Below are 144179 nucleotides of genomic sequence, written 5' to 3'. Positions count from 1 at the left end.
GAATGTACCAGGCTCTGCTGACTCCCCATGGGAGACTTGCCTCGGAGGAGGTGGGAATGGGGGGTGAGTTGGGGGGCAAGTTGGGGGGCCAGGCTGGGGGGCGGGAGGAGCGATGAGAAGGGAATCTGTGGCTGGTATGTAAAATGAATAGAAAAATCTCTTAATTAAAAAAAAAAAACCTCTGTATACTCATGCCTATATACTTTCTGTACCCTGCCATCTACTTTCTCTCTCCACCCAGTTTCATCACTACCTGTTTCTGCCCAGCTCTATCATTTCCTGTCTGTCTGTACAGACCTCCAGATTTCTAGGGTTAACTAAGGCTGAGAATTAAAGGTGTGCGCCACCACACCTGGCTCTGTTACCAGTGTGGCCTTTAACTCTCAGAGATCTGGAGGAATCTCTGCCTCCTGAATGCTAGGATTAAAGGCATGTGCTACCACTGCCTGGCCTCTAGGTCTAATGTAGTGGCTATCTTTTTCCTCTGATCTTCATGCAAGCTTTATTTACTAGAGCACAAATAAAATATTACCACACAGGACAGCTAGGGCTACACAAAGAAATCATGTCTCAAAAACCCTCAAACAAACAAACAAACAACTCAAACTCAGTCAATATCAAGAAATAAAAATCAAAGCAGAAATGAATGAAATAGAAACAAGAAAAAATATTAAGAACCAACAATTCTAAGAGCTGCTTCTTTGAGAAGATAAACAAGATATAGAACATTGACTCAACCAATTAAAAGAAAGAGAGGAACCAAATAAACCAAATCATAAATGAACAGGGAAACATAAAGACAACAAACTAATTCAGAATATTATGAGGGGATATTTTAAAAACCTGTACTCTAGTAATATGGAAAATATGAAAGAAATGGATGAATTTCCAGATTCAGCCACACCACCAAAATTAAACCATGAAGTCAACAATATCACAGACTCATAACAAATGTGGGGATTGAAATAGTAATAAAAAGCCTTTCAGGTTAAAAAAAAAAGGATGAGGGACAGATGGATTCACAGCAGAGACCTATCAAACTTTCAAAGGAGATCTACATCAAGTTCTTCATAAACTATTTTAAAAGTGAAAGAAGCAGAATGAACACCCCCAAACTCTTTCTATGTAATTGTTAAAGAGCTTATTAACATTAAACATAAAATTTATGCTGTGTAGATGAGAAATTAAAAAAAAAAACTCCCACAGACCCCTCGCTGCTCTTCTTCAAATTTATGACCTCTTTTTTAACAATTGCATTGCCTATATACACGTGTAGGCATCCCATCTCCTTCACTAAAGAGCCTCCCATTTCCCATTTCCCCTTTCAGATCATTTGTATTTAACTATATATACACATATATGTGTGTATTTAGAATAACACACACAATATTTATATATTTATGTGATATATTCTAAATATAACCTGTTTGGTATGTATAATGTTACATGTATGAATGTTTTCAGGGCTGACAAATTGGTACTGGAAAACCAATTGGTATGCTCTTCATTGCTTGTGAAGGCCACCTCTCCCACTCCCAGGTTTTTCTCAATTGTCTATAGTTCTTTGTGTAGCATTGAGGCTTCAGAGCTTTTTCCCCATCCATTTTGGCTTGTACATTGGTGTCTTCCTTGTTCAGCTCACAACTGAGCAGTCATGTTGGAGAGACACTGTGGAAGTAGCTTCTGACATTGCTAGGAGACACAGTCTCACAGCAAGCTTTCTGATCCTCTGGCTCTTGCAATATTTCTGTCGCCTCTTGCACAGGGTTCCCCTGAGCCTTAGGATTGGGAGTATTTTGTAGGCTCCTGACCTCTATGTTTTTATTGGTTTTGGTTTTCTTTAGTGATCTCTTGCAAAGAAGTTTTCTTAATAAAAGGTGAAGGCTACACTTATGTCTGTGGATATAATGACAAATATTTATAGATTGTTGCTAGGCATTATGCTGGTTTATTAAATTAGTAATTGTAGATTCTCCTGTAATAACCATGACTTTACTAGCACTAGGTAAATAGTAGGTTTCCAGTCTGGAATGGTTCCCCACTTGTTGAGAGTGTCTTAAGTACAGAGATCTGTTGATTACCACCAATGTGTTCATGCAATACTTTACCCTTAGAGTTATTGTGCAATGTTGCTTGTGGTCCATAAGTGTCATATCAGGGTAGGACTGTTAGTTGCCTCTTTCCTTTGGAAGCTTGCATAGTGTCTTTTGGTACCACTAGAATTCAGAGAGGGGAAACTCAGGTCAGTTCAAGCTCAGGGTTCTCTGGCCCCTTTTTCTGAATTGTATGATGTCTTCAGCAATGTGGACTTGCCTTTCACTTCTGGGAAGTAACCAAGGGCAACAGCAATAGGCTGTATGATTTGGGAGTCTTGGACAGCCCTCCCCAGCAACTCACAAAAGGGCTTCTCATTTCTGATACTGGAGTTTTTGTTAGTTTTTCTTTGGCTCTTAGAGGGAGTACCATAAGCCCAGATGAGAAAAGTTCATTAAAACTCTATACTCATATTTATACACAGAATTGTATGTATTATAGATAGTTAATAGAATGATGCCTTGTGGCCTTTTCAGTCATCCATATAATTATTTTACCCTACCCCTCCCTCTTCTATATGTAACTCTCATCTCCTTCACTAAAGAGCCCCCCATTTCCCATTTCCCCTTCAGATCACTTGTACTTAACTATTATCCTTTACCTTTCCCACCTTTTTGTATTTACCTCCCCACTCCCTAAAAGTGTCTACCATTTTCCGTTTCCCTGATAAAACAACTTGTACTCTGCTATTCCCCTCTCTATTTCTACCCAATATCCCTGTCCTGGCAATGATCCCATTTTACTTTCCTGGTTTCTGTAGTTATTGTAGGCTATGTATTCACAATGGAAGATTTGGAGCTAGGAGCCTTCAAAGAAAGAAATCATGCAGTATTTATCTTTCTGGCTATGTGTTACCTGTTTCAATATGATCTCTAGCTCCATCCACTTACCTTCAAAGCTCATGATTTCATTTTTTATTACAACTAAATAGTATGTATGTGCCACATTTTCATTATCCATTTGTCAGTTGTAAAACATTGGGCTGTTTCAAATTTCTGGCTGTTGTAAATATGACTGAGAAAAGTAGTCATGGAGTAGGATGTCAAGTTGTGGGCATATGCCAAGGAGTGGTTCAGCTGCATTATAGGGTAGGTTTAGTTTTGGCCTTTCAGAACTATCCATACTTATTCTATAGTGGCTATACCAGTTTCAAACCCACAAATGGGGAAGGAGGACTCCCTTTTCCCCTCATTCCCTCCAGCATTTGTTGTCAGTTGTTACATTAATCACTGCCACTCTGACTGAAATAAGATGAAATCCCAAGTTATTTTGATTTATAGTTACTAGGGACAAAAAATAAATTTTGAGGTATCCCTTAGCCATTTTTCTTCTTTTGAAAACTCTCTGTTCAGGTCCCAAGAACATTTCCCAATGGACCTTTTTTTTAAATTCTTCTCTCATAAAATATATCCTCCACTGCACCATTCCCTCCCACCCCCTCCTCTCTCCCTCAGTTCCATTGCTCCTCTGTTTCCCTTCAGCAGGCCTCCCAAGGATATCAACCAAACACAGCATAACATGATGCAATAAGAGAAAGCATTTGTTTTCAAGGTTTTTGTTTGTTTGTTTCTACCCCACGTCTGACATAGGATTGATTTCCACAGTATATAAAGAACTCAAGAAACTAGACATCAAAACACTGAACAATCCAATTAAAAAATGGGCTAAAGAGCTAAACAGAGAATTCACAAAACAAGAATCACAAATGGCTGAAAGACATTAAAAGAAATGCTCAACATCTTTAATCATCAGAGAAATGCAAATCAAAATGACACTGAGATACCACCTTACACCTGTCAGAATGGTTATGATCAAAAACACTAATGACAGTCAATGTTGGAGAGGATGTGGAGCAAAGGAAACACTCCTCCACTGTTGGTAGGAATGCAAACTTGTACAACTACTGTGGAATTCAGTATGGCGGTTTCTCAGATTATGAAGCCTCTGTCCTTATTAGTGGATTGATGTCTTTAATGTGGGAGTGGATTAGTTATTATAAGTTTGAGTTCATCTTGCTGGCTTGTTGTTTAAAGTTCTCCCCCTTTTTACACCACTTTTAGAATTCCATACAACACATTTAGAGCATATTCATCCCTTTCCACCAGTTCTTGCCAGATCAACCACCCCTCCCCTACCTACTCAACTTTGTGTCTTATATTTGTAATATTTCAAGACCAATTTGTTCTGCTCAAAAACCCATGGATATGTGGTCCTCTCCTGAAGAGTGATCAACTTCCTGGGATCTATAGCATAGACTCTACACTCTCAGACAAAACTGCCTCTTCCTTTCCCAGCAGCTAGCCATCACCTCTGTAAAGCTCTTCTGCCATCTGTCTTAGTATAGCCCAACAAGACTGCCTGATGCTAACATGTTGACAATGTGTTTCCAGCCTCTAGAACGTGAAAATTTAAATTTACTTTTTATAAATTATGTAAGTGTATATGATGGTTAACTTTTACTTTCAATTTGACACAGTCTAAAATCATGAGTGAAGAGAGTACCAAAGAGGGATTGGTCTGTGGGCATGTTTTCTGGGATAGTCTTAATTATAATATAATAATATAATTATAAACAACACCATTTTTGTGTAGGGGGTTTTAAACTATATAAGAGTGGAGAAATTGAGCTGAACAAGCAAGAAAGAATGTATGCATTCATTTCTCTCTGCTCTTGACTGTGTGTGTAATATGACTAGCTCTTTGACATTCCTGCTTTGACTTTCCCACCATGGTGAACCATAACCTGAAATTATAAATTGAAATTAACCCTATTTCCTTTAAGTTGTTTTTTGTCAAAATATTCTTTCAATAATAGAAATACAACTATGTAAATTTGACATTCTCTTATACAAAAAAAACCAGATTAACATTTTTGAATATGGTGTTATATATTTCCATCAGGAGGCAAACAATGCCTATTCTTTTCTTTGGGGAGATAGCTACTGAGGATATTTCTTAAATCTATTAATTCATTGGGGTTTCATGACTTTGCATGACTATAGCAATACAAAGAGAACTATCTCTATAAGATTATAGTATTGTACAACTTGAAGTTTTCTTTGTGTTTCTAAGTTAGGTAGTAAAATAATCAGCTGAAGTGATTGCAGAGAAGATGCAGTGGAGATTTGAGGAAGAAAAGACATGAAATTGCTACCAAAGAGAATGGGAACATGACCGGACTAGAGAAATTTAGAATGATTTTGGGATAAGAATAAAAGGACACAGATAAGATTCATGATCAACAATTTACAATAAGGCCAATAAATGCAGTTATATAGTTTCCATGAACCACTTTAACTTGCATTGATTTGGATAAATGAAGGTAAAGAATTAACTTAAATTGCATTTTGATTGGTGAAATCGAGGAATAAAGATGTAAGCATATTGAGAGCATATGTGAGAGAGTGATGATAATGATGTACCATGGTATTCACATTAAGAAAAACTAAATCAAAGACTTGAGAATTATGAGGAACTGTTACAATTTGATGGCATATAAAGAGTAAGTGTCCTGTACAGTTTTAAAAAGACTAAAGGCCCAGGTGCTAAAAGGAGTAGATAGTAATGTGTTTGAAATTGAGGATATGAAGAGAGTAATAAGCAGGCCTACAGAATAACTGTGAGAATAAGTACTGAAGAGAAATAGTGTGTAGAATCTCTTGTACTTGACAAAGACCTAACTACCCTGGGGACCAACATTTTTACTATCTTTTCTCATGCCCCTCTCTTTTCCATTTACTTCAAAATTTGACACTTACTTTTGATCATAGAGTTAAGCCTTCAAATATTTTGGAAACTATGCTGAGTAACCCCAAGCAGAAGGCATGTAGATAACATTGGGCAAGTGTCTTAACTTTTCTAGGTTTCAGTTTTCTTATCACTGAACTAATGATAATATAAAACTTCTACCATAGTGCCTGGACAGTTTGTTCTTAATAGCTGTGTTGGCTAGTTTTTATGTCAACTTGACACAGGCTAGAGTTATTTTGGAAGAGGGAACCTCAGTTGAGGAAACACCCCCCACCATATTGGGCTTTAGACAAATCTGTAGTACATTTTCTTTATTATTTATCGATGTGGGAAGGTCCAGCCCATTGGGGGTGGTGCCACCCTTGGAATAGTGGTCCTTGGTGCTAAAAAAAAATACAGACTCAGAAAGCCAGTAGGCAGTAGTCCTCTATGGTCTTCTGTTTATGCCTTCATGTTCCTTCCCTCATTGAATTCCTGCCCTGATGCAGATCTGTAAACTGAAATAAACCCTTTACTCTCCAAGTTGCTTTTGGTCATGGTGTTTTATCACAGGATAGAAAGCTAACTAAGACAATAGATTTCATATTCCTTGTTATTAAGGAAGGAAAAACTGCAAAAAACAAAACACTTGTATGAGTATACAGTGGTATACAATCTCTTTCTCTCTCCCTCACCCTGTTCCTCTTTTTTCCTTTTCTCCCCCCACCTCCCCCATCTCTTTATCTCTCCTATTGTCATTAATTTATTAAAGAATACTTTCTTTTTATATTTTTTGGTTGTGAGCCTTGACTTTAATGACTGAGCTATTCCTGAGCCAGAAGTTGGAACAACCTAGGTGTCCCTCAACAGAAGAACGAATTAAGAGAATGTGGTTTATTTACATAATTTACTCAGCCATTTAAAAATGACATCATGAAACTTGCAGGCAAATGGATGGAACTAGAAAAATCATCCTGAGTGAGATATGCCAGAAAGATATATGTGTATGTTAGCTGTTAAAACAATAATAATCAAACTACAATCCATAGAACCACAGAGGTTACGGGCAGAACAAGGGACTAGAGGGAACATGTAAATCTCATTTTGCTAGGAAAGGGAAATAGAATAGATAATTATGGATGGATGAAGGGGCCTGGAACAGGAGGATCAAGTAGGATGGGGAGGGGAGAGGGAGTTGAGCAATAGAATATGCAGAGACACAACTAAAATTAAGGGGCATTTAAAGGGTAGTATGAAAATCTAAAGTAGACGCTTCCTAAAATATATACATACATTGAAGGCGATCTAAATGAAATTGTAAAATAATGTGGGAGACAGAGTCCAAACTGAACATATCTTGTTACCAAATGAAGCTTCCAGTACCAGAATTGGGTTACATCTAATTGACTTGATGGCCAAAGGTGTCACATGGGAAAGCCCAAACAACTCAGGCTGTTACCAAGACTATAGATTGCTCTCCACAAAGTGGGAGCAAGGCCCTCTTGCTTCAGACAACACTTATACAACTCATTGAACTTAAGCTGGTGCCCACATAGAGCTTTTACCCTTATGTTCTAGCATCTTTATTATAGCAATGAAGGTACTCTGATTGCTACCAAAAGAGAAATGTAAACACCAAGCCAGCCACAAACCCTTTGATCTACAATGTTGTCCTGCCTACAAGACTTGCTAGGGAACTGTGGCACAAAGCTTAGGGGAGTAACCAACCAATATATGATTTGACTTAAGGACCACTCCATGAGATGAAACCCATACCTGATACTGCTTAGGTGACCAAGAACCAGAGACTGTGTAGCCCAGGGACCTACAGTAAAACCAAATACTACTGATCAAAAATGAAACAAACAAAAATGTGATGAAATAACACCTAACATTTTTCTACTATATTCATAGATCAATGCCTTGCTCAGTCCTCATCAGTGAAGCTTCCTCTTGTAGCAGATGAGAACAAATACAGAGACTCACAGCCAGGCATTCATAGAATTACAGACCTCGGAACACTGAGCTCTAAATGGGATGCATCAACAAATCCTTCAGGGCTCAGGGAACTCAGCTAAAGAGCAAGCCACTGAGGGAGGACATCAAGAAAACAAAGACTTCTAAATCAACTTGATCAAACTCATGTGAACTCACAGGGACTGAAGCAGCATGCACAGAGCCGATACAGATCTGCACCAGGTCCTCTGTGGATACATTATGGCTTCTAGTTTAGTGTTTTTATGGGATTCCTGAGTGTGCAAATGACTGGGTCTCGATTCTTCTACCATCTCTTGGAACCTTTTCTTTCTATTAATTTGTTTTGTCCAACTCTGACACAGTACTTTCTGTTTTATCTTATTATATTTTATTTTGTTATATTTTATTAATATCACTTAGAAGCCTGTTCTTTTCTAATGAAAGACAGAAAGCAAGTGGATCCAAATGGGAGGGGAGATGGGGAGGAATTTGGTGGAGTAGAAGAAGGGGAAACCATAATCAAGATATATAATGTGGGAAAAGAATCAATTTTCAATAAAAGGAGAAATAAAAAGTAGACTTCATTTTTTATTTTATACGTGAAAGCACTAGGCAATATACACCCAACTATGACTTGTGCTGACTTGTATTGAACCTTTACTTCCATAGTTTTAGTAAGTATACAATAGCTTCTTCATTTCTATATTTAAGAACATACTCTTTCCCTCTGAGTACATGATTTCTTCAATATTTATGGGAAAAGTATAATGTTAATGCAGTGACAAATCTAATTATAACTGTTAATATAACACTTTGGGCATTGAAACAGTAGCTTGCTATAGTTATCAAGGGAATTCCTCAATATCAATAATGAGTTCACTAGTGAGTAGTGTTTCTACAGGGAGCCCTGGGTCACAATAGTAATTTAATACATAGTAAAATACATTGTAACAATGCAGTTTTACAATGGTAATATGTATGAGTTACAGCTTATTATACACACAAGCACACACACACAGAGGGAGGGAGGGAGGGAGGAAGAGAGAGAGAGAGAGAGAGAGAGAGAGAGAGAGAGAGAGAGAGAGAGAGAGAGACTATTAAAGTATGGAATTCCAATGAGAAACCTTAATGCATTTACCAGTTCTGTGTTTGAAAATTTATATGTTATTGTCAACTGTGACCTTTCTGAAATAGAAAACAATTTTATAGAATGCACTCTTCTGGAATAGAGGTTCTGTCTTTCATTTTGGAAACAAATGAACCTTTTTCTGTTTAGCCTAGTAAAATTATCAGGACTAAAGATTTTCAAGAACTTTTTGAAAGGATAAAACAGTCTGATTTCATTACAAATGCTAAAAGCTCTACATTTTCTCATCTGCTTTCTGATTGTATATGAAGGTTTGCTCCATTGGAGGGAATACATGCCTGGTACTGTAAACCTGCACAAAAGCCAGTGGATGGGGAGATCACAGTCCCAGATGGGGGCAAGCATCTACTACTGTTTTTTAGTTGAATGGACATGTGATCAAACTGGCTTCTAAATATGTATGCTTATACATACAAATTTATAATGATCTCAGCATTGGTCAGAAAAACTTATTTGTAGAGAACCATAATTAATGCAGAGACCTATAAGTGATGAACTTACTGGCAATAATATATATATATATATATATATATATATATATATATATATATATATATGTATGTATATATATCTTAGAAGAGTAAAAGGAGCTGGGTGGTGGTGGCACGCATCCTAATCCCAGCACTTGGGAGACAGAGCCAGGCAGATTTCTATGAGTTTGAGACCATCCTGGTCTACAGAGTGAGATCCAGGACAGGCACCAAAACTACGTGGAGAAACACTGTCTCAAAAAACCAAGAGAGAGAGGGAGAGAGAGAGAGAAGAAGAAGAAGAAGAAGAAGAAGAAGAAGAAGAAGAAGAAGAAGAAGAAGAAGAAGAAGAAGAAGAAGAAGAAGAGTGAAAGTTCTGCAGAGAAGGAGCAGAAAGAATATAAGTCTGAGCTTATGTTGGAGAGGATGTGGAACAAGGGGAACACTCCTACACTGTTGGTAGGAATGCAAACTTGTACAGCCACTTTGGAAATCAGTATGGCGAATTCTCAGAAAATTGGGAATCAATCTCCCTCAAAACCCAGCTATACCACTCTTGGGCATATACCCAAGGAATGCTGATTCATACCATAAAGATACATGCTCAGCTATGTTCATAGCAGCACTATTTGTAATAGCCAGAACCTGGAAACAACCTAGATGCTCTTCACCTGAAGAATGGATAAAGAAAATGTGGTACATATACACAATGGAGTACTACTCATCAGAGAAAAACAATGACATCATGAGGTTTGCAGGCAAATGGATGGAACTGGAAAATATCATCCTGAGTGAGGTAACCCAGACTTAGAAAGACAAACATGGAATGTACTCACTCATAAGTGGATACTAGATGTAAAGCAAAGGATAACCAGACTGCAACTCACAGCTCCAGGGAGGCTAGCAAATAAAGAGAACTCTAGGAAAGACTCAGGGATCACCCAGTGATGGAGTAATGGATGAGATCTACATGAGCAAATTGGGGGTGATGGTGGTAATGGAGGGCAAGGGTCAGGGGAAAGAGAGCTTAGGGGAGTGGGAGATCCTAGCTGGATCAGGAACAGAGTGGGAGAACAAGGAAAGAGATACCATGATAAATGAAGATATCATGGGAATAGGAAGAAGCAGAGTGCTGAAGAGGCCCCCAGGAATCCACAAAGATGTCTCCACTATAGACTACTGACAATAGTCGAGAGGGTGCCTGAGCTGACCTACTCTGGTGATTGGACGGCCGAACACCCTAACTGTCATGATATAACCCTCATCCAGTGACTGATGGAAGAAGATGCAGAGATCCACAGCCAAGTTCCAGGTAGAGTTCCAGGAGTCCAATCGACAAGAGAGAGGAGGGATTGTATGAGCAAGAGATATGGAGACCATGATTGGAAAAAGTACAGAAACAACTAGCCAAACTAGTGGAAATGCATGAACTGTGAACCAATAGCTGAAGAGCTCCCATGGGACTAGACTAGGCCCTCTAGATAAGCGAGACAGTTGTTTAGCTTGAACTGTTTAGGGGACACCCCACAGGCAGTGAGACTGGGACCTGTCCTTAGTGCATGAGCGGGCTTTTTAGAACCTAGTGCCTATGCTGAGACACTTTGCACAGCCTTGGTACAGGGAGGAGGGGCTTGGACCTGCCTCAACTGAATGTGCCAGGCTCTGCTGACTCCCCATGGGAGACCTTGCCTTGGAGGAGGTGGGAATGGGGGGTGGGTTGGGGGGGCACGTTTGGGGATGAGAGGAGGGCGGACAGGGGAATCTGTGGTTGATATGTAAAATGAATAGAAAATCTCTTAATAAAAAAAGAAATATAACATAAAAAAGAACATGAGTCTGAAAATGAAGTGTGCTATAAAATGCTGTCCTTTGGATGTGATATGACCATTGTAGTCATGAACACAAAGTAGCTGTGGTGCCTAAGCAAGTCTTACACAAAATTGGCTCCTCAGCATCCCTTCATGGACAGATGAGGGGTTCATAAGGCTTCAACTTACCTAAATATTTTGTAGTTAATGGCTACTGGGGAGGGGGGAGAGAGAAAAGGAGTCAGCAGCAGTGGGGAAGGGATTAAAAGAGAGCAATTGGGATCAAATATGATTACAAAAATAATGTATACATGTATAAACTTGTCAAAAATTAAAACTAAAATTGAGGGGGAAATCTAGACAACTGGAATATAGGCAATTTAGGGTGCAATGTAGAAACCTGGTGCATTGGGAACTCCCAGGAATGTATGAAGGTGACCCTAGCAAGGACTCCTAGTAATGGGGAATACAAGACTTGAACTGGCCATCTTCTGTTACCAGGAAAGGTTCCCAGTGGTGGAACTAGGACACCAACCTAACCACAAAACCTTCAACCCACACCTGTCCTACCTACAAGATGTGCTGTGGTAATGTTGCAAAACCTGTAGAAGTGACCAACCAATGACTGGTCTAACTTGAGGCCAAAGTCACAAGAGTCAGCCTAGGGTGAACAATACCTGGATAGCCAGGAACTGAAAATTAGATGGCCCAGAGACCTAGAGTAGAAGCAAACATGATCAGAATTTTTAAAAAATCAATGAAATGATTTTTAACATTATTCTACTATACTCATAGATCAGTGCCTAGCCCAATTGTCCTCAGAGAGGCTTCCTCTGGCAACTGATGGGAGCAGGTGCAGAGACTCACAGCCAAACATTAGGTGGAACTCAGGGAATCCCTCAAAAGAGGGGGAGAGAGGATTGTAGGAGTCAGATGGGTCCAGGACACCAGAGCATAGTCCACAGAATCAAATAAGTAGGGCTCACAGGAGCTCACAAAAACTGAAGCAGCAATCATTGAGACGGCATGGGTCTGCATTAGGTTCTCTGTACAAATGTTGTGGGAGTTTTGTGGGACTCCTAACAGTTGGAGTGGGGTTGTCTCTGACTCTTTTGCCTGCTCTTGGGATCCTTTCCATTCTCCTGAGCTGTCTTTTTCAGTGTTGATATGAGGGTTTGTGTCTAGTCCTATTGCATTCTTGTTATGTGCATTCAGTTGACATCACTGTAGAAATGCTCTTTTGTGAGGGGATATGGAGGAGCAGTGGATAGGGAAGAGTGTGGGTGGGGGACTGGGAGGAGATAAGGGAGGGAATGCTGTGGTTTGGATGTATTGTATGGGAGAAGAATAAATGAAAAGATAAAAGAAGAAAAGTCAAGGAAAAATTCTACTTTTCTTTATTAGTTCTCTGAGAATTCCATACAGTGCATTTTGAATATATTCACCCTTGCCTCAATTCTCCCAAGGTACACTCCCATTTCCTTCTCACTCAACTTTGTTTCCTTTTTTTTTCACTTGTCAAGTCCAAATTGTGCAGCCTATATATGCTTGGATATGTGATCTTTAACTGGAGCATGGTAGACTTACTAGGGAAAATAGTCTTACCTTTCCCAACAGTTATTAAGTGCCAATAGCTCCTTTGCAATGGGCAGGGTTTCATGCCCACCTCCCATCTCCTTGCTGGAATTTGTTCTGGCTTGAGTTTGCACAGACCTTGTGCATGCTGTCTCTGGCACTTTATATGTGTAGCTGCCCTGTTGTGTTTCCATCCTCTGGCTCTCATTGCCTTTCCACCTCTCTTCCAAAATGATCTCTGAGCCCTGAGAGGGAAAAGGTAAAAGATATGTTCCCTTTAGGGATTAAATTCCGATCTCTTATTCTGTGAACCTACCTTGACAAGTTGTGGATCTCTATATTAATCACCATCTACTGTAGCTAGAGAATTTCTCTCCAGCTCCCGCCATGTCCCGACAGTCCAGGAGCCCACTTATAAAATAAACACACAGACTCTTATATTATTTAAACTGCTCGACCATTAGCTCAGGCCTACCATTGTCTAGCTCTTACTCTTATACTCAGCCCATTTCTGTTAATCTATATGTTGCCACATGTTCTGTGGCTTTACCTGTTGCCTCTACATGATGCTCCCTGAACGGCAGCTGGTGTCTCCTCCCCTCTGTCTTCCTCTCCTTTTGTTCTCTCCTCTCTGCTAGTCCCACCTATACTTCCTGTCTGGCTACTGGCCAATCAGTGTTTTATTGATACAGAGCGATATCCACAACAATCTACTGCTAAAGGAAACTTCTCTGATGAGTACTGGGAGATGCATTAATATGAAGGTATAACGATATGTCATTAGGAGTCATTTTATTGCTATGTTCAGGTAGCAGAATAACAGTAACTGGTATTTCCTAGGGTCCATGACTTAACTAGTCTTAGGTTCTTGGTTTCATTAATAGTTTCAAATACGCATTCCAACTCATTAAGCAAACCTTAAGCCCAATTAATAAATGGTTATTTACTTCCATTATCATTTGTGCCATTATTGCACCAGCAGATACATCCTGCAGGCAGGTTACTATATATTATTATAGTTAGCAGAGTTCGTAGCTGGGTGAGATTGATGATTACTTTTCTGTTCTTGTAATGTGTATAGTATAGCATAGTATAGTATAGTATAGTATAGTATAGCATAGTATAGTATAGAAGAAGATCCAGCTATACAATTCTTTGGCATATACCCAAAGGACTCTACTTACTACTACAGAGACACTTGCTCATCCATGTTCATTGCTGACTATACATAATTGCCAGAAATAGCTAGACATTCACCATTTAATGAATGGATAATGAAACTTCAGTACATTTACACAATGTAACACTATTCAGCTATTAAGAAAAATTGAAATTATAAAAATGATTGTAAATGAATGGAACAAGAATCTTGGCTAAAGTAACCCAGACAAAAAGATCAACACCTTATATTTTTCCTCATATATAGATGTTAGCATTAAGCTTTAGATATGTGAATTTCATTTAGAATGTCCACAGAGGTTAGGTAATTAGTGAAATACTGTGGAGAGGAGCAGATCTTTTGAGGAAGGGGAAATAGAATGTAGTGTTATAAAGAGATAAAGAAGAAATAAGAATAGAAGGATCATGTGGTGATGGGAATGGGAGGGCAGGGTAGAAGAGGGAATATGGGTAGAGATAACTAACACAAAAGTTCTTTTGAAAGGCTTCTTTAGTAGATTTGTTTGTGTGTGTGTGTGTGTGTGTGTGAGTGTGTGTGTGTGAAAATAATTTAATTGGAATTTCCATATAATGGAGGAGACATTGCCCTAGACACCATATGCTATGAAATAAAACTCTCAGTACCAGGAATAGGTTACATCTTTTTGAGTTGTAGACCAAAACATTACAGGCTACTACTAATGCTACTGTTTACCCTCCACAACCTGGTAACACCCTATTTTCAAAGACACCAATTATTTATGTCAGTGAACATACAGAAATCAAGCTGTCATTCAACTAGAAGCTGCATTTCTTCTGACTGCTTCCACATTAGTAAATTTCCGTATGATTTTTTTCAAAAGGCCTTTGGTATTTCTTATCTCTCCCCATATTCCCTCATCTATATCTCTCTCCTATCCCCCATCCCAATTTAGTACTTCCTGTTTTTTTTTTTTTTTTTTTTTTTTTTTTGGTTTTTCGAGACAGGGTTTCTCTGTGTAGCTTTGTGCCTTTCCTGGGACTCACTTGGTAGCCCAGGCTGGCCTCGAACTCACAGAGATTCGCCTGCCTCTGCCTCCCGAGTGCTGGGATTAAAGGCGTGCGCCACCACCGCCCGGCAAGTACTTCCTGTTTTTAAATTATCTTTAAGTCTTCATACTACTGTTTTCTCACTCCCCTTCTTTGAAGGCTGTCCCTGCTATGGTCCTGAGTAAACTGGGGGTGAGGAGGGGCGATTGAGGGGAGGAGACTGGGAATGAGAACATAAGGGAACAGAATAGTCGGGCTGGAACAGGGACAGAGTGCAAGAGCAATGAAAGAGGTATTGCTGCAGGCTGCAGGAATATCGCAAGAACTCAGCTGGTTATGGCAAAGTCACTACCTGGAGGAATCAGGGAATTCCTCCAGAGGAAGCCAAATCCCAAGGAGTTTTTGGTGTTACTTGGCTTGTTATATATCAGCCGTATTCTGTTATGAAAATCATGTGTGCCTTCATAGTTTTTCCAATTGACTTTCCCCTAAGAAGGACTAACAGTGTAGACTGATCACTCTCTGGACATACACATTCCAGGTATTTGGAGAACAGCCTCAGGAAAGGCTTTCTCTGGAATCAGATTATCTCCCTTAGCCACTTTCAAGGACTACAGGAAACACCACCCAGGTGGGCGCCCATTGTTAGTCCCAGGTGGACTAACAATGATAACAGCCCACTTGCAAGTCTCCTGACTTACAGTAAATTCCACAAGGAGACACCGCCTAGGAGAGGTGGATGTTAAGTAATAGCTTTACACAATTTAGCTCGGACCCTCCCCTTTATATACTGGGACTTCCAGGGCACAAGACAGAGAAGAGAAAAGAGAATGGAAGAACTAGATGGGTAAGAACATGAGAGGAACAAACTGAGATCGGGAAGAACTAGACTGAAGGGCTAAAAGAGAGGACTAGAGGAATGAGATGGAAGATGAGGAAAAGCCAGATGGGGAAGAACAAGATGAGGAAGAACCAGATGAGAGAGAAGGAGATGGGAGAGGAGCTGATAGGGGAAAGAACTAGATAGATGAGAACCTAGAAGGGACAGAACTAGATGAAGGAATTAAGATAGAACCTAGAGGGGACAGTAGATAAATATAGAGAAATCAGGCAAGAAAGGAGCTAGACATGAGAACAGAACTGAATCTGTGTATAAAGGATGTTATGCCAGAGGAATTAAAACAAGTGGATGATAGAGCTCGGTGTGCTGAGATTCTATTTCCTGAAAATAGTCCTTGCCATTAGTAGTTCTCTCTCCTGAGCCCCTGGAATGTATAATATTGAGGCTGGTTCCCCAAATATTATACAAGAAGGTATCATGATAGATGGAGACATCATGGGGATAGCGAGAAATCTGGTTCTAGGGAAGTTTCCAGGAATCCACAAGGGTGACCCCAGCTTAGACTACTAGCAATAGTGGAGAGGATGCCTGAACTGGCTCATTCCAGTAATCAGATCGGTGAATACCCTAACTGTCATCATAGAGCCTTCATCCAGTAACTGATGGAAGCAGATGCAGAGATCCATAGTGTAAGAATTCTGTATATGCTTGTGAGACCAAAATGAGCCATCTTAGAAATAAGACCAAAATGCTTTCACCCTAAAATTAAGGCCTAAGATTTCTCCTTTTGGGAATAGGCCATTAGTTACTGAAACCAGTCAGTTCAGATTCCAAAACCAGGAAGTGTAGAAGTTCAGAGTCACAAGATAGTCACGAGGTAATAACTGCCAGACTATGGAATGTCCTCTCCCTGGTTTCCAGGGTAACTGGCCACAGAAATGCCCCCACCTGAGGGCAGCCAATGAGAATGGTGGCGGGCAAGCACTCCCTTAGAAGTAATTTCTAGAAGTCCCTAGAAGCGAGCCAATCAGAATTGTATCCATACTAGCACCCCTAAATGATGTAACCTTGTGACTTTTCCCTTTAAAAACTGAGCTTGCAGACAGGTGGGCACTTCCTCCAGCCTCCACTGCGTTGGATGTATTGGACAAAGTCCCTGCCTAGGCTTGTATTGCTTTTGGATATCCAGAATTAAACCTTGCTTTTGCATTCCGGCATGCTCATCTTTGGTGGTCTCTCTGGGGGTCACGATCTGGGCACAACATGCTCAGCTCAGGGGGATCTCATCTGGTGCCTTATTACATCAGCAGCAGGCGACTGCGTCCCAGCCTAAAAGCCGGACTTGCACCCCGAGCTCTCTCTCTGTGCCTCTCTCGGTCTCTGTCTCTGTCTCTCTCTGTCTCTCTGTTTGTCTCTCTCTGTCCCTGTCTCTGTCTCTGTCTCTCCCTCTCTCTCTCTCTCTCTCTCTCTCTCTCTCTCTCTCCTCTCTCTCTCTCTCTCTCTCTGCACCCCTCTGCACCCCTCTCTTTCTGTTTCCTCTCTGCCAGGCCTGGCCTCTCCTGTCCTATCCCCTCTTCTCTCTGATAAAGCCCATTCTAACTCTGGTAACCATGGCTTGTGATTCCTCTGCTCATGACTCTTATGCTGCTAACCAAATAGCGGCCACTGCAGTAACCAGTGCTAGCCAAACCATCATCATATACCCTTTCACACAGCCAAGCACCAGGCTGAGTTCCAGGAGTCCAGTAGAAGAAAAGGAAGAGGGATTTTATGAGCAAGGGGCATAAAGATCATAATTGGGAAACCTACAGAGACAACCAAACCAAGCTAGTGGGATCTGTGGTAGGTATGTAAAATGAATAAAAAAGATCTTAATAAAGAAAAAACAAAAAAAAATTTCCTAACCTCTATGGGCATTCAAAATGAAACACACTTCTCTGAACATACAAAGCTAAAATCCACAAATGAGAGAAAACTTGCCACCTTTGTCTTTCTGGGTCTGTGTCACCTCACTCAGAATAGTCATTTCCAGCTTTATCTATTTACCTGCAGATTTGAGATTTCATTTTTTTCTCAACAGCTGGATAATATTTGATAGTATAAATATACCACATTTTTCATTATCCATTCATCAGCTGATGGTTATGTGTGTTGTTTTAATTTCCTAGCTATTATGATTAGAGCAGCAATGCAATGACATTGATGAGCAGGTATCTCTATAGGAGGACATAGAGTCCATTGGGTACATGTCCAAGAGTGGCATAGGTGGACCATGTGGTAAATATGCTTTTAGATTTTTGAGAAAACATCTCATGGCTTTTCACAGTACCTGTATCAGTCTGCATTCCCACTAGCAATGAATAAGTGTTCTCCTTCTCTCACACCATGCCAGCATTTGTCACCATTCTGTTTTAATGTTAACATTTCTGTATAGGGTGAGATCAAAATCTCAAAATAGTTTTAGTTTGCATTTCCTGTATGGCTAATAATCAATCATGAACAAATTTTCAACATTTTTTAGACATTTATATTATATCTTTTGATAACTCTCTGTTAGTTCCATACCCCATTTTTTATTGGGTTGCTTGTTTCCTTGATGTTTAGTTTTTTTTATTTCTTTGTATATACTAGCCCTCTGTCAGATGTATAGTTGATAAAAACATTTTTCCCATTTTCTAGACTGCTTGTTCACTTGAATGATTGTGTCCTTTGCTGTACAGAAGCTTTTTCAGTTTCATGTGGTCTCATTTATTAATTGTTGGTCTTAATGCCTGAATGATTAGGGTCTTGTTCAGAAACTTCTGTGACAATGAGTTTAAGTGTTTTTCCAACTTGATTCTCTATCAGACTGAGAGAGTAAGTCTTATGTTGAGGTCCTTCATCCATTTGGAGTTGAGTTTTTTGCAGAGTAAAAGATAAGGATTGACAAATAGGTAGGAATAAGTAAAAACATCCTTATTTGCATATGATATAGTTCTATATATAAAAGACCCTAAAGATGCCACAGGAAATATAAATGACAAACACATTCAACAAGGTAGCAGGATGCTGTGGAATGTTCTGTATGCTGAAAATGTGTTGCTCTGACTGGATGATAAATAAAATGCTGATTGGCCAGTAGCCAGGCAGGAAGTATAGGCAGAATAACCATACAAGGAGAATTCTGGGAAGGAAAAACAGGCTGAGTCAGGAGATGCCAGCCTGCCGTTCAGGGAACAGGCACACAGGTAAAGCCATGGAAAATGTGGAGACATATAGATTAACAGAAATGGGTTGAGTTTAAGTGTAAGAGCTAGTCAGTAGTAAGCCTGAGCTAATGCTCAAAGAGTTTTAATTAATATAAGCTTCTGTGTGTTTACTTGGGGGATGCAAGTAGGAGAGATTTGTCCTGACCGCCGGCCAGCCAGGACACAGGAAATGTTCCAGCTACAGCAGGATATAAAATTAACCAAAAGATCAGTAGTTTTTCTATATACAGATGACAAATATGTAGAGAAGGAAATCAGGGAAACAATACCATTCATGACAGCCTCAAAAGTATCAAGATCTTTATCTAACTAAGAAAATGAAAGATTTATGAAACTGTAAAGAGAAATTGAAGAAGATATCAGAAGATGTAAAGATCTCCTATGCTTATGAATTGGTAGGATTAATATTGTGAAATTGGCCAGCCTACCAAAAGCATATACAAATTCAATGCAATTGCCATGAAAATCCCAGTATGAATCTTCACTGACATTGAAAATAACAATCTTAAATTTCTTATAGAAGCACTAGTGACCCTGACTAACCAAAATAATCTTGAACAATAAAAACACTGTTGGAGGTATCACCATCCTAGATTTCAAGTTATGTTACAGAGCTATATAATTTTTAAAAATAGGGCATAAAAACTCTAGACCCATTCATCCATGGAATGGGATTGAAGACCTGAACATAAACCCAACACTCCTACAGCCACCTAATTTTTGATAGAAAGGCTAACAACATACATTAGAGAAAAGACAGCATCTTCAACAAATGGTACTGGACAAACTAGATACCAACATATTAAAAAATGAAGCTCACTCCTCCTCTTTCATCCAACACACACACACACACACACACAGAGAGAGAGAGAGAGAGAGAGAGAGAGAGAGAGAGAGAGAGAGAGAGAGAACTCTACATTAAAAAAACTCTTTTTTACAAATGACATACAGTTTTGTTAAAAGGACATGAAAATGTGGCATCTTGTAATATCTCAATAGCAGATCAATATTGCTAGATGTGGTAGTGTAAGCATGTAATCCTCAAATGTTAAGACCGAGGAAGGAGAAACCTCATGATTTGAAGACAGCCTTAGCTAATTAGCAAGATTTTGTCTCAATAAAGCCAAAAAATTTAATGAAAAGTAAATTTTCTCTCCAACTGTACTGGCTAGTTTTATGTAAACTTGACACAAGCTAATGCCATCTGAGAGGAGAGAACCTGAATTGGAAGTTGCCTTTATAAGATTGGGCTGTAGACAAGCCTCTAGGGCATTTTCTTAATTAGTGATTGTTTGGGGAAAGCCCAGCCCATGCTGGGAGCTGCCATTCTTGGGCCCCTGGTGGTCCCGGGTTCTGTAAGAAAGCAAGTTGAGCAAAGCCATGAAGAGCAAGCCAGTAAGCACCACCCCTCTGTGGCTTCTGCATCATACCCTGTCTCAAGGTTCCTGCCTTCCTTGAGTTTCTGTCCAGGGTTCCCCCTGTGGTTGATTAACTAGAAGTGTAATCAAGTTTTTCCCTCTCCAAGTTGCTTTTGGTAATACTGTTTTATCACACCTCCCTTTCACTGAGAGATTCCTCTAGCCACACTGCTTCTTCATGTAGGCCATCATGGACTAGAAAAGGCAAACCCATACCCAGCTTCCAGTAATTTCTCCCTTTCCCTGGAGGCCTCCTACAGCCAAACTTCATCATTATATGAAACCAGGCCTGGTGAGTACCCAGAAAGGTGGTCCATCTCAGACCTCCTGGGATCTCTCCCTTGCTCCACTGACTTTCCCAGACAAATTGCCAAATGTAGGCCTGGCATGGATCTGTAAGGCAGCCCCATCCTCAAATTGGAGCTCTGTCTAACTCACCTACCACAAGCAGCCTGTTAAAGCAGCCCTTTGACCCTGACCCACCCTCCAATCTTCCTAAGCCTCCTAGTGTACTGCTTACCCCCAGATACTAGCTGAGTGGAATGAAAAAGCAAAACAAAAACAACAGCAAACATCCAGGTGCCATTAGAAACACACAAACAGTAAGAAAAACCAAGACAACATGTCTGAAAACAAAAACAAAAACCAAACAACCCCATAGCAATGATCTCCAAGGAGAATAACTTAGGTGCATTCAAGACATGGAATTCAAAAACAATTATGAACCATTTGCAAAAGTTTCAAAGAATTTAAAGGAGGAATTGTTGTGTAGCAGTTTTCTCTGAGATTAAAATCTTCCATCTTGGAGCTAAGTTCTTTGACACCCAAGATATGTATAGAGAGATGAAATACTCAGATGTTCTGAGGGAAGGTAAAACAGACCATAATGCAGGGAAGCTCCTTAAGACAGGAAGTTGAGAGGACTGGGTGGCCAAACCAGGGCCATAACAGGCTCCTCTGGCAGCTGTGACATGGACCAGGCCTTTGTTTCGGTTCACTAGAACAGGCTGGAGCTGAGCAAGCAGTTCTCAGGAAAATCACAACTTAGGGACAAGCAATCAACAGGTGCCCCCCTAGCCTCCTGCCAGCTCAGCAGGGCACCTCAAGCCCCTTCTGCTGGCTCAGCAGATACCCCCTTCCCCTGACTTCTGCTAGCTAAAGATAGCTTTCCCTACCCTCTTGTCAACCAGTCCCCAGTCACTAGACCACACCACCACCTATGGGCCCCTGACCACTACAGCCTCCCACAAACCAGCTCCTAGACTAATCTTTCCTCCACCAATCAGCACCCAATTAATCCCTCCTCTCTGGAAATCCCCTAACTCTGTCTAAAAGGAGCTTGCAACCCTCCTTGGGGGTCGCTATTTGCCACCCCATCATGCTGGAAATAAACGCTCTTGCTAAATTGCATACGTGACTGTTGGTCTTTCTTGGTGGCTTCTCTCAGACCCTAACAGAAATAAAAGACTCAAAGTAGCTTCAGGAAATCCCTGCAACTTACCAGATTTACTAGCTACTGTCCTGTCACCCAGAGAGTATACATAAGCAGTAAAGACTGCTGAGAGTCACTCTCAGGCAAGTTGAGCTTCATAGGCAATGCAGAGATAGTCAAACAGTCTGGAAGATGCAGAAGCCAGCTGTAGAGCCTGAAACAAGTAGAGACCAGCTGCACAGTCTGGAACAAGCAAAGAGCTTCTGAACTGCCTAGAAGAAACAAAACCAAGCCAAGGTGCCTAGAAGAGGCTCATATCAACTGAGCTACCTAGAAATGATACTCTCCAACCTGCTGAGTTGTCTTCCATTTTTTCAGTGTGCTCCAGGTTTCCAGTTTTCATGAGCTGTCATCCTTTCTAGGATGGGCTTTGGTGATACAGCTGTCTTGGTGTCATTTCTGCTCCTGTAAGTAACTACTCATAGTCTTATATGCAACTCTAATAAAATTCACTGGTTCACTAAGTTGGGCTTTGGTGGTATCCATACCCTAATTTTTCATCAGTTCCCTACCCAGAATGAATAGATGTGTGCTCACATCTCTCCAGGAATAATTCCACACAATAGGCATTAATAAATATCTGGAAGAGCTGAGAAAAGTCAATAAGCCCAAGTTATTTGAAGCCCAAGAAAATACAAGAATAAACAAGATAATCTAGGATATGGAAATTGAATTCAATAACAAGAAATACTGAAAGAAACTCAAACTTCAAAGAAGCTAGAAATGAATCAAACAAGATGATCATTGAAAAGCCTTTCCAACAGAATTTATCAAGTGTGAGACAAAACATAAGGGACTCAAGACATTGTGGAGGAATTGTATTATTCATTCAAGAAAAATTATACTAAAAAATCACATGAACAGAGCATGCAAGATCTTTGGGACACCCTGAAAAGAACCAACCCTGTAAATTATGAGCATAGAATTCGAATAATTCCAAATTAAAAGAATAGACAATATTATATCAAACTGTGAGCACTGCAAACTTCAGCAATGACTGGTCTGATATGACATGCCCAGTGGTGTAATAATGACATGAACATAATTTATTAGATATAAATCCTACTTCACAAAGTGAAACCCGTGTTTGGCACCATTATCTGGCAACTAGCCAATTGCATCACAGGCCCTAGAGAAGAACCTAATACCATTATTTTACTAAATGGACATAGTATTAGACCAACCCATAATAACTTATAGATAGTCCATCTCTCAATAATCATCTGTAAAGCTTCTATTTACAGTAGATGATGATTAACACAGAGATCTATTACTGGCCAAAGTGCAGAGATTTAGAGAATGAAGAATGCTTGTACCTTTAGGAAGCATATATACCATAACCACAACCTCCAGGCTCAGAGAACACTATGGAAGAGGGGACAGAAAACATTTAAGAGTGAGAGGTGGTAGATGACTACCAACAAATATCTTTTTGATACAGCAAGGCAACTTCACATATGAATTCACAGTAGTTGTGACAGCATGCACAAGACCTGTTTAAGCCCAAGTCAGACAAAATTTCAGCTTGGAGAGAAGAGTTGGAGTTCTAGCAATGATTACTATTGCTGGGAGGAAATACCATGACCAAAGCAACTTGAGGAGGAAAAGGTTTAATCAGCTTACACTTCCATATCACAGTTTATCATCAAAGGAAGTAAGAACAGGAATTCAAGCAGGGAAGGAACCTGGAGGTAGGAACTGATGCAGAGGCAATGGAGGAGTGCTACTGCCCAGCTTGCTCCTCATAACTTGCTCCTCCTTCTTTCTTATAGAATGCAGGACTATCACCCCAGGGGTGGTCTCATCCACAATGGGCTGGGTCCTCCCCCATTAATGACTAATTCAGAAAATGCCGTAGAGGCTTGTCCATAGCTTGATCTTATAGAGATATTTTCTCAACGGAGGCATCCTTCTTTCTAATGACTCTAGCTTATGTCAAGTTGATACAAAACTAGCCAGCACAGGGGTCATTATGTCATAGAGGGATTGACAACTGTTAGAGGAGAAGGAAACAGTTTGTTTCTAAGAATGTGACCCCTGGTAAATTGGCCATATTCCAGTGGAAGATCGCACATCCAAGAATATTTGGTCATCACAAACTAGTTTTGAAGGTTTAAAAGAAAGAAGACACAAAGTTGTGTGAGCAAGGAAGAGAGGGTGGATCTTGGAAGAGTTGGGCGGTGGGGTGAATATGATCAAAACACATAAGAAACTTATTAATCAAAGACTTAAAGTATTTTTTAAATAGAAAAGATTATCAATAAAAACATTAAGGAAAATTTCCCAAACTTTGGGAAAGAGTTGCTCATAGAGGAACAAGAGACCTACAGAACACAAAATGGAAAGGACCAGAAAATAAACTCCACATATTATATTTAAATATATTATATTTAACATAGTATACTTAAAACACTAAAACCACAGAATAAAGAAAGAATATTGAAAACCACAAGAGAAAGGGGTGAATTCACATATAAGCACAGCTATACTGAAATAACAGCTGATTACTTGGTAGAAAATTAACTTAGTTTTTATTTTATGAGTATGGAAATTCGTTTGTATGTATGTTGATGTACCATGTGTGGTGCATGTCTGGTTCCCCACCCTCCTCACCCAGGCTATAAGAGGTGATTAGATATCCTGGGACTGGAGTTACAGACAATTGTGAGACACCATGTGGGTGCTGAGAATTGAACTTTGATCCTCCAGATGAATAGCCTGGTAGAAAATTTTAAATCCACAAGATCTGGAAAAATGTATTCCAAGTTCTGAAAGACTATAACTTCTAACTGAGGATACTATACACAGCAAAACAATCTTTTAGAAATAAATGAAAAATTGAAAAAAACCTATTTTATGATTAAAAAAAACCCAAAGGAATTTATGATAACTAAACCAGCACTACAGAGAATACTGGAAGGTGTACTTCAGACAAAACAGGAGGATAACCAGACCCAAGAGGTCACAGGGAAAAGTACAAAATTCCAGGGCAATTAGTAAAATTATGTGTGAAGAAATAAAAACAGAAAATCACCAAAGTGACAGAAATTAATACAATATTTTTCAAAAATAAATCTGAGTATTAATAGCCTCAACTTCCCTATAAAAAGACATAAAGTGGAAGACTGGATTAGAAAATAGGACTCATCATTTTGTTACCTGCAAGAAATACACCTCAACATCAAGGATAGATAACACCTTAGGGAAAAGAATGAGGAATGATATTCTATGCAAATACAACTAAGAAACAAGCAAGTGTAGCTATTTGAAAAATATACTACAGACCAAAATGAGCCAGAAGAGGTGTATTTCTACTTAATACTCATCAAAGGAAAAAAATCTACCAGTAGGAAAAGAGATTTGTAATGAATCATGTAGGAGTCCTACATGAAAGGGAAAAGAAATGTAGCATATGGGGAGTGAGTAACTAGAAAGCATTATGTACCTGTATGAAATGTGAAAGAACAAAACTTATTAGTAAAAAGAAAGAAAATTATTTTCCTTTTGGAAATAAGACTAGGTCATTTTGCAGTCCTTGTATCATCCAGAGCATAATTTTTAGGTAATAGGTTTTCTTTTTTTTCCAAACTGATCTTCATTTCTTGACAAAAATAAATGGCCTGTTGATCTTTATCTAGAACTATATTGGTCCCTTAATCCATTTTCTTGTTGTTGTTGTTTATACAGAGTCTCTTTATATACCCCTGGCTTTCCTGGAACTCCTTATGTAGACCAGGCTGACATCTAACTCACAAGGCTCTGACTACCTCTGCCTTCCAATTGTTGAGATTAAAGATGGGTGCAACTGTGCCTAGTCACTTATTCTATTATTTGTAAGTCATTCATTTTTTATTATAGAGTCAAGCCTGCCAAGAAATGGAAAACTGTTCTGTTTCTATTTTAAACTCCAGGTACTATACATGTAGGATATTTCTTCCCCAAATAATATTGGCCCAGGATCTAGTTAATTTCTTGTTGCTGATGACCTGTGCTTGTAACTTTGGTCAGATAATTTGATAAAAACATTTTGTGACCTTGTTTTTCAATTAGGGATTTTATTCCCCAGTTCAGAAGCGTGGGTTCTTCTAGATATAAGCTACTTTCTAGACCATTGTCTAAAATATTTCATACACATTAACCTCATTTTTTCAATAGTCTATTTCACATATGTTTCACTGGCTACTTTTTATGGGTTGTTTTAAGTAATTTGCATGTCTTATCTCGTTTAATCATCTTGACTACCATATGAAATACATAGACTCCTTATCTTGGGTCATCTTTCAGGGTTTGGATGATGCAAGCACCATATTATTTGTGATGAAACTAGAAGTTTAACACATTCATTTTATGGAGAAGGAAATTAAGGACTCCATGTCTCCTTCTTCACTGGCTCTATGATATTTTTCTGAATCTCTTGATCTTATCTGAGATTTCTTATATTTAATTTACTGCCTTACTTGTAATACGCTTCTTCTAGTCTAAAACTATTCCCATCTAGATACTTAACAAGTCCTCCAAATTTTTTAGATTATAAGTAACACAAATTTTGTGGATATATGGATAAGGTGTCTCAAACAAATGATATAAAAACAAATACCTTAAACATTCAAAATACCTACTTAAAAGCATAACAGTAGAAAATGGAAGAACTCCTACAAAATTATTAAAAAACTCCACATGGATGAGTAACTCCTTAGAGATGGACACGAACAATTTTGTATATAAAGTCGATACTGTTTTAATGATACTGCCAAAAGAACTATTGTATGCGAACTTTAAATAATCTTAACTATAGAATTATGATTATAAAAGTAATGTTAAGTGGTGCAAACTGACCTACTCTGGTGATAGGATGGCCAAACACCCTAATTGTTGTGCTAGAAACCCCATCCCAATGACTGAGGGAACTGGATGCAGAGATCCATGGCTAGGCCCCAGGTGGAGCTCCGGGGAGTCCAATTATCGAGAAAGAGGAGGGTTTATATGAATGAGAATTGTTGAGACCAAGGTTGGATAAAGCACAGGGTTAAATAGCCAAAGGAATGGCAACACATGAACCATGAACCAATGGCTGAGGGGCCCTCAACTGGATCAGGCCCTCTGAACAGGTGAGACAGTTGATTGGCTTTGTTCTGTTTGGGAGGCATCCAGGCAGTGGGACCGGGTCCTGTGTTCATTGCATGAGTTGGCTGTTTGAAACCTGGGGCTTCTGCAGGGACGCTTGGCTCAGCCTGGGAGGAGGGGACTGGGCCTGCCTGGACTGAGTCTACCAGGTTGATCTCAATCCTCGAGGGAGTCTTTGCCCTGGAGGAGGTGGCTGGGGTGAAGAGGAGGGGGCCAGGAGAGGGGAGAACAAGGGAATCCGTGGCCGATATGTAGAACTAAATTATATTGTAAAATAAAATAAAATTAAAATTAAAAAGTAATGATAAAGTGGAGTATTCTATTCTCTTTTTAAATATATATATATATATTATACATATTTTATTTTATAATTAATTTAATTTTACATATCAGCCACGGATTCCCCTGTCCTCCCTCCTCCCACCCCCCAGCCTTCCCCCCAAACCACCCCCCAGTCCCACCTCCTCCAAGGCAAGGTCTCCCCTGCGGATTCAGCCTAGCCTGGTAGATTCCATTCTTTAAGAATTCAGTAACAGCTGAGACTGTGGCTCATTGGTAAAGTGCTTACCTGGCATGTGTGGAATCTTAGGTTCCATCTGTTGCATGGAAAAAAAATTCAGTGCAACTTCTCTCCTGGTTTATTTTTTTAGAGTACTTACTCTATTAACATATAGTTTTCTTTGACATATTTTGTCTCTCTCCTATAGTCAGTAGGAACAAATGTCATAAAGACTTGTAATCATGCTTGATAGTATCAGAAAAGCAAACTAAACTTACTTCTGTATCCAACAAGAAGCAGTTGAAAATTAAACCTTCTCACTATAGCATAGATCTAAGAATCAACAAGCAGGCCTGATGTCATAATTACACAATCAAATTAGGCAGTCCAAGGGACATACGTCAAAAGAATACTTATATTTGGAAAGGAGAGAGAGAGAGAGAGAGAGAGAGAGAGAGAGAGAGAGAGAGAGAGAGAGAGAGAGAGAGAAGTGGGTAGAAGGTTTGGAAAGGTCAAGTGAGGTAAATATATATAAAAAAAATGGAATTTGTTTTCATTAGCCCAAGTGCCATAATTGGCAGAGAAGAGAATAACTATGATTAATTGACATTTTAGTATCTCCTGAATACTCTCGTGTTTTTGTATGTTTTATGTCATTTCATACAAAATCCCTGTGAAATACAAAATTACTGTGATTGTTGTAATGGCATGAAATGGTAACATAATAGTTGTTAGTTGCCCAATATTCCGCAGTGGAGTAAGTGTAGAAGGCAGGATTTTAAATAGAACAACCACAGACTTGTGCAGTCTATTAATCATTATGCAAAGTAACTTCTATATCTAGACTATGGCTTTGGTTATCCTGGGTCTATTCCCACATTGATGTGGGTAATCACAGGTGAAGTCTCAGACAGTTCAGACAGTTTGTACAGATAGGGAGCAACTACCCAGATTCTATTCTTAGGCCAGCCTTAGCAGTGACACCAATACACTAAACATTCAAAGTATATTACTGCTTAGGCCTAAAGGAGCCAGAAAGTGGTTGATTTTCTATTAAATACCTACAGATGTCATATTACCCAGGTCTGGTCCCACATATCTCTCAGAATGAATCACAGAAATTGTTAACAACCTGAAGTCTGTTCTTATTCTGGACCTCATGACTTTCACAGGAAACATTTGACCACCCAGTATTCCTTTCAGGGCAGACCCAGTTTAGATACTATCCTAAGATTGCCACATCTTCCAGAGAAGAAATATCTGAATGTAAAATATTTTTATCAACCTATCTAAAAAGTTATAATATGTATGAAGATCCTCCACCTCAAAAAGAACAAGAGTGGTTTGTAAAGAAAAAAGAAAATACATGTTGCAACAGTTGTAGATTTTGGAGTCAGAGTAATTATCAAAATAATTCTGGTTTTTATTCTTTGTATAGTCTTGGGTAACTTATTAAATAATTCAAAATGTCAATTTCTCATTGGTACCTGGGGAAAATACTAGCACTCATATCACAGAGGAGCTATAAGAATGTCATAAGTAAATTAATACAAAGCAATTTGCATTTTCTTGTGGAAAATATTCTATAAATGTTATTCTCTAATATGTATAAATACACATGGTAGATGTCAGTGTAAACAGAGATGAAAAGAAACAGAAAAATACAAAGACTCATGCTTTGGAGTCTTAGAAGGTCTAAAATTTAAAGGAAATTTAAGGTTTTACTCTAGAGTAAGTTGGAGATATTAAAGGATTTAAGGATAGATGTAATGAATTTAGATTGGTATGCTAAAACACTCTAAATGTAACATGGCAATATGAATATGTGGAGGCAAGTGTGGCTATGGGGAACCCAATGGCATTCTGTTAAAATTGTCTAAGCAATAGATGGTAGTTTGTAGTGTCTTAAACAAATGTAGTGACAGAATGGAGAGTGATGAAGATGTTAAAAGGGACATATTTGAGACATATTTGGGACACAGAAAGGGCCAATTACATCACAATTGAACTGGAAGCTGATTTTCCTATCTCTTTCCAAGGGGATGAAGAAAGATTGGAGAATAACATCATGTTAGTTTAAGTATTAGTGTATGATACTTTGTAGTGCATCTTAGATCCTAGAGAAAGGTCCTGTTCTTTTCCTAGAATCTGGCTAATATGCCAGTATACCAGTTTGGTTGAAGAAATTTATTTTATTTTATATCCTCTAAGAAAAAACTAGATTTACAATATGCTATTAGAAAACCTCTAATTTTTCACTCTCTCTTATACCCATTGTATCTGAGCAGATGCTACCTTCAAACAGTGAAGGTCATGAAATTTGAAAAACTGAACAGAGTCAATATTTTGTCTCTACTATATAGGTGCTCTTCTTGAGATAGAATGATCCAGGAAGTTAGCTAGGAGTAGGGAGAGTAAAAAGAGAAAGAGGTTTGAGAGACTAGACAGATATAAAGAATTTGGCGATGAAGCAATAGAAGAACATAAGGAGAGAAACTGATTAGGGACTAAGAGAGGTCCGTTAGGTCCACCTTTCACAAATTTAAGGAATAGGTGCTATATGTTCCCCTCACCTCCAAAATGGAGGCAAAAATAAATGTTATGCGAGACAGTAAAGTAGCTCCTAGAAATATTATGCTGAGTTCATTCTCCCTCAACTTTGAAAGTAATATATGTGTTATTTTCATAGAGAATTATTAAGGCCAGGTATGGCAGCACATACCTGTAATCATAGTATTGGGAAGGATGAGACAAGATGACCTTGAGTTTAAGACCAGTCTGGACTACATAATGAGACCTATTTCAATAAATAGAGGAAGGGAGAAAGACAACCCACTGTTGTAGGCTTTGAAGATGGAAGGAAGGACCAAAAGTCAAGGAATATAGGCAGCCACTAATATCTGGAGAAACTTGGGAAGAGATTCCTTCACATGAAATATAGCCACGCCTATATCTAGTTTTTAGTTCAGTGAGACACATTATCAGATTTCTGATCTGTAGAATTGTAAGAGAATGAATCTGGAATGCAAACCAAATAAATTTATGATAATTTGTTATAATACCATAGGACACTGACACAAATAACTAGTTAATTAGAAGAACTCATTTTTGGAAATATTGAACTTTAATACTTTTGAGGTATCCCACATAGGTAAAGAAGATATGTAAAATGCAGATTTAAAACTGAGTTAGTAGTGATGACAAAAATGGAGATTTGGGGCTGGAGAGATGGCTCAGCTGTTAAGAGCAGGTATTGCTCTTACGAAAGACTGCAATTCGGATCTCAGCATTCATGTCAGGTGTTTCAAAGCTGCCTATAATTGCTGTCCTGGGGATAGCCAACACCTATGACCTCCTCCGATGCCTGCATTCAGGTATTCATACCTCCTAGCACACACCCACATAATTAAAAGTAACAAAAATAAACCTGAAATGAAAATAAGTGTGATCTCTAGGCAAACACAGAGATGGATTTCTGAGCTCAAAGGATGGGACCACTAGTTAGAGGCTGTGAGTCACATTCTCATAGTTCTCATGAGAAAAGTTTTCTCATTTGACTTTGTTTTAAAAGTTTAGTGTATATTCTAGATTATGAGACAGAGTGAATAAATAGGACAGATCTGAGATACCATAGAAAGAAGGATGATTTGTGGAGCAAGATCTAGGCACATGTACTAGAGAATTAAATTTACAAAAACACTACATTTTTGATGGAATGTGAGACACATTGAAACAAGATGATAGACTGTTTTTAGTTTTGGTAGTTTCTTTTTGGAGGGTTCCACTTATTTACATTACAAGAAGGAAGTGGCCACAAAAAGCTGATTACCAGGTAGGGGATTTTCACTTCCTGTCATTCATTAGTACTTATCTAATCTCACCTCAACCCAGTAGACATTAGCTAACAGGTGTCTCTCCTCTCATATTTCCTCCATTTCTTGGGACTCCACAGAACCTAGATTTGGACTCAGTTAGCCTACTTCCCATGGACCTTCACAGCCCTCTCTTCCAGCTGATTCCCATTCCATTGTGTCAGTCCATGAATACCCAGAAACCCTTCCTACCTGGGACCTACAGAGGTAAAACCAGGCTGGGACATAAGTAAGCAATTGTGGGATGACTCATCCCTAACCCGGCTTGAGGGCCAGAAGGCCCAAACAAGTAAAAAAGATACTTTCTAAGAGCCAGCTTGGGTCTGCCTGATGGTCTTAGCAACAGCAGCTGAAACATGATCTGGAGATGACCTGGACCAATGAGAGACAGCCATGTCACACCAACAGATACATATCCATCAGACCTCCCCCAAGGGTGGGGTGGCGGGTATATAAGGCTTGCCTCTTCCTGAATAAACTGAGCTTGTTGTTTCAACATTCTCCCAGAGTCTATGTGGTTTGACTCTGCGCCTACTTGGCCCCCACCCCCAAAGGGAAACACAGCAAGGACTCTGCTACATCTGGTGCCGAAACCCGGGACATTTGGTATTTGAACAGGGTCTGTTTGTCTCCCTTTACTCATGTGTGGCACTGGTTGAGAAGCCCCCTTGAGCGGTATATTTTGGTGAATAGGCCCCTCTATGTTGTGTAAATTCGGCCCTTTCAGCAGGTAAATGCTGGAACCCCCACTTTCTTCTTTCTGTTTGTCTTGTTTGTGAGTCTGTCTGTATGGTAGGGTGGCACATGCTTTTGTTCAGGCTTGCCTAGCGTTTCCACATAAGGGCTGGACCCTCATGAAACAATGGTGACAGTCTGACAATTTTTTTAGTTGTATATGTGTATGTATACGTGAATGCATGCATGTGCTTGTGGGTTGTGATGCCTGGAGAGATGGATCAGTAGTTAATAATGCTTGCTCCAGAGATCTTTTCAGAGAACATGTGGAAACCTGATCTGTGGATAAGAATTCTGTTCCTGGCCAGAAAAAGGGAAGTGCCCTCAGGAGTAACTCTCCAATTATTTGTTATGTCCATTTTGAAGGCCTAAAGTCATCCTTTACTGAGGAGGTCATTAAAGCCCACAACAAGCACTGTCAGAAACAATATAACTCCATATGGAGTGTCTTCAATGCCCATCCTCCTCTCTGAAGTAAATTGGTGCTGCCAGGAGCAGACATGTCTCACTGTCCAGAAAGTCTAAATTTTTAAAAACATTTTAAATGCCATATTCTGTAGGTCTTTGAAGTGTTTGAAGATTACCTGTCTATCTGAAATATATCTATGTATACCTAGAAAACTTGACTAACATGTTACAAGTTTGACTATCATAGAAGACTAATTATTAACCTGTATTTCTTAATTATCCATTAAAATCTAAATGAGTTACATAAACATAATATCTCAAACAAGTATAGAAATATATATATATATACAGTATAATTATAATTAAGTTTAAACTTGTATCAATAAACTAAAATCTATACCAATGTAAAACATTTCAAATAAGTTGTTGCTTTTTAAAAGTAGGTTCATTAATCTATCCTTTTATTCTATCATATCTAAACTATCCCATTTTCTTTAGAAAGATATTGTATTTATAATCAACCTGATTTAATAAAAATACTAGTTTTTCTCTGTCCCACACCAGAGGGCTCTTCTGATACAGGACACAAGAATCTCTTAACCTTTTGTTTTAGCAATATGCCTGGGTTTAGAGAAGGAGTGAGCCTATTCCATCTCCAAAGCCAGCTTGTTACATTTGGGAATTTGGGTGTAGTTTTTCTTACTACTGTCTGCTGGAGGGGGCCGCTGTATCTTATGGGGACACACAAAAAAATTTTAGGCTTATGGGGTAGTCCGTGAGGCTGTATTATCTGAGCTGGTTGTCTTGAAACCATTCTGGATGTTGGATCACCTGGGCCATGGTGTCATCGGAGACCTTTCAGGGGGTCTTGGCTGGTTAAACCTGATGTATCTTAATCTGGAACAAATCCACAGCCTCTGGCTTTCTGTGGAAACAAAAGCAGAGCCTCCTTTCCAAAGCAACATATCCTTACATCCAAATTTTGAAGTCAAAGTACCTTTAAAATATACATTTTTGTTTAACTCAACAGCTTTTAACATCAAATGTTTTTCTGCAGTTAAAATTTCCAAAGATAACACAATCCAGATTCTCTGTGTAATAACCATCTTTACATGGCTTATTTTTTATATTAATTTTACTGTCTTTTAAAAGACTTTATTTTTTTAAAACTATGTATTTGTTTATATAACTGTATATAACACGTTTTGTGTCTCTTTCAAGCCTACATATTTTTTACACACATTGTAAACTACTACATCTGAATCTGTCTTATTGTGAACCTATTGCTTTAAACTACAGCATTTGTAAGACTGAAACTGCTGCTGTGGCTGCTGGCTCCACCCACCTCTGCTTCCCAATATGGCGGTGGTACAGTTTACTGCCAGCTGTGCATCTGGAGCCATGTGTTCCATCAACTATCAGAAGCAGAAGCAGTGGGTCTAAGCTTTTATCAAGACAGCATGTAGCCCAGAAACTTCTTCTTTTTTTTTTAACTAGTAAAACTATATCCAACACACAGCATACTGCACAGCTTTGAGATACCTCTGTGTAACATTGCCTAGGTCAAGCCCGCATGCACACCAAGAACCTGCCATAGCTAAAACCCACATGTTGCAGTGTCTAGCTGCCCATATGAGACATGAAGCAGGAACTTGGTTTTGGCTTCGTTTAGAATTGGTTATTAAATATTCTCAGGTATAAGGTGGAAACTCGAGCTGTTGGGCGCCATTTGTAGCTGGAGTTTTCTCTCTGGGTCCCAGCAAGCCCTGGCAGTCCGACAGCCCACTTATAAAATAAACACACAGACACTTATATTGCTTACAAATTGTATGGCCATAGCAGACTTCTTGCTAACTGTTCTTATATCTTAAATTAACCCATTTCTATTAATCTATAAGTTGCCATGTGGCTTGTGGCTTATCGGTGTCTTAACATGTTGCTTCTCCTCACAGCAGCTGGCAATGTCTCTCTGCCTCAGCCTCCACTTCCCAGAATTCTCTTCTTTGCTTGTCCCGCCTATATTTCCTGCCTGGTTACTGGCCAATCAGCATTTTATTTATACAGCGTGATATCCACAGCAGAACAAGAATTATCCTATCAGGATCTGGTCTAAGGGCCACTTATGTAATAGTCTGTCAAATAATCCTGCTATATTATATCCATGTTCTAAGGTCTCAAGTGAGATTGAATTTAAACTTTATGGACAAATCGGGCTAGTGGAGAAAATTTTGAGACAAGATACCTTTCAGAGAATGGCATGGCTAGTGTTTACTGCTGTCACTCAGGTTAAGTGTGCAAGTGAGCAAACCATAAGGCTGAAAGATAGTAAAAATATAAATTTTGGTGAGGAAAAGAATGTGAACAAATTCAACCATACAGACAAGGTAGATTTGAAGGTTTCTGTAACTGATAAGGAGATTAAAGGGAAAACCATTAAAGAGAAATTCGACATTTTGTACTAAGAGGAAAAAGTGTCCTGAAGGCAATGCACCACCTATTAAAGGCTACACTCTGCAAAAATGTATGTTCATTTGAAAGGAAAATGCTTAAGCTGAAAATACAAAATTCTACTGTGGGCAAATCCTTCTGGAAAGGAATTTCCTTACTAATCAAATGTTTCCCCATGGTCAGCTCACAGAAGTGGACCCAACTATGGACTAAAGGGAACAAGATCCATCATGAGATGCCAGTAGAACTTGGCAGCATCATCCATGTGGTGCTATAGGAATAAAAAAAGAAAAATTGATGGTCTAATGAAGTCACAAAACAGTTACAGAAAGACACTAATGTCAGGCAACATGTAGCAAGATTTGATCCTCTAAGAGGGAGTCATTGGGAGGCAAATGCATGAACCTGTAAAGGTGATCTGAGTTGTACTGGAGACCTCAGGATGTTGGAGATGCCACAACCATGGGAGGTCCACAGAGAAATGCTAATGACATAGAATAAATCCAGTTCAAGAGAGTCTATGTGTGCTTCAGGAAGTAAAGCTGGAGGGATTGAGCTACCTAAGCCCTTTGGAGCTCAGAAGATTCCATGAGGAGCCTGAGATGACATGGATATAGAGTTATAGGATTTAGCATTTTCTCTCGTTTTCAATCTTGCTTTGCTCTGGCTTCATTCTTTTTTTTAATTAATTTATTTATTTATTATGTATACAGTGTTCTGCCTGCATGTATGCCTGCAAGCCAGAAGAGGGCACGAGATCTCATTGTAGATGGCTATGAGCCACCATGTGGTTGCTGGGAATTGAACTCGGGACCTCTGGACGAGCAGCCAGTGCTCTTAACCTCTGAGCCATCTCTCCAGCCCCCTGGCTTCATTCTTTTCTTTTGGAATAGCAATGGTTAGTTTGTACAATTGTGTGTTAGAAGTACATAACTTCCTTTTTGTGGTGTTATAGGGCTGTCAGTTAGAAATCATTAAGTGTCAGATAAGAAATGGATTTTTAAAAACAATTTTTTAATTTTTTGAAATTATAATTACATCATTTCTCCCTTTCCTTTCCATCATCCAAATATTCCCATATATACTCCTTGCTCTCTTTCAAATCTGTGGCCTCTTTCTCATTATTTATTATATATGTATTATATATGTGTGTGTATGTGATCTATTATATTTTAATCAATATATAAATATATTTAGGAATATATAATATATGTATCATATAAGTATATTAGTATACATAATGTTTTGTAGATGAACAGTCTTATTAAATAAGACACACAGAGCCCAATACAGTTAAAAGCCAAGAGGTCAGAGCAATAGCTAAGAGGTGAGACTAAAAACCTTACTCTTCACTGCTGCTGCTGTCCTACCTCTCTGAAAGAGACCTACTTCTTGTGAATCTGTCCTTTTATATACTTTCTGTTCTGTCTTTTCATTGGTTGTAAACCCAACCCCATGACCTCCTCATCACTGCCCATCTATATAGACCTCCAGGTCTTCTATGGTTGGTATTGAGATTAAAGGTGTGTGTCCCCATGCTGGTAGTATCCTTGAACACATAGATATCTGCCTGTCATGTGATCAGGATTAAGGGCATGTGCTATCACTGCCAGACTTCTGCTATGGCTTGCTATTAGCTCTGACTCCCAGGCAACTTTATTTATTAACATACAAATAAAACCACATTTCAGTACAAATAAAATATCACCATATTTCCCCTTTTCTATTTAAATAAAAGAAAAAAGGAAAAAGGTTATAACTAATATAAGAAAAACTATATACAAAAGTACAATAACTATATACCACATATACAAACAATAACCACCTAAACAATGTCTAGTCCATTTGTATTTGACAAATTCAGAGAAAATAATTCCATTATCTATCCTATTTTGGTAAGTCCAAAATGTACCTAATTCACTTTCTATCCTAACTAATCTTCAACTATAACTAAATAGTCTTCAACTATAACTAATCTTCAACCCCCTCAGAGACCCAAGAAGGAAATAATATTACCTAACAAAATAAAAACAGAAAGTGCATGCAAGCAACTTCAAAAAAAAAAAATTCGAGTTTACAGAAACAGAAGTCTGGAATCTGCTGAATTAATGAAATTGGACATAAGAAATTAAAGTTTTGCATTATGGTCATCAGGAGGGGTCAGCAAAGAGAAAATTAAAGGCATAAAGAGAAAAATTAGCAGAATTATAGGGAAAGTATTTAAAGAATATAAATCATATTTGTAGTGTTTTCTTGGATATAACAAGAATGCTATCAAAATGATCATGAAATCATACAACACACAGATTTGCATAAACATTTATTTTTCCATTTGGAAATCAATAGTTGGATTTCATGTGAGCCCGGCCTATTTTGTAAGGTATTTCTAGTTCTTCATAAGCTGAGTATTTCTTTTCTTTTGAAGAATAGGCTGGTCTCGGGGGCCCAGATGTGGAAAAATCCTGCAAGGAAGTTAAAAATATCAAAGTAATTGCATGACATTTCATAAAATATCTAAGCTTGCTTAGATATGCTAATATATCAGAAAATTTAGCATATATTATGTGTCATTTTAGAAAACTGTTTAGCTGCTATTACAAGTTCATAATTATTTTTAAAATAAAATATTTATTTTAGTTAATTAATGAAAGCTTCTTTTAAATAGCCACTAAATATATGTACTGCAACTCTTCTGAACCGGCTTAGCTACTATGCAATCCAGAATCTCTTCACTACAATAAGAAACAAACATTGCTGGATGGTATTGCATGTAAGAAAAACAAGTAGTTTTTGTGATATTATAGTTCCAAAGTTCATTTTGTTGCTGTAAAGATGGATGTTAGTACATCCTTAAATAAGTCTCCTAGCATTTAATCAGTTCTCATTGGTTTCAAATCTCCTTTCTAATGATTGCAAATTTAAATATATATATATATATAAATGATAATATACAAATTAATAAAAAACACACTACATTTATTTATATATACATGAATACATATTATATTTTATGTATTCTATTATCTTTGACTCTCATTTCCTAATCCCATTATACAAACTTAAGAAGAAGGTATAGTGATTCATATAAAGTCAATTTTCCAAACCTATATCTGAACTAATTTTGTTTTATCATTTTAGCATAATGAATGTCAATGTTCACTATGTCATCTGCACTGGAACTATGATGATTGTGACCATAAATAGATATTGAAATGTTTTCTACATACGAAGATTGGCTTCATGTGTGCAGTTGACAAGTTGTTCCCATAGTTTATTGCAGGCTTAGTTGGTCCTGGAGAGTCATCCCAATTACGAGGTGGATAGTTGTAAAAAGTACCTTCTTTGAGTTTTTGAGCCATATAGCTATTTTAAGAATAAAAAATTAAAATATTTTAAAATATAACATATATTGTTAAAGAATTATAATGCAAAGATTACTATGAATGTATTCTATATGAAATGAATGAAGTCATGCAGAAGTCATTAGACTGAAATAAGAGGCATAATGAAATAATGGTGTATTCATAAGATAGAAAGTACTAAACAATTTTTGTTTAAATTATATTGCAAAAACTAGAGGCTTGATATGCAATAGTCCCGATGTTCTTTCTCAGAATGTCTACAAAATTGTGATACTTAGATAAATGGGAAACACGGCATTTAAAGCTCTACAGTTTAATTTTCCTTGGGAAATATGCTAAAGAGCTATCTTTTACTCTGACAAAAATATCATTATATAAATATTCACAGTTAGAAACAGTGTTATCTATATGCCTGTTTATCTCTGCAACTTTGCCTCCTACAAATACACACACACACACACACACACACACACACACACACACACACGCATGCGCGCACATGCGTGCATTTAAAATGCTCAAAGCAATTATTTCCAAATGAGATACTCTTTTCTTTCTTTTTCAGTATTTGTTCTTTCCACTTCCCTTTTATAGTATAAATAACTTACTTGGAATTTATTCTGGAAAATTTTGATGATGGAAGAAAAGAATTTCCAGAAAAGGCTTCTTGGTGGGATAGACTCCAGGGACTCTACACAGAGATTTTTATAAGAGGAAAAACAATGGTTAGTCATGGTTTGAAGGAAATGTAAAATACAGTGTATAATTGCTCACACTGCATCTCCATGCTAATATGTAAGTACCATGATAGTTCTAAGCCACTTCCTACAATATGACAAGTGAACAAAAGTAAGTAAAGGCACTAAGAACTTTGCAAGCATCTATTAATCTAGCTATCTGCTATCATCTGCCTGTCACCCATCTAGTGATAGAGAATGGTATTCTGAAGATGTGTAAATGGGAGTTACACTTCAGACACAATCTGAGCATTAAGTAATGCTTTTAACCAAAGATTAAGCTTAAGCCCATCTTTCAACTGTCATAATGTGAACAATTTCATAGATAAAACACAACTGACGATAACTCAAGGAGACTAAATTTAGGTTGAATACAGAACTACAGCATGAGCCAGCTACAGTATACTAGAATGAATTTTTAAGAAAAAAACAATCCATGGAAATCATTGTGGCTATTTAGATAGCCATTTCAAAATCAGGGATAATTTACATAACCACTTTCATACAATTAATTTGACAATAGGAAGCTTCAGATAGTCTATAAAACTACATATGTACTTTGACATTGAAATGGTTAAATGATATGAATTATACATGATAATCCATCCTCAGTTTTCAGATCCTATGCACAATCACCTTAGAGTGGTAAAGAATCTTAGAGTAATAATAATATGAAAGATAAGAAAGAGATTAAATATCACCTGAAAAGGCCTACTAACCCTGTATTTTTCTTTTACTGTTTAAAATTGTCTCTTCTGTCTCTGGGCTTTTTCTTCTTCTTCTTCGACTTAAAAAACCTCCGCAGGAGGAAATACAAAGCAATGATAAAGCATAAAAGGAAGGCCATAAATCCTGGGAAAACTCTGGTGAACCTTGTTCAGACAAGTGAGCTTGTGCCTGTAACCTTCTTACTAAGCCTCTGATATCACAATGGGCAGAGTCATAATGTCAGAGTATTCCTGGTCTCAGGTCTTAAAGGGGCCACGTTTCTTTTCATGGTGGATGTAATTTCTTTGGTTCATGCCTTTTCCTCTCTCAGGCAAGAGGGAAGAGTGCATTTCTTGTAGTTAAAGTTTGGACTCATGGTCATAAAAGAATTTTTAGATTGAGTAACATGGATGCTTTGAGGGGAAGGATCCTCAAACAAACTGCAAAGATACCTAAAGATATAGGATTATTGTACTCTTATACACTTTGACTTATCCATTTGGGGCCTATTTTTTATTTTTTTAATATTTATGTGTATTAATGATTTTGCCTCTATGTATGTCTGTGCACAACATGTGTGTAGAGTCTGTGCAGGACAGAAAGGGTGTCAGATGCCCTGGAACTGGAGGTACAAATGGTTGTGAACTGTCACATGGGTACTGGGAATCAAACTCAGGTCCTTTGGAAGTGCAACCAGTGCTCTTAACCGCTGAGTCATCACTCCAGCCATCAGCTTAATTTAAACTCATTAGTCTACACTTAGCCTTATTCCAAGTAAGCAGATACAGCAAAGTACTTTAGACAAAACTTGAAAGTAAAGATATATAGAATAATTAAGGCCAGAGAGAAACTGAAATGGTGAGATTGCATTTTTTAAACTCAGGCCTTTGGAGTGTTAGTAATGCTATCTCTGGAGAAATTGTGGCAATCCACTATTATATGCACTTGGGAATCAAGAGAGATCACCAGCAAGTTAGTAAAGACATGTTTATTTGTTTGTTTTTTTCAGAATTATCTATTATTAACTATCAGTCAGTACCATCTATTTCAAACCAAAAAACTTGTAGAAATGATAAAACTATTAATGATTCCAGGAAAATAACAAGCAGACATAAGTAATGTAGTCACTCTGCTTTGAAGTCTAACAGTAGTTGAACCCAAAGCTGAACCTCTTTACATACTCCAGAAGCATGAAAAATGTGGGTTTTACTTTCTCCATGAAAAACGTTTCTTTTATATCATATTTCAGAAAAATTTGAAAGACCATAATCAGCATTAGGGATTTATTGTTTTTCCTCCATGTTGATGCAGAGAGAGTAGGGGGTGGATTTGCCCAATACACCATGAAACAAGTCATGGCCTGCCTTAATTTTAAATAAGGAAAGGCCATGAGGAGGAATCCATTAGGGTACAAGAGTACATGAACCACCAGATTAAACATTTAAATAAATAATCAAAGAGTGTAAACACCATCTGTGTGTCACAAAAATGAAAGAAATTAAGAAAAAGTGAAACTCATAGTAGTATTATGAAGAACTAAATCATCACGTGCTTGAAGATATGGAGGTACATCTAATCTAACCAGAACAGTCTGACTAGGAGCCTATCTAGTGAAAATCACGGACAAAGAAGCTGGCCTGTTTTTTCTCCTCTTCAATGTCAATGATGTTTTGCAAAATTTTAAATAATATGGGCCATCTCTATGATAATAATACCTGGAACCAGGAGAACACTGTATCATGGAGAGGAGAAGACCCAAGTTTCTCAAAAGAAGTTCATCTTTTAAAATTCGTGATTTAAAAAAAAAAAATCTTCAGAGGTCCCGAAGCAATATTCAGCCTATCCTACAATTGCCTTATTTTTTATACTCTCCTCAAGTTTCCAAATCCTTCTCCATGGTATTTATTATCACCTGATAACCTTACCTCTTAAAGAGCATATTGAATGAGGTAACCCAGACTCAAGAAGATAAACAATACATGTTCTCTTGTTTACTGTTCCTAGTCCCAAATCTTCAGATGTTGACTATTTAACATGGATCAACCACAGAAACCACAAATGTAAAAGAACCATGTAGAAAAAAGCAGGATGCAGGTGATAGAGAGTAGAAAATGGTGCTCGCTTCGGCAGCACATATACTAAAATTGGAATGATACATAGAAAGTAGAAAATGAAAAATGGGGAGGTAGGCTCCAAATGGGATGGGGAAGGGAGGTCAATACAAAAGAAGGATGGGAAGGGATAAATACCAAGGTTGTTTGAAAAAACTTCAAGGAATCATTATTTTACAGTTACCAAAAATTATACATATAAGTGTATGCATATATAGATGTATATATCTTAAAAGATTTTTAAGAGCTAGAGCTGTCAATGTCCCCCTAAAGAACTATAGACTGACAGAAACCTCAGTACCAGGCACAAAAAAAACCTCCTTTAAAATAATATTGACTATGGTTATTGCCCTTGGTTGCCTCTCAGATGTTGAAGGAAAGCTCTTATTGCTGAAGATACTTCACATTTAGGACACAGGACACAGATTATATGATCTGATTCTAATCTGAAAGCTTCCATTCTGTGGTCTAGCTTCCATAGTACCAGAAAATACTGTACAAGCTGCCAAGAAGGGAAGCAATTAATAGTCTTTCCTATTTATCTGTGACACCTATGAACCATAACAATGACCAGGATGGCAAGATACCCATAAAGGTGCAGTAAGAAATAGTTGTTTATTTGAACTTAAGGCCCACTCAACAGGAGGGAAACCATGTCTGGTACTAGAAACCTAACCTGGGCTAATGAAGTCCTGTATCTAAAAGAGATCTGCCACTTTTCTAGACCAACATTAATACCTGTCTACAATCTGAATCTTGTCCTTTTACCCACAAATGGTGTGTAGATCACCTCTGATAAGAAGAAGCTTTTCTTTGCAGCAAATGGAGACCATCACAGAAAACCACAGCTGGAGCCAGGCGGTGGTGGTGCATGCCTTTAATTCCAGCACTTGGGAGGCAGAGGCAGGAGGATCTTTGTGAGTTCGAGGCCAGCCTGGTCTCTAAAGTGAGTTCCAGGAAAGGTGCAAAGCTACACAGAGAAACCCTGTCTCAAAAAACCAAAAAAAAAAGAAAAAGAAAGAAAGAAAGAAAGAAAGAAAGAAAGAAAGAAAGAAAGAAAGAAAGAAAGAAAGAAAGAAAGAAAAAGAAAAAAGAAAAGAAAAGAAAACCACAGATGAAAACAAAACAGAGATCAACCAGGTCACAACAGCCCAACCCCAGTGGATACATCTATATCACAGCTCCTGCATCTATGGCTCAGGGAACTTCTCAGAAAAGGGATAAAAAGATTTTAAGAACTAAACTACCAGGAAGTCTTCCATGAAACAGTCTATCATAGAAATGGCTGCATAAATAAGATCTGACAATGACAACATCAATAGACATGCTAATGTGGAAGAAGAAAACTCTCATGGGGTCACACACCTCGACAAAAAACTGTAGCCAACTTATGACTTCTCTGAGGAGAGTTAGTCTATTCTAGGTATGTGCCCTTAATTGTCTAATAGAAACTGGTGAGTCCTGCAACCACATACAAACAACAAAAATGAACTCATCGGGTTGTATTTATATATTTATGCATATATGTGCATATGTGTGTGAACATTCATGTGCATGTGTGTGTATTCATGTAACAATAGTAATTGGAAGAGGATATCTATTTGGAAGTGAGAGGGACATGGAAGGAATTGGAGGGACTGGATTTGGGAGGGACTACCGGGAGGAAATAGAGAGGAGAAAATGATATATTTTAATGTCTAAAACATAAAGAAAAAAATGTTCTACTTATTGAATTGTAAAAGAGAGAACTGTTTATTAGCTACAAAATTTGTCAAAATATCTGCATCAATGTTCATAACACTTTGCTATGAATAAAACGTGTATGCTGATATCAAGAACAAGTCCTTCCAAGTCATCTCAAGATCATACCTCTTCTTGCCTCCCTAAGAATTTACCCAGTCATGCACATTCTTACAACAACAATTTCCTATCTATTGCATCATACTTGTTAATATAAAGACATATATTAGACAGAAACTCTTAACTCGTCTACATTACTGCCTCATGTCTCTGCTTCCTATTACTGTAAAATAACTTTAAAAGTTTTCTATCATCTTTGTCACAGCTACTTCATCTTTCTTTCACTTTTACACCCATGTCCAGCTTGCTTCTACCTCTGCCACTGTGCTTGTCAATGTTAGCAACCACTTCCATATTGCCAAATCCAACTTAGTAGTAAATTTTCTGCCATCATTTCACCTGCTTACTCAACACAGTTTAATACTGTGATTTATCTCAATTTCCTTTGATAATACAGCTTCTTCTTTACTAACAGCCTCTAAATGTTGGAGAACCTAAGGGATTAACAAGTCAATAAGAACTTGCTTCCTCTGTGATTGTCCTCCAAGTAGTGGTGTGGCATTAAATAGCACCCATATCATCATAACTAACAAATGAATATTTTCAGCCTATATGTATCCCTTGAGAATCAAATTTACATATCCAACTACTGATTCAACACTTCCACTTGTAAGTCTAATAGGCATCTCCAATGAATTATGTCAAAACCAAAAATTTTGATCTCTCCACACACCAGTCCCAAATCTAGTCATCCTCCAGTGATCCTTGTCTCCTTAGTTGCTGGAAATTATTCCTTAGCATCAGATTTTCTTTCTTTCTTTCCTTCAAACCCCATTTTAAATCTATTGGTGTCAGGGACAAGGATAGAATCTCTAGTTAGTGGAAAAATACAGACCCCCATAAAACAGGGAACTAGATCATCTTACAGTCAGGTTGCCTAGCAACAGGACATTGAGTCAGAGCCCTTGACCCTCTCACCCTGTAAACATCCTAGACAAACATCCTGTTAGCTTGCCCCACCCTATGCAAATAACAGCTTCTTGCTCCCCCCACCCTGCAGGAACTATATAAACCCTCCTGGAGAAAAATAAAGTTGCACCTTGATCAGAATCTTGTCTTGGTGTATTTTTTTTGTGTGTGTGTGTCTCCTGTCCCTATCATTCCATCCTTAGGGTGGTCAAGAACCCGTTGAAGCCCTGCTGGCCAGGGCATATTGGTAAGTTTTGTTGATCAATTTGTCCACTTCTTTTGATTCCTACTGACACCAATCTACTTCAAGACATTATTATCTCTCTCTTGAACTTTGTCATATTCTTCTCTCTTCTTCTTGATTCCAATTTGTTTCCCTACAAACCAGTATCTGTGTAATATTCACACCCATGAAGAACATCTTCCAGTGTAACTTTTCAACTGAACTGAAAATGCAGCTGAATTACTGACTAGGTCCTACAAATCCAGCTTAGTTCCTCTACTTCATCAACCTTTCAGCCATGGTAAATGTCTTTCTTTGAACATGACAAATCCATTTTTTCTTCCTGTTTTTAAAAACAGCTACTGTTCTCTCCATTCAAAAAGTTCTTTCTCTTGATATTTCTGATGTATAAAGGTTTTTTCCCCTAAAGTTATTAGTTCAACTACCAGTCTTTATTGAATTTTCACTAACTTTGGAAACAATTAATACTACCCATTTCCAGATCGTCATTCAGCATCCTGTTTTAGTGACACATTTTTATCACAATCTGAAATTGCCTTATTTACTTATTTGTTTCATGTCTACTCATCTTCCTTCTAGATTGACTATTCCAGTCCTCCCAAGTCTTTGGATCTTACAATTTTTCTGTTCTGTCTTCCATGATAATACATGAGCCTTGGAGGAAGGGAGTATGATATAGATGTCTTATTTACACAAATATTTCTTCTCTGTGTTTGGAAGTTATAAGTTTCAGCTTCTCTGATGAGATCTGAGAGCTGCATTAATCTACAAATTTAGAGGGTAATTTAATGCTATGCCCATTTAACAAAATAAGAGTAGGTTCACCTCTGGAGCCCATGGGCTCCCCAGCCATGAGTTTTTGGCCAGCTTTTTAGTACCAGGCATATATTTCCTCCTGTGTAGTTGGCCTTAAATTCAATCAGAAAGTGGTTGGCTAATTCCATAACATTCATGCCACTATTGCAGCCAGAGGCATTCTAGGCATACCAGTTATTATTGTAGCTCTCTCAGAATTCACAACTGGGTATGACTATTGATGATTTCTTTGCTCTACTAGCCTGTATAGCCCCCTCTTGTAATATGAAACCTAGCTGGCAGGAAAGAAGCTTCATAGTCAATACCAACTTGATTTCTCTATATCCTGTGACCAAAGTATTTGGTGTCTTCAGCAATAGACTCATTCCACCAGATTCTTGTGGGCAACCAAAAGCAATATCTGTAACCAGATTTGGTTTTTTTTGGATTGAGGGGGAGGATGTGTGATACTCCTAACCAACAATTAAAGGGAAGATAGTCCACACTTGACACTGAAATGCCTTAAAAATATTTTTATTTATGTGTTTGTGTGTGTGTGTGTGTGTGTGTGTGCATGCAAGTGCTTGCATAGGCCAGAAGAATGTGTCAGTCTTCTGCAGCTGGGAGATTTGTTGTAATACACTCAATATGGGTGCTAGAACTGAACCTAGGTCCTCTACAAGAGGCCCAAGTGCTCATAGCTGCTGAATCATCTCTCCAACCCTGGCATATGAATTTTTGTTTGACAGTTTATAGGTTCTGGGAGTAGTTTTATCCCCAGTGTATGGCAACCCCAATCAGACTCTTTTGTAAATATATATATATATATATATATATATATATATATATATATACATATATATATATTATACATATAATTAATATAGTAGCTCTCCATATGTTTTCAAACGTTCTTGGTGTGAATTATTTCTCTTCCTATTCTTCCTCTCTGCTACTCTCCAATTCCTGAACTCATTTAAAATTTATTCCCCAATGTTCCCCTTTTCTCTTTCATGTCAACTATGCTCTGCTATCCTCACTCTCTTAAGATCTTTCTTCTACTTTGCCCACAATGGCCCTTTTCTAGTTTCCTGACATCTACAGGTACACCAAGCTAAATACACAAATCTAAAGAAGGTTAGGCTCAATGTATGAATGAGAACATGTGAGATTTGTCTTATGGGGTCTGTTTAACCTCACTCAGTTTAATATTTTCAAGTTCCATCTATTTACCTGCAAAGTTCATAATTTCATTTTTATTTATAGCTTAATAAAATCCCATTGTGTGTAGGTATCACATTTCCATAAAGAGAATATCAATTAAAAACAAGTGTTTTACTCAAATGTCTCTGCTTCTATTAACAATTTTAGTAAAAAGAAGAAATCAATAAAAAGAAGGCATACTGAACAAAATTTGATTAGTTTTTGTTTGAAGATTTAGCATATCCACATTTCTTTTACTCTAACTTCTTCAGGACTGAAAATAATTAAGCATTGAGTGCTTAAAATCTAGTGACTATTGTTTAGCTACCCAAAGAATAAATGAGTCAAGGAAATAGATGAAAAGGAGAGGGTGGTCTTAAAGCATCTAAGATAGGATTAATCTAAAAGCTAAGAAGAAATTGTTTCTTGCTTCTACTTCATAGCATTAGCCACCAAAATTAATAACCCTGAGTTTCCTTAGATGCATTTTGAAACAATTGTGAAATAGGTTTTAACCTTTCTAATATTTTTAAGTATATGCCAATTGGCTTGTGGAATTTAGAGAAAAATTTCACAATCATGACTGAAAAAACTCATAAAGTGGCTAAAATAAACTTGTGGGAGGAAAACCTAAAATACATCAGGTATGCATTGACATACAATAAAATATTAGAGATAGGCCTTGTAAAATCAGCAAAATAGTGGCAGGATCTTCTAAAAACATTCTTGCTAATTTATACTCTCCTTTTCTATGTTATGATTCTCTCTAGCCACAAGGCCAGAAATATAATAGAATTAAGTATTTTAGGTATTGGCCAAAACTTTTTACTATTCCTTTGATCTAAATTATATTCAGATGCGTGCATTCATGCTTGCACCTGCTCACATAAATACATATTTTGTGAATGTATTGTAAGGTCCATTAAGATGTAATCATCTGTTTTCTTTCTGTGCTACCATTAACAACAACCTGAGGGGATTGTAGGAAAAAAAAAACAGTGAATGAATGTATCAAAGGTACACCCTTTATAACTCTTGCATTAATTAATTCTCTCATCTTACTCATGCTACAATTTCCTCCACTGGGGTAACACCTAATAAAGAGACTATGTATCTTGGGTTTTTAAAAAAGAACATTAATTTCATGTAACTCTTTTCAATAACAGAAATTTGTTAAATATATTACCTAAAGTAATCTCATTCATATGCAAGGATTTTAATGTACATATAAAGTTGTTTAAAAGTTTTAATATATATTTTTCTATCAAAAATATAATTTTTTTTACAAATATCATCTTTTAAAATAATTGTCTCATGGGTCCATGATGAAGAAAAGAACACAAAATTTGCTAGAATAAGTCTATTTATCATCACATTAATATTTTAATCTTTGGGTGATCACATATGTTCCCAAGATTTGAGTTCAAGTTCTGTACTATTTAATCTTTCAAGTCTCAGGTATTTTATTTCAAAATATTAATAATAGTATCAGCTACTGAAGTTTCTTTTATAAGAATTAAATGAGATAGAAAATATGTGAAATCCTGAGCCTAATACCTAGTGACGTATACCATTTTGCTGAAATTGTCTCAAAGAATGTTTTTAATGTAGGGCTCTAACTTCCTCAATTATTCATACCATACTTTCCTCTAAGTATATTCTATATTTTATTGATATGAACACAGAGTCAGGCAAGACACAGAATTGTAGTCCAGATGAAAAGGATCTCAGGCAAAAAAAAATACTCTAGTCTCTCTTTCCAAAGGATAGTGAGCAGATAAATTGAAAGCTTTAAACACCAGATAGAGTGCTGGAGAGATGGCTCAGCAGTTAAGAGCATTGGCTACTCTTCCAGAGGACCTGGGTTCTGATCACATGGCAGCTCATAACAAACTGTAACTCCAATTCCAGGGGTCCCATGTGCATGCACATGTTGCAAGACATGCATTCAGGCAAAGCATACATACACATAAAAGTAAATAAATCTTTAAAAATGGAGTGGGACGATTGGAGCCCCAGGGACCTGCCAGCTGTCCCTTCCCCCACCTACTCACCAAGAAAACAGCCCCCCTGAGACATAAGCCAATGCTGCACCCATTGGGAACATGTAAGGCCCCATCTCCAGACTGGGCAGAACAGGTCCCTAGCCCCTAGGCCCTGGTGGCACATCCTGTGTCCCTCCCCCAAGCCATTGGAGCACCAGGGACTGCCATTTGCCCCTTCCCCTGCCTCCTCACCAAGAAAACAACCCCCTGTGACACCAGTGAAAACCAGAGAATAAGCAGACCCTGCACTGGTTGGGAACAGCACAGATTGGACCAAGAGCCCGAATTAGATCAAGAGATCCCATTAGACCAAGAGCGTCAACTGGACCACAAGAGGCTCCCTCAGACACAGACAACACTTGCATGGAGTGAAGGAAGAGATTGGTAGATGCCAGTGTAAAAACACAGTCAACAACATAAAGACCAATATGGCACCATCAGAACCTAGTGTTGCTACATCAGCAAGACCTGAACATCCCAAAGTAGAAGAAGCAGAAGAAATAGACCTTAAAAATGACTTTAAGAAGATGATAGAAGCTCTTAAAGATGAAGTGAAAACTACACTTAAAGAATTCAAAGAAAAGACAAACAAAAAATGGAAGAAATCAATAAATCTCTTATAGAAAGTCAAGAAAAAAAGCAATTAAGCAGGTTAATGAAAAAGTCCAAGATTTGAAAACTGAAATAGAGGCAATAAAGAAGACACAAACTGAGGGAAGGCTGGAAATGGAAAATCTGAGTAAACAGACAGGAACTGCAAATGCAAGCATAACCAACAGAATGCAAGAGATGGAAGAGAGAATCTCTGGTGTTGAAAATACAATAGAGGAAATAGATTCATCAGTCAAAGAAAACACTAAAGCCAAAAATGTCATAACACAAAACCTCCAGGAAATTTGGGACACCATGAAAAGACCAAACCTAAGAATAATAGGGACAGAAGAAAGAGAATACCAACCCAAAGGCACAGGAAATATATTCAACAAAATCATAGAAGAAAATTTAAAGAAGGAAATGCCTATAAAGATACAAGAAGGTTACAGAACACCAAATAGAATGGATCCAAAAAAAGACCCCTCACCACATAATAATCAAACCATTAAACATATAGAATAAAGAAAAATATTAAGAGCTGCAAAGGAAAATGGCCAAGTAACATATAAAGGCAGTTCAGTTACTCTGAACCTGATAGAAGAGAATGTAGGAAGTAGTCTTGAATGCATTGGCACTGGAGATCACTTCCTAAATATAACACCAGTAGCACAGACACTGAGAGCAACAATTAATCAATGGGACCTCTTGAAACTGAGCAGCTTTTGTAGGGCAAAGGACAAGGTCAATAAGACAAAACAACAGCCTACAGAATGGGAAAAGATCTTCACCAATCCCACATCTGACAGTGGGCCGATCTCCAGAATATATAAAGAACTTAAGAAACTAGACATCAAAATACCTAACAGTCCAATTAAAAAATGGCCTACAGAGATAAACAGGTAATTCTCAACAGAAGAATTGCAAATCGCTGAAAGACATTTAATGAATTGCTCAGCATCCTTAGTCATCAAGGAAATGAAAATCAAAAGGACTCTGAGATACCATCTTACACCTGTCAGATTGGCTAAGATCAAAAACACTGAAGACAGCTTATGTTGGAGAGGATGTGGAGCAAGAGGAACACTCCACTGTTGGTGGGAATGCAAACTTGTAGAGACACTTTGGAAATCAGTATGCCAGTTTCTCAGAAAATTGGGAATCAATCTTCCTCAAGACCCAGTTCTACCATTCTTGGGCATATACCCAGGGAATGCTCCATCATACCATAAGGACACATGCTCAGCTATGTTCATAGCAGCATTAACTGTAATAGCCACAACTTGAAAACAACCTAGATGCCCCTCAACTGAAGAATGGATTAAAAAAAAAATGTGGTACATATACACAATGGAGTACTACTGAGCAGAGAAAAACAATGACATCATGACGTTTACAAATGCATGGAACTAGAAAATATCATCCTGAGTGAGGTAACCCAGACTCAGAAAGACAAACATGGTATGTACTCACTCATAAGTGGAAACTAGATGTAAAGCAAAGGATAAGCAGACTGCAACCCACAGCTTCAGGGAAGCTAGCTAGTAGAAGGACCCTAGGAAGGACACATGGATCGCCCAGTGATGAAGAAATGGATGAGATCTACGTGAGCAAACTGGGGGTAAGGAGCAGGTAATGGAGGGCAAAGGACGGGGGATGAGAGCTTAGAGGAGCAGGAGGTTCAAGCTGGAAGGGGAACAAAGTGGAAGAGCAAGGAAAGAGATACCATGATAAATGATGACACCATGGGAATAGAGAGAAGCAGATTGCTAGGGAGGTTCCCAGGAATCCACAAAGATGACTCCACCATAGACTACTGGCAATGGTCGAGAAAATGCCTGAGCTGGCCTTCTCTGGTAATTGGATGACTGAATACCCTAACTTTCATCATAGAACCCTCATCCACTGACTGATGGAAGCAGGTACAGAGATCCACGGCCGGGTCCCAGGCAGAGCTCCAGCAGTCCAATCAATGAGAGGAGCAATTCCATGAGCAAGGGATATTGAGACCACGTCTGTTAAAAGTACAAAGACAACTAGCCAAACTAGCTGAAAGGCATGAACTGTGGACCAATAGCTGAGGCACCCCCATGGTACTAGACTAGGCCCTCTGGATAAGCGAGACAGTTGTTGAGCTTGAACTGTATAGGGGGACCCCAGGCAGTGGGATTGGGACCTGTCCTTAGTGCATGAGCCAGCTTTTGAGAGCCTAGTGCCTATGCTGAGACACTTTGCACAGCCTAGTTCAGGGAGGAGGGTCTTGGACCTGCCTCAGCTGAATATACCAGGCTCTGCTGACTTCCCATGGGAGACCTTGCTTTGGAGGAGGTGGGAATGGGGGAATGGATTGAGGGGGAAGGCTGGGGGGTGGGAGGAGGGAGGACAGGGGAATTTGTGGTTGGTATGTAAAATAAATAGAAAAATCTCTTAATAAAAAAGAAAAAATGGGATGGGATTTGCAATATAAAAGTGAAAGGTTCTTGGTCATTTAAAATAATTTTTCTAAAAATAGTTTTATTAAAATATTATTTATATAGTATAGAATACATCCAGTTAAAGTAAATAATTCATTGTTTTCAGTATAGCCACAGATTTGTCAGTATAATTTTCATCATCTCCAAAACAAAACAAAGCTCTGTACTCATAAGCCATCATCCCTCATTCTTATCAAATCTTACCCCATTCCCTTGCCCTAGAAAGCTAGCAATCTACTTTCTGACTATGTGAAACTTCTGGAAATTTTATATAAATGGAATCATGAAATATATAATTCTGTAAGACTTATTGGCATTTTCACATACTGAAATTATTTCAAGGTTCATCTCTGTTGTAACAAATATCAGGATTTCTATGATATTTCATTACACAAATATGCTGTATTTTGTATCTATTGATTGATAGAGGTTTTAGTTCCTTGTTTTGTCTATCTTGAGTTTGCTATAAACATTCCTAAATAACATATTATTTGATTTTTCCCTATTCTCCTGGTTATATACCTAGAAATATAATTGCAGGTCCTATGGTAACAATGTGTTTAACTTTTTAAACAAGTGCCAAACTGTTTTTCTAATGTAGCTGTGTTATTGTACATTCCCAATAGCAGTGGAAGAAAATTCCAATTTAAGAATGTCCTCACTGAGCCTGTCAGTGGTGGTTCACACCTTTAGTCCTAGAACTGGGGAGGCAGAGACAGGCAAATCTCTGTGAGTTCAAGGCCAGTCTGAGCTACAGAGAGAGTTTCAGGACAGGCTCCAAAGCTACACAGAGAAACTTTGTCTCAAAAAACAAAGCAAACAAAAAGAATGTCCTCATCAAACCTGTTCTTTTCTCTTTCATTTTATGTATCCTAGAGTGTATGACATAGTTTCTTATTATGGTTCTAGTTCTCAGACCTCAGATAACTATTGATGTTGAGCATCTTTTCATGCATTTATTGTTCATTTGCATATATTGCTTAGTGAGAATTTTATTCAGAGACTTTGCCAAGTTTTAAATGTATTTTTTTTAGTTTGAGTTGTGATTCTATGTACAAGTTCATCATCAAACAAATGATGTTTCTAAGTTTTCTGTTACTGGGCTACTTTCTTCCTGGTGTCCTTTCAAGCACAATGATTTACATTTTGTTTATTTCTTGTTTATCCATTTTTTGTCAGATTCATACTTGATTTCACAGCTAAGAAATCAGTTTAAACACAAGCCATGAAAATGTATAACTGTAATCTACTAAAAATTGTATTTTAACTCTTATATTTAGATTTTTCACCAATTCTGAGTTAATTTGTATATGATATATGATATTGATTATAAATATGAAGGCTTGTTTTAGAACTACCAATTTAATTGTATTGACATCTGTGCCAATTCTTCATCATCCAAATCACAGTAGCTATATTCAGATTATTAATCCTCCAACTTTTAAAATTATCATTTCATTGTACACATTTATGAGATACAGTGTGCAATGGACAATGCCAATACGTAAGATATACTTAAGTCGGGATCAATAAGGCTACCTTCTCTTTATTATTAATTTTTGTCTGGAATCTTTGAGTTCTTATTTTCTAGATGTTCAAAAGATATGCAATAGGTTATCATGAAGTATATTTATCACACTGTGCTTGGAAACCTACAACTTAATTCTTCCATCTGGGTTTTTATACCTGTTATTCAATTCCCTTCTATAATGCCTAAAACTCCAAATTTCCAACCTCTTATAATTCACTAGTCTACTTGAGGTAGATTTTTCAGACAATCCACATATGAGACATGGAACTCCAACTTTCTACAACTGATATATAGCTACTCATCCATTGATGAACATCTAAGTCAATTTGTATCTTAACCATTGTTGATAGATACACAATAACTATGACTTCACTGATATCTCCTAAATATACTGATATCATTTTTATAAATACCCAGAAAAATACATATATATAGAGAGAGACATAGATAGATGCTCAAATAGTTTCATCATATAATAGATCTAATGTTTACAATTTTTAGAAGCCTCCTGAAAGTACTCCATAGAGGCTGTATGAATATATAAAACTGGAGAGTTCAAAATCATCATATGAAAATAAGAAGCATTCTCATATATCAGCAACATTTGTTTGAAATAAATTTTAAAATAATCCTAGTTATAGAAGGTACAGAAAAATTATCTTGAGAAAAATTTAACCAAATAAGTGTAATATCTTTATATTGAATAACAAAAAATACCCCAATGAAAGGACTCAATGAGGACACAGAAAGGAAAGGCCTTCTATGTTCAACCCACAGATTCAAGGTACTCCTCATGTTTTTAAGAAATCCTGTAATTGTGTATTTCTGACAGGAACACACACACACACACACACACACACACACACACACACACACACACACGAATAAAACTGGAAGCACAACACTATATAATTTTAAAATGTAAGACCAAGTAGCTGGCGAGATGGTGAGACAGATAAGAGCTCTTGCTGCGGAGCCTGATGACCAGAGTTTGATCCCCAGAACCCACATGGTGGAAGGAGATAATTGACTCCCTCAGGTTGCCCTCTGACCACCACATACTTGCTGTGGAATGTGTGCATTCAAGCATACACATGCTCATATACAATAAATTAATTAAGTTTAAAAATTGAAAATATGCTACAAAGTGGTAGTAATAGTATCATTGCCACTTGCACCAAAGCAGACACACTGAAGCACGAGTCAGAACTGAGTCCCCAGTAAGCTCTGTATATAATATACTTTGAACATATTCACTCCCAGTCACCCTTTTATATACCCTACCCCCTCTTTGCTCATCCTCTATCTCTTCTCAAATAGACCCCTCTCTATTTTCATGCCATATGTATGTGTATATTTTCTATTTTTGTGCCATATATATGTTTATATATATATGTATATATATATATGTTTTTATGTATCTGTATCAACTAGGTTCTACATATGATAAAATACATACAACATTTATATTCCTAGGTGTGACTTATTTAGCTTAGTATGATGATTTACATTTCCTCCCATTCTTATGCAAATGACATAATTTTGTTGTCTTTTATGGCTAAATAAATACCACCATGCATATATATACCACATTTTCTTTATCCATTCATTTATCCTTATACCTACAGTTAAGAGTAATATTTACCCCTAATAAAGAAAACTTCCCTTTGCTACAGATAGAGACCACTACAGAAAACTACACCAATCAGAATGCATATTTGTGGATCCTGGTTCCAACTGATACATCTACAAGACCATGCCTGCACCTAAGGTTCAAGGAACAATGTGGAAGTAGGGGTGGAAAGATTTTTAAGAGCCAAGGGATGATGGAGTTCAAAACGAGATTGTGTCTCCCAGGTATGTCAGAAATTAGACCCATAAAGTCTCACCAAACATGACTGCCTAAACATGAGCTGAACAAGGACAACAACAGTAGATATGCCAAAGTGGACAGAGGAAAGACCAGGAGGCCCCAAGCCTACACAAAGAACTGTAGGCAACTGAGGAATGCACAGAATGGGACAAATAGTCTTTTCCAAAAGAAGAGCAGACCTATTGGTTGTTCAGTATCAAATGGTCAGTCCTGAAAACATACATACAGATAAAATTATACAAACTGAGCATTTATTTTAGGAATACATGTACACACACACACACACACACACACACACACACACACACACACACATATATATATATAAGTATGTATGTATGTATGCATCTAATAACAATTAATGCAAAAAGAGGCCATGAATTTGAAAGAGAGTAAGGAAGAATATATAGGAGGGTTTGAAGGAAGGAAAAGGAAGGGAGAAATGATGTAATTACATTACACTCTAAAAAGAAAGAAAAACAATTAGTTACAAAATATATAACCTAATTTAAGAATGATAAAATTATATGAATATGTACTTTTCAAAAGAAGAAATTTAAATTCCCAACAAACTTAAATAAATGTGATCAAAATCACTAGTGAGTCAAACCTGCTAGGAGGTACAGCATCTCAACCCACTAGAATTTCTTTTATATACAAAAAAGAAATAAATGTTGGCTGGGACATGGAGAAAAAGGACTTGTACACACTGTTAATGTGTTCTCCAACTTCCTCTTCTATGAAATTGCTTTGGCTATCCTGGATCCCTTGAAATATACATTTTAGGGCAAAATATATCTTTGAGTAAAAGCACTTAATCTGTATATGCAGTTGAAAGCTGTTACCACTTTAACATCATTAAGGTTTCTAACCCATGAATACGTGATATATTTCATTATTAAGGTCTTGTTAACTTTCTTTCAATCTTTTTGTTTTTGTGAAATTTATTCCTGAGCATTTTTATTCATCCTGGTTAAGTTCTAACTAGAATTATTTTGTTAATTTGAGGACAGATCCAAATAGATAAAAATTGTTTATTAAAATAGAACTTTTCTATTGAAACAAAGAATTCATGAGACACTTTTATTTTTATGTATCTAATTTATAGACTAATCTATTTTAGTCCTTATCATAACAAAAGTATATGCAATAGGTTCATTAAAGTTTTGTTTTACCCATATTTTAGAATAAGTTGTTTTAAAATAATTTTATTAGTATAAAAATGTAGTAAGTATAAAATCTGAAACTGGACATTATAATTACTTATTTTAACTTCATAAAAAGGTATGCCTTGATATAAATAAATTAAAGGCTAAATTTCATTTGAAAAGTAATAATTTTTTATGAGTACAGGTGTTTTGCCTGCCTAAACGTGTGTATGTGCACCACCCATGTGCCTAGTATCCATGAAGCCAGAATATCATGTTTCAAATCCCCTGGAACTGGAGTTACAGATGATTGTGAGCTGCCACGTGGGTTCTGGAAGTTGAATCTGAGTCCTCTGGAATAACAAAGAGCTCTTAACCACTGAGCCCATCTCTCCATCCCCATTGCTTAATCAGGGGACCCATACATAAATTCACATACCTATGGACACCAGATTTTTTTATAAAGAAGCCAGAAATACACAATGGAAAAAAGAAAGCATCTTCAACAAATGGTGCTGGTTCAACTAGTTGTCAGCATGTAGAAAATGCAAATAGATCTATATCTATCACCCTGCACAAAACTCAAATCCAAATGGATCAAAGACCTCAACATAAATCCAGATACACTGAACCTGATAGAAGAAAAATTGGGAAATAACTTTTAATGCATTAGCAGAAGAGGCAACTTCCTGAATAGAGCTCAAAAAGGGCAGATACTAAGATCAACAAATAATAAATGGGATCTCATGAAACTGAAAAGGTTATGTAAGACAAAAGATGCCATCAAAAGAACAAAACAGTAGCCTAAAAATGGGGAAAGATCTCCACCAATCCCATATGTGACAGAGGGTTAATTTCCAAAATATATAAGAACTCCTGTCCCTGGTATATGGGCAGGCTTCTGGAACCCAGTGCCTGTGGTGTGACACCTTGCACAGCCTTGCAGTCAGAAGGGGCTTGGACCTGCCTAGGCTCAGTGTGCTGGGCTCTGCTTACTTCCCATGGGACACCTCAATTTGGGGGATGTGGGGATGTGGGGTGGCTTGGGAAAGAGGGCTGGGAGGAGGGAGGAGGAAGGAGGAAGGATCTGTGGACAGTATGTAGAGTGAGTAGAAAATTTCTTAATAAAGAAAAATGAAAGAAAAAAAGAACTCATGAAACTAGACATCAACAAGCCAAATAATCCAATTTATGAATGGGGTACAGATCTAAACAGAGAATTCTGAACAGAGGAATCTCAAATGGCTGAGAAGCACTTACAGAAATGTTCAACATCCTTAGCCATCAGGGAAATGCAAAAAACCACTCTGAGGTTCCATCTTATAACTATCAAAATGGCTAAGATAAAAAACACAAATGACAGTTTATGCTGGAAAGGATATGGAGCAAGAGGAACACTCCTGCATTGCTGGTGGGAGTGCAAAAATACACAGCCATTTTGGAAATCAATATGGTGGTTTTTCAGAAAATTGAAAATCAATCTACTTCAAGACCCAGCTATACCACTCTTGGGCATATATGCAAAGGATGCTCAATCATACCACAAGGAAACTTGCTCAGCTATGTACATAGTAGCTTTATTTGTAGTATACAGAAACTGAAAACAACCTAGATGTACCTCAACTGAAGAATGGATAAAGAAAATTTGTTACATTTATACAATGGAGTATTACTCAGCTGTTAAAAGCAATGAAATTTGATGGAAAATGAATGGAACTAGAAATGATCATCCATCCTGAGTGAGGTAACCCAGACCCAGAAAGACAAACATGGTATGTACTCACTTATAAGTGGATATAAGCTGTAAAGGATTACCATGCTACAATCCACAGACCCAAAGAAGGTAAGTAACAAGGATGGCTCAAGGGGGAATGCATGAATCTCACTGAGAAGGGGAAATAGAATGGACATCACAGGTGAATGGGAGTTTGGGAGGAGAGGGATCTGGATGGGATCAGGAGGGATCAGGTGGAGGAGGGAAGGAGTACTGGGAAAATCAACTGGAATCAGGGACATCTCTGGGGTGAACTAGAAACCTAGTGCAATGGAAACTCCCAGGAATCTGTGTGGGTGACCCCTAGCTATGACTCCTAGCAATGGGAGATATGAAGTCTGAACTGGCCATCTCCTGTAATCAGGCAAAACTTCCAGTGGAGGGATTGAGACCACAACCCAGCCACATAATCTGACCTACAATTTGCCCTGCCTACAGGATATGCTGGGTAAAGGTGGGAAAGAAATTATGGGAGTGGACAACCAATGACTGGTCCAGCTTGAGATCCATACCATGAGAAGGAGTCCACCCTTGACACTGCCTTGGGGGACAGGACCCAGAGGCTGGACAGCCCAGAGACCTAGGATAGAACTAAACATGACTGGCAAAAAAAAGTCAATGTAATGATGCCCTAACAAACATTCTGCTATACATAGATTGATGGCTACCCCAATTGTCATCAGAGAACATTCATCCAGTTCTCTGATGGAAACTGATGCAGAGACCCATAGCCAAACATTAGGTGGACCTCCTGCAATCCTGTGGAAGAAGGGTAGGAAGGATTATAGTAGGCAGAGGGGCCAAGTCATCACAAGAAAACCTACAGAATCAATTAACCTGTGCTGTGGGGTGGTCTGTATGTCAAATCTGTTGCTCTGATTGGTCAATAAATAAAACACTGATTGGCCAGTGGCCAGGCAGGAAGTATAGGCAGGACTAACAGAGAGGAGAATTGTGGGAAGTGGAAGGCTGAGTGAGAGAGACATTGTCAGTCGCTGCCATGATAAGCAGCATGTGAAGATGCCGGTAAGCCACGAGCCACGTGGCAAGGTATAGATTTATAGAAATGGATTAATTTAAGATATAAGAACAGTTAGCAAGAAGCCTGCCATGGCCATACAGTTTGTAAGCAATATAAGTCTCTGTGTTTACTTGGTTGGGTCTGAGCGGCTGTGGGACTGGTGGGTGACAGAGATTTGTCACCTGGCTATGGGCCAGGCAGGAAAACTCTAGCTACAAACCTAGCCTCATAGTAGTTCACAGAGACTGAACCAACAACTAGGGAGCCTACATGGGTCTGACCTAGGCCCTCTGCACATGTGTTACCATTGTGTAGCTTGTTCTCCTTGTGGGACCCCTAACCATAGTAGCAAGGGCTGTCTCTGACTCTGTTACCTGATTTTGGGACCCTTTCTTCCTATTGGGTCATCTTGTCCAACCTTAATAGGACAGGAGGTACCTAGTCTTAATGCAACCTGATATGCTATGAATGGCTGATACCCATGGGAGGCATGCCATTTTCTGAAGAGAAAGGAGGAGTGTTTTAAGGGATGAAGAGGAGAATTTGGGAGAGGGACTGGGAGAAGAGGAGGGAGGGAAGGGAAACTGAATGGGCTTGGGAAAATTGATTAATTAATTAATTAAAAATTAAAATTGTAATTCTAATAGAAAAGTAATGAAAGTATAATTATCCAAATATTTTGCAATGACATTTGCAGTTTTTCATGTACAAACAGGTTTAAGAATTCTTTCTCTGCATAGGTCATAGTTAATATATAAACAAAGACTTTCATCTAGGCATTTCCTCTCATACTTCACCATAACATCATAAAATACAATTATACACACCTCTTCCTAACTGCCTTAGGTCATTATATTTCCCCATGCTTCACTTCACATTTATAAAGATCATTAAGGCTATGGTATGTGGAAAATGTATCAGTTAATTATTCTTATGGAAAATACAAAAAACAAGAAAGCTATTTAACAATACCTTTGACATTTTTTTGTTTGTATACTGTGGCTCAATACTCTTTTATATTTGACATATTTTCCATGCAAGGTAGTTAAAATTTTACTTCCAAAGAGATTATGAATGATAGAGTACACTAAAAAAATTTTCTGTGAACTTTTACTGGATCATATTATTATTTTGTAAGATAAACAATGAAATTTTGAACTAAATTGTTTCATGTTACAATAAAAGAGTTGAGAGATTAGTGACTTCCAAAAATTTTTTTAATTTAATTTTTTTAAACCATGTCTTGTTTTAAGAGATAATGTTTTTATTCTACTTTTCAATATTTCAAGCAATTTTCAAATTCAAATATATTTTGATCATATTCTTCTCCTCATCTAAGTCTTTCCAGATCCTATCCCCTTCCCTACCCACCCAACTTTCTCAAGAAACAAAAACTCAATAAAACAACAAAACCCCCTAAAGTGAAGAAAAGAATAGAAAACCACAGCCGAAAGGAAAAAAGAAACAAAGCACCAAACTAACCAAATAAAAGCACACAAAAGCCTTAAACAAACAAAAGCAAAACAACAACAACCAAAAACCTGTGGAGTCCCTTCTATGTTGGTTAACTACTACTAAAATGAGGCCTGTCCTAAAGTGGTTGATATGTCCAGTGTCACTCCATTGGAGAAAAGTGACAGTTCAGTTGTTAACCTTTACCATGGTAGCAAGGTTTTCATTAATTCATCAATTATTAATATATCAAAATAAAATATAAGACAAAACAAAAACTATCACATCAAAGTTAGGCAAGACAAACCAACAGATCAGTTCAGTGTTTTTATGGGATTTCAGAGTACAAATGAAGACATAGTTTCTAATGTAAAAATAATTCAGAAATATGTGCTCCATTTAACTGTTTAATGATTAAAAAAGCAACTTTCTTCTTTTCTACCATAACAAGAGTTTATATCATAATTCTGATAATTGAAGCACTTTACCTTTTCTTTCACATTGAAAACTCAAAGCACCCTTATCAAACAAAGATAAGTTTTCATGCTGCATATCATATATATGATATGATATCAATAAATTGAATATCAATATATATCAACAAATATATATATATCAACACAGACAAATTCATATCTCTATCCTGAGCTTTTGAAATAATTTAAGAGTTTGATTTTGTAGATTTATATTCATTTTTCTCAATATTTTATTTTAGAAAAGTGTACATACACACATACTCACAGCCTCTTCATGATATATCAGCTATTCTTTCAAAATAAATTTATAATTTTTCAATATTTAGTTTTTCAAGTTATCATTGTAAACTTTCTCTTTTAAGTAATTTTTATGATGTTGTCTAATATAGATCTAATCATTCTACTTATAATTATGTCCTAGAACAAATAAAAGAAACTAAAATAAAATAGAGAATGTTTTTATAGATGTGACAAAGTCAGAAACACAAGTGATGAAACAGGATATGAAAACACATCAGGGACTTATAAACTAGAAGCAGCCCTGGTTATGGTCATTTTAAATTGAATACTCTAAATCAATATGTATCTTCTACTTTGGCTCTGCCTACTCCACTGTTATTAGATTACAAAATACAAATTGGCAAGAAATGAATATTAAATTTTACTCACTTGGCTTTCAGGCTAAATATCTTTTAATATATTCTCTGAATATGTGTACAGAAGGCCAAAGATAACTGAAAAAATGGAAGACTAAAAAAATTTTGTAAGCCAAGTGTAGTGGGCTCCCCTGTCATCCATGTACTCAGGAAGCAGAAGCAGGTGGATTGTGAGTTGTTACCAAAACTGGGAAACATAGACTCTATCAAAAACAAACAAAACAAAGGAAATCAAAGACATTTGGTGGCAAGAACTTCATTGTTGAGTTCTGCTTAATCCCTCTCAGCATAATATGGTGCTTTGCTCAGGATAGACACTCAAGTTATATTTTGAAAACTCAGTTTTAATAAATTTAATAAGTGAAAAGATCAAGACCAAAAATGCTTTTAAAATTCTAATTACATGCTTCCAAACACAATAATCTAAATAGGAATATCAGAAAGAAGATACAACAATTACACTAAATAACTTTTAATATTACAAAACAAGCTATATAAATTATTTTCATTGATTTTACTGAAAGAAATATTAAGACTAGTACTTGTCTAAAAAAAATTGGCCAGAGTTGTTTAGAAAATTGTTTTAAATATGCAGAATATCCTGAAGTTGTTTCCTTATGTCCACACATGTGCTATGACATGAACACATGAATACATATATACATCACATAAAATAATAATAAATTTTTGAATATTTATTTATGATTATTTTCTTTACATGAGTGTTTTGCTTACATATATGTATTGTACCATGTGCAGGTATGATGCCCACAGTGGTTAGAAGAGGATGCTGAATACCCTAGAACTATAGTTACAGATGGTTGAGAAATGTCATATGGGTGCTGGGAATCAAACTCAGGTTCTCTGGAAAAGCAACCCTAATAAATAATTTTTTAAATGAAAGAAAAAAGCATCCCTTACTCATACTATCCACCTTTTAAGTTCAAATAACTGATACTGGTCTTAGAGAGATGGCTTTGTTATTAAAAGCACATTTTGATATATTGACTCCTAAAACCTGCCGATTCTATAGAACAATAATCCATATCTGTCCATGGTGCATAGAACAGCATCAAATAAAATATGACCACGAGGCAAAGGCAATCATGATTTCTATAAATAAAAACTATTTTAAAAACTGTACCTAATCAAATCAATTAAGACCTTCTGAGCATTTTTAGTAATTGTGTTCCAATATTTTAAATTTACTTACACTATGAGAGAGGTATTATGCTCAGATCTTTGATTCATTTGAAGTTGAGTTTTGTGTAAGATAAGAGAGGGGTCTAGCTTCATTCTTCTGCACTTTGATGCTAGGTTTCCCAGCACCATTTGTAGAAGATGCTGTGCTTTATCCAATGATATTTTTGGCATATTGGTCAAAAATCAAGTAGCTCTACATGTGTGGACTAATATGTGAGTCCTCTATTAGATTGATTTATGTGTCTGTTTTGTGCCAGTATCATTCTGTAGTATCAAGCATATAAGTTTAGGTAGTGGTTGCTGTGGGATGTCCTGTATGCTGTGAATATATGTTGCTATGATTGATTGATAAATAAAACACTAATTGGCCAGTAGCCAGGCAGGAAGTATAGGCAGGACAAAGAGAGAGGGTAGTTTTCTGAATAGAACTCTAGAAACACAGGAAATAAGATGGCAATTGACAAATGGGATTTTATGAAATTTAAAAAAAAAAACTGTACAGCAAAGGAAACTGACAATCACATGAAAAGGCATCAGACAGAATGGTGAAATTTTTTGCTAGCTCCATCAGAAAGAGATTCAGTGCCTAGCATATACAAAGAGAAAACCTTCAAGAGCAAACAATCCAATTAAAAATGAACTACAGAATTAAGTGGGTCTCAAAAGAAGAAATGTACAGGCCAGTGAACACTTTTAAAGTTCTATGCATCCCTAGCTATCCAGAAAACACAAATTAAAACGCTTTAAGATTCTATGTCACTCCTGAGTCTATCAGGTCGATCCCAGTCCTCAGGGGAGACCTTGATCTGGAGGCAGTGGGAATGGGGAGTGGGCTGGGGGGAAGGGGAGGGGGGAAGGAAGGGAGAGAACAAGGGAATCTGTGGCTATTATGTAGAACTGAATAGTATTGTAAAATAAATAAATAAATAAATAAATAAATAATAAATAAGATTCTCTGTCACTCTAGTCAGAATGGCCCTCATCAAGAACATCAATAACAACAAACACTGATGTGAATATGGGGAAAGGAGAATCCCTATACAGTTTTGGTAGGAATGTAACTAGTGAAGCTACTTTGGAAATCAGTTTGAAGGTTTCTCAATAACTAAAACCCAAACTGCCTTCTAACTCAGCTATACTACTTCTGGGCATCTACACAAAGGACTACCTATTATACGACAGAGATGCCTGCACATCCATGTTCATTGCTGCTCTATTTAAGATATGTTAAAAACAGATGCATCCTAGGAGTCCATCAATTGATAATAGACAATAGAAATGTGGTACACGTTATTATATAATGGAATTTTTTTTTTGGTTGTAAGGAAAAATAAAATCATGACATTTGCTGGAAAATAGATGTACCTGGAAAATGCTATACTGAGTGAGGTCACTGAGTCCCTGAAGAAAAAACACCACTTATTTGCTCATATATGGATTCTAGCTCTGACTCTTTTGTTCTGTTTGTTTAAAATTAAATACCTGTGGAAGCCAATAAAGTAGGAAGGGGATATGGGTGGAAAGGATGAAGCAGAGAGGGAGTGCAGTGATAGAGCGGTGAAAGATGGGATTGTACCAAGGAGTAACCAGTATAAAGAGATTAAAAAATCTACATGGATTTCCAGTAGCCTCCCTAGGCCCCTGGTGGAGCTCCGGGAGTCCAATTAGCGAGAAAGAGGAGGGTTTATATGAGCGAGAATTGTTGAAACCAAGGCTGGATAAAGCACAGGAACAAATAGCCAAACAAATGGAAACACATGAACTATGAACCAAAGGCTGAGGGGCCCCCAACTGGATCAGGCCCTCTGAATAGGTGAGACAGTTGATTGGCTTGATCTGTTTGGGAGGCATCTAGGTAGTGGTACCAAGTCCTGTGCTCAGTGCATGAGTTGGCTGTTTGAAACCTGGGGCTTATGCAGGGACGCTTGGCTCAGTCTGGAAGGAGGGGACTGGACCTGCCTGGACTGAGTCTACCAGGTAGATCTCAGTCCTCAGGGGAGGCTTTGCCCTGGAGGAGGTGGGAATGGGGGGTGGGCTGGGGGGAAGGGAAGGGGGCAGGAGGGGGGAGAACAAGGGAATCGTGGCTGATATGTAGAAATGAATGGTACTGTAAAATAAAATAAAAGGAAAAAAAAGAAAAAAATCTACATGGAAACCTGTGATCTTGTATCCTATATAAAAATATTTGATAATTTTCCTTTCATGGATGAATGCTACTGCTCCTCGAAACAGTGAGTAACTGAACATTTTCCCATTCCCAAAGATGAGATACTGGAGGCCCCAGGAGCCCTCAAAACAATGCAGGCTCAATCAGTCCTCTTTCTTGCATGCCAGAATTAGGGGATTAGGTTATATTGTTGAAGATATCTGTCCTGGTTAGTTTTTTGTCAACTTGACATAATCCATTATTATCTTGGACAAGCTAAGCTCAATTGAGAAAATGTTTCCTTCAGATTGACATATTGGTAAGTCTAGAGAGCATTTTTGACTGATGTGGGAAGGCCCAGCCCACTGTATGTAGGGCTACCCCTTGGCTTTGGCTGTATGAGAAAGATGACTGCGTAGACTCTAGGAAATTGAGCCAGTAAGCAGCATTGCTTCATTTATTACTCCTCATCCCTGTACTACCTGAGTTCCTGCCTTGGCTTCCTTCGGTGATGAACTATGGTCCACACATGTAATCCAAATAAATTCCTTTGGTTATGGTTATTAGAAACCTAACTAGAATAATATCCCACACCTTGGTTATAAGGAGTATTGACAACAGCCCAACCAGAAATGGAAGGCCAATCTGCTAGGCATTGTATGCCCACCTGTGCAAGAGCAGCTTCACTGTCGTGGGGTAACTAATAGCTCTATGATTGGTTTTTGAGGCCCTCTCAAATAAAGGGCCCTGTGTCTTGTACTGTAAGAGTTGCTAACAGTCTATGTCTGGGGAGATCGCAGGCCCTGGTGGAAACATGTTACTGTAGTGCAGTTAAATTGACATGGCACCAAACTGCCTTCTAAGAATCTATCCTTATGCTCAAAAGCAAATGGTGCTCCCAGCTTTGATCAGAAAACCCTCTCCCTGTAATTAATGGTAGAAACGTAGAGGCTCATGACATCCCAAGATGCTGAAAACAAGTAAAAGTGAAGTTCATTGACTCAGTTCCAAATAACTTTCATGAAATATTGCAGAGGGAACAGCGGGAAGTACTTAAGACCTATAATATAAATGTGAAGGGCCACAAAATGCAATCTTCTAGACTTAACACAACCACTGTAATCATTAACTGGCATCGGCAGTTACCTACCTGCCCTGGTCTCATATAAGATTTGGCTATCAACAATTAGTCAAGGAAAGAGGAGGGACTTATGGGGTCCTACCATTTACTTCTGAGCTATTGGCTATTAGTGGATTTTGGTTGGAGGTCACTGTCTTAATTTTGTACCCACTGCTGAGCCCAGCAGGCTCCAAAGGATAGTGCCAAACCCAATGGCCTTTGTTTAACTCTATTTGTAATATAATAAAATGAAAAGATATGAACATTAGAGACAGAGATTTAGGGAGTTGGAGGAAGGTGGATGGGGTGGTATGGAGCTGGGAGAGAATAAGCTATGAGATTGGTCAGTATGCATTGTATACTTGTGTGAAATTGTCTAAGAACAATTTTGATGGTAACAAAATAGTTAGACCTTCGAAAAAACATGTGAAGTTTCCAGAACAAAAGCTATTTAAATGTGGATTACCATAGGGCTAGAGAGATCTGCTAAAGAAATACCTAATTTTGTCTAGGCTACCATTTGATGATGTTCTTCCTACGAATAAACTTCTAAGTCAAGGATAATCTCTACAGAGATCAGTAAAGGCAGTTGAATGGGTAGGGCTCAGCAGATAATGTTCAATAAACTAAATGTTACTCATTAATAAATGGGCTTCAAAGAGTAGCCTTGACATTTAACACACTGACAACACAGAGTTCAAAAAAGGGTGTTTTGAAATGCACAAGCCTAGTAAGTCAACCATTTTCTGTTGGAATGCCACATAGCCAATAATATATGGGCAGCATGAACTTCATGAATTTCATGGGTTTTCTGAAAAAAGGAAACAAAATGGGGGATGAATCTGGGAACAACTGGGGGAGTGAATATGGTCAAAACATGTACAAAAGTCTCTAATAAGTAATTTTAAAACAATTGCACATGCAGGCACACACACACACACACACACACACACACACATACACACACACACACACGATCCTTCACATGTGATGTTAAATCAAATTTAAAGCATGGCATGCAGAAAAAGTATACAGATGCTTAGAGCTGACACTCAGGGAATCTTAACTGTCATTTAATCTGCTCCTTCACCTGAATATTTCATTTGCATCAACTTTAACCTCATTGGAATATTTATAGTTTTGTTGTAAGCACTGCTCCCCCAATGGAACAACCTGTTATTTATTGTTCCAGTTGTAAGAAACTAAATGTATTACATTGAGGCGATGTTTGCCTTTGCTATTAGTTCTGATTCAGCCTTTTGGATCCATGCAAAAGTAATATAGGCCCTCTTCCTATATATTTCTTCCACATGAAATATTCTATCTATGCTTTCAATCATGTCATGTATACTATGTACAGAATGTTTCCTCTGATGCTGTTAAATGCAGAGTCTAGAGGCAAAGTAGAAGTTTAAAGGGACCATTTATATACTGATTACCATGAATAATGCTGAAATAAAGGTGGGAGCATATATATTTCTTCATCATAGCAATTTCAATTATTTTGGGTAATTATAAGGAGGTAACAATTAAAATATTTGAGAACCTACATGGTGTTTTCCATAGTTGCAGCACTAATCTATGCTTATCCCCAATAATTTTGCCTTTTCTCCAAGTTCAAATATTTACTAAGTTTTAAAATTATATATAAATAATATTATACAACCTTAATAATAAGATCCTATCATTTGGAACAACCTAGACAGAACTGTGGAATTTTATACTACGTGAAATAAATGAGGAACAAAAAATGCACCCTTTAATTTGAAATCTTGAAAAACACAGAAAAGGTAAAGTAACATAAAAATTAAAAGGGCCTGTAGTCTTGGGCCTAAATAATGATGTGGTTAATTTGTTTGTCAGTTTATAGCTGTAATTTATGTTTTCTTTTTAAGAAGGTAGTTGTACTCTTTCATCATCTCCATTTTCCTTGAGTCTTATTTTAGAATACCTTTGTTTGATGCAAATCAACCAAATTTTTATTAAAATAATAATAATATATTGGTACTATAGCCTCCAAATAATTTGGCTCAGAGACCTTAACCCCACATTTCTTTTTTGAAAGGGAAATAGTTTAACATATTTATTGAAAGCAGTATATGTATGTCCATATGTGAATGAATAAGAAAATTTTTAAAACCAAAGTTTAGGCGGCAACTTGAAATAATTGGGCCAACAGAATTGTTTGTTGGGGGTAAGAATTGAATTTCAGTTAATAAGCTTTTAATAATTAGAGTCCTCAGAGCTGGAGATATGACTCAGTGGCCAAGAACACTTGCTGCCTTTGCAGCGGAACCAGGTTTAGTTCCCAGCACTCACAACCACCCCTAACTCCAGATCTAGGGAATTCAATATCCTTTTCTGACTTCTGTTGTGGATAATCTTTTTACACTGTGAAGATGAGTCTTTGCTACAGTACCTTCTGATAGGTTTAATGAAGAGCTAAATGACCAATAGATATGTAGGAAAGAATAGGTGGGACTTCCTGGGAGAGAGAGGAACTCAGGAGGAATCTATGCACAAGGGAGACACCAGAGAAACATGGAGGGAGTCAGACATATAGAATGAAAGAGAGGTAAGAAGCCACTTGGCAAAACATAGATTAACAGAAAACAGATTAATTAAGTTATAAAGATTAGTTGAGAACTAGCCTAAGCTAAAGGCCAAGATGCCATAATTAATAATTGTCCATTTCATTATTTGGTGAGCTGGCCATCAGCAAGGGAAAGTTCAACAAGAAAATCCTGCTATAGACCTCCACAGTTACCAGGCACACATGTGATACAGATACACATATTCAGGCAAAACACTCATACATATAAATTAAAGCAATTAAAAATGACCTTCCTGATCTCAGAAGATGTTCTGTCAGTAAAATGCTTGGCTGATACAGTAAAAAACCTGAATTTTGTCCCAAAGCCTGACATGGTGAGACACATGTCATCCTAGTCTGGGGAGGCAAAGGCAGGCTGATCTCTGAGGCTTGCTAACAAATGAGAGAACTCATCTTTAAAAAACAAGGTATATGATGCATAAGGAATGATAGCCAGATATTGGCCTCTGGCCTCTGCGCGCGCGCACACACATACATACTTGCACATACCTGTACCAGCACACATGAATATCACATAGACACAAAATTCAGATTCCTTCTATTGCAACCTTTAACATTTTTAAAATGTTTAAACCAAATATTGGGTAAGGTTTTTTTCTGCCTCAAAAATGCAAACTGTTTCCAGTATGCAGTCAAAAATGTTGGAATTGGAGCCCTACACCTGTCAAGGCCCCCTCCCTACCACCACAGCCTCTGATTCAATCTGAAGACGCTGATTTTGTTAATGAAGAGAAACAAGCTGTGTATATTGCACCGTCCTACACAAATCCCCAAAGCAGGTTTTTGAACCTTCTACATCATGCCTTTTGTTAGCCTGAGTTCCTCTTATTAAGCCAACAGTTTATTGTCTGTTGAATTATTATTTAGTAATAGTCTGAGAAAGTTCTATGAATTTAAGAAAATTGTGATTATGAAAATATTTACTAATATTTACCAATGAGAAAGATTAAAACCACTTTATTTACTTGTGTGTGTGTGTGTGTGTGTGTGTGTGTGTGTGTGTGTGTGTGTGTGTGTGTGTTGATGAGGGATGTGTATGCCATGGCACAAGTGGAATCAGAGGGAAAATCTCAGGAGTGAGTTCTCTCCTTCAGTGTGGGTTCCAGGGTTCAAACTCAATTACTCAGGCTTGGCATCAAGTGCTTTTACCCAGTGGGCCATCTCACCCTTGCTGAAACTACTTTAGAAGAATATTTACACAATTTAAGTTTCAAGTTATCACAAACACTATCTGTATCATTGGCAAACGAAAACAAGTTATCACATAGGCTTTTCCTCAAACCTGGGAGAAGATAGCTATGTGAAGGTTAATTACTGCCATCTACTGGTCAAAGTAGAAAATTTCATCTAGTGAAGGTAAGGTGTGTATTTAAGATGAAAGCACACTTTAAGTCCCTTGAAAGCCTGCAGTTTTCTGAAGAGGAAACAGAGGGGGAGTGGATTTTGGGAAGAAGGGAGCTGGAGGAAGCTTGGAGGAGTGGACAGAGAGGAGGAAAGTGAGGTCATTATTTATTATATGAGAGAAGAATCTATTTTCAATATTTTTTTTAATTTTAAGAATTAAAGCCGGGCATTGGTGGCACACGCCTTTAATCCCAGCACTCGGGAAGCAGATCCAGGCGGATCTCTGTGAGTTCGAGGCCAGCCTGGGCTACCAAGTGAGCTCCAGAAAAGGTGCAAAGCTACACAGAGAAACCCTGTCTCGAAAAAACAAAAAAAAAAAAAAGAATTAAAAAAGAACTTGTTTGTAATGTAAAAATACCCACTTCATTATTTTTCTTTTAATTTTTGAGACTACAATTTAATTATAGCACTTCTATCTTCCCTTTCCTACTTCCAAATCATCCCATATGTCCCTCTCAGTTCTCTTTAATATTCATGGTCTCTCTTTTCACTAATAATTATTGCATGCATACATATAAATACATAATAACAATTAGTGATATTGAAAGGTTGGGATATACACCCTACTACCCTTGAAGAGTAGATTCTTTGGTTAGTACATTTGTCTTACTGCTACAAAGTTTATAGGTGATTTCAAAATGATCTGACTGAGGAGACATGGGTCCTCTCCAGTGGTTTTAGTTGTCTAGTATGAACATGGTGTGTAAAATTAGCCAGATTTAGCCAGGCATGGTGGTGCACACGTTTAATTCCAGCACTTGAGTAGTGAAGGCAGGTGGATATCTGAGTTCAAGGCCAGTCTACTTGTCTACTAGTGCACCAACTCAATACCTAGGTGTCCTTTGGTCTTAGAGTCTCTGACCATAGGATGGACAACTAATTTGCTGTCTAACACTCTGGGCTTCCCTTGGATGATATTATAATTTGATGTCCAAACACTCAGACACACTGCTCAAAGTTTTCTCAAAGCTGAACTGTGGTATTGTATTCCCCCAAATATTGTGCATGCTAATAAATTTATCTGGGGTCAGAGACAGAGCAGCCACAATATTAAACATAAAGGATAGGCTGTGGTAGCACACGCCTTTAATCCTAGCATTCCAGAGGCAGAAATCCATCTGTTCAAGGATACAGCCAAGCATGGTGACACACGCCTTTAATCCCAGAAAGAGAGCCTTTAATCCCAGGAGTGGTGGTAGAAAGCAGAAAGGTATATAAGGCGTGAGGACCAGAAACTAGAAACTTTTAGCTGGTTAAGCATTTGGCTGGTTAAGCTTTTAGGTTTTGAGCAGCATAGTTCAGCTGAGAGCCATTGGGATGAGGACTCAGAGGCCTCCAGTCTGAGGAAACAAGACCAGCTGAGGATCCGGCGAGGTGAGGTAGCTGTGGCTTGTTCTGTCTCTCTGATCTTCCAGAGTTCACCCCAATAACTGACCTCAGGTTTGATTTTATTAATAAGAACTGTTAAGATTCCTGATACACTGAACTACCTAGGGCCCCCTGAGGCCAAGGTTTTGGGGGCCAGGTACAATGGTTAGGTCAGTATATTAATCAGGTAGAAAAAAATATCAACTTGTCAAGAAGGTTAATTAGTATCAGTCAATAATCACTGAGAAACAGTGTTCATATCTCACAGGCTATAAAACAGCACAGCAAATTCAAATTAAGGAATATTTGGAAGGCTTTTTTACATGTGTTCCTATCATTGTTGGTTTCCCAAATTTCCAGCCTTATTAATATATATGATCAAAATGTAGGTCATGATTCAGTCATAAATTATCAGTGAGTAAAGGAGGAAGACAAATACGATAATGGTTTTTACTAGTTTAGCTATATGGCTCCTATATAAAGTGTCATCATGTTTTCCCAAAGGCAGTTGCCAAATAGCAATTAATTTTAGTCTAGTTTAGGTCATACAAGACACAAGAGTTCCCAAGGCAATTGATCCTTGACAACACTGCCTTCTATTACCAGGTCTATAGTAATGCATATCTAGAGAGATGGCTGTCATTTTCATTCCATGGAGAAATGATACAGAGCATTAATCTCTTGCCCTTGCATCTGAGAGAGACTGTATTGAAGTCCAGTTAGTTATAAATCATACTCCATCAACATCTGAAAGGTAATTATATTTATAAAAACCAGTATAACATGTCATGGGCTAGGCACCACGCAGTGAACCACCTTGCTATCATGCAGTAGGCTGTGGTTGTTTTCTTATAGTTTTATGACATTATTGAGGGTTCCTATAAGGATAGGTGCAGAGATATAGTTTTGTATGTCCATGCTTATATCAGAGAGATGGGTGAATTTGCTGAGGCAACAAGAATTTACAGTAAAATACTAATTAAACTGTTATTTTGGAATACAGATGCAAGCTCTGACAAGTATACTATCATTGTGCTTTATCTCATGATAGACTTTCTGGAATTAGATCCACACTTCATGCTTATTTGGGAATAATTTCCAAGACAGAGGATGAAAATTTTGACAGATAATTTATTATCTAATCCTTCCCATTCTTCGTTTGTCTGTGTATTGTATTTTAGTCAAAGGATATATTAGCATAATTGTTACTTGAAGATTGAGACTCATATTAGGAACATAAGCCAAACTGATAAAGGTACAGAGAGACAGGGAAAAAAAGAAAGCTTTAAGAGAAATGCTAAAGAGAATTCTAAAAAGTTCACAACATAGCTAAATAAAATAGAACAAGATATTATTGGGTCACAGAGAAAATAAAAAAGCCATGAAAATTGTGCTTTTTAAGATCAAATTTTAACTTATCCAACAAATTTGTGTGCTACCAAGTAAAGATACTTTTCTATTATCAACTCACAGAAAAAGAAACATTTGTTAAATACTAGAAAGGAGATGATAAAAGATAAATGAGCCGGATGGTGGTGGTGGTGGTGGTGGCGGCGGCAGCGCACGCCTTTAATCCCAGCACTTGGGAGGCAGAGGCAGGCGGATCTCTGTGAGTTCGAGGCCAGCCTGGGCTACCAAGTGAGTTCCAGGAAAGGCGCAAAGCTACACAGAGAAACCCTGTCTCGAAAAAAAAAAAAAAAAGATAAATGAAATTATTGATGTGCTTTTGGGGTCTTTCAGATAGGCCCATTGGAGGGATCTTCTGACAGCTACCCTCAATGACCACGATCAATGGGAAGAAGCCATATCAAATCATTGCGCCAATTCTACAGTGGCAGTTAGTGTTACCTCTTTAGAGTAAAGGGAATGATCAAACAGCAGGAAAGGCCTGTTAAGAGAACACTCCTTGTGATCAAGAAAATATAATCTCTGGGTGGGTAGGGTGAAAACCTCACATACCAGATGGGCCAGGTAAATCAATCAGTCGAGGGACCATTCCTAGGAAGGTGGGTTCATAGCAATAATTTACTGTTACTAGAGACTTCATGTGCTGGCTAAATTTAAAGGAAAAATGCACAATATGAAGAGAACTGTAAGGAACATTTTTATTTCAAAAGTAGTTAATTCCACAAGGACCCATATTTCCTAAACTTCACACTCCCACCAGTGGGACCTATGATAGGGATAAAAAATAGGGGCCATCTGGACCAAGCATATTCACTAGATCAGTTGGGTTCTGGAACATTATTAACATCTCTTTGCAAAAATAAATTGCCTTGTTGGGGTTGAGAGGAAGAGCTGCTTGTTGATTTAGTGAAAATTTTGCAAAGAATTGTCTTAAGAGATAAACTCTCAGTAACAAGCTCAGATGTTTAAATAGCAACTGGGAAATAACTGGTGCTATTTTGAAGACAGATTGACTATGGAAAAATATTTAATTATCATGTATGGTCTTAATACACCATTTTAATTTTTTAACTTTCATTATCAATTCTAATAAGACAAATTTTATCACTGTCCTGGATGAATAGTAATATCTTTTCTAATAACCCCTTTCATTCAAGAATCTCTAACCATGGTAAAAGTTCCTGAATGACATACTATTTCTTTTCAGTCAAGCTTAGGGCCTTTACATTCTTACATGTGTAGCCATCCCCCATGAGAAGCCCTATATTTTCTTGTTCTTTGAAAAGAATCATTGAAAGGGGAAAATTTTGTATACAAGAAAATATTTGAATGATGTTGCAGATCACAATCAATTTTATATTCATTAACCATATTTCAATAACATTATTGGAAGTATGGGACTTAAAGAATGTATTGATGCTACTATAATATGTTCATGATCAAGCTTTTATATTCTCCCTGGATTTAGTCTTATGAGATTACAAATGTAATCAAGAACATGTTTATTTCTAACTAGACCACTAACATACCTTGAAGCTATGTTCTGTCTTTTCTCATGTAATTACAACACAGTAACAGATAAATTCATACCCTAATTTGTTCTAAGTCTCATATTTGAACCTCTTGTTACTATTGCCCTGCATGTATTAATCAAAACAATGTGTGGTTTTTATTTTATTAGTATCTCTTAGTTTTAAAACCCCAATGATAGAAGATTTTTCTTAATACAATAGTCCCTCTCTTTGGTGACCAAATCATCCACACACACTGAAAATATATGATGCTATATATATAGCAATACAAAATGCATGGTGGATAATCATTCATTTATTATTGAATTCATCTATGTACTTATGAATTTTCTTGGTTTTAGTGGTTATATCAGGTAATGCTAACAGAATTAAACACATTGAAATTATGAATAATCCTCTACCCTGACCTCTAACAAGAGGTAAACTCTTTCACTTTATCTTAAATATTATTTGTTGATTAATCACATTTTTGAGACAGGTTCTCACTTATGTAGCCCTGGCTGTAGTGTGACTCCCTATGCAGACCATATAGATCTCAAACTCAAAGAGTGCCACTTGTCTCTGCCTCTCAAGTGCTGGGATAAAAAGCATGCACCTTCAAACCCAACGATACCTTATTTTTAATAAATTTTTATCTTATAAATGTTTGCCTTTTGCAGATTTTGCATTTTACAATAGAATCCCAAGACAATATTCTTTCAGAGACATATTTTGTGGTGCTTTTAATTTTTTTTTTTATTAAATGCACCTGTTTTACTGGTGTGGAGGAGCATGCCACAAGAATGTTTGGAGTCAGAGGTGGACTTGTTAGAGGCTTGGCTCTCTCATTTCACCATAGGATGTTGCTAGTGTCTTTAACCACCTTATCTGCTGAATTCGTGAACTGTTGCTTTTATGTGGAAATTCTCAATTTTCTTCAAGGCACAAAGCCCAGCTTTGTAAGAAAAAATAGTTTTAAATACAAGTGGATATAAAGATAATGTGCAATTTGGTTAACTGTTATTTTCTGCCATGAATTTAAGCTTAAGACTTTAAAGCAAACGTTTTGCCTTTCACCAGAGCACAAGGTTGGCTTTGAAGTTTTAAACAATTTCACTGAGATTTTTCAAGTTTCCCTATTGACCTAAGAACCACAAGGGGGAAAATTTGAAGAATAATATTCTCTTTTCAATTAAAGAGATTCTTCAGTGTTTCTAGAACACCTTTTTAGAGTAAAATATTGAACCATTGCCTATTATCCCAACATTTGGGAGGCAGAGGCAGGAGTATTGCCATAAACTTGAGGCCAATCAAGACAACCCATGAAACTCTGTCTCAAGAAAGGGAAAAGGACTAAGATGTTATCATGGCAAAAGGACAATTTTTGCTTTGCTGATTTATATGGTGATATTTTGTTTGTGCTCTAACAAACAAAGCTTGTCTGGAGATCAGAGTGCAGAGGTAGCCACTAGAAGCCAGGCAGTGGTGGCACACACTTTTAACCCCAGCACTTGGGAGGGGGAAACAGGAAGTGACATGGCTGAGTGGAGAGAGGTAGCGATAAGGCAAGTGGAGACAGGAGCTCGGCTCTTTCAGACTGAGGACTTGGTGTGGTAAGAGGTGGTAGCTGTGGCTGGCTCTTTTGTCTCTCTAATCTTTCAGCCTTTACCCTATATCTGACTCTGGGTTTTTATTATTAAGACTAATCAGGATTCATAGATTTACATAATAGATTTTCTTTAGCAATTAATGAATTAGGAAAATGACAAAAGATATAATTTTAGTTATTTATATATCAATGAAATAATTAGTAACCTTCTTGATGTCAAATATATGCAGAGATGTTACACATTAAACATGCAGTAGTGATCTTGAGTTCATCAAAATTTTCACAGAACTGTTTATAATGGAGGGGAGGTATTTAAATATTTGAAAAATGATATGAACTTCTAAGGAGAAAGTAAATCATAATAATAATAGAGTCACATACATATGGAATACCTTAATTAATTAGATATTTTCATATATTAACTATAATGAATGATTTCCTGGGCATGTTATCATCTCTTATTTTGAATATACTCAATTTGTAAATATAACAAAGTTGGCAACTGAGTATGTTTTGTGAGTATCACTTCCAAATTTGGAAAATCTAATTGTTAAAGTATTCTCTTTTGGGGGAGGACATTTCTCCTGAAGTGTTGCTACTATTTTATGGTTTTATTTTCCAGTTATATCAGTATTTGTTTTGTGATCATCAAAATATATTCATTTTTTGAAACTCTAATAAATTCAAAATGCCCCAATATAGTTACTGTGCACTTTCGTATATGAAAATGATTCAAGTATGTTTATTCTGTGGCAAAGACTCCAGCAAGTAAGCTTATTTTAGAAGGCAAATTAATTTTTAAAAATTATTTATCAGAAGAATAACAAAAAAATTACCAGCAAATTCAGTGGTGAATTCCCATAGGACTAAATTATACAGCATACACACTTTTGCTGTCAAAGGTTCAGAATATGTTGCACTTTCTAATTATATGCTCATGTTGCAATTATAACAACTTTGAAAGCTACTTTGTACTAAATCTAAAGGTGTGAATGGGGTTAGGTGAAGAAGAGCTAACAAATACAAACTCTTACCACTACTCTCTTAAATCTAATTGTTAAGTCAATTAGAAAAAAATTAACATGAACAATTCAAGGATTAACTCAAACTCTTCTGTTTATATATGTGTTCTCTAGCTGAATAAAGAAATTAACAATGGAAAACCATATTTAATTCAGTGAAAACAATTTGAGATTAAGCATCTGAAAAGCCAGTATTTATCAAAGGCAATATTTTAAATGTATGCTCAGAGTATAGTGCATCTAGACATCTTTCTAAATAGCAAAAGTTTCCCAGTTCTTTATTAAGTAGCTAATTGATTTCTATTCGATTCTATTTTGTAAAGTCTCCAGACTAGAAAACAATTTCAAAGAGAAGAATGTACTAGATTGGGACATGTTGGATCATTTGCGGCTTCCCCGGTCAAGGTAATATTCACAGCACTTAAGAATATAAATATTTAGATAGACATAATAATAATAGCAAGCATTTATCCACACAAAGATTGAGAGGAGGAAAGGGAGAATAGAATATAATGAATATAGCCTAGATGATAAGCATTTCATGTGCACTTCCTCATGAGTTTTACCCACACTCAGAGTGTACCTGGCATTTTCTAAAAGATGAGAGGGGACTAGAGAATATGAAGTCAACGCGGAGATTTGGAAACCGAATAGGTGACAGGTATAACTATAACTATGGGGGCAAAGAAGAAGCAAATTGTTAGAAATGCAAAAGTGCATTCTGTATGCTAGATTTTCTAATGCATAGTTTCTTCCTACAAAACAAATGCACACTTCAAGAGAAAAACAGCCAGCCCCAAACCATTTGATAGTTTTAGAGAATACCATTTTGGAGATATGAACAATATTTACATTACATTACATGATGAATATTTACATTATTCACCCAGAGTAGTTTAATCTTTTTTGAAAGATGCTTTGGAACAGATCTTTAACGTTGCTATTTTAAAGTTCAAATATTTAATTTATTTGATCTTAGGTAGAAAATAACTTGCCACAAATCTTTTGTTCAATAATCATTTATGTTAACCTTTTAGTGTTCCAATGTTTAACTGGCCTTGATATTGAGATGGTATCAGATTAGACACGTATATAGAAGTATACTGAGCTTGGGATTATTTAATTTCAGTATAGTTCTTACATCTATGGCATACAGAGATTGCTATTGGCATATTTAAAGATAAATAAAAGACAACAAAAAGATTTTGTGGCTGTCTTAGTTAGGGTTTTTTATTGCTGTGAAGAGACCACTGCAGCTCTTAAAAAGAAAACATGTAATTGAGGTGGTGGCTTACAGTTTCAGAGGCTCAGTCCATTATCATCATGATGAGGAGCATGGTGGTATGCAGACAGACATGGTGCTGGCTACATCTTGATCAGAGGCAGCAGCAAGTTGACTGACTGTCCCACTAAGTGAAGCTTGAGAAAAGAGACCTCAAAGCCTGCCCCCACAGTGGCACACTTCCTCCAGCAAGACCACACCTACTCCAACAAGGCCACACTTTCTAATAGTGCCACTCCCTTTGGGGGTCATTTTCTTTCAAACCACCACATTCCACTCCCTGGCCCCCAAAGGCTTGTAGCTATATCACAATGCAAAAATGCATTCACTCCAACTTCAGAAGTCCCCATAGTCTATAACAATGTCTCACACTTATTTCAAAGTTCAAAGTCCAAAGTCTCTTATGAGACTCATGCATTCTCTTAACTGTAATTCTCTATAAAATTAAAATCAAAAAGCAGATCATGTACTTCCAACATATAATGGCACAGGATATATATTACCATTCCAAAACGCAGGGAAAGGAGCATAGAGAAGAAATACTGGACCAAAGCAAGACTGAAAACAAGCAGGGCAAACTCCCAAATTCTGCATCTTCATGTCTGATGTTGAAACGCTCTTCATATCTCCAACTTTGTTGATTGCAACACACTTCTTTCTCTTGGGCTGGTTCCGCTCCCTGTTAGTAGCTCTCCTGGGCAGGGATCCCATGACTCTGGCATATTTAACATCTTGGATTCTCCAAGGCAATCCAGGCTTCAATTTCACAGCTTCACACAATGGCCTTTCTAATAGGCATCCATTCAGGGACAACCCTTGCACATGCCTGGCCTTAGTGGCTTTATTCCATATCTTCCTTCTTCTATCCTTAACTCTAAAGCCAGAACCACATGGCCAAGGCTGTCAAGTTCTGCTGCTTGCTGAATCTGGATTGTGGTCCCCTCATTCAATTACATCTTTACCAGCTTCTTGTCTTTTACAGCAGAAACTTGGCTATCCTGAAACTTGCTCTGTAGATCAGGCTGGCTTCAAACTCAGAGATCCACCAGCCTCTGCCTTTTCAGTGCTGGGATTAAAGATGTGCCCTACCACACCCAGCTGTAAGCTTTTCTTCACTTCTTTTTCACAAGTTGAATACTTAGGTAGGTAGTTTCTTGCTCTGAGGTCACCAATACCTTTATTCCATTTCTTAATCACTTTATCTCCTTGAACATAGGATTTAGGTCTATTTCACTTCCTGATTCCCCCTTTCTCAATCTGTGTACATTTTGTATTTTTATTTGCTCAGCTTGCTCCTTTTCATTATAAATCTTCATTAGAGTTACCACCAATAACCACATGACAGAGTCTACACTAGGCTGTTTGGGCAACAGAATTAATCCAAAACTCTTCAATTTAGCCACAGGCAAACTCTTTGGCACTCTGATTACCAAAATATCACCCAGAGAACCAAAGTTAATTACTATGCCTAAGAGATCCATGAATCAAAAATGTCTCTGGTCTGCAAGCCTGTTGCTCAAAGGCAGATAGTTCCTGAAATGCTGGAGGCTATTGTTTATGGGAGATAACAAGATACATGTTTTTCATTCCTCTAAGCAAGTTTCTTTGACCCATCTGCACAGATGTGCTTGATCACATGTGGGAGGGAAGTTCACAGGCTGGAGGTACATCAGGATGTATGCTTGGCCCAGATTGGAAATGATGGGAAATGCAATGAATTATGGGTTTTCCTTCTTAAACTGTTGCAAACTGTGATTCTGGGTCATGTCCTGGGAACTGTTGTTTTGCCCAGATTGCGAACCCCAGAGAGACCACCAAAGACGAGCATGCCGGAATGCAAAAGCAAGGTTTAATTCTGGATATCCAAAAGCACTACAAGCCTAGGCAGGGACTTCGTCTAATACATCCAACACAGTGGAGGCTGGAGGAAGTGTCCGCCTGTCTGCAAGCTCAATTTTTAAAGGCAAAAGCCACAAGGTTACATCATTTAGGGGTGCTAGTTACGGGTACAATTCTGATTGGCTCGCTTCTAGAGGCTTTCTAGAAATCAGGACTTAATCTTACTTCTAAGGGAGTGGTTGCCCGCCACCATTTCTCATTGGCTGCCCTCAGGTGGAGACATTTCTGTGGTCAGTTACCCTGGAAACCAGGGAGAGGACATTCCATAGTCTGGCAGTTATTACCTCGTGACTACCTTGTGACTCTGTACTTTTACACTTCCTGGTTTTTGGAATCTAAACTGAGTGGTTTCAGTAACTAATGGCCTATTCCTAAAAGGAGGAATCTTAGGCCTTAATTTTAGGGTGAAAGCATTTTGGTCTTATTCCTAAGATGGCTCATTTTGGTATCACACTGTTAGGATTCTGCCACTCCTCCAGCTGCATGACTGTACATGGGCTGTTCAGTAGTAACTAAGCAAGGGGTCTTACATCTTACATCATGAGCTGCATGATTATGTAATACACACGGCATGGTCATGCAATCTGCGCATGTGTAGCATAGCTCTGTAAGCCCAGCTGGACATGTTCAGGGGAATCCTTAAAAGCAGACACAGACTCCTCCCCTCTTCTGCTCTCTCCTCCTCCCCACTTCTCTCTTCTCCACATGTGTCTCTGCCCCAGGCCTGGCCACACTTTCTTCTGTCCTCCACTTCCTTTTAATAAAGCTCTGATACTGGGGTATTGTCATGCCTCATGCCTCATGACCTCTCTAGAATGGTAACCAGCACCACTTACTATTTTTTAAAACCAACAGGAACCTGGGTATGGACCTGGTCAGATCCCATCCACCTGGCTAGTATTTAATTAAAGCTTGCTTCAAATTTGGCTTTAAACTGTGGTAGTGGTCTTGTGGGGGGCGTAAAACAGCTTGACTACACAGCTACCATGGCAGGCTTTGGGGCCCAGACACAGTTGCTGTGACAGGCTTACTGACAAGCAATACCTGGATCCAGGAAAAGCCATAAGCTAACACCACCCAGGGATTCACCCAGGAATGGGCCAATGGGCCAGCATCTAAGGGGAAGTACCTGATATCCCAAACATTCCAACCATTAGATAAGATTGTCTGATGTCCCTGAGCCTAGCGCACACCTATTTCCCTTTTTCAGATACCCTTAGACAAATGTCAGCCAATCAGGGTCCTAGACTCTAGAAATCCCCTCACCCCAACCACTGCTATAATAAAAACCCCAGCCTGCCTGGGCTCCTGGCTCTCTGTTCTCACCACTGTGTCAGACAGGGAGTCCAAGTTCCAAGCTTGAAAATAAAAGCTCTTTGCTTTCACATATGAGATTCAGTCTTTGTGGTGGTCTTTTTGGGGACCCCACGATCTGGGCATAACAGTCTTATTCTCAATTGGTGAGATTAACATTTTCTGGAGGCTCCAGCGAGATTCAGACCACCCACCCAAATTCTAAAGCTCTGGGCCCGAGGGGCTCCTTCAGGAGGCAAGTACTTTGAGACATTCCAAGGCTCCGAGGCTGCCTACAGTTTGCAGACTATTGGAGTGAACTTTCATGCTGAGGAATGCAGCGACCATCTATTGAAGCCTCCTAGTGAGCTGTAGTCTGGTTCTATTCTGTAAGATCCCTATCTTGGACATGGAGGAGGTTCCACAGGACCCCAATATTCTTCTGTCCAGGGCATATAGCAGCAAGAAGTTGACTACCCATCTGGTTCTGGCTCTGGGTGGAAAGCTTTTGTTTACTTACTGGGGAAAGTTTTGACTTGTTGCAAAGTTTTATTTGCCTACTTCTCCAGAAAGTTGTGTATGCTTGTTTTGTTGGAAAGTTTTGACTCTCTGTGTTTTCTGGTGTGCCCATGAAAGTTTTGTCTGTTTCTCAAGAGAGTTGTATCTCCCTGTTTTGTTGGAAAGTTTTGTCTATGTTTTTTGGTGTGTCCAAAAGTTTTGTTGCAATAATGGTGCTGAGTCAGAAAAGAGTCAAATAGTTTGCTATCTCTGCTGCTAACAGCAGCCAGTCACCATCACGGTCATGGCTGCATTTATGACCGTGACTCATAATTTATCCCTGAGCTCTCTGGTCACTGGATTCAGGTTAGCAGGAATTCAGATGTCTTTTGGGTGTGGATAACATTAAAGTTGTTTCATGCTGTTCTTCTTTATTGGAAAACTGGCTCTAGAGTTGGATTATGGCTCTCCCTTCTCAGACCCAGGCATGCTTATTTCAAAGTGTCCTCTGTGTTTCTGTGTCAGTCTGAGCTGCCTAACAGTCATGGGGGAAAGAAAGTAAAGCATAATAGACAAAAAAATTAGACTTGGTTTATGTGAACATTCTGTACCTTGAGATTTATGTTTATTTTGTTGGATATGGTTAAAAGTCTGTAAAAATCTGAAAAAAAAAACATCAAAACTAGTAGCACTAGGAGTTAATAATTAAAAATCTGTGCATGGGTAATTTTAAAGGAACAAATCTATGCGTAGGTAACTTTAAAGGAACCATGTGGCATTCCATTTTGGATTGCTACCATCTTTAGGCAGCCACATGGCTGGTTGCCATCTTTGCTAGGGATGGAGAAGCCAGATGTCCCATGATTTCCCCATCTTTGGGTAACAACATGTCTGGTAGCCATCTTTGCTAGGCTTGGAAAAGACAGATATCATGTGAGTTCACTGGCGTCTTGATTAAAGGTGATCGATCACATGGAGTGGGATAACCAAGAAGGCAACAACAGGTCTCCAAGATATTTTGGATAGGGGTATATTTTTGTATGATAATTCCTGTCTTCCCTTGAAAACAAGGTTTATGAATGATAGGGTTTAAAAACAATGCTTGCTTAATGAGGCATTAACGCTTCACCTCCATGCTTTAATATGCAAGAATGTACCTTGCTCGGGCAGCTAAACTTTGTAATTTAAGAGTCACCAAGGTGATACTGGTTTTAAAGACATGAAGAGATTATGGGGAAGTTTGCAAATATCTGTCAGGGCTAGAGTTCCCAAAGAGGGCCTAGTCGTAATTGTGGACCTTAGAGGTTTTGGAAATGCTGGTGCTATATGATTGTCAATCAGAAGCAACAGCTACAATGAAATGGAGCAGGCTGAGATCTAGAAAGTAAGCTATGTATGTGGTGCTGAAGGTGGGGCCAAAGAGGTGATCCAGGCTCCTTGAGAAAACCCAAAAGGTTGTTACTAAATCCCAGATATTGAGCTTAGGATTGTTTGCACTGTTGGAGCTTGGTTATGACTTAGGCAGATTGTGGTTATGCCCTATTTTCTCTCTCTTGAAGTGAAAAAGGGTACTTTATTTTTTTATATTACAGGAACACATAGTTGAGAAATTTTAAACTTTTTAAGGGAAAATTTTGAAATTGTACAGGAAAAATTTAAAATAGGTATTGTTTTAAGGAAGAATTTTTAAAATATTTAAATTTATAAGGCTAGGGAACATTTTAAATTTATAAAATGTTTCACATTTTTAATATTTGGACTTAAAATAAAGGCTAAAAATTAAGGACATAGATATAAGCACAAAACACTAAACACCAGAAATTGGGATATTCCAATCTTTTGATGCAGCAAGATGATGACCTAAGCAGTCTGGCAAAGGGCTCTGAGCTGCTTCTCAGCCTAACTTCTCAACCCTTTGGGGGTTGAAAGGCCTTTGACAGAGGTAGATAGTGTAGGTCTACCTGCATGTCAGATGTTTCCACTGAAATTCCTAGCAATGGCAAAACTGCAGTTGTGAGATAGCAACAGGAATGGTTTTGTAGTTGGGGGTTCACCACAACATGGGGAACTGTGTAGAAAGGTCGAAGCACTGGGAAGGTTAAGAACCACTGGTTTAGAGAATGTCTCCTTATTTAAGGTCTAGTCATGCTTAAGAATGTATTTCTAGCCTCCTTATCTTTGCTTACTTTGTTAAGCTTAAGTTATTTTGATAAACTGAGTCATAAAAAGCTGCTATATTCTGTAATGGTGTACTATAAAAGGATCAAGAAATTTCTCAGTCTCTCTGTGGACTGTGTCTTTGAGTGAAAAGCTTTATTTTGATACTAAATGGTGCTTCAATTGAGAAATTATTTTTTAAGGCTCAAACTTCACAGAGATAAAGGTATAAATCCTATTCCCAAGGTCAGGCATTTAGATAAACCCCCCATTCCTTCAGCTGCTTGAAGAAGATTCCTGCTTGCTAAAAAGGGAGTTATTCTCCTTATCTCTGGCAAAAAGAACTTGTGGTCCATTAACATATGTGCTGTGGATATCGTTCTTTATAAATAAAACACTGATTGGCCAGTGGCCAGGCAGGAAGCATAGGCAGGAGAAGGAGAGAGGAGAATTCTGGAAAGTGGAAGGTGGAGGAAGGAGACACTGCCAGCTGCCGCCATGACAAGCAGCATGTGAAGATGCCAGTAAGCCATGAGCCACGTGACAAGGTATAGATTTATAGAAATGGATTAATTTAAGATTTAAGAACAGTTAGCAAGAGGCCTGCCACAGCCATACAGTTTGTAAGCAATATAAGTCTCTGTGTTTACTTGGTTGGGTCTGAGTGGTTGTGAGACTGGCAGGTGACAGATTTGTCCTGACTGTGGGCCAGGCAGGAAAACTCTAGCTACACATATGGCTATGGTGCCTATCAACTTGTCAAGGACAATGCTAGCCTCTAGGCTTCAGCCTGCTGGTAAGCCCTACCCCATCAAGACCTAGTCTTATGAAAGCTAATAAATTATTGTAAACTATTAAGGATAATTAAGAAAAATCTGACTAAAATAAAGTTTTTAAAGAAGGAATAAAGTAATCTATAAAAAAAAAATAAGCCATGCAAGTATGCCCCTGGATCCTGAATGTTGCTTTATTGATTTTTTTTTAAAAAATGCTGATGAGCAAACAGCAGCTGCTGAGATACATTGGATTATGGAAAGAAGTGCTGAATTTTAAACCAGCCTATATACTTTAGGGATGCATTGGCTTCAGAATGGATGTTGGGTAATGTGTTGCCTTGGGGGAGAGGTTATACTTTTGTTTCTACAGAAAACAAAAAGCTATGGATTCCTTCAAAATTAATAAAGATCAGTTTTGACTGGGGAAACCTCCTGGGATCTTGGCTACAGATGTGAGGGAGTAAGCCAGGAGTGATTACAGGGCAGGTGACATATATGCTGATCCATCTGCATGGGAACAGTTTTGAGACTGGACCGCAAATGTTACAATTAGTTTTCCCAGGACTTAACCATTGTCTCCATTTTCTCAGATTCCCCTGGAGATTCCATCACATCCAGACAACAGGAAGCAGTCTAGAGAACACAGCACCCACATTCCCAAGAGTTGAGTGAATAGTTTCTGGTCATTTGGTGGATGTTTGTCATTATTTAGGGGGGTTGGTTGCAAGTTGTTATTGGCCATGATCAGGAAAGAATGAAGGAGGTTAGATTTAGGGATCTATTTCAAAAAATGGGAGGATATGGAAAAGGGTAGATTATTGGATCTACTTTTAAACTTTAAAAAAAAAAACCTACTAGTCTCAAATATTTCTCATTGGCATGGATTTTGTATATTGATAAACATTTAAAGTTATTTTTGTTATACTGTGTGTGTGTGTTTCTACTCTTATTTAAGGTATTGTACCTATGCAGCTCATTTAAAAATGAAATATATAATTAAGAAATACAGATTAGTAGTTAGTTGTCTATAATAATCAAACTTGTAGTCACGTTAGTTATGTTTTCATGATTAAGCCTAGGTTCATTTAGCTCAGATACACTTAACTGTAAAATAATGGTCTTCAAACTTGTCAGAGATTTGATGAATATGGCATTTAAAATGTTTAATGGGAAAAGCATACTATGACAGAGATTCTAAGATCCTAGCAGTGACGTCAATGTCTCCAAGGAAGATGATGGGGCAACACAATGACTCTATCTGAGTTTGGTAACACTAACCACTCATCAAGACTGCCCCAATGCAGCATCTGCTACCAGGACCAGGCCAAAACTATGGAGAAGCAGGACACTGAAAAGTTTATTGCCCTACTTTGGCTAGACAAAGTAAGGTCAATATCTCCCATGTTCCTCCTCCACATGAAAGCCTCTCATCTTCTCGTACTGGCAGACAAAGACTGATGCTGTACTGATACCTCTACTTCCAATGACATGTCATGAAGACCACAGGAACCTGGGATGGCTATCTAGGTAATGGACTAGTCTCTGTCATGTTAATTGATATATAGGCCATTTGGATTATACTTTGTGCTATAATTTATTCTTCTCAGATCTGATGGTGTTGTCAGCTTAGCAGCAACAGGCAACCAAGTTCTTCCCCAAGGTTACAGTCACCTCTTTAGCTTATTTCATATGTAAAAAAAAAATCAAACTTTACTTTTTCTAGAGCTACTAGGTCTCCTGCAGAGAAAAGGTAGTCAGGTTTGCCTTGCTAACAGGCTTCCTATGAAAAGATAAACAGGTTTCAGATGTAATTTTCCACTAAGGAGACATGATTTAAAATGACTGTTCTCAGATATAATTGCTTATCCCTTGTAAATTATTAGATAGAAGAAAAAAGGGTTAAAGTCTGTGCAAGTTTCTAAGGTCTAAAAATGTTTTAAGATATATAAGGGTCTGAGGATATGAAAGTCTATGCAAGTTTTGAGAGTCTTAGAAGATGATTTAAGATATAAATGAAAGTTGTAAAAATATTTTAAAAATTTAAAGTATATGAAAAAGGGAAATATTTCAGATTTCTTTTCCCTTCTATGCTATTGTTACACTAGGACTTCAAAAGTTCCATGTTTTGGCCAGGCGGTGGTGGTGCACGCCTTTAATCCCAGCACTCAGGAGGCAGAGGCAGGCAGATCTCTGTGAGTTCGAGGCCAGCCTGGGCTACCAAGTGAGTCCCAGGAAAGGCGCAAAGCTACACAGAGAAACGCTGTCTCGAAAAAAGAAAAAAAAAGTTCCATGTTTTGACATTGATCAATGGAGTTCAGTCACAAACTCGAGATTTTAGATTTCTTTGGTTGTCTTCTAAGTATGGACTTAAAGGTACTTTCTCACCAGGCTGAAGACATCTCTGTACAATCTATACCTAGCTCTCTGGACACAAAGAAAATGTGCATGCTTTTTAACCCAAATCTATACCTTTTGCTGGGACTCAAATTTGTGAGCCTACTCCAACTTTTTTTATAGACACCTGTTACCTGCTTTTTCTACAATATGGATTTCAGTACAGATTGATAATGTTAATATATCTAAAACTTTTATGTCTTTTTGTAAACTAAAAATTCATATAAGTTTCAGAGAATCTGGGGAGTCATGAGACTTGAATCCACTTCTCACAGATCAAAAGGACTCTAGATAAGAACAGCCTAAGTTTCCCCACCTGGCTATTCCTGAGGATGGTATTTCTCTCTCTCTCCTGGTCTTTGAGATTCCTCACTTCCTCAGTTACTAAGACTATGGGCCTAAAAGTTCCAAGTGTAAGAATTTTATTTAAGTTCCTAAATTTTAACTTCTGTTTTTAGTCTATATCTGACTCAGTAGGTTTCCACTTGGCTGACAGACACATCCAAGCATCAGCTGCTGACTATAACCTGCTCCAAATGCCTGTGAGCCTTGGACTTGCTGAAAGCTGATATGGACCAATTCAGCTGATATAAATGCTCCCTGTTTCTCCAGCTGGGTCAGTGAATCAGATGCTTCTGATGAATACTCCATTGCCTGAATTCCCTTCTTGCCTTTGACTAGCATTCCAGCCTTCCTGGGCCCTAACAAAAATGTCCAAATTTCAGCAGGAAGTAATTACATAAGAGAGTACATCACCCATTGTCCCCCAACAAGCTGTAATATTAGATCAAAAGAAAACTCCCTGTCATTGGGGACCAGAGATGAAATAAGTGGTCCCCATTCTCATTTCTAGGTTCCTTCTAAATAGTAACTCTGTCAGTCATCACAGGGCTTTTCTGCTTCTGCTAATTGCTGTTGGCTCTTGCATCATTGATGTCCTAACTAAATGATAATTCCTGTCTGGGTAGCATTAAGTTGATGGTTATTAGATCCCAATATAAACAGGTAACATTACAGAGTCAACAATGTGACTCAGGATACAACTCAAGGAGGGAATGTGAGAGCCAAAGTTACATTTTAAGTTTTAATTACTATGCCTAAGAGAGCCATGAAACAAAAGTATCTCTGCTCTGCAAGCTCCTTACCCAAAGGCAGATAGTTCCTGAAATGGTGGAGGCTATTTTTTATGGGAGATAACAAGACACATGCTTTTCATTCCCCTAAACAAGTTTGACTCATCTATGCTGATGTGCTTGATCATGTATGGGTGGGAGGTTCACAGGCTAGAGGTACATCAGGATGTATGCTTACCCATGATCGGACATGATGGGAAATGCAATAAATTATGGGTTTTCTTTCTTAAGGTGCTGTAAATTGTGATTCAAGGCCTTTTCCTGGGAGCCTGGGTATGGACCTGGTCAGAACCCATCCACTTAGCCAGTATTTAAGTAAAGCTTGCTTCATATTTGGTTTTAAAATGTGGTAGTTTTTTATTATCTATTGGTGGAATTAACAATCACAAGAACTATTTCTAGGCAACATACTAAAATTCTCTGAATCCCCTTGAGCCAGCTCCTGACATTTCAAATCATTATCAGCAACTTTGTCTTCTATGATCTCACTAGTATGGCCCATTAAGCAGTGCTTAAAGCATTTCAGTGCTTTCCTAAACCAAAATACTAAAGTCTATACTACTCCAAACAAAAGATTGGTCAGGTCTATCATAGCATCATAGCAATACTCCAGTCCCTGATATCAACTTCTGTCTTAGTTAGGGTTTTTTATTGCTGAGAACAGACAACATGACCACTGCAACTCTTACAAAGAAAACATTTAATTGAGGTGGTGACTTACAGTTTCAGAGGTTCAGTCCATTATCATCATGATGAGGAGCATGGTGGCATGCAGACAGACATGGTGCTGGTTACATCTTGACCAGAAGGCAGCAGCAAGTTGACTAACTGTCACGCTGAGTGAAGCTTGAGAAAAGAGACCTCAAAGCCCACCCCCATAGTGACACACTTCCTCCAATAAGACCACACATGTCTACTCCAACAAGGCCACACCTCCTAATAGTGCCATTCCCTTTGGGGGGCATTTTCTTTCAAACCACAACAGTGGCACTTTATGATTTGTTTGAACAACAGTATTTCTGACACCTCTTATACTTTTGGTTTAATGTGACAGCAAGGTCCCTTTTATTTATTTATTTTTTTATTCAGAGTGACTCCTTAAATACATTGATTCTCCAAGATCTGCACATGATTGTAGTGGGTAGCCATCGTGGAGTTGCCTTAATAATTTCACCAATACATGACTTTTTTAAATGATCTGTGCATTTGAAAATATACTGTTAGTTATAAGATTTTAATGTCTAGAGAAAATTCTTTTTACTCATATCTTCCTTGCCCTCCTCTGGCAACTTTTGTTTCCTTTTTATTATGTATTTTAGTTTTCTCCAAGCCGGTCTTTAATATCTGTTTTAACTTGATTCTACCTGGAAGAAAATGATGGGAAGAAGAGGTAGAGAGCATTTGCAGTGTCACTGCTGCAGGCCTGGCCTGTACTCTGTTGGTACTTGGTATCTAACCTGGCACCAAACATCCCATAGTTTTGCAATTTTATCTTTTGATAACATTTTCTTTTAACATTTGTATTCTCTGCTTTCATTCTCTATAGCATTTCTCTCTTTGATGTCTTCTGTAAACTTCGTTTATTTGACAAATGAGTTTCAGTGTTTACCTCGCCTTGATTAGGTTGAGGAAGATTCCTATCAGTATCAAAACCATATGTAGAATTATGGTGAGGTCGAAGTTCTGACATATTCCTCTCTTCTCTGGCACATAAAAATAAAAACACAATTCAGTTATGGTAAAACATTTACATAACTTATTATACCAATGTCTTAATAATTTTTTAAATAATACACTATGAATGTTCCCATTTTAAGACTGTACTCAAGAAAAAGAATTGATAAAAGCTACAATCTATCGAATCTATTTTATGGTCAAGGTGCTTTACTCTATCTGATTCTATACATTTCATTGTAAAAACTTTCAAGCATATAGCAAAGTCAAAAGGAATTTCAGCAAATATTTATATATCTCCCAAAATTGATTCAACCATTACCATTTTATTGCATTTATTAACATATACATATTTATATATCCATTTTTCTATCCAACCATTAATCTATGTTATTTATTATACAATTGAAAGTAAATTTTAGAAAGCAGGATATTACACAAAGAATTACACATTCTCATTAGAATATTATAGAAAGTCTGCTAGTTGGGTGTTTTAAATTCAATTTTTAAATGAGAAACTTAAGGCTAAGAAAATTTAAAGAAACTCTCCTCTTAGGTAATGATTTGTGGGAAAGAGATGTAAACTCTATTTAAGCTCAATAATTTTTACATTCTCCACTAAGCTAAAGAATTTCACAGAGTAGATTCAGAGTTATCTCATCAATTTACAATGCAGATAATAAAAGAGCTATAAAAAGGAACTCAAACTAAAAATCATGTTAAGTGAAAGAAAATAGAGTAGCTTAAGTACACAGAAAGCCCAGAAATGAGCTCAAATCCTATGAAGGCTACTACTATCTTGATTCTGTCATTGCAGTACCATTAGTTATTTAATTTAAATCACTGACTAATCAAGAAGTGAGATATATACTCCTCTTTCTATAAATGAGGAAACAGTGAGCTTTTGCTTACTCAAAGTCACAGAGTCACAGAAGAAAGAGAATTGGAATATATGTCCATTGATTAAGAACTTTGGTATAGAGGACTGGAATTAAGTGCTCAGTGGTTAAAAGCACTTGCTCCTCTTCTGAAGGACCCAAAGTCAGTTCCCCACACCCATGTCTTGAAGTTCACAACTGTGTATAACTTTAGCTACAGGGTATCAGATGCCCTCTTCTAGTGTCTATGGACATTCCCCCTCACATTGTATACCCAGACACACATGCACATATATAAAAATGATAAATCTAACAAAGAACTTTGGGATAGGAAAATTACATAGACTGTTTTTAAAGTGACCTACGTGTTACTTATAATGATTCTTTAGTGTCCAAGGGGGGTTACAGCTTATATCAACTGATAATATGAAATTCTTCATATTAATTTGAATTTACATTAATGTTGATTAACATTTATTATATATACCCATAAATACACATATGAATATACATATGTATACGAATATACCACATGGCACTTAAAAGAATATGAATAATGGCACAGAGATTGGAAATTTAAAATGATAAAATAATTGGTGAGTTTAATCTTATGCTTTCAACAGACAAATACCTATGACAGTTCAAATTGCTGACTTTGTTGCAAATTGAAAGCCAGTTCTTATCAATATGAGGCAAACAGTATCAGTTAGTTCCCGTTTTAAAATAATATTTCAAAGCATCCCCATGATGCTTAGAAGGTAACATTATCTTGTCACAGACGAATGATAAAGTAAAGCGGATGATGATTTTAATTGATAGAAAATTCATGAGATTATACATTGGTATTTAAACCACATATTTCTAAAGTTCAGAAGCACTGAAAACTATAAAGGATGGAGTTTGTTTTACATAAAGAAATAAAGGTGATGCAGCAAAGCATACCACCTTTAATACTGTTTTAGTTGATCAGATTCCATTAGCACAGCATGGAATTTATGCCTAGTAACCAGACTCAGCACCACAACTTTGACCAAGTTATTTGATCTTTCTATGCCTTGGTAGTCTCATCAGTATTTTATAGGCTTGATGAGAGGATCAAATGAATTAATAGTTATGATACATTTGTAACTTATCCTGCCATGCATAATAAACAGCCAATACCTGATTGCTGCTTTTAGTATCATCCCCACCATCTCTAAAGTGAGTAGGTCTGATTATAAACATCTCGATTTTGAGGATGAGGAAATTAAAGCTCAGAGAGGTGCAATTAGTTAAATAAAACAGAATCTCATCGAAGACAAGGCTATTAGATTCATCTTTTGGTGTCTTGGATATTGCTGCTGGTATAAAGGAGTTGATGAACTAGCACAGCAGTGCCTGATCATTTGTTCCCACACCACCAGGGTGGAATGCACAGTGCACACAAGCATTGCCTTACTGAAAAGAAAACACTAAAATGGGACATTTTGTCAGTTGCATTTGAGTTTTATCTAGAGAAGGGACTTTTAGATTTTTCCCTACTGAGATCCTAAACTAAATATGTGTACTTTGGCAGTGTTAATTTGACTTTGAATTATAATATTGATAAATAGGAAAGAAAACATACACATTGCATGCATGGTAAGTGGCATTCACTATATCTTGATTCATTTGCTGGTCAAATGAAAGACTATCTACTTTTCTTTGAAGTACTTAGAAATCTTTTACCTGTGATGATCTCCCTTTTTCTTTGACTTCCCTTTACAGTAGTGGATAATCTGGATTGCCACAGCAACAATTAAAGCCAGTGCTATTCCAGGCAATGTTGCTACTAAAATCAGGTCCACAGTGTTCCAGAGTTGTTCGCACTTGGCCCCCATGTACCAGTAGTCTCCCAACTGGCCTCTGAAATTTTGACATCTAGGTAGAGATAAAATAAATATCTCACACAATGGGAATACAAGTTATTTCATATGAGTGAATCAAACATTTTATTGTTGCTCGACCACAAAATTTCTCGTTAAGCTCCTTCTTTTTTTTTTTTTTTTTTTTTTTTTTTTGGTTTTTCGAGACAGGGTTTCTCTGTGTAGCTTTGCGCCTTTCCTGGAACTCGCTTTGGAGACCAGGCTGGCCTCGAACTCACAGAGATCTGCCTGCCTCTGCCTCCCGAGTGCTGGGATTAAAGGCGTGCGCCACCACTGCCCGGCTCGTTAAGCTCCTTCTTAAGAGATTGACTTCATCTCATTTTTCCATTTGAGTAAGTGTTCTAAACTTACAGGTTTGAACACATTAAGTTATAATACCAAAGCTGTAAGATTTCAGGATTTCCTAACCATCAGCTAATGAAGATGTGGCAGTTAACACTTGGGAACAGGGAGAGAAGAAAGGTGTCTTAAGAATGCTTTCAAAACTATCCACATTTTGCTCACTGCTTGTACCAGTGCCCTGCTTTGGCTCCTCTAGCTCTCTGGCTTCTGTAAGAGTTCCACTCAGTGTAAGCTTCCCATTCTTTAAGGGCAGACTGTGTTCCTCCATCCCTCACTCACTTCTTTAAGACAAGTTAAAAGACTGATTCTACCACACCACCACAAATGCAAGAAGAAACATGAGAAGAGAATAGACTGCCAGAAAAATAAGCCTGCCCCCATCTTTTCCAGGACTCTAGAGTCTCTCTCTCTCTCTCTCTCTCTCTCTCTCTCTCTCTCTCTCTCTCTCTCTCTCTCTCTCTAAGAAGTGACTTATTTATGAACTACATATGTTTTTATAAGCTTTGGGATGTAACCAAATAATGTAAATATGGTTTTCTGATGCATAGACTAGAAACTGATGTGGCATATAACCACATAGAAATGTCTACAGGTTTGTGAAGACAGGAGAATGGGGTTTGTCATGTCTCCCTGGGAGTGACTAAAGGAAGAGTTTGCTGACATAGTGTCTTTAGAGATTTTGTCACTGTCTCCTAAAGGACTGATAGGAGATTACCCCATTGTTAAATAAAGGTGATTAATAAGTAAGCTACTTGTGGCCTTTTTGTGTTGTTCCAACACATTAAATATTACTGCATGGTTGACATGAAGGAATTTATTAGATGGTTATTATAATCTTTTATAGCGCTGATGGTCTATGATTCATTTTTTTTCTTTTAATTTTTTGAGACAGGGTTTCTCTGTGTAGCTTTGTGCCTTTCCTGGAACTCACTTTGGAGACCAGGCTGGCCTCGAACTCACAGAGATCTGCCTGGCTCTGCCTGCCGAGTGCTAGGATTGAAGGCGTGTGCCACCACTGCCCGGCGCATGATTCTTTAAGAAAATGTATTTGCCAGTTTCAAATTAATAGTCATCTACTTATAAGATGTGCCTTTTAGTATGTAATATACTTTCATCCATTTAAGGAAGTCAAAGAAGAGTTTGCATACGTTTCTTTCTGGAAAAAGACTTTGGTGAGAATATATTTCTTTTTTAGCTTGGCATAAATAACAAATGAATTATTTATTTTATAATAATATTTCCCTCATTCAACACATACCTACTATGTCCTAAATATTATTCCAGATATTTGAATATATCTGAATATTTGATATTCTCAATATTTGAGAATACACTAAATAAAACAAAATGACCAATGTGCTCAATTAACTTACAATATAGCAGAGAGAAGTAGGAAAAAGTAAGCAAAAATAGTAATTTATCTACCATGCTTAAATTTGAGAAGTGCTATGGGGTTAAGTAAAGTGGGATGGATTAAGGGGGATTGATACCATTAATATACTCTCCAACTAACACTGACGTTTCTTATACAACTTCTGGTGAATGAGATTAAAAATGTGGATTACATTGAGAAGTTGTTGGTCAAAATATAGAATTATAATTAAATAAGAAACATTGATTTTACAGCATGATTAATGCATTTAATGATTGTATATTATATCTTGAAAAATTGTAAGAGAGTGGCTATTATCTTCTTACCAAAAAAGTGAGATCATGCATGTGATAATTAACTAGATTTAACCATATTACAATGTATGTGTTTTTTAAAATACCACATTTTACATGCTAAATACAGAGATTCATGTGTCAAATAAATAAATATTTATATAAAGATTTTACTTCGGGCTGGGCGTTGGTGGCGCACGCCTTTAATCCTAGCACTCGGGAGGCAGAGGCAGGCAGATCTTTGTGAGTTCGAGGCCAGCCTGGGCTACCAAGTGAGCTCCAGGAAAGGCGCAAAGCTACACAGAGAAACCCTGTCTCGAAAAACAAAACAAAACAAAACAAAAAAAAGATTTTACTCCATAATGACAATATGAAACAAATAATTTTATATGCTACTCAAGACTAATGTGAGAATTCAATACAAATAAATATTTCAAATATTTATAATAGTAACTTTCTGACTCTGTTCTAAAATATTTCATTCTTTTTCAAAATTCATTTATTTATTTTTACATCCTGACTGCAATTTCCCCTTCCTCTTCTCCTCCTTGTCACTCCTCCATATCTCCTTTCTGCCTCCCAATCCCCATCCACTACTTTTCCTTCTCTGTTCGGGAAAGGACAGGTATCCCATGAATATCAACAAAACACAGCATATCAAGTTATAGTAAGACTAAGCAACGCTCCATGTACTAAGGCTGGGCAAGGCTATGCAGTATGAGGAATAGCATCCCAAAAGCCAGCGAAAGAGTCAATGACAGCCCCTGTTCCCACTATAAGGAGTCCCACAAAAAGACCAAGCTACACAACTGTCACATATATGCAGAGGGCCTAGTTTAGTACCATGCAGGCTCCCTGGTTGCTGGTTCAGTCTCTGAGCTCCTATCAGCCCAGGTTAGTTGATTCTGTGAGATTTCTTGTGATGTCCTTGAACCATCTGACTCCTACTATCCTTCCTGACTCTCTTCAGCAGGATTCTCCAAGCTCTGCCTAATGTTTGATGGTGGGTCTTTGAATCTGTTTCCAACAGTTGCTGGATGAAGTCTCTCTGATGACAATTAGGTTAGGCAGTAATACGAAGAGCACCTAGTAGGCTCCCTAGCTGTCAGTCTAGAGTCTGTGAGCTCCCACGAGCTTGGGTCAGTTATCTCTGTGTGTTTCCCATCAGGATATTGATGACCCCCCCCCTCTTGCTCATACAATCCCTCCTCCCTCTCTTCAACTAGACTCCTGGAGCTCATTCATTTCGTATCCCTAGCCACATGGTGCTAAAGCTAATTTAAGCCCTCATTTTGCTTATCCTATCAGCAACATTTAACATAGCTGATCACCCTTCACTGAATTTTTACTTGACTTTCAGAACATTCTTTTATTTATGCATTTTTCTAGCTCATTGTTTATCTCTAAATACCTTTCTTAGTTTCTTGTCTTCATCCCACCTACTTAAAGTTGGAGTGTTTTATGGATTACCATCAAATTTTTAGATCTGTATGCCTACCTTGGAGGACTTGTAGAATCTAGGAAACTAGAAAAAGACCATGGGGAGGAAAAAGAAATATCTTAAGATAATAGCATAGTAGAACACTGGTTATATGGAGGTTTAGGTGGAGAAATGGATGGGGGAATAGGGCAGAGGAGAGGGTAAGATATGGGATAACAAATATTAAAAATGTTTGGAGAGGCAGACATGGTGGTACATGCCTTTAATTCAGCACTTGAGAGGCAGAAGCAGGCTGCTCTCTGAATTTGCAGCCAACCTTGTCTACATAGTGAGTTTGACACCAGTCAGAACTACATAGTGAGACCCTGAATAAAAAAAAAAGGTTTGAAAAGCTATATAAGAACCTATATTTATACATACATACATACATACATACATACATACATACACAGAGAGAGAGGAGAGAGAGAGAATATTCATATAAAAGTTTAATTGGAGTCACCCTATCTATACAGGGGATTATACTCTTTCTAAAAGCCAAAGGTTGCCAAATTAAAAGCCCAATGCCAAGTGTGGAATATTTCCCCTCAGGTTGTTTGTCAGAGGTGACCAAAAAGTTCCCAAAACAATACAGGCTATTAATATTGCACTTTGTTGACAGCCAGAACTTGGTGGTCAGACTTTATCATTGAAGAAACCACATACTTTCATCACAGGACATAGAAAAATCATGTTGATGCTGATTGGAAGCTTCTTTCTTGGATGGCTAGGTTTCATAGTACCAGAAGGTACTATGTAATCTGCTGTGGGGGAAAAATCATCAACAGTTTTACCTAGTTGTAAACTACAACAATGGCAGGTGTGACAAGATATGCCAATGGGCGCAATAGTGGCACAGATGTCATGGAGTTAATACACCACTTTCAATTGCATTTAAGGCCCACCCCCACAGTACGAGACACATGCCTTACACTAGAGATCTGGCCAAAAACCCATGGGTGGGGAGCTCAAAGGCTCCATAGTGAATCTACTATTACCATTTTGCTATATGGATACAGCATCAAACTGCCCTCTAACTTAGTGTCTCTCTACCCAGATTAGTGTACCTCTCATTTACCAATTACACATCTGACATTATACAATTATACATCTGTGAGTTATTATCTACAGTATACAAAAAAAGCTAAAACACAAACAATCAAGAAAACAAATAATTTAAAATGGGGTACATAACTATACAAAGAGTTCTCAAAAGATGAAACCCAATTGAATCAGAAACACTTGAAGAAATATTCAGCACCCATAACCATCAATGAAATGCAAATTAAAACTACTTTGAGATTCTATATTGCCCCAGTCACAATGACTAAGATCAATAAAATGAAGGATAGCACATGCTGGTGAAGATGCAAGGGGAATATTTATTATCTGCTAGTAGGAATGTAAATTTGTACAGCCACTTCACAAGTCAGTGCTGTGGTTCCTCGGGAGGCTGGGAATCAAACTTCCTCAAGATTCACTCATGTACATATACTCAAAAGACTCTACAGCCTATTATAGAGATACTTGTTCATCCATGTTTGTTGCTACTCTACTTATAATAGCCAGAAATTGGAAACAGCCTATATATGTCCATCAAGAGATGATGGGGAATGAAAATATTGTACAGTTACACAATGGAATATTATTCAGCTGTTAAGAAAATAAGAAATTATGAAATTTCCAGGTAAATGGATGGAGCTAGAAAAAAATAATCCTGGGTGAGGTAACCCAGCCCCCCAAAGACAAATATTTTCTAAAATATTTCTTAGTTACTTGTATTTCATGTGAGAACTCTGCTCAGCTCCATACTCTACTTTTAATTGGGTTGATTTCTTTTCAGTGTTTAAAATTTTTATTTTCATGTATATTCTAGACACTAATCTAGCAAATGTATAGATACATCCAAAGTTTTTTGTTTTGGGTTTTTTGTTTGTTTGTTTGTTTGTTTGTTTGTTTGTTTTCTATTCAGTAGGCTGGTGATGGCCATTTCTTTGAGCAGTTTATTTGGTTGTGGATGCCGACCTGGCTACAGATGAAAGAACAAAGAAATTGGAAATGAATTATAATTTGAAGGAGATAGGCACTGAGCATGGTAGCACATGATGGTAGTTCCAGAACTCTGGAGGCAGAGACAGAAGGATCACAAGTTCAAGGCTATCCTGAGATATATAGTTAGATTCTCTCTCCCAAACAAACAAACAAAAATAATAAAGAAAGGATTCCCCCCTCTTGGTTTCTTAAATAACTAAGAAAGTAGTAAATGAAGATGCCAAAATTTAAACTTCAGATCACTTATTTGAGGAAAGTAATGAGCGGAGAAAATGGGTGCTTCTTTCTCATGATCAGAATAGCAGCAAAGAGTTCAGATACCTGGGAAGAGAAGAATGAGGAGGAACTTGAGATTGAAAGACACACACACACACACACACACACACACACACACACACACACACACTTCGGAGCTTTGCTTTTCTGCCTGACAACTAATAGAAGACAAAGAAAAAGCATAACACATGCAAATATAGGAAAAGTTCTTCATGTCAAAAAACTACAACTGTTCAAGTTTGTATTATCCAGAAGAGTGAGATACTACAAAAGCTTAACATTTGGCCCCATGAGAATCTGACTGCCTGGATGATGGGTCTCTGGAGCAAGAAACAAAATTACATTTCTTTAAGAAGAAATGAAGCTGAGAAAATAGTTATATTATTTTTTCTGCATCCCTAGGTGTCATGTTCATAATGACTGTCAAATCTAAGGAAATATTATCCTTACTTAATGGATCATCTTGGGCAGGAGAGAGGCATGACCAATTGAACAGGATCTTCCAAGACAAGGACAATCCCCATGGGAAAATATAGAGGAAGGGAGTATATTATGCAGGAATTGAGCATTCAGCTTATTTTGTGCTCAAATCTATCAAGGGCATGATAAAGCCATTTTTATAGCCACAGTGAAAAACAGCTGTTACAAAATGCTCTTTGATAATGTGTAATCCCCCCCACACACCTTATCCTGATAGTCAGCCAGAATATTTATTGTATGGGTGAGGCTACTTTGAGCCTGGGAAAGATCAAAAATGGCCAGGACAAGAGTAATTTGCAACAAGACTTGATAGGAAAAAGAAGCAATTAAGAATAGAAGAGCAAAAAAGAAGTAAGGGTCAGTTAAGATAACAAGAAAGCAGATGTGCTATGATTTACTTTCTACTGATTACCTCAAATGCAATCTTGGTTCTTTTATGGAAGGAACTTAAGTCTAAAAAATAGTTCCAAATTTTTGTTCTGCTTCACACAGAGGAAGAAGAGCTTCCACATTACAGCACTGACTGATGTTCAGCCTGGATTGCTCTGACTTGAAATGATTAAGAGTAGGCCCACAGTTGCTTTAAATTGATGGCTGTTAGGGGAAACCAGAAGTTTTCCATGATTGTGATGAAACCTCTCCAGTCCTTGAGAACTAGGAGAACATTACAAACTTTGGTGGGGGAATTTAGACACAAGGATCAGATAGTCAATTCTGGCACAGAGAGGGAAAGCAAAGCATCTCCTGATACCAGGTAGCACGAGCTTTCAGGTAGACAGCTCAAATGGGAGAGACCACAAAATAGAGTATTCTGGGGTGTTATAAATTGTTCACCACATCTTCCATAGTCCTGCATTCCCAGTAAAAATTATGACTGAAACTTTGAGACTAATTGTTGACTATTAGGAATTAAGTATTTCTTATTTCCATTACAGTATCTAACATTTTCCAGCTACTTGGAAAAAACCCTCCTTTGACTTTGTCAGCACTCTTTGAATCAAACTCTTAACATTGAGTTACCTTCATTTGGAAAGGAAGAATGCAGGTTCATAACTGATACTAGATATTATCTCTTTCCATTACACACACATGTATGTATGTATGTATGTATATCCCAACTAATAAAGACTACATCATAAAACATATAAGCTATTCTTTTTCAGGGATTATTTATATAGTTTGTTATTAATATATTTTGAATGATTATTCACTTACATAGAAAGTTATGGATTGCCTACTTCAGGATTCAAGGACTTGGGCCATCTACACAATTCCTAGGTGTGGAGGCTTCATCAGATATGGACAGCTTCATTTCAGACAACATGCAACATTATACACAAACTTTCCAATGACCAGGATACTATGAGTTTTACAGGCTTTTGTTTGGCTCCTAGGATATCTATGGGCTTCAAAAAATTTCTCACCGAGCTCACTACCTAATAGCAGGTTTTGGGAATTGCCAAGTATGCCAATGTAGCTAGAGGTCATCTGTACAGCAGCTGGCATGAATCAGACTTTGTGGTAAGGTTAAGAACAAGAGATATACATGGCTTTTTAGTAACAGCTGAAAAAAAGAAACTGAAGCTAGATGTACTCTTTCAGAATTGGAGTTTCTAACAGTGTACAATGCCTACTAGAGACTGAGACTCTGTTATCAACAATGTGAACCATCCTACTCATAATAGAGGTGAGTAAATGCCTTATTTTATCAGCTCCAATATGCTATAAGGAAGACCTCTAAATAAGTTGTAGTCATATTCATAACAGGCAAGTGTCCTTTTCAGTAGTTATTGATTCCCAAGATGCAACTGTTACCTATGAAACTGTCTCACCCCCACCTACTGGTTACCCTAGTACCTATGGTATGAAGAATTTAAGAAGGGTTGACCCCTAAACCAGGAGGTGCTTGATATACAGAAGGTTGAAGAGTGGGAAGCCAAGCATCTGGACTGACACTATAGTACAACTCACTATTGATGTCACCCATTTTAAGAGTAAAATAAAAAAGCAGAGCAGCTAATGTCCAGAGTTGTACTGCCAGGGTAGTACGTCTGACAAGGGCCTGGGCTTGAAGCACTGGTTATCTGTAATAGCAGCTGGACAATAGCCGGTTTATTTATAATTGCAGTTGTACTGAGGTGTCACACTTTGGATGGCACAATGGCATATAAAAGAGTAACCACACTTGCAGGTTCAGAGGTATTTAAAATGTAAGCGTGGCGCACTGGTACCTCTGCCACATCAACAATGAATGGCCTGGCATTCATTCTGCAGGGTATTGTGACCAATATTGTGCCAGGGCACTTTTATCTACTATATATCTCTCGTGAAGTAGAGTTAGAATAAATTAAAAAAAACAGGCTTATTAACCCAAAACATGTGGAGCTGGAGAGATGACTTAGCAATTAAGAGCACTTGCTTTTCTTGAGGAACTGGGGTTCTAAAAGAGGTGGGGATGGATAGATGGCTCAATGGTTAAGAGTACTGGCTGCTCTTCCAGAGGACCCAGATTCAATTCCCAGCACGCACTAAGCAACTCACAACTATCTGTAACTCCAGTTCCAGGGTTTCTGGCACCCTCACACATACATGGATGCAGGCAAAACACCAATGCACATAAAAATAAATACATCTAAAAAAGAGTATAAAAGATTATGACTAGGGTTCAGTTCCCAGTACTTATGTGGAAGCTCACATCTGTCTGTCACTCCAGTTCCAAGATATCCAACTTCCTCGTTTTCCTTCTGTGGGCACTACACACATTTGATATGCATATATGCAGGCAAAACACTCATATACAGGAAATAAAAATTAAGTCTTAAAAAAAGAAATACATGGATCTCTGCATCTGCTTCCATCAGTTACTGGAGAAAGGCTCCATGAAGACAGGGCATTCACTGATCTGATTTCTAGGGTAAGCCAGTCTAGTTGAGGAGAGAGAGAGAAGGGATTCTATGAGCAAGGGGCATCAAGATCATGATGTGCAGGCCTGTGAAGATGGCCAGAACAAACTAGTGGGAACTCATGAAATTTAGACCACCACCTGTGGAGCCTCCATGGGACTGGGTGGGCCCTCTGCATAAGCAAGGCAGTTGTGTGGCTTGATCTGCTTGGGGGGCCCTGGCAGTAGTATAGGGATCCATCCCTTGTATATGAGCCAGCTTTTTGGAGCCCATTACCTATGGTGGGACACCTCACACAGCCTTGAGGCAGGGGAAGGGACTTAGACCTGCCTCTACTGAATGTACCAGGCTCTGCTGACTCCCCATGGGACGCCTCACCTTCTTGTAGGAGAAAATGGGGGGTGGGTTAGGGGGGAGGCTAGAGGGGCAAGAGGAGACAGGAAGGGGATCTGTGATTGGTATGTAAACTGAATTAAAATTTTTCTTAAAAAAAATAAGTCCCATTGGACAAATTCATCTTGTTTAGCTGGCCTGAATTCATTGAAGAACCACTAACAAATTTAAACTCTTATGTAGCCACTATGCCTGCCTTTTATGCATGGTTGTGTGTTTTGGCTTTTGATCCAAAGAACTATGTCCAAACTTTACTTGTAGATGCTACAAATGAGAGTTTACAAACAGGCAAAATGTGTCTGTTATGAACACAAAAAGCAATATATTCAGTGAAACAATAATTCAATGGGACTATGCATAGCATCATCTCCTTGGAATCATCAGCTAATTTTTGCCACAGTGTGAGAAATCTCCAGCCTTCTTGAAGTTTTATGTTGATCTGGGTGGACTTTAGAGCTCTTCTCACAGCTTACATACTGAGTGGGTCAAAGAAAATACATTGGAGTATTACAGCTGCCTTCCTAACCGGGTATGACACTTTATATTTAGTTTTAGGTACTACTCACAGGCCCCATCATGTTGGCTAGCATGTGCTATATGCTCCACTACACCTGCCAGCATATTGTCTAACAGGAATTATTGTACAGCATTTTTTAAATGTACATGGATGGCACACAGTTACCTTTACAATTTTCTACTAAACATTTACTGTTCCATCCATAACTAAAATCCTGCTATTTTTATTGTTAATGCTATAGTCTGTAGAATCTCAATACTTTATTAGGTCTTATCTTGAGTGGCAGCCTTCTGATCCAAGCAACTGCATGTTCATCCAAATCCATTACAAAAGATTATCCCAGCTGGGCTTGTTGACTGCTGATATCCCTTCATAGAGGAATAGAGAGTGTCACAAGACCATCAACTAAATGTCTAGCTAATCCCTACCACCTGTTGTACATAACTCTGCCTTAATTGTACATGACCTCATGGAGAGCTAGAGTATAAAAGTCCAGGAAGAGCAAGGAGAAGGACACCAGCTATGAGGCTACAGGGAAGCTTTCTTCCCTATTGGATAAAGGCTTTCCAAGTACATCCTCCTGAAGAAGAGCATCCACACTCTGTAACCCCTCACCTATGGTCTGTAAGTCATTCCAATAAACTCATTGTTTCCCCAGAGTGAACTCTGGTGAATTCTGCTTTGGTTTGTCATCTGGACCTTCAGAGTAGGTGTATAATTTCTCTCCCTGAGAGGAATTTCATCAACAAATGTTTATCTTATACAAAAAGTGATAAGACAATGATTTGGTCCTGTGGCTTTTGATGGGGAAAAATGATTATTTTTATTATCAGAACTGCCCTGTCTTTTCTGTGTATATAACTCTAATGTTGCTGTAAATTCTACTTACAAGTTTGACAAATGGCTACACTATATCAAAGAAAAAGGTGGTATGTGAGAATATAAAAGCTGATAATGAGGAGTGGCAAGCATGGATTGAGCTTAACATTGTTATAATCATCTTGATTCTTAACTACCACAATTATTCTAGAGTATCATAATTCAGTTTTGTCTGCATAGCTTCCCAACAAACTATAAATGGGAAAAAATACAGTCTAGAGATGTGGTGAGTATTACAATTTATCCTGGCCACAGAAATGACTTAACTCAATGTTAGCTTATTATAGATCAAGTAAATTCTACCTTTGATCAAGTCATTTTTGCCTCTACCCATATTTACTCCCCTCCTGAACCAAATTATAAAGATCCAACCGATCTTACTGAAATTATGAATAATCCTCTACCTTGACCTCTATTAAGAGGTAAACTCTTTCACTTTATCATACATCTTTGTGCCTCTCTTTCTTTGGTCTCATGGCAACTTGGTCAGTCCTCATATGTAAAGACCAAGTAGTTCCAAAATGTGGGCAATGAAAGAAAGTGAAAGGTCTATTTGTGTTGGGAAACCCAAAACCCAGTACAAGATGAGATCCAACAGGAAAATAAACTGATGTCATTCTTAGCAACTTAGTGCTGAAAACCTTAAAATATGTATAACCTTAACATGATGTGACAATAACAAGTTTAAACTCTTTTTAGGACAAATGAGGTGGGGTAACTATAATAAAGATTAGGGAGAGGTGAATGTCCTGGCTCAGCCCAGACCCCATCCCTGGGCACCAGCCACTCCCTGGAAGACCTGCCCAACTTGGCCCCAGGTTCTGGCAACCCGGCAGGTTCCCTTCTAGCCCCACCGGGAAGGATCCCCTTCTCCAAAACCCCCAGCAGACCCTGCAATCTCCACGCCCTGCCCCCACGCCCATCCGCCCAAGACCCCAGCCACTTCCTGCGACTTAGAGACCGGCCCCCAGCTCCCATCCTGCCCCAGACTTCCCTTCTGGACCAGAGAGAGAGAGTTCTCATCCTGCCCCGGACTTCCCTTCTGGACCAGAAAGAGCTCCCATCCTGCCCTGGACTTCCATTCTTGACCAGAGAGAGTTCCCATCCTGCCCTAGACTTCCCTTCTGGACAAGAGCTCCTATCCTGCCTCGGACTTCCCTTCTGGACAAGAGCTCCCATCCTGCCCTGGACTTCCCATCTGGACAAGAGCTCTCATACTGCCCTGGAGTTCCCATTTGGACAAGAGAGCTCCCATCTGGACAAGAGAGAGAGACTTCCTGAATCTGTCAGCTCTGTCTGAACCAAGTGCACTGATAAGACCAAGAACAAACCATAAGGAGATGGGCAGATGTCAAGGCAGAAGTACATACAACAAAATGAAGAGCAATACAGCATCACCAGAACCTAGCCCTCCTCCAACATCTAGACCTGAACATCAAAAATTGGAAGAAGCAGAAGAAAACAGCCTTATGAATAACATCATGAAGAAGGTAGAGGCTTGTGTAGAGGAAAAGACAAAAAAAATGGGAAGAATGCTGTAAACAACTAGAGGAAAGGGCAAACAAATTAGAAGAAAACAATAAAGTACTGAAAGAAAATTATGAAAAAGCATTGAAACAAATGAAGGAAACAGTCCAAGACCTGAAAAGGGAAATGGGAAAAATGAAGAAGACACAAACAGAGGGAATGCTGGAAATAGAAAATCTGAGTAAACGATCAGGAATTTCGGACACAAGTATAACCAACAGAATGCAAGAGATGGAAGAGAGGATCTCTGATGTTGAATATACAGTAGAAGAAATAGATTCATCAGTCAAAGAAAACACTAAAGCCAACAAAGTCATGAACCAAAATGTCCAAGAAATTTGGGACACCATGAAAAGACCAAACCTACGAATTATAGGGATAGAAGAAGGTGAAGAATACCAACTCAAAGGCACAGAAAATATATTCAACAAAATTATAGAAGAAAACTTCCCCAACTTAAAGAAGGAAATGCCTATGAAGATACAAGAAGCCTACAGAACACCAAACAGACTAGACCCCCAAAAAAGTCCCCTCGCCACATAATAATTAAACAACTAAACGTACAGAATAAAGAAAGAATATTAAGAGCAGCAAAGGAAAAAGGCCAAGTGACTTATAAAGGCAAACCCATCAGAATAACACCCGATTTCTCAATGGAGACTTTGAAAGCCAGAAGGACATGGACAGATGTAATGCAGACACTAAGAGACCATGGATGTCAGCCCAGACTAATATACCCAGCAAAACTTTCAATCATCATAGATGGAATGAACAAGACATTCCAAGACAAAGCCAGATTTAAACAATACCTATCCACAAACTCAGCCCTACAGGAAAGCACTAGAAGGAAAATTCCAACCTAAGGAAGTCAGATACACCCTAGAAAAGACAGGCAATAGATGAAGCCACAGCAGTAAACCCCAAAGAAGAGAAGTACACACACACACTACCACCAAAAATAACAGGAATGAACAATCACTGGTCATTAATATCCCTTAATATCAAAGGACTTAATTCACCTATAAAAAAACATAGGCTTACAGAATGGATACAAAAGCAGGACCCATCTTTCTGCTGCATACAAGAAACACATCTCATATTCAAAGACAGACACTACCTAAGAATAAAAGGTTAGGAAAAGACTTTCCAATCAAATAGTCTTAAGAAACAAGCGGGTATAGCCATCCTGATATGCAGCAAAATATACTTCAAACTAAAATCAATCAAAAGAGATCAAGAAGGGCATTACATACTCAACACAGGAAAGATCTCCAAGATGAAGTTTCAATTCTGAACATTTATGCCCCAAATACAAGGGCACCCACATATGTAAAAGAAATATTACTAAAGCTTAAACCACATATAAAACCACACACGTTAATAGTGGGAGATCTCAACACCCCACTTTCACCACTGGACAGATCTCCCAAATCGAAACTTAACAGAGAAATAAAGGACTTAACTGATGTCATGACCCAATTGGACCTAATAGATATCTACAGAACATTCCATCCTAACAAGAAAGAATATACCTTCTTCTCAGCACCCCATGGAACTTTCTCTAAAATCGACCACATACTTGGCCACAAAGCATATCTCAACAGATACAAAACAATTGGAATAACCTCCTGTGTTCTATTAGACCACCATGGTTTAAAGTTAGATTTCAACAACAACAAAAACTACAGAAAATCTACAATCTCATGCAAACTGAATAATGCTCAACTGAATCACCAATGGGTTAAGGAAGAAATAAAGGAAGAAAGTAAAGACTTCCTAGAGATCAACAAAAATGAAGACACCACAGACCCAAACTTATGGGACACTATGAAAGCAGTGCTAAGAGGGAAATCCATAGCACTAAATGCCCACATAAAGAAGTTGGAGAAATCTCACACTAGTGACTTAACAGCACACCTGAAAGCACTAGAACAAGAAGAAGCAAAGTCTCCCAGGAAGAATAGACGCCAGGAAATTATCAAAGTGAGAGGTGAAATCAATAAAATAGAAACAAAGAGAATAATACAAAAAATTAATGAAACAAAGAGTTGGTTCTTTGAGAAAATCAACAAGATAGACAAGCCCTTATCCAAACTAACCAAAAGACAGAGAGAGAGGATCCAAATCAACAAAATCAGAAATGGAAAGGGGGACATAACAACAGACATTGAGGAAATCCAGAGAATCATCAGGTCATACTTCAAAAACCTCTAATCCACAAAACTGGAAAACCTAAAAGAAATGGATAATTTTCTGGATAGGTATCAAATACCTACATTAAATCAAGACCAGATAAACTATTTAAATAGTCCAATAACCCCTGAGGAAATAGAAACAGTCATTAAAATTCTCCCAACCAAAAATGCCCAGGACCAGATGGTTTCAGCACAGAATTCTACAAGATCTTCAAAGAAGAGTTAATACCAATACTCTCTAAATTGTTCCACACAATAGAAACAGAAGGAACATTACCAAACTCCTACTATGAGGCTACAATTACCCTCATTCCTAAACCAAACAAAGATACAACAAAGAAAGAGAACTACAGACCCATCTCCCTCATGAACATTGATGCAAAAATACTGGCAAGCAGACTCCAAGAACACATCAAAACAATTATCCACCATGATCAAGTAGGCTTCATCCCAGGGATGCAAGGGTGGTTCAACATATGAAAGTCCATCAATGTAATACACCATATAAACCAACTCAAAGAAAAAAAAACACATGATCATCTCACTAGATGAAGAAAAGGCATTTGACAAAATCCAACACCCCTTCACAATAAAGGTCTTGGAGCGATCAGGAATACAGGGAACATACCTAAACATAATAAAGGCAATTTACAGCAAGCCAACAGCCAACATCAAATTAAATGGAGAGAAACTCAAAGCAATTCCACTAAAATCAGGAACGAGGCAAGGCTGTCCACTCTCCCCATACTTATTCAATATAGTACTTGAAGTTCTAGCCAGAGCAATAAGACAACATAAGGAGATTAAGGATACAAATTGGAAAGGAAGAAGTCAAGCTTTCCCTATTTGCAGATGACATGATAATATACTTGAGTGACCCCAAAGATTCCACCCAGGAACTGATAAAGCTTATAAACACCTTCAGCAACATAGCAGGATACAAGATCAACTCAAAAAAATCAGTAGCCCTCCTATATACAATTGACAAAAAAGCTGAGAAGGAAATCAGAGATACATCACCATTTACAATAGCCACAAATGACATAAAATTCCTTGGGGTAACACTAACCAAGCAAGTGAAGGACCTATATGACGTTAAGTCCCTGAAAAAATAAATTGAAGAAGATGTCAGAAAATGGAAAGATCTCCCATGCTCATGGTTAGGCAGGACCAACATAGTAAAAATGGCAATTTTACCAAAAGCAATCTACAGATTCAATGCAATCCCCATCAAAATACCAACACAATTCTTCACAGACCTGGAAAGAATAATACTCAACTTCATATGGAAAAACAAAGAACCCAGGATAGCCAAAAGAATCCTGTACAATAAAACAACCTCTGGAGGCATCACAATCCCTGACTTCAAGCTCTACTATAGAGCTACAGTAATAAAAACAGCTTGGTATTGGCATAAAAACCAACATGTGGACCAATGGAATCAAATTGAAGACCCTGACATTAGCCCACACACCTATGAACATACAATTTTTGACAAAGAAGCCAAAAGTGTACAATGGAAAAAAGAAAGCATCTTCAACAAATGGTGCTGGCATAACTGGATATCAACATGTAGAAGGCTGCAAATAGATCCATATCTGTTACCTTGCACAAAACTTAAGTCCAAGTGTATCAAGGACCTCAACATAAATCCAGTTACTCTGAACCTGCTAGAAGAGAAAGTAGGACGTAGTCTTGAATGCATTGGCATAGATCACTTCCTAAATATAACACCAGTAGCACAGACACTGACAGAAACAATCAATCAATGGGACCTCTTGAAACTGAGAAGCTTTTGTAGAGCAAAGGATATGGTCAACAAGGCAAAGCGACAGCCTACAGAATGGGAAAAGGTCTTCTGACAGAGGACTGATATCCAGAATATATAAGGACGTCAAGAAATTAGACATCAAAATGACCAACAGTCCAATGAAGAAATGGGCTTTAGAACTAAACAGAGAATTCTCAACAGAGGAAATTCAAATGGCTTAAAGACATTTAAGGAATTGCTCAACATCCCTAATCATCAGGGAAATGCAAATCAAAACAACTCTGAGATACCACCTTACATCTGTCAGAATGGCTAAGATCAAAAACACTGAAGACACCTTATGCTGAAGAGTATGTGGAACTAGGGGAACTCCCCTCCACTGCTGGTGGGAATGCAAGCTTGTACAACCACTTTGGAAATCAGTATGGCACTTTCTTAGAAAACTGGGAATCAAGCTCCCCCAAGATCCAGCTATACCACTCTTGGGCATATACCCAAGGAATGCTCAATCATACCACAAGAGCACTTGCTCAGCTATGTTCATATCAACATTGTTTGTAATAGTTAGAACCTGGAAACAACCTAGATGCCCTTCAACTGAAGAATGGATAAATAAAATGTGGCACATAGAATACTACTCAGCAGAGAAAAAGAATGACAATATGAGGTTTGCAGGCAAATGGATGGATCTAGAAAAAAACATCCCGAGTGAGGTAACTCAGACTCAGAAAGACAAATATGGTATATACTCACTCATAGGAGGATACTAGAGTTGGAACAAGGATGACTGGACTGCTACTCGCATCACCAGGGAGGCTACCTGGAAAACAGGACCCCAAGAAAGACACAGGGATCGCCCAATGACAGAGAAATCTACATGAACAACATGGACATGAGTCGGGGTAATGAATGGCAAGGGTTGAGGGAAAGAGAGCTTAGGGGAGTGGGAGATCCCAGTTGGATCAAGAACAGATAGGGAGAACAAGGAATAGGAGACCATGGTAAATGAAGACCACATGAGAAAAGGAAGAAACAAAGTGCTAAAGAGGCCCACAGAAATCCACAAAGATACCCCCACAATAGACTGCTTGGTCGAGAGACAGCTGGAACTGACCTACTCTGGTGATGGGATGGCCAAACACCCTAATAGTCGTGCTAGAAACCCCATCCAATGACTGAGGGATCTGGATGCAGAGATCCATGGCTAGGCCCTGGGTGGAGCTCCAGGAATCTAATTAGCGAGAAAGGAGGGTTTGTATGAGCGAGAATTCTTGAAACCAAGGTTGGATAAAGCACAGGGACAAATAGCCAAAAGAATGGAAACACATGAACTATGAACCAATGGCTGAGGGGCCCCCAACTGGATCAGGCCCTCTGAATAGGCAATAACTGCTCACAGTCACAGTTCTGAGATTGACCTGGAGAAATGCTCTGCAGCTCCCTCAAGCACACCAGCTCCTGTCCATGGGCTGCTTTTCTCCATGGCTAGATGAGAGTCTCCCATTGCTAAGAAGGCAACTGTCTACAACCATATTGACCCAGCCATAATCTTGGAGGAAACAACCGTCTACACTGATTCAAGCCACGATCTCCTTATCTTAACCCCATCACACCTCCTAAGGTGGCATCTTCCTACCCAAACTGTGCCAGGCTCAGCTCTACCATCATGGCCCTCCTGTTCTGTGCAGTTAGTCGTCCTCCGTCCACATGTGAAGTCACATCCACTCCATCACCTGCTTTGGTCATTTTCTAGACATTTTTGAAGTTGATAGAGTCTGAGAACCACATTGGAGATAGACACTGCAAAGTATGTCCATCCTTCTCCACATCTTTCTGAAGTTTTCCATGACTACCCTAGATGTTCAAGGGATCCAAGCTCGTCACATCACAGAGGATTTGCTATAAATAACAAGAGTACAGACATAACCTCCAGGTAGGCAAGTCCAGGTTTGGATACTAGATCCTCATCTACAGACATCTGATCTTGCTATGTTCCATTTTCTAATTGGACAATCCTATGTGCCTCCATAGATTGTTATGAGTACCAAATAAGACAATAATCATATTATCAGTTATGGTGTGATTAATAGTGTTATTAATTATTGATATATATTAAAAGACAGGTTATTTAATATAGTTACCTGTATTTTAATATATAATACATATATGTTATACTAATTATTAGGTATTCCCAAATCAAGGGTCAAATGTTAATTAAATTTAAATATCCTAAATCTCCTTTAAAAAGTAGTTTAAAAGCATACTGTTTAGGACAAAATGCTTTAACCAAAAAACCTCATACTTTTTTTCAATAGTATATGGATAAAATTTACATAATCAATACATTTGTTTCAGAAAAAAAGATTAGGGAGAAAGAATGTGGTTAGCTGTCAGTCAAAATGTTGAATAATTGCCTCCATAATCCTACTATCAATTTAAAATATCTTATTAAAATTATAAAATTGCTAATGTATAGTCCTTTGTTAATGTATTACATTTACTTCTTACTCCCTGGGTATAATTTTACAATATGCTATTTATTACCACTTTAATCTTAAAAGAACATTTGAAAGGTAATAATAATAAGGAAGAAGAGGCCAGGAATTTAAAATGGTAGGGAAAGGGATAGAAGGAGTTGGAAGAAGGAGTGGGGAGAAATGATGCCATTATATTTTAATTTTTTTTAAAAAAAGATTATCATTCCCTCCTCCCCCCTTGACCCTAACACCTCCAGCTGGCAGGGAAGTTGACTCTTTTACCAGCTGCAATACTCAGGATAGTGGGACCTGTACTCATCAGGGCAACACAGCAGAGCTGACCAGGTTGATCTGGACACAGGTCAGATGACCCAGGAATGTGAGCATGAGAGATCTGGCCTGCCCCTCATCTGGATATTGTGGCATGGGTGGGAGAGAGATGACTCCCCTTCCCATCAACACCTGAGGCAGGTGGTAGAGCTGGCCTTGAGGTCAAAAGGGTGCTAGAGCTACCCCTGCCCACCACCAGCTACAACACTCAGGAGAGCAGATCCTGCACCTCACACGAGCAACATAATAGAGTCAACCCCATTGGCAGAGGTGTAGGTGAGCCCACTCTGAAGTTGTGAGCATTGGAGAGCTGTCTCCATTACTCACCTGTCATGTGGCAGTATGGGTGAGGGAGAGAGATGCTCCCCTATCAATGCCAGAGGTGGGTGGGAGAACTGGCCCTGAGATCAGAAGAGAGGGAGAGCTTTCATTGCCCACCAACAGCTGCAACCCTCAGGAGAGCAGGCTCTGCACATCATGTGGGCAGAAAAATAGAGCCAGCCCCATTGGCAGAGGTGTGGGTGAGCCAGCCCAGAAGTTGTGAGCATGGGAGAGCTGTCCCCATTACTCATCTGTCATATGGCAGCATGGACAGGGGAGAGATGCCCTTCCCCGCATCAATGCCAAAGGCAAATGGGAGAACTGGCCCTGAGGTCATAAAAATAGGAGTGTGTTGCAGAATATTATTTTAAGATGTGTTACATTCGTTTATGCTGTGGAATATTTGTTTAATGATGCAAAGATGTGTTGCCTTCTTTTATGTTGCATTTGTTTAACTCTGTGAAGCTGTGTTACTTTGCCTGTCTAAAACACCTGATGGTCTAATAAAGAACTGAATGGCCAATAGCAAGGCAGGAGAAAGGATAGGTGGAGCTGGCAGGCAGAGAGAATAAATAGGAGGAGAAATCTTGGAAGAGGGGGAGCAGAGGAGGGGTGAGAAAAGAAGGGGCTAGCCACCCAGCCAAACACAGAGTAAGAAGTAAAGAAAGGATATACAGAAATAGAGAAAGGTAAAAGCCTAGAGGCAAAAAGGTAGATGGGATAATTGAAGTTAAGGAAGCCGGCTAGAAATAAGCCAAGTTAAGGCTGAGCATTTATAAGTAAGAATAAGCCGCTGTGTATTTATTTGGGAGTTGGGTGGCGGGCCCCCAAGAGTCAAAGAGTAAAAAACAACAACTACAGGAGTTGGCCCTGCCCCACATTAGCTTCAGCACTCAGAAGAGTGGCTCCTATACCTTGCCTGGGCAACAGAGTAGAGCTGACCCCGAAGGTGTAGGTGTGGGAGGTCTGACACTAGGGACACAAAAGCAGGAGAACTGGCCCAGCCCACAGCTCATTGCTGCAAAGGGTGAACTCAACAGTACAATGCAGGAGAACTCACCCTGACGGTGAGGACAAGGGAGTGTGCTGACTAACCCTGCAACTACCCAGGCCCATAACCAGGGTTATGAGTTGGCCCACCCCAACATCCACCCCATTTGTGATCTGCTGGAGCACATGAAGGGACCAGTTGTGCAGACCCAAACCTGCAGGATCTCCACAACACAAGACAACAGCAGGATAACCAAGGGGAATCCCAGTGATGGTATTGATAGTGTAGCAGAAAACAGACCCTTTGAACCAGACCAATGACACTCTGCAATGAACACTTGCAAATAAAGATATATGAATAAAAGGGTACAATTTGTCACACTACAGCTTCCATGATAAGATTGATTTTTTTCTTTATCTTTTTTTCTTTCTTTTCTTAAATTTTACTTTATTTTATTTTGGGAGAGATGTTGCAAGGGCAAAGGGTGGATATAAAGAGACAGAAAAGAATGGGATGGAGATACATGATGTGTAAAGACACAAAGAATAAATAAAAAGGAGAAAAAATAAATAAATATGCGAGATATAATTATGAAAAAGTTTATCATTAAAAGTTTTGGTTTTTTGATAAAGAAAACAGAAGTACACACTGGGAAAAAAGACATCATCTTCAACAAATGATGCTGGTCAAACATAGAAGAATGCAAATAAATCCACACTTATCACCTTGCACAAAACTCAAGTCCAAGTACATCAAAGACCACAGCATGAAACCAGACACATTGAACCAGATAGAAGAGAAAATGGGAAATAGCCTTGAACACATTGGCACAAGAGATGACTTCCTGAATATAAAACCAATAGTATAGATACTAAGATCAACAAATAGTAAATGGGACCTCATGAAACTGTAAGCTTCTGTAAGGCAAAGGACACGGTCAATTGGACAAAGTGCAGTCTACAGAATTGGAAAAGTTTTTACCAACTCCACATCTGACCAAGGGCTAATATCCAAACTATATAAAAAACTCAAGAAACTACATATCAAAAAAAAAAAAAACCACCAAATATTCTAATTAAAAAGTGTGGTAGAAATCTAAACAGAGAATTCTCAATAGAGGGAACTCAATTAAACACTTAAATGTTCAGTATCTTTAGCCACTAGGGAAATGCAAATCAAAACTACTTTGAGAGTCCATCTAACACCTGTCAGAATGGCTAAGATCAATAACACATGTGACAATTCCTGCTAACAAAGATGTGGAGTAAGAGGAATACTCCTCCATTGCTGGTGGGAGTGCAAATTTGTTCAGCCACTATGGAAATTAATATGTGGTTCCTCAGAAAGTTGGGAATTGATTTACCTCAAGATCCAGGTATAGCAACCTTGGGCATATATCCAATGGATGCTCCTTCCTACCATAAGGACACTTGCTCAACCATGTTCATTGCAGCTTTATTCATAATAGCCAGAAACTGGAAACAACCTAGACAACCCTCAACAGAAAAATGGGTAAAGAAAGCGCAGTACATTTACGAAATGGAGTATTACTCAACTGTTAAAAAGATGACATCACGAAGTTTTCAGGCAAATGGATGGATCTAGAAAAAAATCATCCTGAGTGAGATAACTAAGACCCAGAAGGAAAAATATGGTATATATTCACTTATAAGTGGATATTAGCCATTAAGTAAATAATAACCAAGCTGTAATCCCCTAAACCCAGAGAGGTAAAGAGAAGTGCTCTAGGAGGATGGAAGCTGGGGGTCATGTTGTGGAGAGATGGGGTGAATAGAGAAAAAGCTGGAATTGGGGGACATTTGGGGATGTGTGGACTTCCTGGAATGTATGAAGGTGATCCTAATGAGGACTCCTAGTCATAAGGATACAGAATCTTAATACTGGCCATCTCTTGTAGCCAGGCAAGGCTTCCAGTGGTCGCATTCAGTTGAGTTTTTGGCAAAGAAGATCCTACGGAAATCCCCAAACAACCCAGGCTGTTGCTAAGACAAAGGGCTGCTCTCTGAAAACTTACATCAGGGCCCTATCATGGAGGACTACACATTCACACACACACACACACACACACACACACACACACACACACACACACATGAAGAAATCAAGTTGTTGCCTACATAGAACCTTCACCCCTATGTTCTAGTCTTTTTGGTGTGGGAAGGTACTCTGCAAACTACTGAAAGAGAAATGTAAACACCAACACAGCCACAAAGCCTTTGACCTGAAATCTATCCTTCCTGAAAAATATGCTAGGGCAATGGTGGCACAAAACTTGTGGGACTAGCCAACCAATGTCTGATTTAACTTAAGGCCTAATCCATGAGAAGGAACCCATACCTGACACTGCTAAGGTAGCCAAGAACAAGAGACTCCATATCCCAGAGACCTAGGGTAAAACCAAACACTATTAGTCTAAAAAAGTATCAATAAAATGACTGCTAATGATATTCTGCTACATTCATAGACCAGTGCCTTATACAGTCATTATCAGAGAGGCTTCCTCCTGAAGCAGAAAGGAACAAATACAAAAATCACAGCCAGACAGTACACAAAGAGACCTTAGAACACACAGCTCTAAATGGGATATCTCCATCAAATCCCTCCCCTTGAATCTCAGGGAATCCCAAGGAAGAGGACATGGAAAGAGTTTAAGAGACAGAGGGGACTGAGGACAACAGGAGAATAAGACCCCCTGAATTAACTAAGTATGGCTCATATGAACTCATAGAGACTGAAGTAGAAAGCACAGGCCCTTTGTGGGTCTGTACCAAGTTATCTGCATATATATTATTGCTTTTAGCTTAGCATTTTTATGGGACTCCTGTGAGAATGATGGATAGGTCTCTGACTTTTGTGCTTGCCCTTGGGACTCTTTTCTTCCTGTTAGGTTGCCAAGTTCAACTTCAAAATGATAGTTTTTACTTCATCGTGTTACATTTTATTTTGTCATGTTTTATTGTTATCTCTCAGAAGCCCTTTCTTTTCTAATGAGAGACAGAAAGGAGGTGGATCCAGAGGGGATGGGAGGCTGGGAGGAGTAGAAGGAGGAGAAACTGTAATCAAGATATATTTTATGAGAAAGTAGTCTATGTTCAATAAAAGCAGAAAAAAGGAAAGGTTTTCATTTTGTTGTTACTGTTTTTGAGATATGGCTCTTGTGTAGCAGGAATCTTAAAAGTTCTTATTAATAAAATCAAACCCGAGGCCAGTTATTGGAGTCCATGCTGGTAGATCTGAGAGACAGAACAAGCCACAGCTATCTCACCTCGACGGATCCTCAGCTGGTCTTGTCTCCTCAGACTGGAGGCCTCTGAGTCCTCATCCGGAATGGGTCTCAGCTGAATTACTGCTCAAAAGCCTGAATGCTTAACCAGCCAAAATCTTAACCAGCCAAATGCTTAACCAGCCAAATGCTCTAGTTTCTGGTCCTCATGCCTTATATATCTTTTTGCTTTCTACCACCACTCCCTGGGATTAAAGGCTGGCTTTCTGGGATTAAAGGCGTGTGTCACTATGCTTGGCTATTTCCAATGTGGCCTTGAACTCACAGAGATCCAGAGGGATTTCTTTCTCTGGAATGCTAGGATTAAAGGTATGAATGCCACCATTTTCTAGCCTTTGTATCTAGTGGCTGTCTGTTCTCTGACCCCAGATAAATTTATTAGAGTACACAATATTTTGGGGAACACAATACCACCACATTTCCTCTCTTTTTGTCTAAAATTAAAAAAGCTTATAACTAATACAAGAAAAACTATCTTCAATAAGTATATACAATATATACAGCCAAAAATTACATTAATGATGTCTAGTCCATTAACATTTGACAGATTCAGATAAAAACTCCATTATATATATTAACAATGTCCAGTCCAGTAACATCTGATAAACTCAGACCAAAAAATTTTCATTACTTATCTTATTTAAAACAAGTAGTTCTTTTTTAAAAGTAGATTCCATAACTCTTGCTCTTTTGCAGCAAGAGTACCTTGGAACCCATGGGATTAAGTGGTCCCTCTGCCCCCAACTCCAGAATTGCTGAGAATACATGTACATGCCACCAGGGTCAACTTCAGTGCCTTACTGTTTAAAATCATTTTTCATTGTTTTCAGTGATTCCAGTATTTTGTATTACTAGGCAAACACTTCTACTCAATGATTGATTCATTGAATACATCTGTATAAAGGAGAGAGATAAAATGATACACACCTAATTTTTCCTTGTTTGTTAGAGTTATAAAATAGTTTACTAAGAATATAAAATCTTGCCGGGCAGTGGTGGCGCACGCCTTTAATCCCAGCACTCGGGAGGCAGAGCCAGGCGGATCTCTGTGAGTTCGAGGCCAGCCTGGGCTACCAAGTGAGTTCCAGGAAAAGGCGCAAAGCTACACAGAGAAACCCTGTCTCGAAAAACCAAAAAAAAAAAAAAAAAAAAAAGAATATAAAATCTAGCTGTAAAATGACTATCTGTGGAAAGCAAATCTAAATGGTATTAAATTTACAAATTCAAAAGAAAGTATCTGGGAAGACCACAACCATTGTCTCATGTGCATAGGAGCTGTTTCTGTTTAGATTATTATTTTCAAGTGTTACATCATTGCATATACCAAACAAATAAAAACAGACAAAATTATTTACAATATACCATGTTTCCTTTTTCTACAGCATAAATACTACTTACTTGCAGAAAGGCTTTCCATCTTTGCATGCACAGACAATGTCCTTTGGGCAGAAATCTGTTGTGTTTCCTAGACAATCATCAAAGTCTCTCACAAATGTACAGTTGGCTGTAAACAGTAAAATTTAAAACCATCTCAAAAACAGGAAAAAATGTTTCAAATGTACATACTACACATGTCCAAAGTTCTGAGTGTTAAGAAAATTGTTCATGTGGGAAGGAGCAGGAGGAAACAGACATGAGAGGGAAAATAATGAAATTATATTTTCATTAAAGAATAAAAGAATTTTAAATACAAAAATGAAAATAAATTTATGCTACTTTAAGATTTCCAAACATTATCTTGATAAGGATTAGGCCTCAAAATTCATGATGAATATCCAAATATCTTTTCTTTACACTATTTTAAACTGCTTATTTTGAAAATATGACTTTAAAAGTTGACCCATATTATTATGGGCAAAAGGTTATATAATGTGTTTTTTTCTTTTTCTTTTTCTTTTTTTTTTGTGCTTCAGCTGCTATTTACTGACATTCAGGTGGGCACTATAGCAATAGGCCTGGAGATGCTGCAGCAGCAGCAGGGAAGGTGGAGAGTGGAGTTAGTGTTTGCAGTGACAGCTGAGAAGTGCACAAGGAAGAACAGGAGAGGCCAAAGCTGTCAGGGAAACAAGTCAGGGCCAGGGCCAAAGGTTAACTACATGGGAACCTTGGACCCATGCCCTAAGCACCTACCTCTTGCTGTCTCCTGACTTTAGGCCAGGCTAATGTTTTTTTCATACAAAATTTGAGTATACTCTTCTGGATAGGAAACAAAAGCATCCTATCCAAAGGTAGAGGCAGTATACAACTGGCATGTTTAACCTCAATTTATTCCTATTATCCTGGAAAACAACTGCATCCCCTTCCTGGCAAAACAACACTGATATACACAGGTAAATTAAAGAAGCCATTAGATGTATTTCTCACTCTTTTTCCTGCTCTTGGGACTCTTTTCCTCCTATGGATTTGCCTTGTCCAGCCTCAGTGTGAGGGCTTTTGCCTTGTCTCATTGTATGTTTTGTTGTGTTTGGCTGTTGTCTCTTGGAAGCCTGCTCTTTTCTGAAGGGAAACAGAGAAGTGGATAGGGGCAGAGGGGAGGAAAGGGGTAGCTTGGAGGAGTGGAGGGAGGGGAAACTGTGATCAGGATGTATTGTATGAGAGAAGAATCTATTTTCAAAAATAATATTTTGAAAAAGTACCCCAACTACTAAGTCACCAACAGTAACAGGCATGTCAGCCCCAATACAGAATGATTTTTTTCAAGGCCTCCAAATAAACTTATTCTGCCAAGACTTATTCTTATGGCTGCAGTAACTCATTCCCACTGAGAACTGAGAAAAAGGTTAGAGTCTGAAAATAAGTTTAGAAAGCTTGTTACAAATCATAGGACCCATAAAGCACAAAAATCTTAATTCCCCCACCAAATGGTGAATTATTTTGATCCTCCACCAGCACAGACACAAAAACAAAATATTTATAGAGTGAGATTTCACAACTATCTGAATCACAGTATCTGTTTGTCACAGGAGATGGTAGATAATGAAGATCAGACTTGTAGAACCCAGAAGGTCTTGCAGGATACAAGAATATATCATAGAGATTCAGCTGTGTATTAAAGCTGAACTTTGACTGGCCAAGGGTCGGTAAAAAGGCAAAGATATTTATTATGAATATTTGGTGTTACCCAGCCTTTAATATTCCAGCTGTCTTCTGCTATGAAATTCTTGCATGCCTAGACCAATTGGTAAACAGTTCAGCTCTCCAGACCTGCTGAACCTACTAAATTACTAACAGCCCCACTGAGTTTAGGAAACAAGCCTGCAGAGACTCCTAGCTTTGTTTCTTGTGCTAATGAAGCTCCGACCATCCCCTTGCCTTGAGGAGGCCTAGTGGTTCTCCAGAGCATTTTGACTGAGAACAAAAGAAGTTTTTGCATATCAAGGTGAGAGGTAAAACAACATTCTTGAGGAGGCGGGGAACCAGGTGCCCAGGGAAAGAAAGGGCAGGCATTTTCTGTAGACAGGGACAGAACATCATGGCCAGAGAGAAGAGAGGATGACAGTGGTTCGGTAGAGGGTAAGCAGATCTTGGGTAGAATTTTCTGAGTTCCAAGAGTAGAGAGTAGAAGAGATCGAGATAGAGGATACAGAGGACGAAGATGAAGCTGGACGCATAAGAGTTTAGTCCTTAGCTGAACTATGAGCTAGGGAGCTGGATGGAACTTTGCAGTTATGGAGACAGGATTTCATCCCAGAGAAATAAAGTAGATGGATATAGAGCTTGGTATGTCTAGAGTTGTTCCTGCCTTGAATGCCTGGTGGAGCTATAGCTGAATTGATGCAATTTTGTCTTAGAGGAATAAAGTTAACAGACATAAAAACATAGTGTAAGTAGATCTTTTCCCTCAGATATCCTACACCAGACACAGCTTTGCCCCCAGACCCTGGGTACTCCATAAGAAGGAAACCAAACATATCCTGATTTTACTATTCAAATATATTATTCAAAGGAACAAAAGAGAAACATCACAAAACATAATGGAATTTTTAAGCAAAACCAAAAGTACAGTAGAGTACACTGAAAATTTGATTCTCATTTTTTAAATATGAAAGCAACTTTAGCTGACCAAAATGTTCCCTCTAACTGCACATTACAGAAATCCTTACCACAATTACTGAACCAAATATTGCTGTTTAGGGGAAATTTAAGCCCCATCTGTTTTTACCAGGCAATGTTCAGATAAAGAAATATAGTTCTTGGTTTGGCAATAATTTTAGACTATTTTATAGACACATATGATTACATCCTCTATTTCTTTAACCATCACTTTATAGCAATCTATATGATTTTATTATAACAAATAAGTATATAACTTAATATATTGCACTTTGAAAGTCTTCTGAAAAACAAATTACAGCATTTACACATTCTGAAAAACAAATTGTTAAATGTAAGTAGCCTAAATCTATTTCCAGCATCCACTCAACTAAAATTTTAACTTATTTTCCTACAAAATTTTTCATATTTCCTGTTTATCTAAAAGAATCAGAAAGAAACACATTAGCTTCAGAAGAAAAACATCCTTCAGAAAGTAAACATCTCAAATAAAAGATATGTCCAGAAATTGCAAATTTTTAATAGCAGAACTTTTGCTTAAAATGCTGGTTAATTCCTAAGGCTTGGACATTGAAACCTAATTAATTCATTACGTCTTCAACCTATAGAAATAAAGCAAGTAAAAATTTCTTACGTTGTGTGCAGTGTACCATCAAAAAACAGCAGATGAACAGAAATTGAGTCAGCATAAATGTGCAATCCGCCATTGTGAGACAAATGCAGAACCCTTAGCAGTCCTAACAACTGAACTTAGATCTCCTGCTGTTATGATATCCAGCTGGCAAACAGAGATTGTGAGTGGCTTATATAGGAGATACGTGAAGATGGATTTTGAACTTTTTCATTTCAGACTGTGTAAATTGCTAATTAACTTTTCATTGCAGACTTACTGGTTCCTGGTACCTGCTTGTTCCTGCTTCTAAGATTTTTGTATGAATTGTATACTGTTTGTGTTTATCCTCAACTCTGTATTATTTCCTAAATCTGTTTATCTTTATTCTAGGTTTCATAATGTTTTACTATTGCCAAAGAAGAATCTTTACTTGGAACATCTTTCTATGAATACAATTTTCAACACTGCTTAGAATCTCTGACCTCATGGCTACTGGAATTGCTAAGCAAGAATCAGAAGACACAACTGTGTATAGCATTGGCAATAAGAAAAAGAGAAATTAGAAAATGCAATAAAGACAGAAACAGGTAAGGAGAGCTGATAGGAAGAGAAAATAAAGGGATGAAGAGGGAAGTATTAGTTAGGACAGCAAATGCAAATGTAATTCATTTGGGACACTGAACTTTTCACTCTAACAGGCAATGTTTAGAAAAATATAGTTTCTGGCTTAGAAAAAATTTTAGGATTTATTTTATAGACAGATATGATTACATTGTTTATTTTTTCAACCATCACTTTATAGAAATTCATGTGATTTTTATTATATCAAGTAAATGTATAATTGACAGTATTCATTTCTTAAGCTTGGACATGGCCACAGTATTTCTTTCTCACTAAAACCTAATATATCTCTCTCTGTATCTCTCTCTCTTTGGCCCTCTCTTTTATATATAGACACACAGACACACAACACACACACAACACACATACACACACACACACACACACACACACATGTTTGCATCATCAGGATGACAGTTCACACTATAGTGTCTATATCTGCTATATATCTTCTACCAAGTGAAACTGTAGTTCACCTTGTATCACCCTTTTATATCTCAAAAATTTATTATTTCTCCTGCTTACTGGCAAATATATTTTATGTACTATTTCCTGTTTGAAATTTATCCATTCTTTTATTTTATATCCTACTCCTGGTTTCTGGCTATTAATAAAATGACAATACTGTGAGCTCAAGGAGGAAACTTCTTGTTACCATGAATAAAAATATTTTTACCTACTTTGCTAATCCTAATTCTGTATAATTTATTTATTATGAAAAAATTATTTAATAATTTAATAGTAAGCTGTTTTTATTATAATACCATGCCAGTTAGATACATACTTTATGATATTAGTGTATTAGTATGAAAATATAAATACTCATTTTGAGTATAAGCAATTTTATTTTTTTGATTCTATTATGGTGAAAGCAAAGTTCTTGTGTATATATATGCATATATATAGCAAAAATAAACATAAAATTCTGTTATTTGTAACAAAATTTACAAATAATAGAATTTAATTCTCTCCCTGTTATGGGATTTTCCTCTGCATTATCCACTGCAATTTTCTTTTGAGACAGAGACTCACTATATGTCCCCAGTTGGCCTCACACTCAATAGTTAACGTAGCTTACCAAGTGTTAGGATTAGAGGTGTGTGCCGTAACAATTATTTTTTAATGGACTTTAAGACAAATCCCAGCCCTACATGATTGATTCAGAACTTACAAATTACTTTCGTCATTCAAGAATTCTGCTTACATAGTCTAGTGACAGGTCACTGGGGCCTTCTACAAGCAGTCTTCAACTTCTTTTTGCAATGCGTAGTGGTAAATTTAGTGACTCGTAACTGTTCAAAGTGCCAGGTATTAGGAACTCTGAGTGCTGCTAAGCTTGGATGGGTCATCTGTATCATCCTCTCACTATCCAAGACTCAGGGACTATCGTGGAAAGGGAACAAAAAGAAAGTAAGCTAGCAGATGGGTAGGAGAGCTATGAAATACAGACTTCTGTACATGATATGACTATTGCATGTATCAACTAACAGAAGCTGTGGTGACCTACACAAAACCTGTACAAGATCAAGACTGCTTAAAATAGAGCATAGATGGAAGAGGGAATGATGAGCTCTCACCCCTAACTGAAGAACTATTGGCAGTTGATGGCTACTGGGAAAGGGAATATAACTCTTTGGGGGATGTGGCCATTGATAGATTGCTCATGTAACGGTGGATGGCCACCTATCAGTATGTATAGTTACAGCACTAATTGGACCCAGAGAGTTATTGATAACAAATAAAATAAAATAAAATGAGAACATGAAACTGGTAGGGTGATGGGGTGGGGGAACTAAGGGGAGCTGGAGAAAGGTGGCAATAGATGGATATGATCAATATACACTATATAAATGTATGGAACTTTCAAAGAATAAAAATTATTATTAGGAAGTAAAATAAAAGTGGAACTTATAATAACTATTTCATAAGTTGTTGAGATATTTAAACAAGTGACACTGCACTTATGAGGGTCATACTAAGTGCTCATTGAGTGTAGCTACTGCTATTATTTTTTATTTCATGGAATAAATATAATAAAATTCAGAACAAAAGTTTGTCATTGGAATAAACATATGATATATTTTGCCTTATCCTTAAATAAACTAAAAACATCAAAAACAGTCAATAAATATCTAGATCGAGGATGAGAACAGAGAAAATTTAAAGTAGGGCAAATATAAGTTCAAAATTACATACATCTAATGCTGATAGTCTTTAGAGGGGTAGCCACTAAAAACTGCAAAGAACAAGGAGGTAGTAATGAAATTTCTTGATTGGGTTTCCACCTGTGGAAATATATTGAAATGTGAACTTACAGTTTGTTGATGTAAAACTTAATTGAAATTAAAATGGGGCTTGGAGTTCCTCATAGAAATAGTATCAGTTTAATGTAGATTAAAATCCAATATTTTACTTTGAAAATGTATTACAACTTTACTTTTTTTTACTGGTTCTTTGAGAGTTTCATGCAACCTATTTTGATCGTATTCATCTCCCTTCCCAAACTCTTCCCAAATCCATCCTCCCTTTCTTTATCCACACAATTTTGCATCTTTTATTTTTAAATCCTTCAAGGCAAATTTGTGCTTCCCAAACATTATTGGGTGTGTGGCCATCTATTGGATCATGGTCAAATTACCAGGGGTTTAGAGAAAACTGTCTTTCCCTTTCCCAATAGTTAACAATTGGCAATGTCTCCAGGGATGGGGTGTGATTGTAATCCCAGCTGCCCTTCTACATTGAGATTTTTTTTTTTAAAGATTTATTTATTTATTATGTATACAGTATTCTGCCTGCATGTGTCCCTGCAGGCCAGAAGAGGGCACCAGATCTCATTACATATGGTTGTGAGCCACCATGTGGTTGCTGGGAATTGAACTCAGGACCTCTGGAAGAGCAGTCGGTGCTCTTAACCACTGAGCCATCTCTCCAGCCCCTACATTGAGATTTTTATCGGGCTTGGTTTTGCACATGTTTTGGGCATATACTTACAACCACTGGGAATTCATGTGTACAGCTGTCCTGCCATGTCCAAAAGATATTTCCATGGAGTCATCTACCTCTTCTACCTCTTAAACTCTTTCTTCCGCCTTTTCCAAAATGATCCACAAGGCGTTGGATGGGAGGGGAGGGTTGGTATATATCTTTCATTTGAGGCTGGGCATTCTTTTTTTTTTTCTTTTTTCTTTTTCTTTCTTTCTTTCTTTCTTTCTTTTTTTTTTTTTTTTTTTTTGGTTTTTCGAGACAGGGTTTCTCTGTGTAGCTTTGCACCTTTCCTGGAACTCACTTGGTAGCCCAGGCTGGCCTCGAACTCACAGAGATCCGCCTGCCTCTGCTTCCCAGTGCTGGGATTAAAGGTGTGTGCCACCACTGCCCGGCTGAGGCTGGGCATTCTGTAATCTCTTATTCTCTGAATCTTGGCCAGTTGTGGGTCACCATGTTAATCACCATCTACTGCAAATAGAAGCTTTTCAGAAGGTATTTGGAGATGCAATGTTCTATGGATATAATGATAAGTAATAATGAGTTGGTTTAATTCTATGTCCATTTAGCAGAATAACAGTGATAGTTATGTCTAGCCATAGGTTCCTGGCCCCAAACTGATCGCAGGTATGTATTTCACCTTGTAGAGTGGAACTTAAATCCAAACCCGAAAGTTGTAGTTTATTCCCTTGATGTTTGTTCTACTATTGCACCAGTGGACATGTCTTGCCAGGCCAGTCATTATTATAACTCAGATGGTTCATAGCTGAATATGTCTGGTAACTGCTTTTTTCCTCTGGTAGCTTTTATCTCACCTTCCAACTCTATGAAAGCTAGCCAATAGGGATGAAGCTACCAGGTATGTACCAGTTTGATTTTGCCATGTTCTATGAATCAAGTATATGATTTCTTCAGCAATGGAGTTTTATCATCAAGTTCTGGAAGGTAACCAAAGAGCAGTGGCAATAGACAGTAACATTTGGGAGTCCATGGGTTATCACTGGACAACTCCAAAATAAATAAACAATTCCTGGCAATGGGCTTTTTGTTTGTTAGCCTTTGGTGTCTAGTAAAGGTATTACTGACCCTTATAGGGTAGCTCTAATTTGACTCTTTACACACACACACACACACACACACACACACACACACACACACACACACACACACACACACACACACGCATAGTTGAAGTTTTTCTCCTGTGTCCTGCCCAGTCCACAGCCGCTCAGATCCAAGTAAACACACAGAGGTTTATATTAATTAAAACTGCTCTGCCATTAGCTCAGGCCTACCACTGACTAGCTCCTACAGTTAAACCCAGCCCATTTCTGTTAATCTATATGTTGCCATGTTTTCCGTGGCTTTACCTGTGTGCCATTACATGCTGCTCCCTGGACAACAGGCTGACATCTCCTCACTCAGCCTTCCTCTTCCCAGAATTCTCCTTGTCTGCTTATCCTGCCTATACTTCCTGCCAGGCTACTGGCCAATCAGCATTTTATTTATCAATCAATCAGAGCAACACATATACACAGCATACAGAATATACCACAGCACGCACTCTCTCTCTCTCTCTCTCTCTCTCTCTCTCTCTCTCTCTCTCTCGCGCGCGCGCGCGCGCGCACACACACGCACAAACACACACACACACTTTGCAGTAGGAGGTTTCTGTATATTTTTTGAAAGTTCTTAGTGTTGCTTACCCTTCCTTATACTCCCTCTTCTACCCTATGCTCTGCTCCTCAACCCAGTTAAAACCTTTCTATTCCCATGATCCTTTTGTAACCTTTATACCAGTGTTTTCTATCCCCCCTCCATCAAAAGCCATTCTCCATGACCACTTGGTAATTTCCTGACTCTATGAGTATTTCAAATGAAACACACATATCTGATGATTCAAAGTTAACATCCACAGATGAGAAAAAAAAATGTTATGTTTGTCTCTCTGGGTCTGGGTTCCTTCACTCAGAATGATTGTTTCTAGATCCATCCACTTACATGCAAATTTCATTTTTTCTGAACAACTATACAACATTTTCAATAGGTATTCATTCAGTTAATGGAACACTAGGCTATGTCCATTTCCTGGATATTGTGAGTAGGAAAGAAATAAACAGAGATGAGCAGGTAGATCTAGAGTATGATATGAAGTCCTTTGAGTCTGTACCCAAAGATGTTATTGCTGGACCATACGGTAGATCTATTTTTAGCATTTTGAGGAACCTCCACTCAATTTACATAGTTGATACACCAATTTGTACTCCCACCATCCATGAATAAGTGATTCCTTTCCCTCACATCCATATCTGCATTTTGTCATCACTTCTTCAAACTTAACCATTTTGAATAGTGAGATAAAATCTCAGTTTCAATTTGCATTTCCCTAAAGCCCAAGGACATTGAAAATATTTTTAAATGTTTCTCAACCATTTGCATTTCACCTCTAGAGAACTCTCTGTTTAGTCTAATGACCCATTTTTTGATGGTTTGATGCTTTATCTGTACATTGATTTAGAAGTGGGAATGAGAAGGGATCTTTTTTTTAAGCTTACACACACACTTGAGCTCAAGTTCTGACCCTGTCCTCAACTTCTTCTCAGCTCTTGAGAAGTCATTTAACATAATTGTTTCTTTTTTTAATACTTAAATAATATGACTATTCTATTTACCTAATGCATATGTAGCTAGCATAAAATAAGTATATTTAACTTATCATATATATTGTCCTACAAATGTAAGTTAGTGAGTTGGTATGATAAAGAAATGAAAAACATAATCAATTATGTTGGTATTTTCTTCACTAAAAATAACACTTTCATTGAAAAAGAGAGCTCATGTCTATTTCTGTAACCTTGAATACCTTTAGCACATTACCCACAATACTCTAAGCTTTGAACAGTTCCTTTCTTTTTACAATTTACTATAGCATCATGGTGCTTTGGAATTTGATTTGTATTTGTCTTTGTCCCTAGAAAGGAGATAAGATATCATAGACATTATCTGCAAAACACTGATGGGAATGTGGACAGGAATGCTGAATCATAAAGTTGGAAACTTCAGATTTATTTATGTGGATATTATCTAGAAGAGAAAATGGCTCCTAAGAAAATCACTAGAAGCAGTGAAAGAAAGAGAACTCCAAGACTTTGCAGGCATTCTTAGAGAGGATTCACCTTCAGGTTAGTAAACCTTTGGTATGTTTGGTTTTGCTGCAAAATGGACAGAATAGTTGAGAAGAATGGATCAGTATTTACACAGAGTTGTTAAAAATATAAGATTTACAGCAAAAGAAAATCTGTTTTCCTAGAGCAGCTCTTATTTATCCATTATGATGCAAGTAGAGGTCTTGATACAGCACCCTTTGGACTAAACTAATGATACTTAGCAGCCAGTGACAGTAGAGATTAAGGTAGAAAATGGCGATGAAATATGAAAAAAATACATCTAGGAGAATAGGAGATCATGGAAAAATGTTCAAATGATAATGAAAAAGAGAGTATGAAGAATATAGTGAAATCCGAGCAACTGAGAAGAAAAATGAAAAGAACTTTGTATTTTTATAGTAGGGATATCAAAATCCAAAAGTCCAAAGAAAATAACTACAAATAACCATCTCAAAACCAATTTAACAAACAGTGGTTATTAGTGTTTTAATGATTATTTCAAGGAGAAATTTGTTTTATAAGCACTTCACTTGAACCCATCCCACCACTGGCACTCCAATCATCTGTTTTTTTATAACCCTATTTTTCTTTTATTATTACATTTTAAATGAAATGACTCTTGTTAAATGGTACAATATACTATACAGTACAGTATACACTAAGTAGTCTCACTCCATTTAAAGTTTGCATTCCATTTTTAAAATTAACTCTTCGGGACTTTGATAATGTAAGTAGTTCATTAAGACAAAAGCAATTATATTTTTATTTTTAATTGAAAATAGATACTTCTGTCATACAATATATCCCAACCACAGTTTTCCCTCCTTCCACTCCTCCCAGCCCCCCTCCACATGGCCCCTCCCCCAGATCTACTCTCCATTCTTTTTCCTTCAGAAAAAAGCAGGCTTCCAAGAGACAACAATCAAACAGGAAAAACTAAAATACAATAAAACAAGACAAAAGCCCTCACACAGAGACTGGACAAGGCAACTCAATAGGATAAAAAGGGTCCCAAGAACAGGCAAACAAGTCAAAGACACACCTGCTCCCACAGTTAGGAGTCCCACCAAAACACCAAGCTAACAGCCACAACATATATGCAGAGGACCTGGTACAGACCCATGCAGGCTTCATGCTTACTGCTTCAGTCTCTATGAGCCAATATGAGCCCTGCTTAGTTGATTCAGCCTAGGAATCCTCCATCCTCTCTGACTCCTACAATCTTTCTGCCCCCTCTTCTGTGAGATCGCCAATCTCCGAGGGAAGGGACTTAATGGAGATGTCCAATTTAGATTCTCTCTCTACATAATGTCTGGTTGTGAGTCTCTGGATCTGCTCTCATCTACTGATGGAGGATGCCTCTCTATTAAAAAAAATGGACAAGGTACCAATCTATGAGTATAGCGGACTATCATTAGGAATCATTTCATTGATTTGTTGTGGGGGGCATTCATGTTTGTTTCTACCCTAGGTCTCTGGGCTATCCAGTCTCCATTTCCTGCAGTACTGGGCATGGACTCACTAAATCAGACATTGGTTGGCCAATCCCATGAGTACTGTGCCACCATTGCTCCAGCACATCTTGCAGGCAGGACAGATTGTATAGGTCAAAAGTTATGTGACTAAGTTGGTGTCCATGTTTCCCATTAAATAGCCTGCAGAGTACCTTCTCACAACAAAGAAATTAGAACATAGGGGTGAAGGCTCCATGCAGGTACCAGCTTGATCTCTGCACTCAATGATCTGTGTGCATGTTGTTCTTGGCAAAGAGGCTCTGCTCTAAGCTGTCAGTTTCCAGAAAGCAACCCTCTGTCTGATGATCAGCCTAGGTTGTTTGGAGATCTCTACATGACTACTTCAGTCATCAACTCAAGCAAATTCACCTAGTCCTGCCACTGGGAGCCTGGCCTGGCTACAAGAGATGGACAGTTCAGACTCTGTATCCTCCATTACTCATGTCCTCACTAGGGTCATCCTCATAGATTTCAGGAAGTTTCCACTGCACTAGGTTTCCACACCACCTCCAAAATGCCCTGTCCCAGCCATCTCTCCCTGCATTCTCTCCCTCCATCCCATACCCCAACCTGATCCCTCCCACTCCTGCCCTCACATGCTCCAAATTCACCTGCAAAATCTATTCTATTTCCCCTTCCCTGGGAGATAATTGCATCCATCCGAGAGCACCCCCCCCCCGCCTGCCCTTATCTAACCTCTCTGCACCAAGAGACTGTAGCTTGGTAATCATTACTTAATGACTAATATCCACCTATAAGTGACTAAGTATCCTACTTGTCTTTCTGGGTCTGTGTTACCTCACTCAGAATGATTCTTTTCTAGTTTTATCCATTTTTCTGCAAATTTCATGTTGTCATTTTTAACAGCTAAGCAATACTCTATTGTGTAAATGTACCATATTTCCTTTTTTTCTTTTATACTTCTCTCATATACTACATCCTGACTGCAGTTTTTCCTCCCTCCTCTTCCCCTTGTAAGGGGGGTACCCTTACTCCCCCTTCTCTTTTGAACCACTACTTCTCTGCCTCCCCTCAGGAAAGAGCAGGCCTTCAAGGGACATCAACCAAACATGACATAACAAGCTACAATAAGACCAGGCACATGCCATCAACTTCAAGGCTGAATGAGGCCATCCAATAGGAAAAAAGGTGTCCCACAAGCAGGCAAAAGAGTCAGAGACAGCCCCACTTCCCCTGTTAGGAATTCCACAAGAACACCAAGCTACTCAGCTGAAACATATATGTAGAGGACCTATATGTACAGGCTCCCTAATCTCTTCGAACCCCCATGACTCCCTGTCAGTTGATTCTGGTACCATATTTTCTTTATCTATTCTTCAGTTGAGGGAAATCTAGATTTGTTAGAAAATATTGCTGGCTGGAAGAAGTTGCAATCTCCCCATGGCCTAGCAGCTTATCTCAATAGATTGGCAACATGGGGCTCCCTCTCTCCAACAGAATTTCTTGTCTTTATCTGCCCTTATCTGGAGAATGTCCCTGGGCCTGCAGGACTGACCTTATCTGAAAGCTATCTCTAAGCCAGATGCATGTCTCTAAACCAGATGCCTGATTTATCTTTAGTTTGAACCCTGGCGCGGAATCCTGCTAGAAGATGCCCTTGCTGCACATATGATAACGAAAACTTGTGCTAGGAGCCTTATGATAGGAACACGGCACTTTATGTAAATTAAGGTTTGTCCCTAGGCTCCCCAAGCCTATATGTTTCTTATACTCTGGGATAAAGTTGAATTGATTCACTGAAGTCCGTCTCCCTGAGTTCTGTCTCCGTTTGTGCTCATGGGTGGGAGGAAGGGAGAGGGGGATCTGTAATTGGTATGTAAAATGAATAAAAAAATTCTTAAGAAAAAAAGAAAAAAAAGCTTTCTGTCACTGCTACTGCCTCTTTCTCTCTCATCCTGGTGGCTGACAGGCTGAGAGGGAAAGAGGACCCCCACATAGACTGTTTCCAGTTTCTGGTTATTATGAATAAAGACAAAATGAACATAGTTAAGCCAGTGTCCCTGTGGTAGGATGAAGTGTCCTTTGGGTATTTTCCCAAGAGTGGCATAGCTAGATCTTAAGGTAGATTGATTCCCAACTTTCTGAGGAACCACCATATTGATTCCCACAGTGGCTGTGCAAATTTGCACTCTCAACAGCAATGGAGGAGTAGTCAGTCCCCTTGTTCCACATCCTCACCGGCATGAGTTGTCAAATGTGTTATTGATCTTAGTCATTCTGACAGGCGTTAGATGTTTTGATTTGCATTGCCCTGGTGGCTAAGGATGATGAACATTTCTTGAAGTGTTTCTCAGCCATTTGAGTTCTCTCTATTGAGAATTATCTGTTTAGATCTCTATCCCACATTTTAATTAGATTATTTGTGTTTTTTTGATATGTAGTTTCCTGAATTCTTTATATAGTTTGGATATTAGTCCTCTATTAGATGTAGAGATGGTAAAAAAAATTTTTCCAATTCTGTAGGCTGCTGCTTTGCCCTATTGACAATGTTCTTAGCCTTACAGAATCTTTGCAGTTTCATGAGGTCCATTAATGAATTGTTGATCTTAGTGCCTTAGATCCTTTTTTCTGCAAATTTCATGTTGTCATTTTTAACAGGTAATCAATACTCGATTGTGTTCTGTTCAGAAAGCCATCTCTTATGCCAATGTGTTCAAGGCTATTACCCACTTTCTCTTTTATCAGGTTCAGTGTGTCTAGTTTTATGTAGTAGTCTTGGATCCACTTGGACTTGAGTTTTGTACATGGTGATAAGTATGGATGTATTTGCATTCTTCTACATGCAGATATCCAGTTTCACAGGAACCATTTGTTGAAGATGCTGTCTTTCCCATTGTTTGTTTCTAGATTCTTTATAAAAAAAAAAAAGCTGACCATAGCTGTTTGGATTTATATATGGGTGTTCAATTAGATTCTACTGATCAATATGTCTGTTTTTATGCCTATACTGTGTGTGTGTGTTTGTGTGTGTGTGTGTGTGTGTGTGAATGTGTGTTTATTTTTTTTTACTATAACTCTGTAGTACAACTTGAAATCAGGCATAGTGATACCTACAACAGCTATTTTATTGTTCAGAATTGTTTTCCCTATCCTGGGATTTTTGTTTTTCCATATGAAGTTGGAAATTGTCCTTTTAAGGTCTGGAAATATTTGTGTTGGAATTTTGATGGCCATTTTATTGAATCTTAGATTCCTTTTGGTAGGATAGCCATTTTTACTATGTTAATCTTAGCAACCCATGATCATAGGAGATCTTTCTGTCTTTTGATATCTTCTTCAATAGTTTTCTTTTTCTAGGATATGAAGATTTTGTCATACAAGTCTTTCACTTGCTTGGTTAGAGTTACTCCAAGTTATTTTATATTATTTGATGCTATCATAGAAAGTGTTGTTTCCTTGATTTCTTTTTCAGTCTGTTTGTTATTTGCATATAGGAGAGCTACTGATTGTTTTAGTTAATCTTGCCTCCAGCCACTTGACTGAAAGTGTTTATTAGCTGTAGGAGTTCTCTGGTGGAACTTTTTGGATCACTTATACATTCTATCATATAATCTGCAAATAATGATACTTCAACTTCTTTCTTTACAATTTGTATCCCCTTAATCTCCTTCAATTGTCTTACTGCTCTAGCTAAAACCTTAAGTACTATGTTTATGAGATATGAAGAAAGTGGACAACCTAGTCTTGTTCCTGATTCTAGTGGAACTGCTTTAAGTTTTTCTGCATTTAATTTGATATTACAGGCTTCTATAAATTGCCTTTATTATGTTTAGATATGTCACTTGTATCCCTAATTTCTCCAGTCCTTTTATCATGAAAGGATGTTGAATTTTGTCATAGGCTTTTTCAGCATCTATTGAGATGATCATGTGTTTTTTTCATTCAGTTTGTTTATTGGTGGTTTGCATTTATTGATTTTTATATGTGTACCATCTGTGCATCTCTGGGATGAAGCCTATTCGATACATGGTGGATGATCTTTTTGATGTGTTCTTAGATTTGGTTTACAAGTATTTTATTGGGTATTTTTGCAACTATGTCTCTAGGAGAGACTTGTTTTCTTTCTTGTGTCTTTATGTGATTTAGGTATCAGGGTAATTGTGGACTCATAAAATGAATTTGGCAATGTTCCTTCTGTTTCTATTTTGTGGAATAATTTGAGGAGTATTGGCATTAACTCTTCTGTGAAAGTCTAGTAGAATTCTGTGCTAAAACAAGCTGACTGGGCATTTTGTTGTTTTTGTTTGGAGAGTTTCAATTGCTGCTTCGATTTCACTAGGGGCTATAGGTCTATTTAAATCACAGATTGGTTCTTGTTTTAATTTTGGTAAGTAATATCTACACAGAAGAATATCCATCTTTTAGATTTTCTAATTTCGTAGAGTACAGGGTTTTAAAGTATTACCTAATGTTTCTTTAGATTTCTTCAGTGTCTGTTATTATGTCCTTATCTTTGTTTCTTTTACCTTTTACCTTGATAATGAATATTATCAATGTAATGATTATCCTTGATATTGAGGTATGTTTCTTGTATGTAGCAGAAGAATGGATCCTGTTTTCACATCCATTCTGTTTGTTTGTGTCTTTTTATTGTGGAATTGTGATCATTGATATTGAGAAATATCAATGACCAATGATTGTTGATTCCTGTTATTTTGTTGATGGTGGTAGTTGTGTGTGTGTGTGTGTGTGTGTGTGTGTGTGTGTGTGTGTGTTTCCCTTCTTTTGATTTTGCTGTTGTGAAATTATTTATTTCCTATGTTTTCATGGGTGTATTTAACCTCCTTGTATTGGAGTTTTCCTTTTAGCACCTTCTATAGGGCTGGATATCTGGATAGATATTGTTTAAATTTGATTTTTATCATTGGCTATCTTGTTTCTCAGTCTATGGTAGTTGAAAATCTTGCCTGGTATAGTAGTCTGGGCTGGCATCTGTGGTCTTTTAGAGTCTGCATCACATCTGTCCAGACTCTTCTGGCTTTTCAAGTCTCCATTGAGAATTCTGGTATTATTATTAGAGGTCTACTTTTATATGTTACTTGTTCTTTTTCCCTTGCTGCTTTTAATATTCTTTCTTTGTACTATATGTTTAGTGTTTTGATTATTATGTGTTGAGGGGCTTTCTTTTCTGTTCAATTCTGTTTTGTGGTCTCTATACTTCTTGTAATTTATAGGCATCTCCTTCTTTAAGTTAAGAAATATTTATTCTATGATTTTGTTGAAAATATTTTCTGGGTCTTTGAGATGGGATTCTTCTCCTTCCTCTATTCTTCTTATGCTTAAGTTTGGGCTTTTCATAGATTCCTAGATTTCCTGGATGTATTGTGTCAGGAATTTTTTTAGATTTAACATTTTCTTTTGCCAATGTACCCATTTCTTCTATCATATCATCAATGCCTTACTTCTCTTTCCTTTCCTGTATTCTGTTGGCAAAGCTCACCTCTATATTACTGGTCAAATTCCAAATTTTTCATTTCCAGAATTCCACAGTTTGTGTTTCTTTATTCTATTTCCATTTTCAGGTCTTTAAAAGTTTACTCATGTCCTTCAATTGTTTATTTTTTCTTCCTTTCTTTGAGATATTTATTAACTTCATCCCATTGTTGGTGTTTTCGTAGATTTTGTCAAGGGGCTTATATATTTCTTCTTTAAGAACCTCTATCATCTTTATACAGTTGATTTTAAGGTCTTTTTCTTGTGTTTCAGCTGTGTTGGAATATTTAGGGCGGACTGTGCTGTAGGATAGCTGAGCTCTAGTGGAAACATATTGTCCCAGCTGTTATTGATTGTGTTTCTATGCTGGTATCTAAGCATTTGGGGTAGGAGTGATTATAAGTCTAGGTGCTGATTTCTGGGAGATCAGGATGAGATAGTCTGTGGGATTCACAGGAGGCAGGGAGAGGGGGAAGGGAGGCTGCAGCAGGTGTTCTGTTGCAGTACTTGGGATGAGCCTGAAGGATTGGATTTGTTGGAGTAACACAGAGAACAGAGAAGGTCTGCAGGCAGGGTACCTGGTATTCTCAGTTATATTTATCTTAAATGGTATTTCTGAGTTACAAAGTTACTCTCTTGTATGTCAACATACTTTTTAAGATTCCTTATAGTATGATTTGTACAGTGTGATACTCCTGGGAGAAAACACAGTTTGAATCCTGCCTCTGTGACCCAAGGATGTTAAATATTGTACCCAGGAAGTCATAGTTAGAATATTCCTTAGTAATAGGAACTTGGATATTGTGTATTCTGCAAAAATACACTATTTTTAAAATAATTATGATTCCTCTTCATCTTTTTTGTTTAAAATTTGGTTTGTAATAATGTTTTCCTGGTTAATTAAAACTTTTTGGAATCATATTCAATTTCAGTAACTAAAATATATTGAAACTATGATCAAGTAAAATAGGAGAAATTTTTGAGGAAGCTGAAAAACAATTTAACTTCACTTTGCATATTCCGTCTGTTAGAACAGGGATTATAGAAATATCACATATGCTTTATGATCAGATGTCTGATTTTAAACTAAAACATGTTGATGCAAATGATAGACAAAATATCCAAAGGAAATAATAATTTATTCAACTATGCGCTTTGCATGTGTAATAAAGCCTTTTTAAGAATTAAATCGCAAGTCTGTGATTCATTAGATATATAGTACCTTTCATTCATTCAAAATACTAACCTCACTTTGTATACAGAATTGTGTGTTTCAAGTTTATTTTTACTTTTTACATTTTTTATTTATTATTTAATGTGGGGTGGTGGTGGTGGTGGTGGTGGTGGTGGTGGTGGTGTGTGTGTGTGTGTGTGTGTGTGTGTGTGTGTTGTGCATGCGCTAAGTTGTGAATGTGGAGGTCAAAGGACAATTTACAAGAGTCAATCTCTTCTACCATGTGTGTTCTGGAACCCAATTTATATAATCTAGTCATCAAGCAGTTACCTACTGATTCGTTTCAATGGAACTCAAGTTCATTTTCCCCTTTTATAAAAATAGATTCTTTTCTCATACAACATATTCTTATACAGTTTCCTCTCCCTCTGCTCCTCCCAGTTCCTCTACACTTCCTCGCCCATGTGGATAAATTCCCTTTCTGTCTCTCATTAGGAAAAAAAACCCAGGCTTCTAAGAGATAACAAGAAAAGATAACAAAATGGAATATAATAAGACAAAACAAAACCACCACATTGAAGTTGGACAAGTGTAGGTAGAGTATTTTCTCTCAGGTCCCACCAAGCCCCAGCAGTCTGACAGCCCACTTATAAAATAAACATGTAGACACTTATATTATTTAAACTGTTTGGTCTAATGGCTCAGGCTTCTTGCTATTTAGTTCTTATATCTGAAATTAACCCATTTCTATTAATCTGTAAGTTGCCACGTGGCTCATGGCTTACTGGTACCTTACATCTTGCTTTTCATGGCAACAGCTGGCAGCAACTCTCTGCCTCAGCCTTCCACTTCCCAGAATTCTCTTCTCTGCTTGTCCTGCCTATACTTCCTGCCTGGCTACTGGCCAATCAGTGTTTTATTTATTAACCAATCAGAGCAACACATTTGACATACAGAACATCCCACAGCAGACAAGGCAAACCAACAGAAGGAAAGAGATCTAAAAGAAAGCATTAGAATCAGGGACACACTGATTCACACTCTCAGGGGGTCACATAAAAATACTAAACTGAAAGCTATAATACATACACAGAGGATCTAGTGAAGACCCACGTGTGCCCTGTGCTTGGTGCTCTCAGTCTCTGTGAGTTCACATGCACCTTGTTTAGTTGATTTAGAGGGCCCCTTTCTCCTGTTGTACTCCATCTCCTCTGGCTCTTACACTCTTTATGAGTTCTAAGGTCTCTCTCTCTCTCTCTCTCTCTCTCTCTCTCTCTCTCTCTCTCTCTCTCTGCCTAAAGTTTGGCTGGATGCACCATATATTTTTATATTTTGATCCTGGTTTTCCCTTCCCAAAACTTCTCTTAGATCCAAGCTATCTCTCTACCAACCCCCTGTTTTCTTGTTTAATTTTGTGAGTTCTTCATATATTCTAGATACTAACCTTCTCATAAGTGCAGAGCTGGTAAAAATTTTATTCATATTTTATAGCCTGCCTTATTACTGGAGCAATGCTGTCCTTTGCTCTACACAAATGTTCTTTAGATTCATATTTCTTAATTGTTAGTTTTAATATCTGCATTATTGCAGTCATTTTCAGAAAATATTTTCCTGTTCCAATGATTTAAAGTATATTATCTACTTTCTTCTCTATTTAGAGTCAGGGTATTCAATATTATATTGAAGCCTTTGATCCATTTGGACTTCAGTTTTGTGCAGGGTAAGAAAAAAAGAACTCAATTTCATGCTTCTATATGTAGTCATAATTTGATGAGCATCATTTGTCAAATATGCAGCCTTTTTCCAATGTGTGTTGTTTTATTTTTTTTTATCAAAATCAGGTGGCTGTAAAATTATTAGCTTTTTAGGTGGGTAATCAATTCTATTCAATTGGGAATGGTGATGCCCTTAGATGTTCTTTTATTATTCAGAATTGTTTTATTTAGTCTTTTGTTTGTTTGTTTGGTGTGTGTGTGTTTCCATATGAAGCTGAAAATTGTTCTTTTAATTCCTGGGAAATATTGTGTTAGAATTTTAATGGAGATTGCATTGAATCTGCAGATGGCTTTTGGTAGGCTAGTGGTTTGAATGTAAATGGCTCCCAGAAGCTCATAGAAGTGACACTATTAGGAGGTATGGCTTTATTGTAATGAGTGTGGCCTTGTTGGAAGAAGCCTGTGACTGAGGGACTTTGGGGTTTCAAAAGCCCAAGTCAGGCTCACTGTCCCTTTTTCTTCCTGCTGCCTGCCAAGATGTAGATCTCTGCCAGCACCATGTCTGCCTGCATGCTTCCATGCCCACCATGGTGATAATGGACTAAACCTCTGAACTATATGCCAGCCCCAGTCACATGCTTTCCTTTATGAGTTTCCATGGTCACAATTTCTCATCACAGCAATAGAAACCCTAAGGTAGGATGATCATTCTCACAATATTAATCCTACTGATCTATGAACATGGGAGATATTTCTAACTTCTGGTGTCTTCTTCAATGTCTTTATGTTTTTATTATATAACTCCTTTACTTGGTTTGCTAGAGTTATCTCAAGATATTTTATTTGAGGCTATTATGAAAGGCACTGTTTCCCTGACTTCTTTCTCAATCCATTGGTCATTTTTACATAGAAAATTTCTTGATTTTTCTGTGTTAATTTTGTATCATGCTACTTCTCTGAAAGTGATTATCAGCTGTAGAAATTTATTGGTAGACTTTTTAGGTTTTCCATGTATACTATCATATCATCTGCAAATAGTGATACATTGACTTCTTCCTTTTTGATCTGTATCCCTTGATCTCCTTTGGCTGTCTTATTGCTCTAGCCAAAACTTCAAGTACTATGTTAAACAGGCATGAGGAGAGTGGAAATCCTTTTCTTGTTCCTGATTTTAGTGGAAATACTTTGAGCTTTTCTGTGTTTAGTTTGATGTTGAATGTGGGCTTACTTGTAATTTGCCTTTATCATGTTGACATATGCCCCTTTTATGCTCAGTCTTTCCAGGATTTTAGCATGAAAGGATGTTGGATTATGTCAAAGTTCTTTCTTCTTAGTAGTGAGATGATCATTTTTTTTGTCACTCAGACTGTGGGCACCTGTTTTCAGGTTCCTAATGGCTTTACCAGAAGGTCTGCATAGAGAGGATGATTATACCACGGGCCTGAGTGTAGGTGTCTGAGATGGTCTACACTTGGCTATGCTGGGGGAAGGTCTTTTGCTTTACCCCTTGGTGTTTCTATAAATACCTTAGGGCAGAGACAGCCAGGGCCCATTGGAATAGATTCCAGGCCCTCTCCAGGCTATCCTGTATTTTCTATCTGCTTATCTCCATACTCTAAATCCTTCTATCTAATATTTTCTTCTGCTCTCACTCAAAAAGACTCTGGGGAACTGTGAGGTCGGTGGGTAATCATCTCATAGAATGGTGCCATGAACAGGGACTAGAGACAAATGAATAGGGACTAGAGACAAAGAAATAGGGACTATAGACAAAAAAAAATAGGGACTAAAGACTAAGGAAAATAATAGTTTTATACAGAGTTTTTGTTGAAAGTGTTGAATCAGATCCTGCCAGTGGAAAAAGGGGTATGTCCAGTGTCGTAATGGAATATATATTAATAAGGGCAGGGGGTTTTATCCTCGAGAGAAAAGGAAAAAACAGACTGGAAGGATGTCTAACATTGCAGCGCAAAAATCTCCTCTATCAAGATTTCTATCTTCTATCTCTTAATTTCTATCTGTGGAAAATAAGTATAATGTATAGCGTAGTAATATAGTGTAGGAAAACTTAAAAGTGTAAGATTGTATAAAGAAAAATTATTAAAGATAAGTAAGGCAACTAGACAGAAAAACTTCAATTTTCTAACTTTGGGGGCTATGAACGCAAACTGGGAAAAAAAATCCTTGAGCTTTATGGGTACAAAAAAGGCTCTTCTTTCAGTTTATCAGTCAGAAAAAAAGTTTCCTATGGAAGCTTTTGGCCTGGGGACAGCTAAAACACTAAGTTCAAGCGGCAGGAGAAAGTGATTTCACCCTGAGGCAAAAATGCAGGTGTAAGCAGCCAAAAGGTTAAAGTTCAGAAGTTTTGGGGAAAGTTGGTCTTTCTCTCTCTTGGGAAAAAACAATCTTTCTCTTAAACTAAAAAGCTTTGATTGAAAAATTCGGTGAAAAAATCTCTCTAAAAAGCATTTGTCTTTCTCAAACTAAAAGCTCTCTTAAAAAACTTAAAAAACTAAAGCCTTTAACTTTCTCTCGCAGAAGGACAAAAATTAGAATCACCTGAAGACGTTAGTATGAGAATCACCTGTGATTAGCTCTAAGGGAAAACAATAAACATCTCAAGACAGCAAAACCTCTCTAAGTTCTTTCTTTCAAGCTTTAAAATTCTCCCTGCAATGCAGGAGGCAGAGATCAGTTCCTAAAAACCTCTCTTCTTAGCTCTGTCTCTTCAAGCTAGTAAAAGGCAGTGGGTCAGAATACCCTGAGGAAACACTTGGGAGAGTGTAGGTAAAGAACCACAAAGAGCCCAATAGGGCAGGAAACTGTTTACATGTGAAAACCAAAAAAGCCAAGCTTTTCAGTTACAGCTGAACTGAGGCATCAAGGGTTTTGTTTGAGTGAGCACTTGTCAGAATGAAAGGGTGCTCCTAATTGACCTTATGCAAAGATCTCCTGAAGCAATGCAAACTCTGTTAAGCATTGTATCCTAGCTTCTAACCAACAACTGAGAAGCAACTAGCCAGTACCTCCTAGCTTGAGTGCATTCCCGGGATACTAGAGTTCCTGCAGTTGTGAACAACTTCCTGGAGCACAGAGCTGAGGCAGGAAGGTGTAGGACCCAGGAGAAAACTGCTAATGAACAACAACAACAAAAAAAAGCTAAAGCCAGCAGGAACAGTAAGTACAGTTGCTGGTTTCCCTGCAAGTCTGTTGCTGGAGAGCGTCTCTCCAGGTTCCACCAAGCCCCACAGTCCCACAATCTATGTATAAAATAATCACTCAGACACTTATATTACTTATAAACTGTATGGCCATGGCAGGCTTCTTGCTAACTGTTCTTATATCTTAAATTAACCCATTTCTATAAATCTATACCTTGCCACGTGGCTGGTGGCTTACCGGCGTCTTTACATGCTGCTTGTCCTAGCGGTGGCTGCAGTGTCTCTCTCTCCTTCTTCCTGTTTCCCCAATTCTCCTCACTCCTTGTCCCACCTATACTTCCTGCCTGGTCACTGGCCATCAGTGTTTTATTTACATAGAGTGATATCCACAGCACTTCCCCTTTTCTTCTTTTTTTAAAAAGGAAGGTTTTAACTTTAACATGGTAAAATTACATATAACAAAACAATTATTGAGCAAGAATTACAGTTACAATATTAAAGATGTCCTATCTATCTTATATTTGTGAGTTTAAGGTTTTATATCTAACTTATCTTTTATTATAACTGAGGAAATTATAACTATCTAGTCTTTAACCACATCAAAGACCTGGGAAATGGTAGATGGATGCAAACAACTTTCGGGAATCTTGTAAGAGTAGACCAATACAGCTGGCAGCCTGGACAGTCACCTAATGTTTCTCAGCATTGTTGGTGCATTCGAATTGGCTACAGGCCTAGAGTATATGACAGACCATTTTCAGAAGCAGGAATTCTGAAAGACCATCTTACCCTGTCTTGGCAGAGTACAGTGGTCACTTTCCTTGTGTCCTGCTTGTCCAGAAAGGACAGCATTGCATTTGTACTGTCAGCCATCAAGGCAAGGGCAGTTCTTTGCCCAGTAGGCCATTTTGTGCCAAAAAGACAAACTTCCAAATGGAAATGTCTTAGAAGCCCAACATTCTCTCTGGATCAAATTGGTGCAGCCAGGAGCAATTGTGTCTCACGTCAACAGAATTCTAAGTTATTTAAATGCCATATTCTTTAGGTCTATGAAGTGTTTGAAGATTACCTATCTATCTGAAATATATCTATGTATACCTAGAAGACTTAACTAACTTGGCTACAAATATGATTATCATAGATGACTAATTATTAATCTATTTTTAATTATCCATTATAATTTTAAATGAGTTACATAAACATAATACCTCAAACAAGAATAGAAATATATATATATATATATATTTTTTTTTTTTATACAGTATAACAAAATTAACTTCAAGTTTGTATCAATTAACTAAAATTTATACCAATGTAAAACATTTTAAACATAAACTAAAATCTATACCAATGTGAAACATTTTAAACAAGTTGTTTTTTAAAAGTAGGTTGATTAATCTACCCTTTTATCTTATCATCTCTATATCCTCCTATATATCTATATCATATCCCCTTTTCTTTTTTAGAAAGAGATCACATTTATAATCAACTTGTTTTAAATAAAAATATTGATTTTTCTCTGTCCCACACCAGAGGGCTCTTCTGATTTGGAACACAAGAATCTCTTAACCATTTTTTTAAAAGCAATATGTCTGGGTTTAGAGCAGGAGTGAGCCAATTCCACCTCTAAAGCCAGCTTGGTATATTTGGGAATTTGGGCTTAGCATCTCTTACTACTTCCTGCTGGAGGGGGGTGCTGTATCTTATGGGGACGCAAAGAAAATTTTAGGCCTATGGGGTAGTCCTTGAGGCTGCATTGTGGGAGCCAGTTGCCTTGAAACCGTTCTGGATGTTGGATCATCTGGGCCATGGTGTCATCAGAGATCTTTCAGGGGGTCTTGGCTGGTCAAATCTGATGTATCTTAATATGGAACAAATCCATAGCCTCTGGCTTTCTGTGAAAACAAAAGCAGAACCAAAGTAACATATCCTTATATCCAAATTTTGAAGTCAAGTTACCTTTAAAATATACATATTGGTTTAATTCAACATCTTTTTTCAATCAAATGTTTTTTTTGTAGTTAAAAATTCCAAAGACAACACAATCCAGATTGTCTGTGTAATATTCATCTTTACGTGACTTTTTTATATTAATTTATCTTTTTTGTCTCTTTGAAGCCTACGTATTGTGAATCTATTGATTTAAACTGCTGTATTCTAAGACTGAAACAGCACTGTGGCTGATGGCGCTGCCAATTTCAGCTTACCAACATGGCGTTTTCTGCCAGTTCTGTGAGTCATCAAGTCTCAGAAATAGTGGGTCTAAGCTTTTATCAAAGCAGCGTGTAGCCCAGAAACCTTTTTTTTTAATACTAGTAAAGACTAAATCTACCACACAGCATAATGTGCCACAGGCAGACGCCTCATTCCCGCCATACTGCTGGTCAAACACACACGCCAGGAACCCGCCAGTGTTCAAACCTGCATCTAGCTGCCTGTATGAGACATGAAGCAGGAACCTGGTTTTGGCTCTCTTTAGAATTGGTTA

At 37.9% G+C, this 144179-nt stretch overlaps 1 protein-coding gene across 1 annotated transcript; it reads right to left on the bottom strand.

Moving 5' to 3' along the window:
* Positions 1-37375: 37375 nt before the first annotated feature.
* Positions 37376-122054, bottom strand: LOC114696798. The gene is made up of 7 exons (XM_028874750.2): positions 121925-122054; positions 118636-118741; positions 93138-93329; positions 90488-90581; positions 39043-39125; positions 38300-38435; positions 37376-37534 (listed from the first exon to the last, which is right to left on the bottom strand). The coding sequence occupies exons 1-7, from the start codon at positions 121995-121997 to the stop codon at positions 37412-37414; spliced, it is 807 nt and encodes a 268-aa protein (XP_028730583.1). The 5' UTR covers positions 121998-122054; the 3' UTR covers positions 37376-37411.
* Between the last annotated feature and the right edge of the window lie 22125 nt (positions 122055-144179).

This window comes from Peromyscus leucopus, chromosome X (genome assembly GCF_004664715.2).
Source record: "Peromyscus leucopus breed LL Stock chromosome X, UCI_PerLeu_2.1, whole genome shotgun sequence".
Taxonomy (NCBI): domain Eukaryota; kingdom Metazoa; phylum Chordata; class Mammalia; order Rodentia; family Cricetidae; genus Peromyscus; species Peromyscus leucopus.
The sequence above is the reverse complement of the archived record's forward strand: the minus strand, read 5'-3'. Positions and strand labels throughout refer to the sequence as shown.

Bases quoted from the DNA above. Each gene is read 5' to 3' on its own strand.
- LOC114696798 (XM_028874750.2), bottom strand. From the start codon at position 121,997: ATGGCGGATTGCACATTTATGCTGACTCAATTTCTGTTCATCTGCTGT. The intron at 118,742-121,924 runs GTAAGAAATTTT...TACTGTTTACAG, and splicing joins GATGGTACACTGCACACAAC to CCAACTGTACATTTGTGAGA. The intron at 39,126-90,487 runs GTAAACACTGAA...ATCTCTGTGTAG, and splicing joins CTCAACCTAATCAAGGCGAG to AGTCCCTGGAGTCTATCCCA.